The sequence below is a fragment of the Bufo gargarizans genome, chromosome 1 (genome assembly GCF_014858855.1).
Source record: "Bufo gargarizans isolate SCDJY-AF-19 chromosome 1, ASM1485885v1, whole genome shotgun sequence".
Taxonomy (NCBI): Eukaryota; Metazoa; Chordata; class Amphibia; order Anura; family Bufonidae; genus Bufo; species Bufo gargarizans.
Genome location: NC_058080.1, coordinates 109,443,688 through 109,585,312, shown reverse-complemented (window position 1 = coordinate 109,585,312; position 141,625 = coordinate 109,443,688). Strand labels below are relative to the sequence as shown.

General features: G+C 42.4%; 1 protein-coding gene across 1 annotated transcript; it reads left to right on the top strand.

Annotated features, from left to right (window-relative positions):
• The first annotated feature begins 34,726 nt into the window (after positions 1 to 34,726).
• On the top strand, positions 34,727 to 101,260 carry HPGD (15-hydroxyprostaglandin dehydrogenase). The gene is made up of 7 exons (XM_044297250.1): positions 34,727 to 34,938; positions 49,698 to 49,821; positions 51,881 to 51,987; positions 73,406 to 73,502; positions 84,300 to 84,376; positions 94,103 to 94,266; positions 98,160 to 101,260. Exons 1-7 carry the CDS (start codon positions 34,846 to 34,848, stop codon positions 98,290 to 98,292), a joined length of 795 nt encoding a protein of 264 aa, XP_044153185.1. The 5' UTR covers positions 34,727 to 34,845; the 3' UTR covers positions 98,293 to 101,260.
• The last annotated feature ends 40,365 nt before the right edge of the window (positions 101,261 to 141,625 follow it).

Here is a 141,625-nt window from a genome sequence, read left to right as displayed (position 1 = left end):
GCTTCCGGCGTTCACATCCTGCTGCTGCTCGCCTGTCTGCGCTACAGCGTAACTTCGGCCTTCCCGCTCACCGCCTCATATGCGACGTGCCCACCAGGTGGAACTCCACCTTGCACATGCTGGACAGACTGTGCGAGCAGCAGCAGGCCATAGTGGAGTTTCAGCTGCAGCACGCACGGGTCAGTCGCACTACAGAACAGCACCACTTCACCACCAATGACTGGGCCTCCATGCGAGACCTGTGTGCCCTGTTGCGCTGTTTCGAGTACTCCACCAACATGGCCAGTGGCGATGACACCGTTATCAGCGTTACAATACCACTTCTATGTCTCCTTGAGAAAACACTTAGGGCGATGATGGAAGAGGAGGTGGCCCAGGAGGAGGAGGAGGAGGAGGAGGAAGAGGGGTCATTTTTAGCACTTTCAGGCCAGTCTCTTCGAAGTGACTCAGAGGGAGGTTTTTGGCAACAGCAGAGGCCAGGTACAAATGTGGCCAGCCAGGGCCCACTACTGGAGGACGAGGAGGACGAGGATGAGGAGGAGGTGGAGGAGGATGAGGATGAAGCATGGTCACAGCGGGGTGGCACCCAACGCAGCTCGGGTCCATCACTGGTGCGTGGCTGGGGGGAAAGGCAGGACGATGACGATACGCCTCCCACAGAGGACAGCTTGTCCTTATCCCTGGGCAGCCTGGCACACATGAGCGACTACATGCTGCAGTGCCTGCGCAACGACAGCAGAGTTGCCCACATTTTAACCTGTGCGGACTACTGGGTTGCCACCCTGCTGGATCCACGCTACAAAGACAATGTGCCCACCTTACTTCCTGCACTGGAGCGTGATAGGAAGATGCGCGAGTACAAGCGCACGTTGGTAGACACGCTACTGAGAGCATTCCCAAATGTCACAGGGGAACAAGTGGAAGCCCAAGGCCAAGGCAGAGGAGGAGCAAGAGGTCGCCAAGGCAGCTGTGTCACGGCCAGCTCCTCTGAGGGCAGGGTTAGCATGGCAGAGATGTGGAAAACTTTTGTCAACACGCCACAGCTAACTGCACCACCACCTGATACGCAACGTGTTAGCAGGAGGCAACATTTCACTAACATGGTGGAACAGTACGTGTGCACACCCCTCCACGTACTGACTGATGGTTCGGCCCCATTCAACTTCTGGGTCTCTAAATTGTCCACGTGGCCAGAGCTAGCCTTTTATGCCTTGGAGGTGCTGGCCTGCCCGGCAGCCAGCGTTTTGTCTGAACGTGTATTCAGCACGGCAGGGGGCGTCATTACAGACAAACGCAGCCGCCTGTCTACAGCCAATGTGGACAAGCTGACGTTCATAAAAATGAACCAGGCATGGATCCCACAGGACCTGTCCGTCCCTTGTCCAGATTAGACATTAACTACCTCCCCATAACCATATATTATTGGACTCCAGGGCACTTCCTCATTCAATCCTATTTTTATTTTCATTTTACCATTATATTGCGAGGCTACCCAAAGTTGAATGAACCTCTCCTCTGCCTGTGTGCTAGGCCTAAATATATGCCAATGGACTGTTGCAGTGGTGGGTGACGTGAAGCCTCATTCTCTGCTATGACATGCAGACTGATTCTCTGCTGACATGAAGCCAGATCCTCTGTTACGGGAGCTCTCTCCTCTGCCTGGGTGCTGGGCCTAAATTTATGACAATTGACTGTTGCAGTGGTGGGTGACGTGAAGCCTGATTCTCTGCTATGATATGAAGACTGATTCTCTGCTGACATGAAGCCAGATTGTCTGTTACGGGACCTTTCTCCTCTGCCTGGGTTCTGGGCCTAAATTTATGAAAATTGACTGTTGCAGTGGTGGGTGACGTGAAGCCTGATTCTCTGCTATGATATGAAGACTGATTCTCTGCTGACATGAAGCCAGATTGTCTGTTACGGGACCTTTCTCCTCTGCCTGGGTTCTGGGCCTAAATTTATGACAATGGACTGTTGCAGTGGTGGCTGACGTGAAGCCTGATTCTCTGCTATGACATGCAGACTGATTCTCTGCTGTCATGAAGCCAGATTGTCTGTTACGGGACCTCTCTGCTCTGCCTGTGTGCTAGGCCTAAATATATGCCAATGGACTGTTGCAGTGGTGGCTGACGTGAAGCCTCATTCTCTGCTATGACATGCAGACTAATTCTCTGCTGACATGAAGCCAGATTGTCTGTTACGGGACCTCTCTCCTCTGCCTGGGTGCTGGGCCTAAATTTATGACAATGGACTGTTGCAGTGGTGGCTGACGTGAAGCCTGATTCTCTGCTATGACATGCAGACTAATTCTCTGCTGACATGAAGCCAGATTGTCTGTTACGGGACCTCTCTCCTCTGCCTGGGTGCTGGGCCTAAATATATGCCAATGGACTGTTGCAGTGGTGGCTGACGTGAAGCCTCATTCTCTGCTATGACATGCAGACTAATTCTCTGCTGTCATGAAGCCAGATTGTCTGTTACGGGACCTCTCTGCTCTGCCTGTGTGCTAGGCCTAAATATATGCCAATGGACTGTTGCAGTGGTGGGTGACGTGAAGCCTCATTCTCTGCTATGACATGCAGACTGATTCTCTGCTGACATGAAGCCAGATTGTCTGTTACGGGACCTCTCTGCTCTGCCTGTGTGCTAGGCCTAAATATATGCCAATGGACTGTTGCAGTGGTGGGTGACGTGAAGCCTCATTCTCTGCTATGACATGCAGACTGATTCTCTGCTGACATGAAGCCAGATTGTCTGTTACGGGACCTCTCTGCTCTGCCTGTGTGCTAGGCCTAAATATATGCCAATGGACTGTTGCAGTGGTGGGTGACGTGAAGCCTCATTCTCTGCTATGACATGCAGACTGATTCTCTGCTGACATGAAGCCAGATTGTCTGTTACGGGACCTCTCTGCTCTGCCTGTGTGCTAGGCCTAAATATATGCCAATGGACTGTTGCAGTGGTGGGTGACGTGAAGCCTCATTCTCTGCTATGACATGCAGACTGATTCTCTGCTGACATGAAGCCAGATCCTCTGTTACGGGAGCTCTCTCCTCTGCCTGGGTGCTGGGCCTAAATTTATGACAATTGACTGTTGCAGTGGTGGGTGACGTGAAGCCTGATTCTCTGCTATGATATGAAGACTGATTCTCTGCTGACATGAAGCCAGATTGTCTGTTACGGGACCTTTCTCCTCTGCCTGGGTTCTGGGCCTAAATTTATGAAAATTGACTCTTACAGTGGTGGGTGACGTGAAGCCTGATTCTCTGCTATGATATGAAGACTGATTCTCTGCTGACATGAAGCCAGATTCTCTGTTACGGGACCTCTCTCCTCTGCCTGGGTGCTGGGTAGTGTTGAGCGCGAATATTCGAAAAGCAATTTTTTTTCGCGAATATCGCAACTTCGCGATTTCGCGAATATTTCGAATATAGTGCTATATATTCGTAAAAACGAATATTCGTTTTTTGTTTCCCCCCCCCCCCCCCACAAAATTACAGTACACATATAATTGATTGTTTCCCAAAGGTCCAACAGCTCAGATCTTACTCACATTGCCTAGAAAGTGATTGAGGCGCGAATCTTCGTAAGGCGATTTTATTAGCGCACATGCGAATATCGGCACGTCCCAGAACAGAGGCAAAGGGCTTTGCATTCATACATTAGTGAATTGAGTTGCGAATCTTCGTAAGGCGATTTTATTAGCGCACATGCGAATATCTACACTTGTCCCAGAACAGAGGCAAAGGGCTTTGCATTCATACATTAGTGATTGAATTGAGCTGCGAATCTTCGTAAGGCGATTTTATTAGCGCACATGCGAATATCGGCACGTCCCAGAACAGAGGCAAAGGGCTTTGCATTCATACATTAGTGAATTGAGTTGCGAATCTTCGTAAGGCGATTTTATTAGCGCACATGCGAATATCTACACTTGTCCCAGAACAGAGGCAAAGGGCTTTGCATTCATACATTAGTGATTGAATTGAGCTGCGAATCTTCGTAAGGCGATTTTATTAACGCAAATGCAAATATCTACACTTGTCCCCAGAACAGAGAGGCAAAGGCCTGTGCATTCATATAGTATAGCACCATATTCGCGAATACGTAGAACTTCGTAAAATTCGATTTACGAATATTCGTATTTTTTATTTTACTTTCCACCTTACAGATTACATTGATCTGTACTCTGTCAACTACTGTCATCACCCCCCACTGTATCTCGATTGATTCCCAAAAGTCTCACATTCCCTAGAAAGTGATTGAGGTGCGAATCTTCGTAAGGCGATTTTATTAGCGCACATGCGAATATCTACACTTGTCCCAGAACAGAGGCAAAGGGCATTGCATTCATACATTAGTGATTGAATTGAGTTGCGAATCTTCGTAAGGCGATTTCATTAGCGCACATGTGAATTTTGCATAGCATATGTATTATGCGATAATTCGAATTATCGCATATGCGAAATAATAACGAATTTGAATAATCGCGAATATTTTACGAATATTCTTTCGAATATTCACAAAATTTCGCGAATTCGAATATGGGACATGCCGCTCAACACTAGTGCTGGGCCTAAATTTATGACAATGGACTGTTGCAGTGGTGGGTGACGTGAAGCCTGATTCTCTGCTATGACATGCAGACTGATTCTCTGCTGACATGAAGCCAGATTGTCTGTTACGGGACCTCTCTCCTCTGCCTGGGTGCTGGGCCTAAATATATGCCAATGGACTGTTGCAGTGGTGGCTGACGTGAAGCCTCATTCTCTGCTATGACATGCAGACTAATTCTCTGCTGACATGAAGACAGATTCTCTGTTACGGGACCTCTCTCCTCTGCCTGGGTGCCGGGGCCTAAATATCTGAGAATGGACTGTTCCAGTGGTGGCTGACGTGAAGCCTCATTCTCTGCTATGACATGCAGACTAATTCTCTGCTGACATGAAGACAGATTCTCTGTTACGGGACCTCCCTCCTCTGCCTGGGTGCTGGGCCTAAATATATGCCAATGGACTGTTGCAGTGGTGGCTGACGTGAAGCCTCATTCTCTGCTATGACATGCAGACTAATTCTCTGCTGACATGAAGACAGATTCTCTGTTACGGGACCTCCCTCCTCTGCCTGGGTGCTGGGCCTAAATATATGCCAATGGACTGTTGCAGTGGTGGCTGACGTGAAGCCTCATTCTCTGCTATGACATGCAGACTGATTCTCTGCTGACATGAAGCCAGATTCTCTGTTACGGGACCTCTCTCCTCTGCCTGTGTGTGTGCTGGGCCTAAATATATGCCAATGGACTGTTGCAGTGGTGGCTGACGTGAAGCCTCATTCTCTGCTATGACATGCAGACTGATTCTCTGCTGACATGAAGCCAGATTCTCTGTTACGGGACCTCTCTCCTCTGCCTGTGTGTGTGCTGGGCCTAAATATATGCCAATGGACTGTTGCAGTGGTGGCTGACGTGAAGCCTCATTCTCTGCTATGACATGCAGACTAATTCTCTGCTGACATGAAGACAGATTCTCTGTTACGGGACCTCCCTCCTCTGCCTGGGTGCTGGGCCTAAATATATGCCAATGGACTGTTGCAGTGGTGGCTGACGTGAAGCCTCATTCTCTGCTATGACATGCAGACTGATTCTCTGCTGACATGAAGCCAGATTCTCTGTTACGGGACCTCTCTCCTCTGCCTGTGTGTGTGCTGGGCCTAAATATATGCCAATGGACTGTTGCAGTGGTGGCTGACGTGAAGCCTCATTCTCTGCTATGACATGCAGACTGATTCTCTGCTGACATGAAGCCAGATTCTCTGTTACGGGACCTCTCTCCTCTGCCTGTGTGTGTGCTGGGCCTAAATATATGCCAATGGACTGTTGCAGTGGTGGCTGACGTGAAGCCTCATTCTCTGCTATGACATGCAGACTAATTCTCTGCTGACATGAAGACAGATTCTCTGTTACGGGACCTCCCTCCTCTGCCTGGGTGCTGGGCCTAAATATATGCCAATGGACTGTTGCAGTGGTGGCTGACGTGAAGCCTCATTCTCTGCTATGACATGCAGACTAATTCTCTGCTGACATGAAGACAGATTCTCTGTTACGGGACCTCTCTCCTCTGCCTGGGTGCCGGGGCCTAAATATCTGAGAATGGACTGTTCCAGTGGTGGGTGACGGGAAGCCAGATTCTCTGCTATGGAACCTCTCTCCAATTGATTTTGGTTAATTTTTATTTATTTAATTTTTATTTTAATTCATTTCCCTATCCACATTTGTTTGCAGGGGATTTACCTACATGTTGCTGCCTTTTGCAGCCCTCTAGCTCTTTCCTGGGCTCTTTTACAGCCTTTTTAGTGCCGAAAAGTTCGGGTCCCCATTGACTTCAATGGGGTTCGGGTTCGGGACGAAGTTCGGATCGGGTTCGGATCCCGAACCCGAACATTTCCGGGATGTTCGGCCGAACTTCTCGAACCCGAACATCCAGGTGTTCGCTCAACTCTATTTATAAACTGAAAAAAACTTGGATCCGAAGTTGGTTAACACATGTGGAATTATATACATAACAAAAAAGTGTGAAACAACTGAAAATATGTCATATTCTAGGTTCTTCAAAGTAGCCACCTTTTGCTTTGATTACTGATTTGCACACTCTTGGCATTCTCTTGATGAGCTTCAAGAGGTAGTCACCTGAAATGGTTTTCACTTCACAGGTGTGCCCTGTCAGGTTTAATAAGTGGGATTTCTTGCCTTATAAATGGGGTTGGGACCATCAGTTGCATTGAGGAGAAGTCAGGTGGATACACAGCTGATAGTCCTACTGAATAGACTGTTAGAATTTGTATTATGGCAAGAGAAAAGCAGCTAAGTAAAGAAAAACGAGTGGCCATCATTACTTTAAGAAATGAAGGTCAGTCAGTCCGAAAAATTGGGAAAACTTTGAAAGTAAGGGCTATTTGACCATGAAGGAGAGTGATGGGGTGCTGCGCCAGATGACCTGGCCTCCACAGTCACCGGACCTGAACCCAATCGAGATGGTTTTGGGTGAGCTGGACACTCCCCTATGGCCCGCCAGACGTTCTCAGCCAAGGAGGCATACGCCCTGCTTGTCTCCGACTCCTAGAGCCCCAGTGAGGACAAGGATGACGCCACTTTCCTCTTGTCATCTGCATCTTCCTCATAATCTAGTGAGGATGAGCCTCCAAAGCGGCGAAGATGCCGCCAGGCGGATCCGGGGGGCCCCCATCCAGGAGCCGCCCTGGGGCTCGTACTAGTTTTCCGGCCCACCAGATAAGTCCACCTGAGCCCCCTACCGGTGAACTTGTCTGGTGTACCCCAGAGGATTTTAAGCCTGTGATTCCTGACTTTGTTGGCCAACCAGGAATCCAGATTCGCACAGTGGGCTTCACTGAATATGACTTTTTTAGTATTTTCTTTCAGTGACCACTTTGTGAATCTGATGGTGGAGCAAACAAACTTGTTCACCCAACAGTTCATTGCTCAAGTAAAACTGTAGAAAAGGTATATCAGTGGCACTACACCAGCCTATGTGCTATATGAAATGAATACCGAGGAGTGATGCCTTGCGGTGGTGCTCAGCCTTTAGCAGCAGTGCATATGGAAAGTAATCTTCAAAGGAGAGAAACAAAAACGAGTGGCACTCACCGATTTGTAGAAAAGGTATTCTTTAATCCAGAGCAGGAGGGGGGTGCATGGAGTGCAAACACAGCATCAATCGACAGCCGTTTCGCGCGTATGTGCGCTTCTTCTGGCTTCTTCTGGCTCAGGAAACGGCGGTCGCTTGATGCTGTGTTTGCACTCCATGCACCCTCCTGCTCTGGATTAAAGAATACCTTTTCTACAAATCGGTGAGTGCCGCTCGTTTTTGTTTCTCTCCTTTGAAGATTACAGTTCATTGCTCAACACCCAGGCTCTTTTTTGGCTAAGTCCGGTGGCTGGACTCCGGTCAGTGCAGCTGAGATGAGGACGTTTTGGGGCCTCGTGCTGCACATGGGCCTAGTCAAAAAACTCAGTGTCAGGCAGTACTGGAGTGGGGACATCCAGACCCCACTCTACTGTATGGCCATGACACGTTCCCGTTTTAAGGCCAGATAATGCAGCATGTCGTCCCCCCCCCCGAGGTGATCCTGCCTATGACAGGCTGTACAAAATCAGGCCGGTCATTGATCACTTCAGGACCAAATTTTTGTTTGGAGGCCTATGTACCTAGAAGGGAGGTCGAGATTGATGAGTCTCTCATTGCTTTCAAGGGGAGACTTATTTTCCCCCAGTATGTTCCCTCTAAGAGGGCGAGGTATAGCATGAAGCTGTACAAAGGGTACACTTAGAAGTTTCGTGTGTACGAGGGGCAAGATTCCTGTATTGAACCCCCAGAATGTCCCCCCACTCTGGGTGTTAGCGGAAAACTTGTGTGGGACCTTATGCACCCACTGCTAGATAAGGGTTACCACCTGTACATGGATAACTTTTATACTAGTATCCCCTTGTTCCAGTCCCTCGCAGCCAGATCCATGTCCGCCTGTGGGACCGTGCAAAAAAATCAACGCGGCATCCCTACCCACCCCCTCCAGGTACCTATCCCCAGGGGTGAGACCCGTGCCCTTACCAGTGGAAACCTGTTGCTGGTCAGATATAAGGACAAAAGGGATGTCCTTGTACTGTCCACAATTCACGGTAACGGCATCACCCCTGCCCCTGTGCGAGGTACCGCATCAATGGTCCTCAAGCCCGATTGTATCGTTACTAAAATCGGCATATGGGAGGAGTTGATCTCTCTGATCAAGTCCTCAGCCATATAACGCCATGCACAAAACCCGGGCATGATTTAAAAAAAGTTGCTGTCTACTTGGTACAGGTTGCCTTGTACAACTCTTTTGTGCTGTCCCGGAGCGCTGGCAACACAGGGAAATTCCTGCAGTTCTATGAGGCAGTCCTCAAGGCCCTGATCTTTTCTGACCGGGAAAAAAACAGGCCGGAGTACCTCAGGAACTGGAGGCGCCTGGATCGTCCCTGTCCAACACTTTCCAGGTGTGGTCCCCCATACTGGAAAGAAGGGACGGGCCCCAAAAAAGTGCAGAGGGTGTCACAAGAGGGGGATACGAAAGGACTCTACCACTCAGTGTGACACATGCTCTGATCATCCGGGCCTCTGCATTGACTGTTGCTTCAGAGGGTACCACACTTCCATGGAGTACTAAATTTATAATCCCTTTCCCCAATTTTAATTCTATTTGGCCACAGACAATCGCCCAGAAAAAGAACCAAACTATGGCTCTCAGCCTTTGGAGACACTAAAACAAAAAAAAAATTTTTTTTTTAAATTATATTATTTTGTAGAACTAAAATAAATAAAAAAGTATACATATTAGGTATCGCCGCATCTGTAAGAACCTGAACTATAAAAATACCACATTACCTAACCCCTCAGATGAACAAAGTCAAAAAAAAAAACATGTTCAATTTTTTTATACCATTTTTTTTTTGACTCTGTTCATCTGAGGGGTTAGCTCATGTGTTATTTTTATAGCGCAGATTCTTATGGACGCGGCAATACTTAATATGTCTACTTTTATAAATTTACTTAGGTTTTACACTATAATATCCTTTTTTAAACAAAAAAAAAAACATTTTATTTTCAATGGCTTTTTTTTGTCACTGTACATCACAAAAAGTGTAATAGCAAGCGATCAAAAAGTCATATGCACCCCAAAATAGTGCCAATAAAACCGTCCTCTCATCCCGCAAAAAAAGGATCTCCTACCTAAAACAATCGGCTAAAAGCTTTTAAAAAAAATGACTCACAGACTATGGAGATACTAAAATGTTTTTTTTGTTTAAAAAAGTATATTATAGTGTAAAGGCTAAATGCATTTAAAATAGTTGACATATTAGGTATTGCCGCATCTGTAAGAATCTGCTCTATAAAAATAACACATGATCTAACCCGTCAAATGAACACAGTCAAAAAAATAAAATAAAAACAATGCCAAAACAGCTATTTTTTTTGCCAAGTTTTCCATTTTAATCCATTTTTTCCATTAATAAACCAAGGGTTAACAGTCAAAAAAACTCTATATTTGTCTACAGAAACACCCCATATGCGGTCATCAAATTCTGTATGGCCAAACAGCAGGGCGCACAAGGAAAGGAGCGCCATATGGTTTTTGGAAGGCAGATTTTGCTGGACTGGTTTTTTGACACGATGACCCATTTGAAGCCCCCCTGATGCACCCCTAGAGTAGAAACTCCAAAAAAGTGACCCCATCTAAGAAACTACACCCCTCAAGGTATTCAAAGCTGATTTTACAAACTTTGTTAACCTTTAGGTGTTCCACAAGAGTTATTGGCAAATGGAGATGAAATTTCAGAATTTCAATTTTTTTGTAACCTTGTCTCACAAAAATGTAATATAGAGCAACAAAAAATCATATGTACCCTAAAAATAGTCTCAACAAAACTGCCACCTTATCCCTTAGTTTCCAAAATGGGGTCACTTTTTGAGTTTCTACTCTAGGGGTGCATCAGGGGGGCTTTAAATGGGACATGGTGTAAATAAACCAGTCCAGCAAAATCTGCCTTCCAGAAACCATATGGTGTTCCTTTCCTTCTGTGCCCTGCCGTGTGCCCGTACAGTAGTTTGCAATCACATATGGGGTGTTTTTATAAACTACAGAATCAGGTCAATAAATATTGAGTTTTTTTGACTGTTATCCCTTGCTTTGTTACTGGATAAAATGGATTAAAATAAAAATTTGACACAAATATGAAATTCTGAAATGTCATCTCCATTTGCCAATGACTCTTGTGTCACACCTAAAGGGTTAACAAAGTTTGTAAAATCAGTTTTGAATACATTGAGAGGAGTAGTTTATAAAATGCGGTCATTTTTGGGTGGTTTCTATTATGTAAGCCTCACAAAGTGACTTCAGACCTGTACTGGTCCTTAAAAAGTGGGTTTAGGAAAATCTCTGAAAAATTTCAAGATTTGCTTCTAAACTTTTAAGCCTTGTAATGTCCCAAAAAAATAAAATGGCATTTCCAAAATGATCCAAACATGAAGTAGACATATGGGGAATGTAAATTAATACCTATTTTTGGAGGTATTCCTATGTATTATAGAAGTAGATAAATTAAAACTTTTTGGTAAATTTTGTATTTTTTTATAAATAAAAATGAATTTTTTTTACTCCATTTTACCAGTGTCATGAAGTACAATATGTGACGAAAAAACAATCTCAGAAAGGCCTGGATAACTAAAAGTGTTTTAAAGTTATTCACACATAAAGTGACACTGATCAGATTTGCAAAAAATGCCTGGTACTTAAAGTGAAAATGAGCCCAGTCCTTAAGGAGTTAAAGGGGCAGGGCGCTGTGGATAACACTGTTAAGGGATTGAAGTGCTGTGGAGGTCACAGTTAAGGGGACGTTCCGCCATTGAGGTCAGTGTTAAGGGGTTGGGTGCTGTAGAAGCCACTGTTAAGGGGGAAAGGTGTTGCATTTTAAGGGAATGCAGTGCTATGGAGGTCACTGTAAAGGGGCGGGTTATTGTGGAGATCACTATTAAGGAGACAGGGAACTTTGGAGGTCACTAATAAACTGGCGGCTGCTGTGGAGGTCACTGTTAAAGGGGCGAGCACTGTGGAGCTTGCTGTTAAGGGGGCAGGGGACTGTGGAGGTCACTATTAAAGGGGAAGCTGCTGTGGAGGTCACTGTTAAGGCAGTAGGGTACTGTGGAAGTCACTGTTAAAGGGTGGGCACTGTGAAGGTCTCTGTTAAGGAGATGGTGGAGGTAACTGTTAAAGGGGTGGTGCTGTGGAGGTCACTGGTAAGGGAGCAGAGCACTGTGAAGGTTACTGTTAAGGGGCAGAGTGCTGTGGAGGTCACCATTAAAGGGGTGGTTGGTGTGAGGGGGGTCTCTGCTAAGGGGATGGGCTGCTGTGAAGGTCACAGTTAAGAGGGTAGGGTGCTGTCGAGATCAGGGGCATTGCTAGGGTCTCAAAAGATCCAGGGCCCAAGCCCCATTGCATATGGCCCCAGTCAACGCCACCTGCCCGTACTAGCACTAAAGACATTTTACTTGCTTTACTTGCTGCATAGACACCATCAAACATACAGGAGTATACAGCAGCACATACCTCTCACATCCAGAGCCTCCCAAGTGGCATCTCTAATGATCTTCTCTGTCATCATCTTCTACATTAGGTCAGGACAACTCCTCTCAGCCAGCCCTCGTCTCTGCAGAGTGTGACACACAGACATCTTAGCTTCCCCACATTTCTATCATCACCCCCAAAAACCTGGAGTCCCAACAGAGTTATTCTGCTGCTCGCTGTGACCCCCAATACCCCCAAATACTACCCTGAAGAAAAATTACTGTTATACAAATAGTCTCCCCATAGTAATAGTGCTCTTCCAAGTCCCACCAATAGTAATTCCCTTCTTGAATTCCCTCATTAGTAATAATGCCCCCTACAGTGCCCCCAATTGTGATAATGCTCCCCAAGAGTGCCTGCATTAGTAGAAGAGCCCTCCAATAATAATAATGCCCTCACATAGCCCCCAGTAGAAATAAGGCCCCCCTATTGTTCCCCCAGTGGTAATAAAGCTCTCTACAGCCCTGATGTATAAACACTCCTATAGAGCCCCCTGTAATAATCAGGACCCCAATAATGTCCTCTGTATTTATAATCCTCCTGCAGTGCCCCCTATAGTTATAATCCTCCCTATAGTGCCCTCAGAAATTATAATGCCCCAGCGATTCCAACATACAGACCCAATAACATGATTTCCCTCCCTCCACCATACAGTCCCATGTAAATAAAATCACACCATGTCGCCTGCCTCCTCCAACATCCAGTCCAATGTAAATAACATCAGCCTCATCCAACACACAGTCCCATGTAAGAAACATCACTCCCTCCCAAACCGCCTCCATCATACAATTCCATGTAAGGCTACTAGTGTTGGGCATAAATATTCGAATCGTGAATATCGCAACTCTGAGAATTTGCAAAGATTTAGAATATAATTATATAAATTCATATTTACGAATATTCAAGATTTTTTCATCTGAACCCATGATCCCTCCCTTCTTTTTGCTTGTGGGCCAATGAGAAGGCTGCAATGTATTTGTCTGAGCTTAGCAACATCCCTAGTAACTGATAGGAAAGTTGCCTACCCCTTACTATATAAGAACCTCCCCAGCAGCTATTTTCTAAAGTTTATTGCAGTTATGAAAGAGACAGCAGTGTCATTGCTGTGCTCTTTGCTTTGTTGTATTACATTAGACAGTTAACTTATATATACACTCACCTAAAGAATTATTAGGAACACCATACTAATACGGTGTTGGACCCCCTTTTGCCTTCAGAACTGCCTTAATTATACGTGGCATTGATTCAACAAGGTGCTGATAGCATTCTTTAGAAATGTTGGCCCATATTGATAGATAGCATCTTGCAGTTGATGGAGATTTGAGGGATGCACATCCAGGGCACGAAGCTCCCGTTCCACCACATCCCAAAGATGCTCTATTGGGTTGAGATCTGGTGACTGTGGGGGCCATTTTAGTACAGTGAACTCATTGTCATGTTCAAGAAACCATTTTTCCAGTCTTCAACAGTCCAATTTTGGTGAGCTCATGCAAATTGTAGCCTCTTTTTCCTATTTGTAGTGGAGACGAGTGGTACCCGGTGGGGTCTTCTGCTGTTGTAGCCCATCAGCCTCAAGGTTGTGCGTGTTGTGGCTTCACAAAGGCTTTGCTGCATACCTCGGTTGTAATGAGTGGTTATTTCAGTCAACGTTGCTCTTCTATCAGCTTGAATCAGTCGGCCCATTCTCCTCTGACCTCTAGCATCAACAAGGCATTTTCGCCCACAGGACTGCCGCATACTGGATGTTTTTCACACCATTCTTTGTAAACCCTAGAAATGGTCGTGCGTGAAAATCCCAGTAACTGAGCAGATTGTGAAATACTCAGACCGCATTAATGAGAAATAAAACAGGTGTTCCTAATAATTCTTTAGGTGAGTGTATAATTCAGATAGTTAGGGGGAGATAGTCAGTGTAGGTTAGATTGATCTATAGTGTAGCTGATAGGTTCTGCTGTCCATACATACATGCTACAGACATAGTGCTGTGATGTCACAAGTTGCATGTATCACGAAAAAATATGTGCATCATTTATTGCTGAAAATTCGCAAGCGCAAATATATTGGAGCACTCTATCTGCATATAAAGCTATTCTAATGTTCTGCCGTGCCAACCATTTTCTCCAGTCGCAGGAAACTTATACCAGCTTGAAAAATGTAGCATAAGGAACCGACGCCTGTATTTCGCGCGCATAACGTGAATATTACATTGCTGATTTTTGCAGTCAAGAATATAATCGCAAATTCTCGAATTCGCAAATATATGATGAATATTCTACAAAATATTTGTGAAATATTGCAAATTTGAATATTGCCCCTGCCGCTCATCACAAAAGGCTACATGCACACAAATGTAAAAAATAAATTAAAAAAATAGGCGTTTAGAAGCAGATGCACTGTCATAACCATTTTCTAACCCTTTGTGTATCCATTTTCTCGCCATCTGGCTGTTTAAAAATTGATTCATTTCATTGGCTTATCCCAACCCCCCATAATGGGCCAAATTGTAAATAAAACCCAAATATTGGCCCCCAGCATTAATAATGTCCCTCATAGTGGCCGCCAGCATTAATAATATGGCCCACAGCATTTTTTTTACTGCAAAAAAAAAAAAACATACCTCATCCACTTTCATGCGCAGGGACACTCGCTCCTCACTGGATGCAGCAGGACCTGATGTGATCGTGTGATGTCATCACACTGGGAGAGCAGGTCCTTCTGCATCCAATGAGAAGTCTGTGTCCCTGTGCTTTGTATGAGGTGAGTATTTTAAAAATTATTTTAACTCGTGAAATATCATTTATCCCCACTGTACCTATTTTTTATCAGCTGTTAAACGGGCACGCTCCTGTCTAGACGGCTATTACAAATCACCCCATTGATTTCACGGCCAAAAATAGGACATGTCCTATTTTTTGTTGGCCGCTATTTACTAGACTTTAAAAAAAAAAAACTGCCGTGTGAACAGCCACATAGACTGCAATTGGTTATAATTGGTTATATATGGACACTACTTAAACTGCTGTCACATGACCTAAATAACATCACTCTCCTCCAACATACAGTCCCATGTAAATAACATCACTCCCTGCCCTTCAGCCCTCAACCAAGCAGGGAGGTGGTGTGAGAGAGCAGAACTACAACTCCCAGCATTCCTTTGGCTCTCACACTGTATCCATCCCTTCACTTACCTCTCCTCAGTCACAGAAGCCATCACAGTCAGAGTCTTCTCCACTAGTTCCCCTCTTCACAGCTTAGCTCCGCCCCCTCCTGCACTTATCACATGACGGTGACATCATCGAAGGTCCTTCTCCACCACTGAGCTCTGCCTCTAGCACAGATCACCTGACTGTGATGTCATCACAGGTCCTTCAGCTTCTGCAGTGCGTCCCTGGTTAGTAGTCACGCTTTTTTTTCATTAGCAGGCAGTACATTCGGGGCCTGGGACAAAAGATCTGGGGCCCAGGCCCCCGAATGTTTTAACCTAGTGACGCCCATGGTGGAGGTCAATGTTAAGTGGGCAGGGCCCTGTTGAGGTCACTGTTAAAGAGTAGATGGCTGTGGGGGGGTGACAGTTAAGGGGGTGGCCCTCTGTTGAGGTTAGACAGGCAGGTGGGGTGCTGTGGAGGTCACTGTTGGGGGGACACTGTGGATATCTTTTAATAACACACACAAACATTAAATGAAATCATGGAAATATACCCATGTGAAGCCGGGTCATCCTGCTAGTTTATTATACAGGTGGAGCCAATGGTTCCACTCATAAAATGATCACAATGGTTTAGAAAGATCTATTTATATCACTGTTATCAAGTGAGAGCATTAGCTAATGTTTACAGGGTCAGGCCTGAAAACGCCTGTTTCATTACACAGAAAGGGAGGCAACCTCTAATTACTCACACACCACAATTATATGGAATGTACGGTCTTTCTTATATGTCACAAATGGAAGAATCAGCAATAATCTACACAAAGCATTTTACTGACTGAAAGGGAATGTGTCACCAAAAATATTTTCTGACAGGTGAAACCAGATGACAACACATAGCCTCTTTTACCAACATGTTCTTATTTTATGATTGCACATTTTTTTTAATTCTATTTGCTGAACATGATTATGGCGGCAGCCACCTCGCTTAAGCTGTCCTCGACAGTATTTAGAGACAGGAGGGGACTTCATTGACTTCTATAGGAGAGTTTTCTGGGCATGCTCTGTGACCTGTGCAGAGGTCAGGGGGAAGTAGATAAGCTATGATATCACCTATTGTGAATGGTGGATCCTGTGTTAGCTCTATGGGGGTAATATCTGTCATTCTAATCCTGCCTGCAATGATAAGCAAATAACTGAGGTAAAGTGACCTGTACAGACCAAGAAGTGGGACCTTTTATTAGGCTTAGTGGCCAGTGTGAAAACTGCAAGATTTTATGTTTTTGTTTGTTTGTTTTTTAAAAATCTATATTTCAAAATTAAAAATAAGCACTAAAAATAATTTTAAAATATGGTTAACGTAAAAACATGATTTAAACAATAGGCCATTTGCTGATGGCACATTTCCTTGAAACATGCTGAAAATTTGGGATTGTATCAACTTTGTTTTTCACTAATAAAATCCAAATGGTCACAGATATATTGTTTTCCCAATCTGCTTTTATTTTCTGTTGTATTCCTTAATCAGTACCCCTAGAATACCATTCAAATACCTCTACTGTTCAAAAAGGCAGAATATTACACAGCTATGCAACTCTTTTTGCAGTATTCCAAAAGAGCCTTTAATGATGCTCACTATATTTTAAAAACACCATTAGCATATCAACAGTCTAAAAACCACATGGAGTCCATGAAACTGCCCAACCCAAGTTTTATCTGGTTTTCTGTTTCTTCGGGGCCTGGACTCCCACTCCACAGGAAGGCCTATTATGTCATAATAAAAAATCACGTCTGACAACAATTGTAAACAATTCATCATTGCAAGCTGTCGTGTTGCCCATGATGTTCAGGTTTTGGTCAGGTTTTTTAGATGTAGTTTTTGAAACCAGGTGTGAAGCACAAAAGGATCAATAACCTAAACTATTCTAATTCTCTTTTTTCAATCCACACCTGGTTTTAGCTGCTTCAAAGCTGCATCATAAAACCTGGACAAAACCTGCCCAATATCTGAATGTGAAATGTGGTAGAGTGCTCCCCGACGTACAGCTCGGTCTGCTATACCGCCTAGCATGTCAAATCAAAATGATAAACTCAATGACCGGCCCTTTATAAAATGTCACAAAATATATTTTTATTTTGTGTACCTATGGATGTAGCACATATATTTTTTATTCTCTATTTCAGTGCATTGACAACGAATATCACAAAATAAGAGAATTAGGTCATCGTGCGAAGGGTGAATTAATTGAAACCTCCCACAATTGAATATATAAAATTCAGGCTCCAAGTGTAGCAATACCACACAAAGACATCAGAGTTTGATGCATTGGAAATATATCATATAGCTGATTTATATATATATATATATATATATATATAAAATAACAAATACCGCAGCAGCACAGTCAGACAGCGTGCACTGGGTGCAATTCCTCACAGAGGTCGGCTTCTCCTCCACGATATGTACTTTCCAAATAACGAGGCAGCACTTCCAGATTTCGGTGACAGGGCCCCAAAACTTTATTCCCAGCAACGTTTCGGCCTACTCAATGAGGCCTTTGTCAAGCTTTACAACAGTGCTTACTACTGGGTATATATACCCACAGATCAATATGCAATCAGTGTCATTAGTGAATACACATGTTATCAATAAAGTCACATGATCTTCAACAACAACATCACATGACACTCTGTGTCTAGTACATACTCATGTTACATCAATCCATGTCAAATTTGAAACTGTAAAAATTCATATAATCAGTGTTCATCCTATTAGTGTAATACAGTATAAAATCAGATTCATGTACAAAAATTAATCACCCTTGATTCCACGTCAGGGGTCTTAAATAAAGTGCATAAGTGACCAGTGCGTCGAGGGTTAAAATTACTTTACTAAAGATGCAGCTGCATCACATTAAGGTTAAAGTTAAAATAGTAGAGCCCACCATCAGTGGGACCGCCAAACCAGCCAGTGTTAGCGTCCCCTTCTCTGCACAGCGCATGCGCCGGGCCAGACGTTCCTCCCCCATCTCCCGATGCCGCCACGCAATCACGCACACTGCCCAGGATGCAACGTCGCTCGGTGGAGCGCAACGTCACTTAGTGGAGCGCATCGTCTGCGCAGCAGCAGAGGGAGCAGGGCATGGCCATGTGACACGGCTGCAGTAGCACCGCATCAGGGGGCGTGTCAGTGACCATGGTAACCTAGGATAAATATCCTGGTGCGGACAACCGTGGGGGCATCTGGGCTGACACATAGTGCACATGATCCACATACATCTTCCTCTCGATGTGCCGGGGGGAACAAGGGACGACAACCATCGGCACACCAATAGCAATAGCCATAGAGGGCCAATAGTATCATCCCCAGCCCTCCCCCACACTGCGAGACTAAGTCTTCACCCTGTCACCGAAATCTGGAAGTGCTGCCTCGTTATTTGGAAAGTATATATATATATATATAGATCTGGTTGTGAAAATTATAATGTTTACATTAGCATTTTATATGTTTGCATTAGGGTATTAAACGCTATTATAAACAGAGTTCACAATGTCTGATAGTGATATAAAAATCGCAACACTAGAATATGGTATAGATTTACAGGGGTCCTCAAACTATGGCCCGCGGGCCACATGTGGCCCGCCGAGGACTCTGATCCGGCCCGCCAGGTCTTTTTACCAGTTAACCTTAGGGCCTGCGCACCTCTGCTCTCCTCCTCCTGCGCCCTGGCTCCCTCCCTCCGATGTCAGCTCTGCTCCGGCTGTACGTGACTGCTACAGTGAGTGAGTTAGCGCCGCCGCCGCCCGCCCACTGTCTGCTTCTCATATCACCGCCCGGAGCAGAGAGAAGAAGGCTCAGGGACAGCCTGGACAACTGTGGGTGCGTCAGTGTGGCACTTAACATTTTAATATTAACAATGGGGAGACAGTGTGTGGTGGGCATTTTTTACAATGGGGGGGGGGTGGCGGGGCCGATGCGGGGGACATGAAAATGGCGGCCACTTGTCTGTGGGGCAAATGAAAATGGTGGCCACTGTGACAGTGGAAAAAAAACTAACGGGCAGTTAGCTCGGTGGCATGCTCTCATTTCATACTCAAAGAGACTTGGATAACGAAATGCCAGTCTGCCTGTCAACAGGTCAGTCAGAGTGACACGTGGATAATGAAATATCAGAGTGCCAGTCTGCATTTCAATAGGTCAGAATCTGACCTATTGAAATGCAGACTTGCAGCCTGATATTTCATTATCCAAGTCTCTTTGGGAAACATTTGAGAGCATGCCAATCCAGCCAACTGCCAGTTTTCTTTCCATGGGGCAACCATGATAATAAAATAGCATCCTACTTATATACGCATTTTCCTTTCAGGCCCGTTATATAGGGAGAACCCCGTCAGGGACTGAGCTGGTCTGCATAGAAAAGCCTGCAAGAGGTAAGTGTCCACGTCGGGGGGCAGAGGCCCGTAAGTGGGGGTTCTGGTTTGGAATGGCTATATAAGCAGGAAGATCCTATTTTAGTGTCATGGTTGTTTAATCACATTTAATCAAACAGTGTATTATAAATCCCCCAGATTATATTCACAATACATTCACAAATCTATAGAACTAGTCCTTCTACAATGCGGAGCTCACGCATAAAATATTAAAAATAAAAATAATGCGGTTGTACACTAATATTTGGGCGTGTGTTTTGGGTTTCACCAATATTTCCTTTGATCAGATATCTTTATATTAGGTAGTTTATTCATCTAATATGGGCAGATAATATAATGTCCGTGCCTCTTTATTGCAGTTTTATTCACATTCGTGCTGTTTGTAACTTTAGGCACTTATATACGTGTCAGAATTAGGCTACTGAGCACAGTCACCCTCTTGGGTAATTAAAGCAATTCAGACTTGTAGGTTGTGGTTAAGGCCGTTTGTATACAATAATATCAAGTGTTACTCACGGCCACCTGCGATTCTTCTGCCAGCTTATGTTCCGGTCTCCTGGTGCCTCAGCGTAACTGTTCGCTGTGTTTGTCGCAGCCTGCTGTGAGTTATTCACTGCTGTCTTTCTGATTACACAGTGCTGGTCTCCGCTCTCCCTTCTGCCGGCTGTATCTTTTTCCAGCGCATGCGTACTGAGCTTACCGGGACGCCAACTTTGATTGTTAATAATGTCCGTGCTTGCTTTGTTTGTGGTGTGATCCCGTACGCACTGTCCTTTCATAACCGCCACCAGACACGTTTCGGTACACGTATGTACCGTCCTCAGTGGTGCACAATTCCAAATGAAGATCACAAAAAGCATGACTACTAAAGAGGGACGCACTGCAGGAGCTGAAGGACCAGTGATGACATCAGTCAGGTGATCTGTGCTAGAGGCAGTACTCAGTGGTGGAGAAGGACCTTTTGATGATGTCACTGTCATGTGATAAGTGCGGGAGGGGGCGGAGCTAAGCTGTAAAGAGGAGAACTAGTGGAGAAGACCCTGACTGTGATGGCTTCTGTGACTGAGGAGAATTAAGTTAAGGGATGGATACAGTGTGAGAGCCAGAGGAATGCTGGGAGTTGTAGTTCTGCTTGCTCACACCACCTCCCTGCTTGGTTGAGAGAGTGAAGTTATGTCATGCCGCCCCGGAAGGAGAGAAGGAGAGCGTGCACTCACTAGTCTGCCACCCACGCCCCTGTCCCTGCCTAGTTGCACTTATCCGTCCTAGGCGACGGAGCGCAACTGGGCAGGAGGGACAGAGAAAAGCAGAGACAGGCAACAGGTGGCGTGCGGCGACAGGAGAGGTCACGTCAATCTACGAGGGAGATGCAAAGACAATACCAATAACAAGCCGGAGGTCAAACCTGGAGGTCGCGTCAGAGTACAAGGGAGAAGCAGGAGCGTGGTCAAATAATTAGCCGTCGGTTAAATTCAAGAGCAATGGAACAGAGTACCAAGAGCCTATATAAACAATATCACAGGCAACCTGTGGCCAGCAGGTTGCCTGCTATATACTGAAGGGCTAAGGTCATGTGACATGGCCAGCGCCATATGACCTGTCCCAGGACTGATAGCTGAGTGCCGAGTGTCCAGCTCGGCGCTCAGCCCACACAGGTATCCTGGCAACAGAGGACGCCGGCCGCACATAGAAGGAGCGTGCGGCTGGGTGCCTCCTGCAGCTGCCGGAGAGGAACGGGACGTCAGCGGTGCAAGGAAAAGGACGCGCGTCGCTGGTGTCCTGTGAAAGTACCCCCTCCCTCCACCCTCAGGACCGCAGGAGCGGTTTCTCTGGATGTTCGCGGTGGAACTTTCTAACCAAAGAGGAGGCATGCATCCGATGCACCGTCACCCAGGACCTTTCCTCAGGTCCAAAACCCTTCCAGTGCACTAAGTACTGCAAGGAGTTTCGAACCTTCCTGACATCAAGGACCTTAGCTATAACAAACTCGTCATGGCCTTCTACTTCCACGGGAGAGGGAGGACCTTGTGAAGGAACCACAGGTGAAATGTACCTCTTTAACAGTAACTTATGAAAGACATTGTGGATGCGGAGGGAGTTGGGCAATTTCAGTCTAAAAGACACAGGATTGAGAATCTTGGTAATCTCATAAGGTCCTACAAAACGCAGCGCAAACTTCCTGACAACTCCTTTCAGAGACAAATTTTGGGTGGATAATCACACCTTATCACAGAGCACGAAGTCAACCCCCTTGGAGCACTTCCTATTGGCTTGAACTTTTTGAGCCTCCTAGGTCTTCTCAAGGTTCGATTGAACCTGGGCCCAGACTGTGCACAGGTCTGATGTGAAGCTATTGGCCTCCGGGTTGAGAGAGGACACAGAAACATTAGAGCTAAAACGAGGATGATAACCCAGGTTACAGAAAAAAGGGAACACTCCCGTGGAGTTATTTACCCGATTATTAATGGCGAACTCCGCCAATGGAAGATATTCCACCCAGCGATGCTGATTATCGGACACATAACATCTGAGAAACTGCCTGGTTTAACCTTTCCGTCTACCCGTTGGTCTCAGGATGGAAGGCTGACGAAAAGGATAATTAAATCTTACACCTTTGACAGAAAGCTCTCCAAAACTTGGATACAAACTGAACACCCCTGTCAGAAAAAACATTCTCAGGAACGCCATGCAGCCGTACAATGTGGTCAACAAATAAGGACGCTAGCGTCTTGGCATTGGGTAGTCTAGCCAGCGGGACAAAATGCACCATTTTACTAAAACGGTTGACCACTACCCACACCACTGACTTCCCCTCAGAGACAGGCAAATCGGTGATAAAGTCCATGGAGATATGAGACCATGGCCTGCAGGGAATGGGTAGATGTTGAAGGCCTAATATGTCCTTTTTCTAAACTCTCCTTTAAATATTCCTTCATGGCGTTGCATTCGGGACCAGAAAGGTTGTAAATACGCCCCTTGGTGAACTTATACCCAGCCGCTAACTCAATGGTGCAGTCATAGGGTCTATGAAGAGGGAGAGTCTCCAATTCGGATGAAGAGAAGACATCTCGGAACTCTTCTAAATAAGGAGGAATTAACATAACGTCAGAAGAAACCCCTGCCTGGACAAGGGTTAGACAGGAGCTACAATTGGGACCCCACCTTTCTAACTCTCCCGTGGTCCAGTTAATGACCGGGTTGTGGAGCTGCAACCAGGACATCCCTAACACCATCTCCACAAGCAAATTCTCGAGAACGAAGAACGAACATCTTTCTGAATGACAGACCCCGACAAACAAGGTTAATTCGGGAGTGCAAAATTTGACGGTTCCTCCTAACAAGGGAGTGAAGTCAATGGCCACAAAACGGATGGGAGTGGGCAGATTCAAAACCGGAATTCCCACCTGACCCGCGAACCTAAAATCAATAAAACTAAAGGCAGAACCTGAATCAATAAAAGTTCTTCCTGATCCCCTGACAGTAATAAAGGTAACAGAAATAGGTAATAACTTCTTTCTTACCACCTCTGGGAGTACCTTGCTTATGGATCCCTCAAACTTGGGTGGTCTTCCAGAGGGAGGGGTCTTGGGACATTGACAAACCCAATGTTTCGAGTTGCCACAGTAGAAACAAGCACTCTGTAGTTGGCGTCGTTCTCTTCGAGTCATACCCAGCTGCATAGGCTTGTCCAAGTGTGACTCCTGGCTAGGTTTCATGGGTGCGGGTTCAGGTCAGGAGGGTCCCTGGGGAAATAAAAGATGTTCCCGCTGTCTCTCCCTGACACTTCTGTCCATGCTAATGGCCAAGGTCATGGTGTCCTCTAAGGTTTTTGGACAGGGGTAACCCACAAGCATATCCTTGAGATTCTCTGTGAGGCTTGATCTGAACTGACTTTTGAGCACCGGTTCGTTCCAGCCAGAGGGTACGCACCACTTACGGAACTGGGTACAATAATCCTCAACTGGTCTGTCACCCTGAGTGAGGGACTTGAGATGGGACTCGGCTGCAGAAGCTCTATCGGGTTCGTCGTACAGAACCCCCAGAGCCTGGAAAAATGCCTTGACGCATCGAAGACAAGGAGAGTCCGGGGGCAAGGCGAATGCCCACTCCTGAGGGTCGCCTTGGAGGAGAGAAATAACTATCTGCGGGTCGGAACCTGATGACTGGGGAAGCAAGCTAAAGTACAACTTGCAGCTCTCCTTAAGGGCCAAAAAACATTTGCGATCACCAGAAAAACGGTCAGGCAATTTCACATGAGGATCAACCTGCGGCGCAGTCGGGGCAGCAAGTGGGAAGGTCCGAGCGGATTCCTGGGCCTGTGATTTTGTCACACCACCCCGGAAGGAGAGAGCGTGCACTCACTAGTCTGCCACCCATGACCCTGTCCCTGCCTACTTGCCCTTACACATCCTAGGCGACAGAGCTCAACTGGCCGGCGATACCTAACTTGAGTAAGTGCGGGAAGGACAGAGAAAAACAGAGACAGGCAACGGGCGGCGGGTGGTGACAGAAGCGTACAGCAGTCGAGAAGGGTAAACAAACTAGCAAAGGTCACAACGAGAGGTCACGTTAAACTACGAGGGAGATGCAAAGACAATATCAATAACAAGCCGGAGGTCAAACCTGGAGGTCGCGTCAGAGTACAAGGGATAAGCAGGAGCGTGGTCAAATAACTAACTGTCGGTCAAATTCAAGAGCAATAGAACAGAGTATCAAGAGCCTATATAAACAATATCACAGGCAACCTGTGGCCAGCAGGTTGCCTGCTATATACTGAAGGGCTAAGGTCATGTGACATAGCCAGTGCCACATGACCTGTCCCAGGACTGATAGCTGAGTGACGAGTGTCCAGCTTGGCGCTCAGCCCACACAGGTATCATGGCAACAGAGGACGCCGGCCACACATAGAAGGAGCGTGGGGTGTTATTTACATGTGGACTGTATATTGAAGGGGCTGAAGGGAGGTGGGTGATGTTATTTACATGGGACTGTATGTTAGAGGGGATGAAGGGAAAGGGAGTGATATTATTTACATGGGACTGTATGTTGGAGGGGCTGAAGGTCAGGGAGTGAAGTTATTTACATGGGACTGTATATTGAAGGGGCTGAAGGAAGGGGGGTGATGTTATTTACATGGGACTGTATGTTAGAGGGGATGAAGTGAAAGGGAGTGATGTTATTTACATGGTACTGTATATTGGAGGAGAGTGATGTTATTTAGGTCATGTAACAGCAGTTTAAGTAGCGTCCATATATAACCAATTATAACCTATTGCAGTCTATGTGGCTGTTCACACAGCATTTTTTTTTTTTTTTTAAAGGCCTAGTAAATAGCAGCCAACAAAAAATAGGACATGTCCTATTTTTGGCAGTGAAATCAATGGGGCCATTTTTAGCAGCCGTCTAGACAGGAGCATGCCCGTTTAACAGCTGATAAAAACAGGAACAGTGGGGATAATTGATATTTCAGGAGTTAAAATAATTTTTTTAATACTCACCTCATCCAAAGCACAGGGACACAGACTCCTCATTGAATGCAGAAGGACCTGCTCTCCCAGCGTGATGACATCACATGATCACATCAGGTCCTGCTGCATCCAGTGAGGAGCAAGTGTCCCCGCGCGTGAAGGTGGATGAGGCATGTTTTGTTTTTTTTTGCAGTAAAAAAAAATGCTGTGGGCCATATTATTAATTCTGGCAGCCACTATGAGGGACATTATTAATGCTGGGGGCCAATATTTGGGCTTTATTTATAATTTGGGCCATTATGGGGGGTTGGGATAAGCCAATGAAACTCATCCATTTTTAAACAGCCAGATGGCGAGAAAATGGACACACACAGGGTTAGAAAATGGTTATGAGAGAGTGTCTACTTCTATACACCTATTATTTTTACATTCGTGTGCATGTAGCTTTACATGGAACTGTATGATGGAGGGAGTGATGTTTCTTACACGGGATTGTGTGTTGGATGAGGCTGAAGGGAGGGAATGATGCTTTGTACATGGGACTGTATGTTGGGGGGGCTGAAGACAGGGGATTGATGTTATTTACATGGGACTATATGTTGAAGGAGGCAGGAGAGATGGCGTGATGTTATTTACATAGCACTATATGGTGGAGGGAGGGAAAGTATGTTATTGGGTCTGTATGTTGGAATGGCTGGGACATTATAATTTCTGAGGGCACTACAGGGAGGATTATAACTATAGGGGGCACTGCAGGGGGGCATTATACATACAGAATACATTATCGAGGTCCTGATTACTACAGGGGTCTCTATAGGAGTGTTTCTACATCGGGCTGTAGAGAGCTTTATTACCACTGGGGGAACAATAGGGGGGCCTTATTTCTACTGGGAGCTGTGTGAGGACATTATTAATACTGGAGGGCTCTTCTACTAATGGAGGCACTCTTGGGGAGGGTTATCACGATTGGGGGCACTGTAGGGGGCATTATTACTAATGAGGGCATTCTAGAAGGGAATTACTATTGGTGCGACTTGGAGTAGCACTATTACTATGGGAGGACTAGTTGTATGGCAGCAATTTTTCTTTACGATAGTATTTGAGGGTATGGGGGGGGGGGCACAGCGAGCAGCAGGATAACACTGTTGGGACTCCAGGTTGTTGGGGGTGATGATAGAAATGTGAGGTAGCTAAGATGTCTGTGTGTCACACTCTACAGAGACGAGGGCTGGCTGAGAAAGTTGTCCTGACCTAATGTAGAAGATGATGACAGAGAAGATCAGTAGAGACGCCACTTGGGAGGCTCTGGATGTGAGAGAGGTATGTGCTGCTGTATACTCCTGTATGTTTGATAGTGTCTATGCAGCAAGTAAAAAAAATGTTTTTAGTGCTAGTGCGGACAGGGGGCATTGACTGGGGCCGTATGCATTGGGGCCCCTGGTTGACTCACTTGGGTACGAATACAGCTTTTTCTTCAACTGTACCCACAAGTACAGGGTTGAGGTCTAGGTACGGTGGGGGACAATACAGCACCTCTACTTCATTGTCATTGAACCATTTCTTTGCCAATCTCGACAAATGCTAAAGGTCGTTGTCCTGCTTTAACACTATGTTGTCCTTTTCATATGCATAGTACACAAATTGAATAAGTAACTTCGTACATATAGCTCAACATTGAGACCACCACTGTTCTTAATCAACTATCCAATGCCTATGGCTATGAAACAACCCCATATGATCAGGCTTCCTCCTCCGAACTTGACAGTTCCTTTAATTTCTCGATCTGTTAGCCCCCTTTTACCTTGTTTCTTCCAGACCCATTTGCACCCATCAGAGCCCAGTCTATTGACTTCCGTCTCATTGCTCCAAATAACCCGTTTCCAATCGTGTACTGTCAAATGTTCGTACTTTAATGCAAACTCAAGCGGATGCTTCTTATGATGATATTGAAGTCAAGGCTTCTTCACCCTTTTTTGGGCCACCATTCCAGACTTGTGTAATGTGCGTCACATGGTGCTTGCATGGACATCTGTGATCTCACTATTACGAAGCATGTGAGCCACCTCCACTGCCGTGTTTGTCACCTTGTGAGGAGCTGACTATGTTGATATTGTGCCTTAAAAACATCAACCTCTCGGCTTTGGAATGGATGGACTTCATTTCGTAATCTTCCAACTGTCATGGCACTCACATGATGCAGTTTCGCAATTTTCTTGGCCGAGATACCGCTATCTATGAGCTGGATGATGCTGTTTCTCTTTTCTTAGGAAATCTTCGTCATGGCTGCTCCTGGATTCAAACCAGTTTTTCAAACCAGGATTCAAACTTTTACTTGGGAATCAACCTAATAACACACTGAGCTATAGGGAAATGTGAGAACAGGTTTTAATGTGTAGTATACAAGAAGAAAAAGATTGTTCCACCACCAGGAGCAAAACAGTAAAAATGCAGTTACATGACAATAATCTGCATAACTAATTATATGCTAAATAGTGCAAGTCCAATTTATGTATGAAATAGCCAAGATGATTGTCTATATAATGATGGTAGTCTCACGCTCAAAGCTGTAGTGGATGGCATGAGATATGGAGCCTGAAAATCAAAAGTTCTAAACATTGTTACATTGTTTTGTTTGTCAGTGTAAGTTATAGTAAATCCAGCAGGCCGTGCTAAGCCCTTCCCCCTTCTGCAAATCCCTGGCCGCTTAAAATCGCAAATTATGGTGCACATATGGCGTGCGCCATAATGTGCAACTTTTTTACGTATTGTGAAGTAAAGTCATTAGTAAATGCCCCCCATCTTAAGTAATGTCCATTTCTGGCAGGCAGAATCCCCGTTCCATTAAAGGGGTTCTGCAGTTTGTTTTAACTGATGATCTATCCTCTGGAAAAATAAACGCCTGATTCATTTACCTCAACACTATGTCACCCGTCCACTCTGTGGTCTTCTTCTCATGCATGCTGTCACTAGGCCACTCCGTGGCCTCCCCATGCTGGTGCCACATCACCACTCTGTGATCTCCTCATGCTTCTGCCACCTCACCACTATTTCACTGGGCCACTCCGTGGTCTCCTCATGCTGTTGCCAACTCCCCACTATGTCACTGGGCCCTGTGGTCTCCTCAATCTGCTGCCAACTGAACACTCTGTGGTCTCCACATGCTGCTGCCACCTCACCACTATGTCACTGGGCCACTTCTGTGGTCTCCTCATGCTGCTGCCACCTCACCACTCTGTGGTCTCCTCATGCTAAAGCCACATCACTACTATGTCACTGGGCCACTCTGTGGTCTCCTCATGCTGCTACCACCTCACCACTATGTCACTGGGCCACTCCGTGGTCTCCTCATGCTGCGGCACATCACCACTCTATGGTCTCCTTATGCTGATGCCACATCACCAATATGTCACTGGGCCACTCTGTGGTCTCCTCATTCTGCTACCACCTCACCACTATGTCACTGAGCCACTCAGTGGTCTCCTCATGCTGCTGTCACCATACCACTCTGTTATTAGGCTACTCTGTGGACTTCTCATGCTATTCCTACCCTCCCCACTCCATGACTGGGCCCCTAGTTTGCCATTTTGGCCTGGTTGAAGTCATCATTTATTTGACCTTTCTTATGATTTGTGAGAAGTAAGGAAAAATAATACACACAACGGATCCTGTCTATGTAGCAGCTGTAAGGCCTGTATGACATGGTCCCTATTTTGCATCAGAATTGGCTTATGATTTGTTAGCCAAAAGCAGGAGTGGGTACAAAACACAGAAGACATGCAAATATTCCATTCATGTGTTATCTCTGTTTTGGATCCACTCCTGTTTTTTTGGGCTTTAGCAATACTGATGGATTACTGACCAAATGCTTACCGAGTGAAGGCGGATGCTCAACAGACAGGATCAGTTTTTTGGGGGTTATTGTTCTGATAGATCAAAGGAAGGGAAAAATAATCTGTGACATCAACACAAACTTACTACTGACACCCTCTCAACTCTGTCAAGGGGGCTCTACTTGTATAAGCTTTTAATAGAACAGGTTCTGTACACATCTATGTGAAATCAGCTGATGACGGTTTAAAAGGAGTGTGCTCTTTTATGCTATAGTAGGATCTTAGGCCTCTGCACAGTTCTTTATACCTTGCACTAACAGGCTTTGCAGGCTCTGTGCAGCCAGAAAATAGTGGTGTTTTAACGCGATTCGCCACTAATAAATTCAAATCTTTTTGGAAATTTTGGCAAACCGACCAAATTGAATTGTTTAGGAATTTGCTCATCTCTACCGGAAAGCAAGCTGCCTTAAAATGGGACAAGACTGGTTGTCTCCACTTGCAGAGCTGCTTGGGGAAGTGAGGGGATGGGGCCTCACTGCACCGTACACTCCAGCACTTGCATATTCTACACACTGGCATGCATTACCGGCATGCTCAGGCATAATGACATATATCATAGGCAGGATCACATTATTACCATCAATTGTAGAGTAGTGTAGTGAGACCCCCGTCCCCTCACCCCCTGGGGAGCACTGGCACGGGTAGCAACTAGTCTTCATTACATTCTAGGAAAGGTGGCTGGCAGCCATTTTAAATCATATGACATGACAGTATGGAATTCTTCTTACAGATTTGTCAACTGGGTCCAGAAGCATCAACCATTGTCCACAATATGATAGAACAAAGACCGGGGAGTCACCTTCTATACTACACCTAAGCATTTGATCAATGCAGGAGGGATAGAAATGTGCACCAGGGAGAGGGCATGCCTCTCTGCAAGTGCTCACAGGTATGCGGCATTAGGAAGAGGTACAAGCACTGACAGATCTTTTCACCATTTTCTCACCTCTCAGTATTTCAAAGTACTAAAACGCGTTATCTGCATCCCTAGAGAATTAAATGACTACAGAGTAGACTGTCTCTTTGGGTAGGTTCACATCACGTTTTAAGCCTCTATTTGATGTATACGTTACAAAAAAAGGATACAAAAACGCAGCACACCATGTTCTTGTATCCTGCACAGTCCGGTAAAAAAAAAAACGTATACTTTTTTTTTACAATGGTAAAAAAAATGAAAAAATTTATAATCTTTTTTTTTACAACTCTATGCTGAATGGATGCCACTGTATGGCATCAGTCTGAGGCATCCATTTAACATATACGTTTCTTGTATACGTTAAAAATATTAGAAAAACGTGATGTGAATCCAGCCTTACCGATTCCTCTTCTGAGCATCGCAGGCTTTCTTCTTTTCCTTACTGTCTCCAGTCATCTATTGGCCCGTCTGGGACCAGATTACCCACACAGCAAGCCTTTGGAACATAACCCCCTGCTCTACTAAGTGTTGTGGCTTTGCACAACTTCACAACACCACAACACCACCACACCACTACTAATTATTAAATGACATATTTATTCTGTGCAAAATTACAAGAATGTGCAATACATGATAATAGCAATAGTAATCAATAGCAGCATAAGTAGCTAGGTCAAAGGCACATAATCAGTAAGAAAAGAAAAGTCCTATCCGTCCAAGTCTATGATAAATGTCACTCCCCCCTTGTAACTATATGTCTCCAACATACATGCCATCAAAAAGAACCTCGCAATGACTGTGGGAGGTACTAAAATTAAAATACCCCCCACCGCTAATTTGATCCACAGGTAGACAAAAATCAATCCTGTGTAGATAGATCCCGCATACACTAATCAGATGGCAGGCATGTCAGAGTACTGAATACATCACAAGAGATACATGAGGCACAGGGGAGACAATTCAAAGTAAATACAGACCGCAAAACTATATCGAACCACCACCGCTTCCCCGACGCACGTTTCGCCCTTCAGCTTCATACCCGCTGGAGGAACATCAAAAAAGCTAATTAACAACACATTTGAAAGACACCTGAAAATTTAAGTTCATTTTTTTTTCACAGCAGATTATTCTGCCATTGGGCAGCCCCTTAACAGGGTTCTCCAGGCTGCAGATATTGTTGATCGATCCCAAGGATAATACATCAAGAACTGTGACCTGGAGAACCCCTTTTTAAAGGGGTTATTGGGTAATTAATATTGATGACCTACCCTGTGCATAGGTTATCAATATCAGATGGGTGGGGGTCCAACACCCAGGAACCCTGCTTATCAGATGTTAGAAGAGGCCGGCGCCCCGTGAGTGCCGCAACCTCTTCCTAGGCCATGTGACATCACTGTACTTTGGTCAGATGACCGAGTTGCAGCCCAGCCTGATTGAAATGAATGGGGCTTATCCGCAATACCAAGCACAGCCGCTATACAATGTACGGGTTTTGGCTGCCTGAAACAGCTAATCAGCGGGGGTGTTGTGACTCAGACCCCTGCTGATGTGATAATGGTGACCTATCCTCATTCCAGGATAACCCCTTAGGCTAATATCACAGGAGAATGTCCAGTCCAGGAAACCTGCAGCTAAGCAGTCACATGGGACCCCGGCCTTAGGGTCTGTCTGGTCGTGGCTTATCTACCTTGAGAACAAAAGGATCATACACGTACATGTTAAATTACAACAGCCCAATCCTTCATTCCCCCAACATCTGCTGTCCAGAAGGAGCCTGTCATACACCATAGATGATCGGCTGCTATTATGGGGCGACGTCAAAGAATCCGGGGTGCTCTGGTGGCTGTGTACAGTATTTTTGGAATTCAAGACAACCTTACAAGCTAGTATCTGAATATTCCCACAACTACGGCTAGGGCTACTCGTGTCACGTGATATTCAGGTTGCGAGACATTTTTTGTAATAACAGTCAATGGTGTTGTACTGCGACATGCGACATGCTGCGACTGCAACGTGAGAATAGCGCAAAAATCCAACTTGGATGGATTTTTTGCGACTGTTGTGTCGCAGTATGTTGCATATCAGCGACAAGAAGTCGCGCAACACAAGACACCGTGTAGCCCTAGCTTTAAGGGAGCTCCTAATAATGGATGAATCTGCGAGAATGAACGTGTAGTGCAGCAATACTAGCTGAGCTGGGCTGGCTCCATCGCTCCCTCCTTGAACCCAGGATAGCGCAGGGCATACTGGGAAGGGGCGAGCAAGCCGTCTGACTCCAGAAATGACTGCTCTGAGCAATTTCTGGGACCGCTCGGTGGGAATTGTATTGGCTTTGTATCTGTTATAGCAGAGCTGGCTGATTCCTCTCCTGGCTGTCACCACTGAACTCATTATTGGAGAGATGAGGAACACAGGGAAGGATCAGACGAAATGGAGCTGATTCACAGAGGGAGCAAGACAAAAACCAGCAGCTAAGGGGAAGTAAGAAGTCTGACAATATACCCTGTAAATGGTTGGATGCAGCAGAGCTGGGTTTGTCAGACGCAAAAGAGATATGACAGCTAAACGGATAAGACGGACAGTGACAGACAGACTTATAGATGATAGATAGATAGATAGATAGATAGATAGATAGATAGATAGACAATAGATAGACACTAGATCATAGATAGATAGTGATAGATAGATAGATAGATAGATAGATAGATAGATAGATAGATAGATAGACGATAGATAGATAGATAGATAGATAGGAGTCAGATAATAGATAGACAATAGATAGATACTAGATCATAGATAGATAGTGATAGATAGATAGATAGATATAGATAGATAGATAGATAGATAGATAGATAGATAGACAATAGATAGACACTAGATCATAGATAGATAGTGATAGATAGATAGATAGATAGATAGACGATAGATAGATAGATAGATAGATAGATAGATAGATAGGAGTCAGATAATAGATAGACAATAGATAGATACTAGATCATAGATAGATAGTGATAGATAGATAGATAGATAGATAGATAGATAGATATAGATAGATAGATAGATAGATAGATAGATAGATAGATAGATATAGATAGATAGACAATAGATAGATACTAGATCATAGATAGATAGTGATAGATAGATATATAGATAGATAGATAGATAGATAGATAGATAGATAGAGATAGATAGATAATAGATAGATAGATAGATAATAGATAGATGCCCAATATGTCTCCACCTGTCACCAACTCAGAGGACGATGAGACACCATGGACTATTATACCCCCATACTGCCCCTTTAATTCCCACATCAAACCCCCCTCCGCAATACCTATTATTTATTTTGCTTTGGCAATGCTAAATGTTTTACTTGGACGTTCCAATAAAGCTTTATTGAATTGAATAGATAGATAGATAGATAGATAGATAGATAGATAGGAGTCAGATAATAGATAGACAATAGATAGATACTAGATCATAGATAGATAGTGATAGATAGATAGATAGATAGATAGATAGATATAGATAGATAGACAATAGATAGATACTAGATCATAGATAGATAGTGATAGATAGATAGATAGATATATAGATAGATAGATAGAGATAGATAATAGATAGATAGATAGATAATAGATAGATGCCCAATATGTCTCCACCTGTCACCAACTCAGAGGAAGATGAGACACCATGGACTATTATACCCCCATACTGCCCCTTTAATTCCCACATCAAACCCCCCTCCGCAATACCTATTATTTATTTTGCTTTGGCAATGCTAAATGTTTTACTTGGACGTTCCAATAAAGCTTTATTGAATTGAATAGATAGATAGATAGATAGATAGATAGATAGATAGATAGATAGGAGATAGAAGATATATAGATAGATGATAGATAGATAAATAGATAGATAGATAGACAGATAGATAATAGATAGATAAAGAGAGAGATGATAGATAATTGATTGATCGATAGATAGATAGATGATAGATATAGATAAACAGATGATAGATAGATATAAATAGATAATAGAGATAGATAGATAGATAGATAATAGATGGATAGATAGATAGATTGATAGATAGATAGATTGATAGATAGATATAGATAATAGATCGATGATAGATATATATACGAGATAGATAGATAGATAGATAGATAGATTGGAGTCAGATAAAAGATAGATAGATAGATAGATAGACACTAGATAGACACTAGATAGATAGAAGTCAGATAATAGATAGATAGATAGATAGATAGATAGATAGATAGATATAAATAGATAGATAATAGATAGATTGGAGTCAGATAAAAGATAGATAGGTAGATAGATAGATAGATAGATAGATAGATGAGTCAGATAAAAGATATATAGATAGATAATAGATAGATAGACAGATACATAGATAGTCAGATAAAAGATATATAGATAGATAATAGATAGATAGACAGATACATAGATAGTCAGATAAAAGATAGATAGATAGATAGATAGATAGATAGATAGATAGACACTAGATAGATAGACACTAGATAGATAGATAGATAGATAGATAGATAGATAGATAGATAGCTGTACTATACCTGGCTTACTCTCCGGCCAGTGAAGAGTTACAGGGCAGGTGAGAGCAGTGTGCAGGCAGTTACCTATCCACCGCATTCAGCCCCCGTCCCTCCCACTTATAAAAGGACTGAAGGGGAGGGCGGCAGAGATAAGACGGAGCGGAGCCTTCACACTCACCCAGCCGGAGGAGGTGACAGCAGGACTGCAGGACACCAGCTATTCATTCCAGGGATCTGCAGACGCCAGGCTCTAGACATCATGTATGCCAATGGAAAGGTGGCACTGGTCACTGGGGCTGCCCAGGGGATTGGCAGAGCTATGGTGGAGGAACTTTTGAACAAGGGAGCTGCGGTAAGTTGGTGACTGGGGGACTGGAGATGGAGGTAATGGCTCTGTACAGACATTAATACTACGGGGTAATACTCTGCAGGGTACTGGACACCAGGGGCTGTAATCTAGGTTCAGAACGGTGGTGTTTTGCTGAGCGTTGTAGTTCCTCCAGAGGTATACCGGTGATCTGTACAGTATATACACTGAGACTACCGCACCAGGTAGATAGCCGGAGACTGCATTTATTGCTTGGAGTTGTAGTGCTTACCGGGTAAAGACCTATACACTTCAGCCTGTATATTCTTCCTTGGAGTTCATTGCTGGCACTTTATAGAGCTATATTTCCTCTCAATGCTTATTACCCACCAGGTGAGTAGTTATGGATTCCACTTCTGAGACCTGTTCTTCTGTGGAAGGTGAAGAGTTAGAAGGTATATTCCCGGTCAGAGGTCATGACTTAGACGCGTTATGGCTACTGTGCCTTCATCAACAGGTTGATGAAGGTACACTAGCTGAAACGCGTCCTGGTATGCTCCAGGAACTTGTGAACATTAAATAAAAGCAGAAAATTGGAAAAGCAAGACAGGGTGGCTGGGATTTCCTTCTTATTGTGAGTGTGGAGTTTGTTCCTGCAGTGTGGATCACTGACCTGGTGCTGGCGGAATATTACTAAGAGGTCATGACTGAGACATGTAGTATCTCAGGTGAGTAGCTATAGATCTACTCTTAGAGATCATTACTGAGACTTCTAGTTCCAGAGGAAGATAATCTTTGAAGTACTGTGTATTCCCTGTCAGAGTTCATTACTGAGACTTGTAGCTCCTCAGATGAAGAGCTGTATAGTATGTATCTTCTCAGAGTTCATTACTGAGACTTGTAGTTCCTTAGACGAAGAGCTGAGACCTGTAGTCCTTTAGTAGATGAGTAGTAGATACTTAATAATGTCCTCTCATTGTACACTGCTGAGACCTGTAGTCCTTTAGTAGATGAGAAGCAGTAGATGATGTCCTCTCAGAATTAGAGTTCCACACCAGATGCTAGTCTATATTTTTTCTGATTTGTTGAGATGTTTAGCAGCTGGAAAACTGCACATTTAGCCTTGAGGGTTACAGCTGAAACTATCAGTTCCTCACCAGATGTGATGAGACATAGCTTGTATTCCAAACATTCATTTCACATGTTATGTTTTTGTGATTTGGTGGGAACCTTCTAAGTACTGTAGATTCTCAGCAGGAACCTATTTGTAGGAGCAGTTTAGGCAAAGCTGATATACTTGTGCTATACCTAGTACAATACCCGAAAAAAAGGTAAACTGTCCTCGACAAACATAATAAATACTATAATTTACTTCTCAGATGCATCACTTTTACGTGTGATATAGTAAGCTTACATTTGCCAAAATAACTTACATAACTTGGAACACCATGATGGATCGAGGCCAGAACAGCAGTATAATGTTTTGAAAGGGAAGTTTCATTCAGTTGTGAAAGTAGAGCTGCCTTTATAAACATCATCCCATCAGTCAGCCGGCTGGTACCTTACGTGTGAAATGTAGGTACTGTTCTCCCACATGACACTGTTCCATAAATCTCTGTGCACTGTTGATGCTTCAATTACACCTAAATTTGCACTCTTCGCCAAATGTTTGGAAATGTATCTTCCTTGCATTTCTTGACACAGTTTTGTTGCAGAAACTGAAAATCAGCTCCATTCATCTGAATGGGGTTGTCTCTGCATCAATCCCATGGGACATGGGCTCTCCCACTCCATTTATTTCTGTGGAACTGCCGGAGATAGCCAATCTCTGTACTTGGCTATCTCCAACACTCCTATAGAGAATTAATGGAGTGTCACTATGCATGCTTGACCAGCTGCTCCACCAGATTGGGGGAACGGGAATCTTGTTCTCTGGATCGATGGGGTCCCAGCGGGTGGACCCCTGCAATCAGCTAGTTATCCCCTATCCTGTGCAAACTCTGCACAACCTGAGGCTGAACTGTCTGTGTTTCATTTGAACGTTCCCGTGACTGTGTGTCCATCCAGTTTCACATTTTGACAATGGTACAGTAGTTGATTACATAACTGATGTTGACATTGTGCAGTCGTCAGGCATGGATTGCCCCAAGGATTAATGTGTACATACAATGAAATAATTCCTTTAAAAAGATTCTCCATAAAAACATAGTGAGGACAGGATACCAATGTTTCTGTTTTCTGGGAAGCTCCTTATATCACTTCCAACTTCTGGCTTTATAGATGCTGTAATAGCTGTCAGGACCTGATAGGAGTTTTAGTTTTACAACAGCTGGAGTGACACAGGATGGAAATCACTGACTGAATGGTAAGACCCAAACCCAGTATTGCTCTCAGGGATGTCTGGAGGCCACATAGACAACCGTCTACAGTCTTCCCACCACATTACAATGCTTTTCCACACTTACTCAACTTAAAGGAAACCTGTCATCAACTTTATGCTACCCAAACTAGCAGGTCTGTCATTTATAAGTTAAAAGTAAGTGGTTGCTGAGAACCTACATCATAATCCTTGCAGACTAGGCCTGGAAAAGAGTCACGGCCACCTGAGAAGAGTCATGGTTATTTATAAATTTCTGCTCTCCTGCCCATCTGCTGATGTCTGACAGTCTTCTACCTAGTTTTCTCCCTTTTTGTCCAGGAGAGAACTGCCAATCATCAGCAGATGGGAGGGAGAGCAGGAGATTATGAATAACCAGGACTCTTCTCGGTGCCTGGGCTGCAAGGATTATGATCCTGGTTCTCAGCAACCACTTACTTTTAGCTCATGAGTGACACACGGCTGAAATCAGCATTTCTGTCACTATTTTATGCTGCCCTCAGTGAGGTCAGCATAAAGTTGATGACAGGTTCCCTTTAAAACATGTTGTAGGGTAAGCATCCTTCATGACAGATGCATTATACAGGTGACTGAGGAAAGCCCAGCAGGTAGCGGGCTTTTAGTCCGTTCTTGTGATGGACCTCAAACTCCTTAAAACAGAAAACAACTTGTGTCATACATGGACGTATAGTAAATATAGCTAAAACCAATAGGGCAGTAGATACTAGTACTATCTTATAGCAAGCAGCAGTGGCCAGGAGTGAACTGGGAGGGTCCAAATTGACAGACGGCAGGGCAACACAAGCAGATGGGGCCAATACAATTTTGCAAGGTCAGCAATACCATAGTGCAGCACAGAATACCATCCCACAGAACCAAATACCACAGTGTAGCACAAAATTCCTCCCCAGAAGCTTGTCCCTCTGTGGTGGCCATCAATAGCTGCCACGTTCTGTCCTCCTCTTCCTCCGCCAAGTTGCTAATGGAGGACATGGAGCCAGGTGGCTTAGGCTACTTTCACACTAGCGTTCAGGTGTCCGCTTGTGAGCTCCGTTTGAAGGGGCTCACAAGCGGACCCGAACGCTTCCGTCCAGCACTAATGCATTCTGAGTGGACGTGGATCCGCTCAGAATGCATCAGTCTGGCAGCGTTCGGGTGTCCGCCTGGCCGTGCGGAGGCGTGCGGATCCGTCCAGACTTACAATGTAAGTCAATGGGGACGGATCCGTTTGAATATGACACACTATGGCTCAATCTTCAAACGGATCCGTCCCCCATTGACTTTACATTGAAAGTCTGGACGGATCCGTCTGAGGCTACTTTCACACTTAGAAATATTTTAACAATATAATGCAGACGGATCCGTACTGAACGGAGCCACCGTCTGCATTATATGAGCGGATCCGTCTGAGACGGATCCGCTCTGAATGCAAGTGTGAAAGTAGCCTTAGTTTGTGAAATACAGCCACAGCACAAAACCAGCATCCCCTTAAGCAGACTGCCTGGACTTCCTCTAATAATGACCCCCTATAGTGCCCCCAGTCTTATGTACCCCGCCAGTGGCAGTGAGGAGGGCTCTGGTGGCTCTATGGACATCGTTCCCTGAGAAAATTACATGTAAGGTCTATGGCCAGTCTACCCATGCCAGTGGCTGTTACTTTACACCAGAATTGTGGCAATCTTAAGATGCCCTTTTTATGGCAAACCTTGGTCATATGAGATAGAAAAATGCTCTAAAAGTGTCTGGTAATATGGTGCAAAGCCGTAGTCCAGAATTTCGTACAGAATTCTTGCACATTTTGATTAATGTCTTCAGGGGAGTGGAACGGGAAGTTGCAATATCTAATACTGTATGCACTGACTCAGTGCCAATATCGAAGTATATTCCCTAGGCTACATTTAATGTGTAGGCGTGTCTGGTGGGAGAAGAACACTTGGGCACAATTGGTAATTTATGGTATATTAACGGTATCTACAGCAGTGTTGTCAGAAGATGACCAACAGCTACTACGCATCGATGGTCATATGCTCACTGGGGGTTACTGGCCACAAGTGTATAATTCACCTGCAGCACCTCCACAGGAGGAATGAAGAATTGTGTGCAGTATTTGCAGACAAAATTCATGGGGTCTCTGTGTAATGTGTGGATCTGCTAGTTCCTCCAGCTCTTTGCCCTTTGCTTTGGCTGATGGGTGGAAATCCTGAATAGGAGATCATCCTCTATTAGTTCAAAGTTTCCTGATCAGGCATTTGGAACTTTTTTATATACTAGATTCAAATTGTCAATGCTATTACTTTTACTTACTCATCTGCAAAGTTTTATTTGTTTTTTATTAGTAAAACTTTCAATACCTGTAAATGGCAGCAAAAACATATGTTGTGAGCAAATGTAAGAATATTGATAATGAATATTCAGCCTATGAACGGCACTCGTGGTCTGGATGACAATTTGTTAAAGATTTCAGCACAAGAATATATAGGGAAATATGCTAGGATGGCGATTAACAGTGGTCCTTTCTCATCTATGTGCTATGAAAATGACTGATATTTGGAGTTTAAATTGCCAGCTAAATCCTAGGACAACGTGTAACTTATCATTAAAAGATTTACATGTCTTGACCAGGTAATTATTTAATGATAGGTCTTCAGCAAGCAGGACACAAATAGAAGGTGCAAATAAATGCACTCTACTGACCTCCACAATTCTGCATGTTTTAGCCACTGTATTAAAGGGGATATCTAACCTTTAGTAAATGATGGCCTATCCTCAGGATAGGGCATCATTAGCTGATTGCCAAGGGTCTGACACCCCACAACCCCACCAATCAGTTGTACAAGGTTGATGGAGATGAATAGTATTAGCACCGACCTCTGGTGATGGAGCTACACCTAAACAGTTGCTTGGTGGGGGTGCAGGTTCTCAAAGCCCTGCTGATTAGCAAGTGATGACCTATCCTAAGGATAGGTCATCACAAAGGCTAGACAACCCCATTAACACAGCAACAAAGACTATGGCAACATGTATTAACATGCAGAGTTGTGGAGGTCAGAGGAGTTCAGTTATTTCTACCTTCTACGTGTCCTGCTTGCTGAAGACATCATTAAACTATTACCTGGTAGAGTCAAGCATTCTAAAACCTGTAAATCTTTTAATGATAAGTTACATGCTGTCCTCCACCAATCAGCTATGGTCCATCCTGAAGATAAACCAACACTTAGTAAAGGCTGGAAAGCCCTATAAGTAATCTCGGGGATGTATGTATTCCACATAGCTGATTGTTTGTCATAGTGACGAACTGATCCCAATTACTCTTTATTTTTATCTCTTTAATAAAATTGTACTTTAATGAAATGACAAGAATAGTGTATTAAAAATAGACGTTGATAGTATGTTAATGAGGAGCTGGTTGTCCTAGACAGTGATTTATCAAACTGGTGTAATGTAGAACTGGCTTAGCTGCCCATAGCAACCAATCAGATTCCACCTTTTACTTTGGACAGGTCCTTTGGAAAATGAAGGGTGGAATCGGATTGGCTGCTATGGGCAACTAAGCCAGTTCTACTTTACACCAGTTTGATAAATGACCCCATCAGTTCCTTAACCATATTCAGTCTTGAGAGGTTTGTAAAATTCTACACAAAACCCTGAATATCCATTGCCTACTCATGTATGTCCTGGGCACAGCAATGTTGTGCTATGTCCCTTACTATATTGCATATTGACCTTGGCACTTGGGCAGCTATCTACCCTTTCTACTGTGGAGGACATTGGTAATACAGCTGGTTATCTAGAAAGCTATGTAATGACGTCAGCAGCTCTTCCTGTTACTGAGTGTACTTCATAGTGACCTCAGCAGCTCTGGATCTGTGTACTGTGTGATCTCAGCAAGCAAACTAAATATAACAACATCGCCTACTCCCCAGTGCACATTGTTCTCCACTGAAAAATAACACCTATTCTGGTGTAAAGACCTTGCTAGGTGACACAAAAATTACTTAGATGTTAGTGATATGTGGGGAGAAGGCTCAAATATGTTTTAAGACATTCACCGCAGGTCCACCTAAGTAGTCCATGTAGGTTCTCTATCTCATAGGACCCAGATCTCCATACAGGGAGTCTATCACCAGGAAATTCACCATTAGAATCCATTTGTAAGTGTTTTGCGGTCCGCAAATTGCCGATCTGCAAAACACGGGTACTGGGCGTGTGCATTCCACATTTTGCGAAAACGCACGCGGCCAGCCCTATGATAGAAATGCCTATTCTTGTCTCTATCTTTTTTGCGGGGGCTGTAATACAGAACTACAGGTGCGGACAGCGCATGGCGAAATGATGAATAGGTCCGAAATTGTGGAACAGATGCGGACCCAGAAATATGGTCATGTGAATGGACCCTTAATCAGGCACAATCCTTGTAGGGCTAGCTCGGCTGAATGTATCGATACCTGTCACTTAGCGATCCACTACCCAATTCTGGAGAGAAACCACTTTAAGGGCTTATGCACACATGTGTTTTGCCATTCGCAAACTGAAAATCTGTAAAAAATACGGATCTAAGCCGAGTGCATGCTGCCATTTTCTTTTTCACTTTAAAATCCATTTTAAATGGAAAAAAAGCCTTTTTAATTGGAATGGTCTGCTGCATGGACGACCCCGCCGTGAGAAGGTGGCAGCCCAGCTTAAGGCCCCCTTAGTGAACCCCATAAAAAGGCATATTGGTGGTCACTAATCTTTCAATAGATTTGTACATAAGAAACTGTCTGACCTGTGACATGTGCGCTTGGCAGCTGAAGGAATCTGTGTTGGTCCCATGTACATATGTGTCCACATTGCTGAGAAAAATGATGTTTTAATATATGAAAATGAGCCTCTAGGAGCAACAGGGGCGTTGTTGTTACCCCAGTGGCTCAGCTCTTTCTGCACTTTGGTTGACAGGACCAGGCAGTGAAAATCGGGTCACACCTGTCACTGACAATTAAAGTGCAGTGGGAGAGTCAGTTGCAGAGAGAGCAGAGCCTCTATGTGTAATGATAACTCCCCCGTTGCTCCTAGAGACTAATTTGCATATATTAAAGGATCATTTTTCTTAGTAATGCAGGAACAAATGAACATGGGACCAACACAGATGCCTTCAGCTGCCAAGCGCACATGTCACAGGTCAGCCAGTGTCATAGGTAGAAATCTGCTGATAGATGCCCTTAAACCCCTTAGTGAACACCAATATGCCTAAGGGGCCTTAGGTTAGGTTTCATAGGTAGAAATCTGCTGATAGATACCCTTAAACCCTTTAGTGAACACCAGTATGTCTATAGGGCCTTAGGTTGGGTTTCATAGGTAGAAATCTGCTGACAAATGCCCTTTTATGTGTCACAGGCAAATATACAATCAGAGATCTTCATAAGAAACAAATTACATTACCCTACTGACCAGGTTGGTGGGGTAATGTTACTTGCTCAAAATCTTTACACATGTTGGTGAAATCTAAAATGGATGGATTTCTACGTATAAAAGTGAGCCTTTAGCACTCGCCATGCCTTCAGGAAAATGTGTGCATCAATAAGATTGTCAAACACCTTACAGAGAGTCCATGAAATAGGAGCTAACAGAGCAAACATTATCTATATGGTAGTAAAACATGCTTCATTTTGTAATTGTGCTTACATGTCATCTCCATGTTATCCCATCTGGAAGCACGCTTGTGCAGAATGCTAAGCCCTGGAGACAAGAGTAAGCTGCGGGAAGGAATGTGGACTTATCTGATAGGAGGGAGTAGAGAATAACACAAGCAGGGAGACAACAAAGACACAACCGGCATAAACACTCAATGTAATGAGATCCAAACTTTTCTAGTGTTCTGTACCTTGTGTATTAAGGCATATGCGTCATGAGAGAAGAAGTTGAAATGCTTTAATTAGGATGTCAGGTTGTACCTGTTGTTCAGTACTAGGCAGACTTGTCTTCACGCCTTGTGTATTTAAGTATTTAATACATTTATCAAGGACAGGTCAGGTGAGATGCGTGGCCATTTGCTCATCCGGCATTAGCAGGACAGGATGCAAGCACTAGAGTATGAATTACTATTACATCATTTTAGTCAAGAGCTGTGTTGGGTGAGTAATTATTTCACGTGTCCATACACAGCCAAATTACATACACCAATGCTTGTTGGTTCTATGTGGGAGGAAGTAAAAGTTTTGATAAATTCTTAAAGGGGTTGTCCGGGTTCAGAGCTTAACCTGGACATATGCCATCGTCACCCCTCAAGCCCCCCTGACATAAGCATCAGAGCATTTCATACTCCGATGCTTTACTTTGCCCTGCACTGAATCAGGCAGGACAAAGGCTTTTTCTGGGGATCCGGTGATGTACCGCTTCCGCCTAGCAGTGAGCCCGGTGACATCACCTGCACTAATGGGAGTGCTTTGGCACTGCCCTAACCTATAAAACGGCTAGGGCAACGCTAAAGACCGTCCATCAGTACCAGTGACATCACCGGTAACACTGCTTGCTAGGCGGAAGCCTCCGCCTAGCAGTTTAAAAATGTAACCAAAAAAAGCCCTTGCCCTGCACAATGCAAAGCAGGGCAAGGGAGAGCATCAGAGAATGAAATGCTCCGGTGCTCATATCAGTGGGTCTGTCGGGGTGTAAATGGGGATACGTATGGGTTCAGCTCTGAACCTGGACAACCCCTCTAAAAACTAGAAAGTGTAAGGCCCCTTTCACACGAGCGAGTTGCGCGGGTGCAATGCGTGACGTGAACACATTGCACCCGCACTGAATCCGGACCCATTCATTTCTATGGGGCTGTGCACATGAGCAGTGATTTTTCACGCATCACTTGTGCGTTGCGTGAAAATTGCAGCGTGTTCTATATTCTGCATTTTTCACGCAACGCAGGCCCCATAGAATTGAATGGGGCTACGTGAAAATCGCAAGCATCCGCAAGCAAGTGCAGATGTGGTGCGATTTTTGACGCACGGTTGCTAGGAGACTATCGGGATGGGGACCCAATCAATATTATTTCCCCTTATAACATGGGGCTGGAGGGGTTAAAAAAAAATAATAATAATTTAACTCACCTTAATTCACTTGATCGCGCAGCCGGCATCTCTTCTGTCTTGTTCTTTGCTGTGCACAGGAAAAGGACCTTTGATGACATCACTGTACTCATCACATGGTCCACCACATGATCCATCACCCTCTTAAAAGATCATGTGATAGACCATGTGATAAGTGCAGTGACGTCATCAAAGGTCCTATTCCTCAAAGAAGAAGACAGAAGAGATGCCGGCTGCGCGAACAAGTGGATTAAGGTGAGTTAAATTATTTTGCATTTAACCCCTCCAACCCTATTGTACTATGCATGGCAGAATATGTCATATAGATTGCCCATAACATTTACCAAACAACCCAAACCTAAACACATCTGGTTATTATTATTTTTTATTTTTTTTTAAATAATACACATAGACAGAGAGTGGAGTTAAAGGCCATGGCCTGTTTATTAACTTAATAAATAACATTATAACTTAAAACATAATCATAACAAAGTCCAGTCATAGACTCGGACTTACCTTTAGCAGTACAATACAAATGTACACATAAACAAGTCCATCCCCATATCGGGGACGACTATCCTCACCACCCACAGCGCCATGACCGATTACCACGCTATCACAATCGACAAAACTTGGGAGGGCGGGCGGGGCACGAACGGTCCGCTTGACAGCCGCAGATCAATCCAAAAGGCACCGCCGCCTGTGACTCCCGCATTTTTATCCAAAACCAGAGGACTCCAAAAGCCAATCAGAGCCTTATCTCCAGGTCCCAGATAAAACTGCCCTAGCGTTTTCACAGGCCCACCTGAAAACCAATCAATCTACGGTTACTGGGCAGAGCACCTCAGCCCAGCAACCTTAACCAAAACAGCGGGAAAACCTCCCGCCCAAAACCCTCTTAATCTGCCCTCCTAGCCTAACAACACCAACCTCTTCACCTAAGGTCAACTAAAGTTCAATCTGGCTTAATGCCAATTTAGCCATGGATCCCCCTCCTAATGGTCCGGGGGCTATTCATTCTGTATTCAGAATGCTATTATTTTCTCTTCTAACCGTGTTATAAGAGAAAATAATTACATCTACACAACACCGAACACAAACCTGAACTTCAGTGAAGAAGTTCGGGTCTGGGCACCACACTCAGTTTTTTATCATGCGCGTGCAAAACGCATTGCACCCGCACGATAAAAACTGAGCAATGGAACGCAATCGCAATCAAAACTGACTGCAATTTGGTACCTACTCGCGCGGGTTTGCCGCAATGCACCCGGGACGCATCCGGACACGCTCGTCTGCAAGAGGCCTAACTGTCATATCAAAGCTGTAACTGAGCATTTCTCAGGACAGTCCGTCTTCAGCATTTTACTGAGCACTGAAGATGTCTGTGTGTAACAAGTCAGATGGACAGTGATAGGCCACATGTCCAAAGCTAGGGACTGAGGAAGTGACAAGAGGCAGATGGGAGCTTCTGCATGTTACACACGGGCGTCTTCTCCTTAGCAACACTGTTAGATTTTCGCTAAGAAGAGTCTTTACACCCTGTTTTCTAGTAGAAAGAAACATCTTTCCTTGAGGATAAGTCATCAGTATTAAAATCTTGGAAAACCCTTTAAGCTGCCCCCTTCCAAAACCCATTTAAAAATGACCACAACATTGTAACATGCTTATGTCAAATCCACTAGAGCAGTAGTTGTAACTTATAGAGGGTGGTCCTGAGTTGGTGACTCCCCTCCATATGACCTAATAGTAACTTAACTCCATACATTTATTTTATTTCCCAATACTTACATAACTCCAATGTATTCTACATCACTGTATACTGTCCCCATTTACATCAGACCCCCTGTCCTGATAGCTGTCATACCACTTGCCATTACTCTCCAACTGCATCATTGGCGAACACTGTAAGGGCTCTTTCACATCTGCGTTATAGTCTTCCGGCATAGAGTTCCGTCGTCGGGGCTCTATGCCGGAAGAATACTGATCAGGATTATCCTAATGCATTCTGAATGGACAGTCCGTCCTTCAGGATGAATCAGGATGTCTTCCGTTCCGGAACGGAACGTTTTTTGGCCGCAGCAAATAGCGCAGCATGCTGCGCTTTTTGCTCCGGCCAAAAATCCGGAACACTTGCCGCAAGGCCGGATCCGGAATGAATGCCCATTGAAAGGCATTGATCCGGATCCGGCCTTAAGCTAAACGTCGTTTCGGCGCATTGCCGGATGCGACGTTTAGCTTTTTCTCAATGGTTACCATGGCTGCCGGGACGCTAAAGTCCTGGCAGCCATGGTAAAGTGTAGTGGGGAGCGGGGAGCAGCATACTTACCATCCGCGCGGCTCCCGGGGCGCTCCAGAGTGACGTCAGGGCGCCCCAGGCGCATGGATGACGTGATCGCATGGATCACATGATCCATGCGCATGGGGCGCTCTGACGTCACTCTGGAGCGCCCCGGGAGCCGCGCGGACTGTAAGTATACTGCTCCCCCGCTCCCCACTACTACTATGGCAACCAGGACTTTAATAGCATCCTGGCTGCCATAGTAACACTGAAGGCATTTTGAAGACGGATCCGTCTTCAAATGCTTTCAGTACACTTGCGTTTTTCCGGATCCGGCGTGTAATTCCGGCAAGTGGAGTACACGCCGGATCCGGACAACGCAAGTGTGAAAGAGGCCTAAGAAAAGTAATATTTGGGGCATGTAGGTGTATTCTACATTTAGCTAATGTTTTTTTTTCTGTTTTGTTGCTTTTCTTTTCACGTGTTGATCTGATTTTCTTCCATTATATATAACCAGTACAGTTTGGTTAAGAGTAAAGACCATATTTCATCTGCTCTATAAATAGAGTTGTGTTGAGGCTCAGGAATCCAACTTGTAGGAACAGTTATCTTCATTAGTTACAAGAATTATGTGGACCCATCTGTGCTGATAAATTCCAAGCATCAATATTTGTAAGCAGCTGCAGGTGTGGTGGTGGAGACCTTCCAAGCATGAGCCTGTCTTCCTCTCCTCCAATTCCAAACAAATGTTCCTCTGCAGATGCACATATCATGAACAAACATCTTGTGCAACTTAACAAATACAAAAACAAGCATCAGGGAGCACGTATTTTCTATTAGTCACCAATGCAACGATGACATCATGGATATCAAGCCTTTCAAATATTTTACGGACGTGTTACATAGAAACATACAGTAGTATAATGAGGGCAGATAGAGACCTCATGGTCCAACAGGTCTGCCCTTATGTCATATCCTTTTTTCACTTAGGATAGATGTATATTTAATGTGCCCCCTTTTCCTTCTTTCCCAGAGCTTTGCAAATAAAAAAAGGAGATTTATCATTCAGTTTGTGCCAGAAAAGTAGCGTTAAAAAGTCGCAAACATATGTTTGCAACTTTTTACATGCACCTTTTTAAAAAATAGTTGGCATTTTTACGCTGCCCTTGCCACACTTCTAAAAGGCGATGTGGCAAGAGTGGGAAAGTAGCGTGACCAACCACTGCAAAAAATGTATCTTCATTTACACCAGTTTTCTGGTAAAAATGAAGCCAGAAATGTACGGCAGCTCAGAGCTGCCGTAGATTTCTGTTTAGGCGCACAGACTGCCGGAGGATGCACCTAATTTATGACAAGGCCTACTCCTCATCATAAATTAGACGCATCCTCTGGCAGCACAGTGGATATCAAGACCGGTGGAGAAAGTACCTGTTTTAATACAGTAAATAACCCCCTAATTCTTCTTCCACAAGTCTCTTCTGATAAGTTTCATGCTTAAAGAGGTTGTCCAGGATTTTCCTATTACTGACCTTTCCTCAGGATAGGCCATCAATCAGCTGTTTTTGAGTACCTCTGGTTGCAGAAGTCAACACCAAAACTACACAGCTCCCTCCGATGTGTAGTGTATGGAGCTTGCTGCTGCAGTGCTACTCACATTGAACTGAATGGGAGCAACGCTACCGTAATCAGCTCCATTCACTACACGGCGGCACCAGAGCTACCCTGAAACTGCTGGTTGATGGGAGTGCTGCGAGTCAGACCTCCACCAATCAAATATTGATGGCCTATCCTGAGATAAGTCATCAGTAGTAAAGTCCTGGAAACCTCTTTAAGACCCTCCACCATTTTTAGCCCATACTTGAACCAATTCTATGATTGGAGAAGTTTAAGGGCAATCATTTTCTACAATTTGTTGCTTCAGATGACTTCTTGAGTAGTTGAGAACTTGAGAGGACTTCTTTAAATAGCCCCAGTAGCTGTGCACCCTTGCTCTTTCTGATTCCTCTGCCAGCTCCTGCCTCTCCTTCTTGATTGATAAGACCAGGTTCCTGCATAGTCATCTTACCTGCTCCTATCAATCAAGAAGAAGGAGGCATCGAAAGCAGGCAGAGCAAGAGTGCAAAGAGTGGCTTGGGCCCGCCCTCAGTGCACTTAACTGCTCACCTGCATATACTGTAGATTAAAAGTACTTTTACTCCAGAATGAAGTAACAGATCACTAAGTGGAAGGCATCATTACATGCAGCTGAGCTAGTGGTTACTGCATGTTCATATTATTTCAGTACAATGTACTGTATATTGATAATGACTTGGCATGACACTGCTATATAAGCACTGTACAGTATATTATTAGCGTACAGTAATACAGTATAGTATATTATATAGTATTGGTATTGTACATATCTGTATGGAAATAATACTGTATTTACCTGGTTTATGGCACTATTTTGGGGCACTGTGCTGTATGGTGCTTATGATTAGTTATGTTGATATGCATTATAAAGGAAATGCTATTAGAAAGTACTGCAAATGTCATTGTCCAATGTAAGGCAGGCATGGACACCTAATAGCCAGAAAATGGAATTCATATATGTGTTTCTATTGCCACTTTTAATAGTACTAATGACTTTATTGTTTATGTTGGTGAAAAGGGTAATGACTTTCCAGAACTATAAAAGCACCCCAGCTACTAAATGTCAGTGCCTAGAATCTGTCCCCCCAAAAAAGTGGTGCAGGTTGGCACTATTTGTTGCAACTAAGGTTTCTACAATTCTTTACTGCTTTGCTCAAAGAGGGGGCAGGACTTTGCGGGTAAGAGGGAATGGCCAAAGATGCAACTTTTTGCGCCACAAAAAGTAAGCCAACCAATAGTTAATATGGAGCTAGACAAGTGTCTGTTCCTGCACCAGTTTTATCATCCAGCTTGAGCAGTTGTGATATATCTGGTGCAGGTCTATTCAGCCTGTATAAGCTTACGTCATCTATAGAATTAGTAAATCTGGGCCAATGTGTTTTAAACTACTAATGAAAGGATTGTGCCTATAGTAACTATATAGTATATGTTGTAGAATAATTCCCGTTTTCTTTTGTAGCTTGCAATGGTGGACCAAAATCGAATAGCTGGTGAGCAGTGTAAGGCCTTCCTTGATGAGAAGTTTGGAAGTAACAGGACGTTGTTCATCCAGTGTGATGTCACAGACCAAGAACAGCTGAGAGGTAAAGATAAGTGTGGGGAGGGGGTTGTAAAAGAAACCCATCTTAGCAGCTCGGAGTTCAGCGTTTCTGTGAGGGCATATCCATTGTTCATGTTGCCCCCAAGCTCCAATCATTTCTTTGGCCAGCCACTTTACCACTGCCTGGCCTTGCCAATCAAAGCAGCGAAGATGGGGCTGGCCAGAGAAATGAGTGGAACTTGAATGCAACAAGAGTAATGGTGATGCCCTAGCTGTACCAACGGCCTAATTTACATATTAAGAAAAAGGACCATAACTTGAGAACGGAGCCTCGGATTAACAAAAGAAAAACAGCGTTTTACTCAGGTGAACTACAGCTATGTGTCTATACAGTGTGATTGGGAGGTCGCTGGTAACAGACTTCTTTTAAAGCACTTTCTTACCTGAATCAAATCACTTTGCCAATTCGGATGAATGGGACCAAAAGTAATTTAGGAAAAATCTCTATTACAAATGTATTCTGGAGCAAACACACTGAGCACTCAGGAACCCACTGTATCGAGGATATGAGTCTTATTCTTCTTTCCAAGAATTGGTGATGTCCATAAAATAGTGTAGCAATACAATACAAGATGGATATTCAGGCTACATACAACTGCACCAAATGAGTTGAATAAACAGAAAGTTTGGCTGTTTCATATAAATCATGATATATGATATACCCTCCTTATTATGTGTGTAGTATTCAATACTTACTTACTTACAACCATGGGGGAATTTTTGTTAGGTCAGGAGACATAATTCGGCTCGGCTCACTTTTGACATCATAGGATGATCTTGTATAGAGCAAAAGGACTTATGTTACACGCAAAGGGAGCAACCATGTAGACAGGCTGTGAACACTTAACATGGCTGGTCTCTGGCACATAGTGAAGTATACAGCTCCAAATGTTTTTTAGAGCTGAATACCTCACTATGATCTACCTCACTAGATTACATTTGAAACTGTTTGGAATAACATAGGCTGTTGGCAAGCGATCTCCCTGATAAATTCCAGCTAACCATGGAAATAAATGTGTTAGTGGCACAGGCCCAACAAGAGACATAAGAGAGAAAGGTTCCTGCATAGGGCTACCCTTGTCAACAGTAGACTACAGTTTAGGGACCACCTTTCTAATGAAGATAGAATTCCCAACCATTAACAGTGATCTGAAACAACCAAATCAACAGAATCATAGTACCAGGGTCCCTATGGTTTTATACAGTTTTAGAAAGCTCACTGCAGAGAATTCTTTATTTACTACAGACTTAGATGCTTAGGATGTGATGTTAGGTACTTACTAAAATCCAACATTCCGCCTAATCTTTTGTTCCCCAACATAAGCTGTTAGGGGGGTAATTTGGGACACTACCATACATTTTAGACAGATGGTCTGTCCTGCTAAAATTGTTGGGTTCAGCAGAAATTCATCTAATGGCCACCTTAACACAGAGTATGAAAGCCTTTCCTTTGTGTCCTAACATAGTTGGGCACACAAAGTACATGGAAAAGACTGGGAGTAATATATTGTACACATGAGTGAAAAACAGAAAGATAGGAGGGTGGAAAGGATGACAAGAATACAGAGCTCCACAATCTTGTAATGGCTGAAAGCAGGGCCAGTGCAAGAATTTTTGACAACAAAAGCAAAGCTACATTTCTCTGCGCCCTCAGGCGGCCACTTGGTCTGCCTTATTATAGAGCCGACCCTGGCGGAAAGTGGTTACCGTTTCCTCGTCAATGGAGCAGCAGTTTCAAATTGAGGAGATGTTCTTCCTTTAGCGAGAACAGCTCTGTAACACAAACTTCTGCCTTAACAAGTAAAATATAGGAACATTGTGCATGTGCACAAGTGTATTTTGCTTTGTATGTTTTATTATTGTTAAAACTTTAATACAAACTACCTGATTTGTTTTTAAAAATGGAATAATTTTAGCTTTTAAAATGTTATAGTTTTACATGGTTTATGTGTTAAATTATAAATGGCATAGCCCTAATGATGTATATGTAGCATAATCTATCAGAAAGAGAGCATTTCTTATGTGCCACATTTGTGTTCTAGATGCATTTCAAAGGACAGTGAAACATTTTGGAAGGTTAGACATCCTGGTGAACAATGCTGGAGTAAACAATGAAAAAGACTGGGAGAAGACTATTGAAGTTAACCTAGTAAGTTGTATACTATCTCTTGAATGAAACTTGAGTAAAACTGAGAAACCCATAAACTAGATGAAGCCCTTGGACCCTCAACTGTCCCCAAACGCTCCCAAAACCCTGAAAAGATGTTCAGTGCAACCTTTTTTTTACTGTAAGGCTAAAATGCAAACAAGTTGTATGATAAACATATTTGATCTTACATTTGCATAATTTCATAGAAATAAAAATTAGCTTGGTCTTTAGAATGCTTCAGACACAATTGCCCATTTGGTAGAACATTCTAAATCCATACACAAAAAAAATACTAGATTTTAGGAAGGAAAATCTGTGTACCATGTTAGCCAGTAAACTGTCACAGTGTCCTTCACTGTGACACTTGTTGCCAGGCTGGCTGCATGCGCTCTTGCATGCTGGCTGCGGGCCGTCACCCGTGTATGCTGGTGGCTTGGGTGCTGCGTGCAGGCTGCGGTCTCATAGTGTGTGAACTGTGTCCTGTGAATTTGTGTACTCCCTCTGTCTTGTATGTATCACGGTGCCGTTACTGTGATATTGTGTAGGCTGGCTGTGTGTGCACTTGTGTACTTGCTGCGGTTCACATTTCCATTTATGCTCGTGTATGCTGGCTGCAGTGCTGTGTGCAGGGTGCATTCTACTGACCAGGGTGTTCATGTCATCTACCCTGACTTGTGTGGTCAGCCTGATATTTCACCAGTGTCTTCATGTCTTTCCCTGTATGGGAGTTTGAACAATGTCACCAGGTCCTATGTCAGGGAGTTTCTACTGTTGTACTTTGTCTCAGTATTTGGTATGTCTGTCTGTGATCACCATGCACCCAGTTACGCATGGGGTCTAGGCATGTTACTATGTCTTCATGTTTTGTAGGTTCATCTGTGACCGCCATGCACCCAGTTCTGCATGCGGTCCAGGTGTGTTTTTATGATGTCTGCATGTACTGGTTTTCCTGTGTACGCCAGGCTCCCTGTATCCGTTTCCGCTTGGGGTCCTGGCTATGTCTATATGTCTCTGAGTTTTTTCAGTAGCAAATTTTCAATAGGTCCAGCGCCTTGTAATTTAAAATAAAACGGAACGTTTATTTACATAAATAAAAAATAAACTTCATGGTGTCTCTGAGTTTGTCCTGTCTGTCAGTGAGCGCCATGCTCCTTGTATCCAGCTCTAAATGGGTTCCTGACAATGTGGCTCGATTGTGTTCCTGTTACTTAGTCTGTGTCCTGCCTGACTGCTGGTGTCTTACAAGTGACCGGGACCATCCCAGGAGGTAGTGGTCCAATTTCTCCCCTGCAGTGAAGACCAGATCCCTGTATAGGGGTTAAAAGGTGAAAACCAGGGAGCACTGGAATAACACCCTTAGGGTTTGGCCGTAAGTCAAAATGGTCTCTTGGAACAATGGTTACTTCTACCATTGCTCCATCTGATCCATAACAGATTTCTCAGCTATGTAACCCACTGTCCTTAACTGCGGTTCCTTCCTAGCCTGTTTAGTCTGATTATATTTGTGTCTTGTAATTTTTTTAATAAAGCATTCCTTTTGGCCTACTCTGGATCTGTTTTTATGTTTTCTGTACGCTTGTGATATGTTCAGGAGTTTTCCTCACCCTGAAACATGACATAGATAGAGAAGAATTGAGTCTTCAGTCATTGATACCTCCGAATGGCTAACTGAAAGACGAGCAAAAAGATTATGAGACTTCTTAGGTCACATATTTAGAGTCACATCAGTAAGTGTGCAGCCAATCACAGGACACAGAGGTGACCTGCTCCCGTTGCATCACATGACCAGTAAACAGAGAGCAAACTCAGAGGAAGGACGAGGTCAGTATGATCACCACTCTCTCAGGTCAGCCTCTCTAGGAAGTCTTTATTAGTCTTGGAAAACACCTTTAATTAACTTGCGAGAACAAGGGGGCACAATCTAATTTTTTTTTGGTGTGGATCAGAAGCTATGTTAGAATATATTATTTTATGAAAGGGGGTCAGATGCTTGAAATAAACTTTCAGCAGATGTAATAAAAAAAATCAACAGTAAGTGATTTGAAACATACCTTGGATGGATATATATATATATATATATATATATATATATATTATATAAAGCTGAGTGTATGTATGTTTGTATGTATGTCAGCTAAAGGAATCCGCACCATCGCATTTACAATCACGAAATTTGGCACATAGGTACATCAGGTGTCTGGCAAGGTTTTAGACCGGGTCTCAGCTCTCTAGCACATACCGTTCCTGAGATATTCCCAAAAAATGCAAATATGGCACAATCACATGACCTTCATTAGCCAATAGAAGCCTGCAGGTCTATCTCGTCATATCCCAACTGCCATACACACGGTAACATGACCCTTATCAGCCAATAGAATCTCGCAGGCTCTTAGTCTCCACATACATACAGTTTTACACCAGGTTTCCATAACAACCCAGACCTTTTTCTTCACTGCTTTAAAGGGGCAGGGCGTTGTGGATGACACTGTTAAGGTAGCGGAGTGCTGGGGTGGTCATAGTTAAGGGGGCAGGCTGCTGTGGTGGTCACAGTTAAGGGGACAGTCCACTATTGGAGTAAGTGTTAAGGGGCATATTGCTCTAGAGGCCACTGTTAAGGGGGCAGGGTGTTGTAGAAATCACTGTTAAGCAGATGGGGTACTGTGGAGGTCACTAATAAAGGGGCGGCCGCTGTGGAGGTCACTGTAAAAGGGGAGTTCCGCTGTGGAGGTGACTGTTAAGGAGGCGGGATGCTGTCGAGGTTACTGTTAAAGGGGAGGTCTCTGTTAAGGGGGCAGGTAACGGTGGAGGTCACAGTTAAAGCGACGGTCCGCTATGGAGGTCAGTGTTAAGGGGAAGGGTTCTGTAGGGGTCACTGTTAAGGGGGAGTGGTGTTGAGGTCACATTTTAAGGGAACAGAGCTCTGTGGAGGTCACTGTTAAGGGGGCGGGATATTGTGGAAATCACCATTAAGAGATGGGTTACTGTGGAGGTCAAAAATAAAGAACCTGCCGCTGTGGAGGGCACTGTTAAACGGGAGGGCGCTGTGGATGTTATTGTTAAGGGGGCAGGCTGCTGTGGAGGTCACTGTTAAGGGAGGAGTTGAATGTGGAGGCCACTATTAAAGGGGAAGGGGGGTACTGTGACATCACTGTTAAGGCAGCAGGGTACTGTGAGGTCACTGTTAAGGGAGCGGGGTACTGTGGCAGTCACTGTTAAAGGGGAGTCGCTGTCGAGGTCTCTGTTAAGCGGCTGGGAATGGTGGAGGTCACAGTTAAGGGGACTGTAACCTATGGTTAGTGTTAAGGGGTGGGTGCTGTAGAGGTCACTGTTAAGGGGGAGGGCCCCTGTGGAGGTCACTGTCAAGGGGGTGGGGTTCTGTGGAACTCACTGTTAAAGGTGCAGGCTGATGTGAAGGTCAAAGTTAAGGGGGTGGGCTGCTGTAGAGGTCCCATTGTGGGGTGGGGTCAGTGTTAAGGGGTGGGGGGATATGGAGGTCACTGTTAAGGGGGCGGGGTACTGTAGATGTCACTGTTATAGGGGATACTGTCAATATCTTTTAACGACACACACAAACATTAAATTAAATAGATGAAATATACCCTTGCGAAGCAGCGTCCTGCTAGTATTTATTACTGTGCTGCAGGACTGGCAATCACAATAAAATACAACAGGAAATAGTACATAGCTCTGTCAGCTTTGTGCTTGTTTTCATGCTTCCTGGGAGCAGCATCATTGTTGTCTGGAACAGTGAAATACGTTAAAGCATGTCAATTTTAGGGCCTTCAGCAACTGACTTAGTTCACAGTACTTAATTATAGACAAACCCCTACCTGCGTTGTGTAAATTAGAGAAAAGTAAAGGTTTGAGGAAGTTCATATCCCTGCTCAGTATTATGTTTCCCAGTTTCCAGATTATCTTGAGTGTTGGATGCCAGACTAAAGGAATTTTTACTGTATTGACTGTAATGCATGTCGACACATTTACTATTGAAGATAACATTATTTCACTATACTTCATGTTAAGGAAAAAAGAAACTAATAAAGCATTTTTCATTAGAAATTGTACTGTGTATACAAAATATCCATCAATGTCAGTTTGTCCATATATTAGGACTCAGTGTGGAAGTACAGCAAATGTGCCAACCCGGATTAATAAACAGAATACATTCCTGCATGGACAGGTTACTCCCTTTACAGAAGTTAATATGAAATCATATTTGTAGCTTCCAGCAATCCCAGTGTAAAAAACTGACTGAGCTGAACCTCTGGAGCTCTGAATTATACAGGTAGATCTTCTACAATCAGAAGAGTAATTCCAACACAAAGAATTTAATTTCTAATGAATCATTTTTTCTAATATTTTTTTTATAAATGTTTAAAGCGAATATATTTTTATATTTTAACTTTAATGAAATAGGAGCAGGTGGGATCATTGGATGAAGGATAAATCTTCCTAGTACTTTCTAAGTGGTGATAAAGACTTTCAAGTACCCCAATCTGAACAGAACACATTTGAGCAGATATACAGTCAGGTCCATAAATATTGGGACAACGACTCAATGCTAACATTTTTGGCTCTATACACCACCACAATGGATTTGAAATGAAACGAACAAGATGTGCTTTAACTGCAGACTGTCAGCTTTAATTTGAGGGTATTTACATCCAAATCAGGTGAACGGTGTAGGAATTACAACAGTTTGCATATGTGCCTCCCACTTGTTAAGGGACCGAAAGTAATGTTACAGAATAATAATCCTAAATCAAACTTTCACTTTTTAATACTTGATTGCAAATCGTTTGCAGTCAATTACAGCCTGAAGTCTGGAACGCATAGACATTACCAGATGCTGGGTTTTATCCCTGGTGATGCTCTGCCAGGCCTCTACTGCAACTGTCTTCAGCTCCTGCTTGTTCTTGGGGCATTTTCCCTTCAGTTTTGTCTTCAGCAAGTGAAATGCATGCTCAATCGGATTCAGGTCAGGTGATTGACTTGGCCATTGCATAACATTCCACTTCTTTCCCTTAAAAAACTCTTTGGTTGCTGTGACGAAACCAACCTCGCCACAGTGTTTTGGAGGGGGCTGGTTGCCAGCCTCCTGCCTCAGGATTATGGCCCATACTAACTTTAAAGAAGACAGGCCGGCCGCACAGCTTAAATCTGTCTTTGGAATTGTATTTTGTTATGTGAGGGTACCCAGATGGCTAGTTTAATTGTATTCGTGTGGTCTGAGTGCCATTCGCCTAATGATATGCACTCAGACTTGAGCTATCTGGGAATATGTTAAATGTCTGTGGTTGCTGGGAGGGTGTGACATTGTGTGTTTAAATGGTGATTTCTGTCCTGTTGTCCCCACATGTGTATTGGTGATTTCCCTGTGTCCTGAGAGATAATTGGATTATTCCTCGGTTGTCTCTGGGGCAGAGAGGAGGAAACCATGATGCATTGTGGGGATGTGTTGTATCTGTTCTGTGTGTCGCAGTCTCCATTCTGGTCCCCTGGGGGCGTGTCCACCAGATGGGGACCTGCATAAATACGGGCCCTCAATAAAGCCCTCAATAAAGTGTTCCTGTTTTATCCTTCATCATGTTGAGACTGGTGTTTGGATAACTGATCAAAACTGGGGGATTGCTATACGCTGAAGATTTGCTATACTCCCCTGGCATAACTACTAGCTCTTGTAAGAGCTGTTCCTGCTCTCTGGCTGTAGGAGAGGTTCACCCACTGGAGCCTGGAGCCTTGTCGTAGGTCCAGCGTGGGTGGAGGACGGTGAGACCCCAACCAAGCTACGGCGGTTCGTGGGGTCTGCAGTGCGTACGGTGTCAAGTGGAGTGCTTGGAGTCCTCGGAAAGCACTAGGAGCATCTAGCAACGGAGGCACTCAGTCGGGGTGCCAGGTGTTCCGTTACAGTTGCTTTTGCAGTATGCTTTAGGTCATTGTCCATCTGTACTGGGAAGCGCAGTCCAATAAGTTCTGAAGCATTTGGCTGAATATGAGCAGATAATATTGCCAGAAAAACACTTCAGAATTCATCCTGCTGCTTTTATCAGCAGTCACATCATCAATAAATACAAGAGAACCATTTTCATTGGCAGCCATACATGCCCATGTCATGACACTACCACCACCATGCTTCACTGATGAGGTGGCATGCTTAGGATCATGAGCAGTTCCTTTCCTTCTCCATACTCTTCTCTTCCCATCACTCTGGTACAAGTTGATCTTGGTCTCATCTGTCCATAGGATGTTGTTCCAGAACTGTGAAGGATTTTCTAGATGGTGTTTGGCAAACAGTAATCTGGCCTTCCTGTTTTTGAGGCTCACCAATGATTTACATCTTGTGGTGAACCCTCTGTATTCACTCTGGTGAAGTCTTCTCTTGATTGTTAACTTTGACACATATACACCTAACTCCTGGAGAGTGTTCTTGATCTGGCCAACTGCTGTGAAGAGTGTTTTCTTCAATTCTTCGGTCATCCACCACAGTTGTTCTCCGTGGTCTTCGGGGTCTTTTGGTTTTGCTGAGCTCACCGATGCATTCCTTTTTTTTAAGAATGTTCCAAACAGTTGTTTTGGCCACGCCTAATGTTTTTGCTATCTCTCTGATGGGTTTGTTGTGTTTTTTTCAGCCTAATGATGGCTTGCTTCACTGATAGTGACAGCTCTTTGGATCTTATCTTGAGAGTTGACAGCAACAGATTCCAAATGCAAATAGCACACTTGAAATGAACTCTGGACCTTTTATCTGCTCATTGTAATTGGGATAATGAGGGAATAACACACACCTGGCCATGGAACAGCTGAGAAGCCAATAGTCCCATTACTTTTGGTTCCTTAACAAGTGGGAGGCACATTTATAGACATTTTAGACGCCAGTCTTAAAGGGTTTCTATCATCACAAAATTTGTTACGTAGCTGGCTGACATTAGCGATGTGCTAATGTCAGCAGTACTTAACTATGTAAGATATGTAACTTTTATCTACCTACATGCCACCGTTCGCCCAGAAAACTAACTTTTAAAATATGCAAATGAACCTCTAGGTGATATTGGGGCATTGCTGCAGCACCTAGAGGCTCCGTCTCCTCACCGTTCGGCACGCCCATTTTGCTTTAATGGACATCTCTGCTCTGCACTTTGAAAGTAAAATCCCGCATCTGGGCCGTCCCATTTAGTATTAGGTGCAGTGAGTGAAGGATGCTCACCTGCTGCCGGCTTCCTCACTGCGCCTGCGTCAAATTGGTCACAGAGCTCCCCGGAAGTGAAGACAGCCGGCAGCAGGTGAGTGTCCTTCACTCACTGTGCCTGCGCCGAATACTAAACCAGGCATAGTTGTGTCTGATAATGGCCGTTGTGCGACGTGAGTAGGCGATGAAACTCGAAGTTCCACATGTTGGCCAGGCTTTGTGAGCAGCAGAAGGCAGTAGTGGAATACCAGCTGCAACATGGTCGTCGCCTTTCCAGTCAGCTTCCACTATTCACAAGCTAGGCGTGGGCATGGATGTCTGACCTCTGTGAGGTTTTAAGAAACTTTGAGGAATCAACACAGATGGTGAGCGGCGATAACGCTATTATCAGCGTGACCATCCCACTTCTGTGTCTACTTAAACGCTTGCTGCTCACAATTAAGGACGACGCTTTGCATGTGGAAGAGGTGGAAAGGGGGAAGACGTTACACAGGCTGATAGCCAGACCACCCTCAGTTCATCTTCTTAGCGCTAATTGGACGATGAAGAGGAGGAGGAGCAGGAGACGGTTGCCTCCGCTACGGAGGGTAGTACCCATGGAAGTTTAATTCCATCTGTTCTGCATGGGTGGGCAGAAGAGGAGGAAGAGGATGAGGAGAATGAGAGTCATCCTCCTGATAACGACAGCGAAGTCTTGCCTTTTGGTACTCTGGCACACATGGCTGACTTCATGTTAGGCTGCCTTTCCAGCGTCCCGCACGTTATACTCATTTTAGACAACACAGATTACTGGTTGTTCACCCTTCTCAACCCCCACTACAAAGAGAACTTCTTCTCTCTGGTGGAGGGGACGAGCAAAACGGTGCAATACCAGAAGGTCCTTGTGGAAAAATTGCTCCAAAAATTTCCATCTGACAACACTGGTGGCAGAGTCCATAGTTCCTTGAGCAACCAAGGAGGGGAGACAAGGAGAACACACAGCAGTTCCAACAGAGGCAGGACAACACTCTCTAAGGCTTGGGACAGTTTCATGACTGCAGCACCCTCACCCTGATGTGCAGCCTACTGTCACAAGGAGGAACAATTTTAAAACTTTAAATGTGTTGTTTATAATGTACTGAATACACAGTATTTCCATGCACCCCTTCCACCACAAACAAGGGTATATGGTTGAATCTTCCTTTTCTTATCCTCCTCCTCCTCCTCTTCCATCATATCAACATGCTTAGGCTACTTTCACACTAGCGTTTGGGTGTCCGCTTGTGAGCTCCGTTTGAAGGGGCTCACAAGCGGCCCCGAACGCATCCGTCCAGCTCTAATGCATTCTGAGTGGACGCGGATCCGCTCAGAATGCATCAGTCTGGCAGCGTTCAGCCTCCGCTCCGCTCAGAGGCTGAACGTGCGGATCCGTCTAGACTTACAATGTAAGTCAATGGGGACGGATCCGTTTGAAGATGACACACTATGGCTCAATCTTCAAACAGATCCGTCCCCCATTGACTTTCAATGTAAAAGTCTGGATGGATCCGTTCAGGCTACTTTCACACTTAGAATTTTTTTTACAATATAATGCAGACGGATCCGTTCTGAACGGAGCCACCGTCTGCATTATATGAGTGGATCCGTCTCAGACGGATCCGCTCTGAACGCTAGTGTGAAAGTAGCCTTACTCGTCGCATATAATGCCCTTGCATATAATGTTTTACAGGGTCAGCTCACCTACAGGACCTCGCATATAATTTTTTAGAGGGCCAGCAGGCCCTTACCTACAATCTTTTACAGGGTCAGCTCACCTGCTGGCCTTGGCATATCATTTTTTTAGAGGGTCAGCTGACCTGCAGTCCCTTGCATATAATGTTTTACAGGATCAGCTCACCTGCAGGCCCTCGCATATAATTTTTTTAGCGGGTCAGCTCACCTGCAGGCCCTTGCATATAATTTTTTAGAGGATCAGCTCACCAGCAGGCCCTCACCTACAATCTTTTACAGGGTCACCTCACCTGTATGCTCTCGCATATATTTTACAGGGTCAGCTCGCATATAAGTTTTTTAGATGGTCAGCTCACCAGCAGGCCCTCACCTACAATCTTTTAAAGGGTCAACTCACCTGCAGGCCTTCGCATATAATGTTTTACAGGGTCAGCTAACCTTCAGGCCCTTGCATATAGTTTTTTAGAGTGTCATCTCACCAGCAGGCCATCAATCATAATTTTTCAAGGGTATATGATGCCCTCTATGTGTAATAAAGGGTGTATTGGAGTGCCTCTTCATTGTAATTTTTGGCAGCACTTGCACTTTATATACAAGTAAATATACAGGAAAGAATGTTTCCTAACAATTTTTCCTCTAAAATTGATTTTATCTTTGGTTTTGTGCGTATTATTGTCAGTCTGTAAAAATGGTGTACTCCTCGGACAACATCGTTCCCAGCAGCAACCTGGGAGTCCAAGATGCATCCAGACATCCTCCCCATGCTGTTCCCGAACCATTTCAGTGGTGTTTTCCATCAATTTCTGACCTTTTCCTATGACCCAGACACCCTCCCCTCTTCAGAGCAGGGGGTGCCTGGTTTAATGCTCGGGTTCTCCCATTGACTTCCATTGTGCTCGGGTGCTCGGTAGAGCACACAAGCATCCTGAGGTGTTCGGCCCAAGCACCCAAGCACTTTGGTGCTCGATCAACACTAGGTGCATTGTGTCACATCTTCACTTCAGAACTATTAAACAGCATCTCAGTCTTAGACTCTACTCATTGAATTTACAGTTTGATTTGTTGGATCAGCAGGTAGTAGTCTAAGAGATGATTTATTGGCGATGTAAAAAAAAAATAGGCTGGTGGTAGGAAGGGTAGGAGGGCCTAGATTAAAAAATATCATGGGTGGAGGAGTGAAGGAAGACATGTTAGACTTTAGATGTGCCATGTACCAGGTGCTGTAAATAAGCTCTTATCCTGAAGGACAAAAGCCAACTCTTTAGTGCCACCTGTTGCTACCTTATATGTTAATGTCTGGTCCTTTAAACAGGCCTTAGGACAATGATTTGGGATATAAGCCAAGACCATAATCTTTTTCATAGGAAAAAGACACTCATTCACAAATAAATGTTTTGTTTTCGCCTCTTGTGAGTGCAGAACAGGGTATTGGTTTGGCTGAGTAGCAGGCCTTTGATGTTGGCCTGCGGGAATAGAGTTTCTCCTTGTGGAGACCCTAAAGTTGGCATAGGGAGTGTTATGGGCCAGGTTATTCCACCAGGATGGTGTATTGAAAAGAGCTGTGTAATTTCTGTTTTATTAAAAGGGGTATCACTAAACAGCTAAAAAAAAAAAGAGGGTTAAAACATGGTGACTTTGGTGACTCTCCTTCTGGAGAGTGTCATCCACCCAAACTGTACAGAAATGTACAGACTAGTTAAAAGCTCTAGCTTGAAGACAAAGATAAAAATATATGGTGACAAGATGTGCACTTAATGATGCCCAAAAAGCTAACTCATAAAAAAAAAGAGAGGCATTCAACAGGTACACAACATAATAACATATCTTTTATCATACACCAGAGGTCAAAAACTTAAGGAGGTATTGCCATTTGGAACATGTATGCCATAAATATCTGGGTCATCTGTGGGACCCGCTCTTATCTCCAAAATGGGGCCCTGAAGTGAAGGGAGAGCAAGACACACATGTTGTGTCCCCCCTCCATTCACTGTTATTGGACTTGAAAAAATATCCAAACACTGAAGTGGGAGACACCTATCAGACATTTGTGGCATATCCTAGCGATATGCCATATATGTCTCAGGTGGGGCAACCTCTTTAAAACACATTTGAAAGCATAAAATAGTTGGCATTATCTAAATAAGAATGGCCCTTCTTTTTTGATCGGCCAGGTACACAAAAAGGTACAAAAAGTTGTAAATAAAAAATATACACACACTGTAGATGAAGATACACAGTAAGTAGTTTCAAATACAGCTAATGAAAAACGTGGGATAATTGCTGGAGGAAGATAAGGAACTTGAGTAGGCGGGAAGATATCTGTTCTTGCAAAATGGATCTGAGTGTAGCCGCAGAGGATGAAGTAGGCAATTTCTTGGAAGGGTGTGTGTATTTGTGGAGAAAATATAATAAAAACATGCTGATATTCAAATTAAAAAAATATGTTTAGGCCTGATTCTTACACTGAATATTTAGGCTACTTTTGACCTAATTTCAGAGTGCTAAAAATGTATCTATATTAGTGTCTCTAAATTTGTCAATCAGTTGGAAATATGCTTTGCACGTGTATCTGTCTTGCCTAAAGAGGTCCTGTCACAATTCATGTACAGTATATGTCCGTAAGCTAAGACAGGATTCATTGCCAGCTTCCTGCTTCACCCAGTCATGAAATATCAGTTAATTTGTAACTATCTTAAAGGCAAGCTACTTGTCCTGCCTATACATCATCCATGAAGGGAACGTGTGATCTAGAGTGCCCTGCTGAGTCTATAATTAGCAATTTGATCAACCGGGTTACGGATTACAGAAAGAGCTGTCAACCATTGTGTGATCAAACTGTACAATAACAGCGATTGATATTCTAGTTGATCTAGTTGATGTGTGTTCAAAGATAGTGCCTGGTATTGCAGCAAATTTTTCATTGAAAGATTGAATGTGGATTACCTGCAAAACTAGTCCATTGACAGATACAACGCTGATTGTGGAAAGAAATGCAGACCATTTTTATAGTCCTGGGAACCCTCTTTAAAAATCCATTGCCTTCCATTTCCTAAAATACTGTACATGGAAACCTACTTTCTTAACCTTCAAAAAGATCATAACTCTACAGTAGTAGTCAGTATTATGGTCTATTCCGAATTATATAAAAACTTCCTCTCTGCACCTTTACATGTTCTCTACTTTATTCTAAGATAGCCTTTATTAATGTGACATTGAGACATTCAGGAAGTATCCTAGTATTGGTATTTAAAATCTGAACATTCAATGATGACAGCAAGAATATTTGCAAACAGTTCAGAGCCTCCAGATTGCTCTTGTCAAGCTGTTTATTTCAATCTGCCATGTTTGCTTTATCTTTCTATTAGGTTAAGAAAAATTCTTCCTTTGACCTTTTCATTGTTTGATTTTTATTCTAACTTAAAAGGAAAGAGTAAATTTATATAATAAGGTGAATAAGGATGGATTTAGCTTTAATTCATCAATTGCAAATTTTGAAAAATGTGTACAATCTTAACACTGTTACCGCTATGAACAGAATTTAGTCATGTCCGGAAGAAGCATTATTGTGAAAAATAATAAAATCATGTTTATGGTGTATGCTATTAGTTTATGTCTGCCAAACTAGAGACTCTTTCAAAAGGAAGAGCGAACATCTGTAGACAAACTTTTGGGGTACAGAACAGGATACTGGTTGGCTGGATGAGATGGCTCAGGTGCAATTCGAAGGGAAGGGAGTGGGATACCGATTTTATTTAAAAACCATCAGTTGTATGGAGACCTTTTTAAATCAATTCTTCATGGGTTAAAAAGTATGAAAATTAGCTAAAGTCGACCAAAACTGTGTCTTTTCCAAAAGGTAGGACAAACTATCCATCCAAACTATCCAACATCTGATTTGGAGTTTTTGCATATCTAAAGTAAAGACCCAGTGGGTGTATAAAGACTTATTTTACAAGCAGTGCTACATGGGAAAAAGTAATCCAAGCCAAAGACTCCTCCAAAAAGAAGAAAAACCCATGTAGTAAGATACAATCACTTATAGACTCCTCAACATGGTCTGGTCCCACTATCGATGGTTCTGACCTAAGATTTGTACACATTTTCATGTAACATCACTTGTTTTTTTAACAGTATCTACATTATGTAATCCTGCTATCCAAACAAATCAAAATCATGTAGGATCCTTCAAATTCCTGATAGTAAAACACACAATATCAGTAGTCTGTGTGTATGTGTGTGTGTGTGTGTGTATATAAATATATATATATATATATATATATATATATATTAGAGTAATTTTGACAGCAGGTGTTGTAAACAGTTCATCTGCTGGGAGATTCAAATATAAAAAGGTTACCTTTAACCCAGCTAGAGAACATTCCCAATAGAATGATTGTTGATCTATGGGTTGTCATAGCTTTCTGGAATTGTTAAATCCCTGTATCAACAGTTTCCACATTCTGTTCAGACATGTAAGGAATTGCCAATCCTGGGCAAACCAGGACAGCCTCTGACAGACATGAAAGATTTCTAATAACCATGCAGTGAGAAGAATACTTTTGAAGCAGTATACTCTGCAAGTTAAAGGAAGCTTACATTTTCGTAAGACTGGGAGGTTGCTTTGTCATCACCATACAAAATACCAGATGCTGATTCAGAGCCCACTGAATAACTGTCAACAAAGGATAAACTCGTCAGCAAAATTACCATACATTACATTTTACCTGTTCATATGCAAAGGAAGAAAACTGCAGAGCTCCCCTGTGTTCGCTTGATGAAATGCATGGATCAGGGCCCATGTATGTCATGATTACAGACTGAGATTTTAATGTCAAACGCATAGACTATTGGTGTCATGAATATGTTTTTACCGCTGAATAAATAAAAAAAATCATTTTGTATGGGAAGCTGGATTTCTCCTCTTTTTTTCACATTGCATTTTACCTGTCCATAAAGCGAACGTAGGGTGGAATAGGACAGGCGAGTATGCTTATCTTATTTACAATGTTTTACGCCTGGTTTAGTTGTAGAAAATTGTCTAAATGTAAGACAGCTGTATTTAAAATTTTTGTCTATTAACCTGTTGGGGACACACGACGTACCGGTACGTCATGATGTCCCGGTACTTAAGGACACATGACGTATCGGTACGTCATGTGTATTTCCGATCACCGCCGTGCTGCAGGCGGTGATCGGAACTGGGTGCCTGCAGAAATCAATCAGCAGGCACCCTGGGACAATGCCAAGGGGGGTCCTGTGACCCTCCTGTATCGGCGATCGCTGCAAACCGCAGGTCAATTCAGACCTGCGGTTTCCAGCGCGGTCGGAAGTTTCTTAAACTTCAAAATTGCCTAAACTTTCAGGTGTGGTTGGTGCTGGGGGGGCCGGCAGGCGTGCAATCATCCTGGCCCCCCCTCTCATTGGATGGCTGAGCGGTTAGCAAGTAGAGTGTCAGCACATTGCTAACAATCTGCTTGAAACGGCTGAAATCTGTGCTGTGATGTCAGCCGTTTAACCCCTTCCATGCCGTGGTCCGTATTGACCGCTATATGGAAGAGGTTAACAGGGAGGGAGCTCCCTCCCTCTCCCATCAGGGGCTGCTGTGCCGTTTCAGCCCCCGATTCTTGACGGGATCACAGAGGTAGAGGGCACCCCTCCCTCCCCATCACCCGCTGCTCTGTTGTGGCAGCTAGTGATGGTTACCATGGCAACTGGACGCCTTCCCAGGCTTCCGGCTGCCCATGGTGCTGATCAGACTTCTGCTAAAGGCGAAAGTCTGATCAGACTAAGTAAAGTGAAAATACAGTACAGTACACTATATAGTGTACTGTATTGTATTATACAGACATCAGACCCACTGGATCTTCAAGAATTAAGTGGGTCTGGGTAAAAAAATATATTAAAAAACACATTTATCACTGATTTAAAAAAAAAATACACTACACATATTGGGTATCGCCGCGTCTGTAATAACCTGCTCTATAAAAAAAAAAAATTTAACGGTGTAAAAAAAGCAATTTTTTGTCAGCTTACATCACAAAAAGTGTAATAGCAAGCGACAAAAAGTCATACGCACCCCAAAATAGTGCCAATCAAACCGTCATCTCTTCCCGCAAAAATCATACCCTACCCAAGGTAATCGCCCAAAAACGTAAAAAACTATGGCTCTCGGACTATGGAGACACTAAAACATGATTTTTTTTGTTTCAAAAATTAAATAATTGTGGAAAACTTACATAAATAAAAAAAGTGGACATATTAGATATCGCCGCGTCCGTAATAACTTGCTCAATAAAAATACCACATGATCTAACCTGTCAGATGAATGTTGTAAATAACAAAAAATAAAAACTGTTCCAAAACAGCTATTTCTTGTTACCTTGCCTCACAAAATGTGTAATATAGAGCAACCAAACATCATATGTACCCTAAAATATTACCAACAAAACTGCCACCCTATCCCGTAGTTTCCAAAATGGGGTCACTTATTTGGAGTTTGTGCTCTAGGGGTGCATCAGGGGGCTTCAAATGGGACATGGTGTCCAGCAAAATTTGCCTTCCAAAAACCGTATGGCATTCCTTTCCATCTGCGCCCTGCCGTGTGCCATTACAGCAGTTTACGACTACATATGGGGTGTTTCTGTAAACTACAGAATCAAGGCCATAAATATTGAGTTTTTTTTGTCTGTTAACCCTTGCTTTGTAACTGGAAAAAATTGATTCAAATGGAAAATCTTCCAAAAAAGTGAAATTTTTTAATGTTATGTCTATTTTCCATAGATTTTTGTGGAACACCTAAAGGGTTAACAAAGTTTGTAAAATCAGTTTTGAATACCTTGAGCTGGTAGATTCTAGAATTGGGTCATTTGGGGTGGTTTCTATTATGTAAGCCTCACGAAGTGACTTTAGATCTGAACTGCTCCAAAAAAAAAAAAATAAAACTGAATGACACTGGTCAGATTTTCAGAAAATGGCCAAGTATTTTTTTTGACTGGTTGGTGTACATTTTTCTATTGTATCGGAGTCTGTAGTTTTTGGGTTGGCAACTGCACAGATTTGCTTGTTTTGCACGCCCAGTTTAGGGGTACAACAAATAAACAAATATTCCATTTTCGTTTACAGTATTAGTGAAAAATAGTTCATTACTTTTGTCCAGTTGCTGCAATTTTTACAAATAATTACATTTGTCAAAATGTCTAAAAAATATCTGCTTATTATTTTTTTTTTTTTTTTTTTTTTTTTTTTTTTATATATTTTATTAATTTATAATACAAAAATTTATATCCATATTACAATTATAAAATCCTACAGTCCGTAAAATTTGTAATTTGCAACATGATTAAGAACAATTTCATACAAGTATCCATGCTTATGGAGACAACAAGAATACAAATGGAGATCTCACTTGCTGGGGGAAATGCGGGATACGTCCGTCATCCACAGCCTAATACGGCAAAACAACCACACAAAACATCCCACTTGACATGTTGTTGTCTATACAGGGGGAAAAAAAAAAAAAAAAGAAAAAAAAAAAAAGGTAAGGGGCCCGCAGCCCGGGCGGCCTCCGGGGAGCGAGCACGTGCCCCGCGCTCTCTCCCCCGATCATGGGCAAGAAATTGACAGGATTGACAGCCATATCACCATTCATCCGATACTCACATTGACCGTACGTAGCGGGCCTGCTGCAATCTTTGATCGCAAGCATTTCATGAAACAAATTTGGGGGTCCAGCAGTCTTCTTTCGCAGTAGAAAAGAAAACTCTTACATATTTTGCTGCCTCATCCCCATATAGTTAGTTTAGGAGTTTAATGCCCGCCTTAACCGTACCACACATATATCCACCTTAGTGTCTCACATATAAAGGGACTCAACTTGAGTATCACTCGGTGATCACCGGCATTTAGGGAAAGTGTAAACATAAACACTACCTAAAACCGGCTCTGTCCCGCTGAGAAAACACCTCTTGGTGCCCATACAACGTGTGTCATATCACTGCCTGAAGTCGAGCCGCATGTCTGACAGAGAGAGCCGCGTCCCAGGGCACACCCAGTCGCCGGGCTGCCCAATATCCCGGGCTCCGGGTCCCCACCCATAACTGGCACGGTAGTGTGGTTCGATTAAAAATCATAGTTTAATGCCGGAAGGCACCGCCATCCCCCAGCATTCCTAGAGATACTCCAGTACCCAAGTGCAGCTTCACCTCCTTAACTATTTATGATTCATATAGAAGGGGCCGGACTAATAGGATCATCCCCAGCCCACCCCGCCAAACCCCCCCCCCCCCACCCCCACCTTGCAGGAAAAAAAAAAAAAAAAAAAAAAAAAAAAAAAGAACACAAATTAATTATTTAGGCTTGTCCCAGTCTGCCCACAATTTGCCCCACTTTAAATAGGATCCTCTTTGTTTATACAAAATCCTCTCGTAACTTTTCACTTTCTCGACCAAGCTTAACCAGTGGTTGCAGTCTGGAGCAGAAGAGCAAAACCATAATCTAGAAATGAGAAGCCTGGCCAAAAACATTACTTTGATCAATAGTTGGCGTTTTATAGGCGGGTAATTAACCTCTGATAAATCTCCCAGGACCCATATCCTGGGGGACAAAGGGACATCAATATTGAGTTTACGAGCCAAATTAATTTGGACCGATCTCCAATAGCTGCTCACCATTGGGCAATCCCAAAACAGATGTAAATGATCTGCCTCGGAATTGCCACAGCGTGGGCAGTCAGAGGAGGCTCTAAGTCCTCTCCTATATAACCACCTAGGTGTCACATATATTTTGTGCAAAATATTAAATTGTACAACAGTGTGATTAAAGTTGTGTGAAACGGATTTTAAACTTTCCCCTATATTCTCCCAATCTGGGGGACCCATATCTAAAAGTACAGAAGACCAGGATCTTTGTCCTGGAGAAAGAACACCCAAAAAAAATTCTTTCATTAAGTGTCTATAACAATGTGATATTTTAATTCTCGTGACAGTTTTTTTACAGAATAAATCATGTAAGAATTGTGGAGTATCTATAGAGAAAAGGTGACTATTCAAAGTAGTAGAAAGTGCTGACCTCAATTGAAAGTATGCATACCAAGCCACCTCGCCCAGGTTTGATCTTTGTCTTAGCTCCGTCAGAGACAGGATTTGTCCGCCGCTGACCACCTGATATAAGTACTGAACATTCTTAGTCCTCCAATACTGGCAACAACGCAAGTCCCCTAACTCCAAGAGCTTTGAGTTATGCCACAGTGGGGTACAAATAAGTGATGCCTTGACTCCACACCAGCTCCTTATAACTAACCACGTCTTTATAGCCATTCTGCAAAAAAGTGTATACCCAGTCTGTGGGTTTGCTAAATAATCGGACTCCAATACAGTAAAAAAATCCGAAAAACCTGAGTCTTTCACCACTTTGTTGCAGAAATGGCTACTTTCCCAATCATTAAAAAAACAAAGTTGAGAAGCCACCAAATAGCCCTTAAAATAAGGGAGGTTGAGACCTCCCTGATTATAGGGCATAGAAAAATAAAGTGCCTTCAGTCTCACGCGCTTCCTCCCCCATAATAGATCATTAATCATCCGCTCTATCAATCTAAAATACTTGTCCGTGATCCATACAGGCGAGTTGCGCAGGACATAAAGCACCTGGGGCAGCACTACCATTTTTATTAGAGAGATTCTATCCGCTCTTGCGGGCAGGATTTTTTGCCATATCTTAATTTTTAGCCTCAGCTTTTTCAAAAGGGGAATCAAATTGAGTTGTAAGAATTCCTGAGGTTCGGCAGAGACTAAAATCCCCAGGTATTTTATTGAATCGGAAATTGTTAGCTGGTTGTCCCAGTCGCCTCGCAGCTCATCTATAGGGAGGAGAACAGTCTTCTCCCAATTAATCTGCAAACCGGACGGAGCAGAAAAAGAACCCACCAAATCCATTATTCGAGGGAGAGTGGTTTCTGTTTGATGGACAAAAACCAAGATGTCATCTGCATAGAGGGATACACGATCATGCTTTCCCATTACACCAAAGCCGGACACCTGCGAGTCTTGCCTAATACTAACTGCTAAGGGTTCAATATAAATGTTAAACAAGAGGGGGGAAAGAGGACATCCTTGACGGGTACCTCTTCCTAGGGAAAAACTCTCAGAGATCGTATCATTGATCCTGATCCTGGCCACTGGAGAGCCATATAGTAACTGCACCATCGACATAAATCTCGGACCAAATCCCATTTTTTTCATCACCTCCCAGAGAAAAATCCACTCCACCCTGTCGAAGGCTTTAGTAGCATCCAACGACAGGATGGAGCGGGAGCTGCACCCCGGGGACTGAATATTCATAAATAACCTATGCAAATTATGATGGGTGCCTCTCTTTGGCATAAAGCCGTTTTGATCTGGGTGGATAATAGTGGGCATAACCCGCGAGAGCCTCCTAGCCAGAACTTTTGATAGTAGCTTAGCGTCAGTATTTAGTAAAGAAATTGGTCTATAGGAACTCATTTCTATAGGGTCTTTATCCTTTTTGGGAATTAGAACAATAAGGGCTTCCATCATAGAGCAGGGTAAACCCCCTCCCTGTATTGCTTGGGAAAAAACCTCTAGTAGCTGAGGGAGAATCACATCACTGTATTTGCGGTAAACCTCGTATGGAAGGCCATCCATCCCTGGCGACGAGTTCCCCGAGATAGATCCCAAGGCCTCCTGGAGCTCCGAAAGAGACAACTCCTCTTCCAGATACTCTATTTGGGTTTCACTTAAAGTAGGAAGTGGAATCTTCTTCAAGAACTGCGTCGCCAGATCAGATGACAAGCCAGGAGAGGAGCTATATATATGAGAGAAATATTTTAAAAAGGCATCTCTAATTCCTTCTGGGTCTGTTATAATTTCCCCCACTGTGTTACGAATCGAGACAATAGATTGATTTTTCTTATCTTGTTGTGTAATTATCCTGGCTAGAAGCTTACCAGGGCGTCCGGACTCCGAAAAATATTTTAAACCCTTAAAGAATACTCTATGGTTTGCTTTCTCTATTATATATTTCTCCAAAGAACAACTGGCCTTCTGCATCTCTTCCCTATTATACTCGGAAGGTTGGCTGGTAAATCGTTCAGTTGTGTCTGCAGCAGCCTTGACCAGTTCCTCCTCTTTTTTCTTAAATGTTCTCTTTGCTGCAGCAATCTCACTTATAAACACCCCCCTCAGATAATACTGCTTATTAGATTAGTTTTTTTCTGTGATTACTATGGTTTTTAACAGAAATGCTCATGCAGTTTGTCACCGGGTGAACAAGGGAACCCTAAATTCCACCTGTCCCTGCCTACTTGCACGAGCACCCTAAGTGGCAGACCATAACTGGTTGATAGTCCTTGCTTATTTTCCTGCTGGGGCTTACCAGGGAAAAGCAGAGGGGAAAAAAAAACAATAAACAAAGCGACAGGCAGGCACACAAATACTGAGGAAAAACCCGGAAACAAAGTACTCAGAGTCAAACATACCGGATCAAAACCAAGAGAGAACAATGAAGCCAAAACAGATCACTAAACAATGCCAAAAGTCAAGGTCATTCACGAGCAGTCATATCCAGGTCCAAATACGTCAGGCAGAAGCAAGTCCAAGAACCAAGCCAGGGGATGCAGAAAAGCCAAATCAGAATCCAAGAATCATAGTCAAAAAGAGCAGCCAAAGTCAGAAGTCAAGAGATAACAAAATCCAAAGTGCTGGTGAGGTATATAGAACCATTTAGAGGCAATCTGTAACCAGCAGATTGCCTGTTTAAAGATCCCACACTTCTTGGTCAAACAATGCACTGCCTGGTCAAGTGATGCGGTCAGCGTTACATCACTTATGATGTAAGAATATGATGTAGGATCAAACTGTCTCCCTGGCAACTGGATGCCGGCAGGTACGTGGAGAATCACGTATGCTGTTGCTGGTAGTGACACAGTTGCTTACCTCATGTGCATCTTCCATGTGCTTTTTTTTTTCAATTTGGTCTTTCCTGACCCATTTTTACCATGTAAACAAACTACCATGGTTTATTTCCATGCTGTATGTAATAATTCCTGTTGCTGTATTCAACGAAACCCATGATGCAATTCTCCTTCCTCTTTCTCAGCTCAAGCACGGCCCCTAACAACACCCCGCTAGTTTATAGCTCCTCCCACCCAGCTAGTCATATAGACACTCCCCTATCACTGTCTCTGTATGGACAAAACATTACCGGAAGTATGAAGGGGCTGCATGGACATAGTCATGTGACCACAGCCGAGAATAGAAGATAGGAGCAATAAAAGTAAAATAAATAAATTACAAAATTATAGCTAGCTTCATAAATTCTTATGTTAAAGGATGTTGATGGAAACTGGAAAACCCCTTTTCAATTTATAAGCATTCTTTTTCATTTCAGCTATATGTGAACTTTATGTAACCTTTGGATGTCAGTTTTTAAACTATAACTTGGAGTTTCTTACTGATCTATTTTAGATGCAATAGAAGCATTTCTGATATTCCATGCTTTCTGTTTCAGATCTCAGTTATCAGAGGAACTTATATCGGCTTAGAACTTATGAACAAAAAGAATGGCGGTCAAGGAGGCGTTATAATAAACATATCATCTCTGGCAGGTAAGATATTGAATTGGTAACATCATAATGTCTAATTACGTATAGCCTTTGGTGAATTACTACTGTATTCATATCTGTGTATTTAAAAACAATTTAAAATAGGAATCCGAAGTGGGCTTTGGTACTGGCTGGTACCTCGGATTTCTATTTTAAATTGTTTTTAAATAAGCACATATGAATACAGTGGTAATTCACCAAAGTGTCGTGCAACTTTGGCTGAGACCAAGTTTGGCTCCACTGGGCCAATACATTTTAGGGCTGTACGGAAACAGCATTAACATCAAAGTATTTGAACTAATCGACTTCAGATCTATGATCCGATGGCCAATTCGCTCAAGCCTAGTTGCCATCAAGAAATGCTGGGATATTGACTATCATGAATGGTCAAAAATAAAAATTCTAATTTTGGTCAGAATTACTGTAGGTAGCTTTCATAGTTTTAATTTTCACATTGTAGCCAAAACACCAAGACCTCCCATGGCTTAACTCAAGCAGACATACAGCACTGTGCAAATGTTTTAGGCAGCTATGGAAAAAATGCTGCAAAGTTTTTTTTTTTTTGTGTACTCATGACTACTCTAGTGTTACTCTAGAAGTTACTCTTCTAAAACTATCCTCAGTTCAACTCTTATCAAGTTGCTACACTCATAGTTAAAGGTCATGTTACACATAACTTTGGAGAAAAGTCAACACTACTAAACAGCAGATTTTCTTGGATTACGGTACTGTGTACAGATGTCACTGTTAAGTGTGAGTGTGTCCTGCAGATAATTTCACATGGCATAATAAGAGTTTAATCTGCCATGATACTATTCAGGTTGGGATACTATATACAGTATATAACCTGTGCAGCTTCCTACTGTACATTATATTGTATATAAGGGTTTGACAATTGCTTCTCCGGCAGCGCTATAGACCGCCCATTTGGGCCGGTGAGGTCACCAGGCTGACTGCTAGGTGGAAGTCTCCGCTTAGCATAATGATGTGAAGCCCGGTACGTCACCGGCAGTAAACAAACAGAGGCTTCAACTGCGCAATGCAGCTTGACAAGGGGGAGCATCAGAGCAAGGAAATGCTCCAATGCTCCACTCATCTATAGTAAAATAATAAAGAAGAGCTTATATCTGGCTTTAGCCCTGAATGCAGAGAACCGTTTTAAGGGCTTAAAGATTAGGGACAGTTGAGATGACAAATATGTAATACGCTGTGGACTGAAGGGGATGAATACTTTTTCTTAGTGCTGTATCAAAAATGTAATGTTTTGGTAGGTCTGTTCATACTTCATAGCACTATCACTAACCAAATGCAGACGCTAGAGATTCTACAAATGTTACTTAACTTGCCTTATTTATTCTGGGCAGTCTTGTAAGAAGCTCATGACTCAAAGTAAACATAACTAATCGGCAAAAAATAATTACAGTGAAAATATCATTCACGTGGTACATCATAACGGTTGGCAGATCCGCACACTGACCATAGTTATCATTTATTATTAAAGGGATTCTGTCACCAGATTTAACCCTATTAAGCTAGCTGACATTAGCGATGTGCTAATGTCAGCTAAACCTAACTAGCCTATTCCTACTTTTATCTATGCCCCCGTTACACCAGAAATCTAACTTTTATAATATGCTAATTAGCCTCTAGGAGCAGGAGGGGCATTGTTTCTGCCCCTAGAGGCTAATTAGCATATTAGAAAAGTTAGATTTCTGGCGTAACGGGGGCATAGATAAAAGTAGGAATAGGCTAGTAAGGTTTAGCTGACATTAGCACATCGCTAATGTCAGCTAGCTTAACAGGGTTAAATCTGGTGACAGAATCCCTTTAAGGAAATGAAACTCCTCGACAGTGACTGTAGATGACTGACTAGGTGACATGATTCCATTACTTATTATTGACATTATACAGTCTATTTTTATCCAGATCCCTTTGGTTTGTCTCTTCTAACTGACTAAAAGCTAAAAAGAGTGTTTTCTGGGTAAAGGATACTGGCCCTGTCCTCAAGATAGTCCATCAATATCAAATTAGTGGGGGTCCAACTCTTGGCACCTCTGCTGTTCAGCTGCTTGAAGGGGCCGTAGTGCTCCTGTTAGTGTTTTAGGTCCCTTTCACATGGGCGAGAATTCCACCAATGAACGCATTGCACCCGCACTGAATCCGGACCTATTCACTTCAATCGGGCTGTGCACATGAGGGGTGATTTTCACACATCATTTGTGCATTGCGTGAAAATCGCAGCAGGTTTTATATTCTGCGTTTTTCAGGCAACCCAGGCCCCATAGAAATGAATGGGGCTGCGTGAAAATCACAAGCATCCGTAAGCAAGTGCGGATGGGGTGCAATTTTCATGCATGGTTGCTAAGAGATAATAGGGATGAGCAACCCCAGACCCCATTAAAGTAAATTCACTGTATTATTTTTCCTTATAACATGGTTATAAGAGAAAATAATAGCTTTCTTAATACAGAATGCTTACTAAAATGTGGATTGGAGGGTTAAAAAATAAAAACAATTAACTCGCCTCATCCACTTGATTGCGCAGCCGGCATCGTCTTCTTTCTTCTTCTTTGAGGACCTGCAAAAGGACCTGTGATGACGTAATCGCGCTCACCGCGTGGTGAACGTGGTGACGTCAGCGCAGGTCCTGCTGAATGAAGATGGATCTTTTATCTTCATTCAAAAGGACCTGCGCTGACGTCACTGCGCTCACCAGGTGCTGAGCGCGATTACTCTATCAAAGGTCCTTTTGCAGGTCCTCAAAGAAGAAGAAAGAAGACGATGCCGGCTGCGCCATCAAGTGGATGAGGTGAGTTAATAGTTTTTATTTTTTAATCCCTCAAGCCATATTTTAGCAAGCATTCTGTATTAAGAAAGCTATTATTTTTGAAAATAATAAAATATACCGAACACCTAACACAAACCTGAACTTCCGTGAAGAAGTCCAGGTTTGGGTCTGGGTACCACAGTTAGTTATTTATCACGTGCATGCAAAACGCATTGCACACACGCGATAAAAACTGAACATCGGAATGCTATTGCAGTCAAAACTGACTACAATTGCGTACCTACTCACACGATTTTCCCTGATAGCCTACGCAACGCATCCGGACCTAATCCGGACACGCTCGTCTGCAAGGGGCCTTAGGGTCTCTTCATTGTTTTCATGGGGCTGTCCACCTGCATGCCATCTACTTAGTAGTGGTGGAACAGGATATTGCAGATTTGTGCCATTCAAGTAAAGCTGAGATGCTGTGTCTTATCATTGCCAGACATGCTGTCTATGTCGGTGAAAGAAAAAAGACCTTACTGTTCATAGCAACCTATAGTATCAGAGGAATCGGAGCCCATGTTCTATACTGAACTCTGTTTACCTGCTATGGACAACGTAGCCACTTTTTATCTGACACAGCGTTGATATGTACATAAAGGTACATTCACACAGCTGTGTATACTTTGTGGTCCACAAACCGTGGATCTGCAAAATACAAATACTGTCCATGTGGCATCCACATTTTTTATTGACTTCAAAGGGCCTGCAGTCCTCATTTTGCAGCAAAGTCTAGGGGCACGTTCTGTCTTTTGCGGAATGAACATATTTATGTGGACAGCACTCGGACAGTATCTGTGTGTCCGTTCTGCAAAAAGAAAAAGAACATGCTCTACACTTTGCCACAAAATGGACCATAGATCCATTGAAGTCAAAGGGTCCACTACAAAATGCGGACACTAAACGGAACACATCCGCATTTTGCGGACCACACAACGGATACGGTCGTGTGAATGCTCCCTAAAGCTTATGATGAGCTGTAAATAAGCATGGTGATCTTAAAGTAGCAAACAGGTCACACGCTTTCTGTGTGTCAGCTTCTTGTGTGGGATTAGATTTCAAAAGAATTAGTCATCTCCTGAATAATAGTCAAAAGCTTCCTATGTTGGTTGAGCTTGACCTTAGATACCTCTGTAGACAGCGCAGCAATACGGAAACATACTGTATAACGAGGCAGATTGCAGAGTGCCACTTGGTTATAGATTAAACAATTCTTCTAGAAACACATTGATATTGTTCTTTATTATAAATCTAGAAGGCTACAACTTCAACACAGCAATATGTAATTTGCTCGATGAACTGAAATGGTAGCATTTTTTCTGTATTGACTCAACATTACTGGTTTCGGCTACTGGTGATTTCATTTTCAGAATATATAAAAATGCAAAAAGAAATACATAAAGTTTAAAACTTGAGCTATCCTTAGATTAGGTCGATAAGATCATAATGGTGGGGGTCCAACTCCCGGATTCCCACCCTGCTGGGGCCTCTTTCTTTTGCGTTCATTGGTTAAATGGCCTGTGTGCACCTCAGTCCATTTCAAGTGGATAGGCCTGGGTGGAAATACCAAGAGCAGCCACTATACAACGTCCAGCACTGTGCTTTATAAGCTGCAAGGAGGCCTCAGTGCTCACAGCCTCTTCAAACAGCTGATTGATGGTGGTGTCGGGAGTTGGATCCCCTCCAATCAGATATTTTTTGGCCTATCCTGAGGAAAACCCATTTAAAGGACCCCTAGCTGTTATTATACAGTGTGCTGCATATCGAAAGTACAGCATTAGGACAAGGCAAGTACATTATCTCCTAGTGACATGCCATATACCCCCTGGGATACATATACCACAGCTCCAGAAACAAAGACCGAGTCCATATGCATAGTGAAGTGTTGAAGGATTTTTTATTGGTATTCACTGGGGACAAAGCTAGGTGTTCTTTATTTTGCCAAGGGAAAGTATTTATTTTGGGGTCATGAGTGTATAGATCAGCAGCTCAATAATCAGCCTACCCTGCCATGGCACTATGACTACTTGGTGGTGGGATACCCTCTTCCAAGAGTGAGTTTTCTGCCAGAATAGCGCAGTGCCCCAGAACAGGATACTTGATACACAATGCTACTACAATGACTTGTTATGTACACAGTATATCTTTTTAATGCATCAGTCAGGGTTAGTGACCTGCAGGAAGTTAGGTGTGGGACTAGGTCAAAGTTTCAGAGAATCACCTTCTCTGAGGAGTATCTACTGAAAGACCTCACATTTCTACAGTACTCCAGAAAAAGAGATAAAGGACAGGACCAAGAAGATCCAGAATCTGCGTGGCCGAGCATCAGAGTTAGTCAGTAACGTATTTGTTATTTAAGGTTAATAGACTTTACTGCAGTGAAAGAGGACAGTTGCTAAAATACTGTTCACACTTGGACACGGTCTGGCCAACTGTATGTTAAGCCCTGCATACCTCAGTTGGAAATTACAGCCACTATTGCAAAAATAATAGAAAGACTTTGGAGGGATAGAGGAAAGAGTACTATAATTCCCATCCGACTGTGTTTTGATACCATTGTGTATTACAACTCCCATCCTGCACTTTGGTAAAGAGAGACATTTATTTTCCACATCTGGCCTGGTTACTGACTTCTGCATCATATGCCATTGCACCCTATGCTTTACATCCGGACCAAACCGATAACATCAAGAGCACTCTTGACTACCATCAGGCAGGAGCAGTTTCAGACTGGAGTACCTAAGGCCCACCAGTGTAACTGATTCTGGGGGCCCACCTTAGGGTTCCTGCACACTATTTTTTTTTCCTTGTCCGTACCATTTTTTTTTTCTGAGGCCTGTATGTGAAACCATTCACTTCAATGGGGCCGCAAAAAAAGGAAATGACTTCATCTGCATTCCGTGTCCGCATGGCCGTTACGCAAAATTATAGAACATGCCCTATTATTGTCGGCATTACAGAGAAGGACAGGACTGTTCTATTAGAGGCCGACTGTTCTATTCCACATAATGTGAAATGCACACACCCAGTATCCATGTTCTGCAAAACATCCAACAATCGTGTTCATGAGCCCTTACAGTGATAACAGAAATATTAAAGATGAAGTATGATGGTAGACACTCACAGCAAAATTCAAAAACATACATGTGGCAGAATTTGGGCTACTTTAACACTTGCAGTAGCAGGGTCCGGCAGGATGTATCGGCGGGGGAACAGCCTGCCGCATCCGTGCTAACACTAGCCCACCGTGCCGCCGGAAGTCCGCTGTGGTTTTTGTCCAACCACCTCTTGGAATGTTTGCCCCCATTATAGTGAATAGGGCCAGAGCGGACCTCTGGCGGCACAGTGGGCTAGTGTACGCACGGATCTGGCAGACTGTTCCCCCACTGGAATAGCCTGCCAGACACTGCTACCGCAAGTGTGAAAGTAGCCTTACACATATATGGATATCCTGCTCTTAAGTCAGTCCGAAACATGCAGTTCCTATCACACAGAGGAAACATGCAATGCACGCACCAAGACATTTTTTGCCTAACCCTATTAGGTATAGCCAGGGCCGTCTTTACCAAGGGGCAAGAGGGGCAAATGCCCCGAGCCCAGTTGCTCCTGGGGGGCCCAAGGCAGCTGCCTCTTGAGCCCTGCTAGCCACTGCCCCGGATGTCAGGCTGTCAGCTACACAGGGGGTGCTGCCATGCCATGCCTGCCGGCACTGAGTCCAGGCATCGTACTGTTAGAGCTGTGAATGTGATCTAGGACCTTAGATGACATCATCACCATGTGACCAGTAACCTAGCAATATTACTGGTCACATGGCTATGAGGTCATCACAGGTCCTACCACTAGTATTGCAGGAGAAGTTTCTGTGGAGCTTTTTTTGTGAAGATTACATCAGAAAAAGGTGACAGGGGCTGTTATGCTAATATACTGTAAACTACTGTATAGTGGGGTGCTGTATACTGTGTGGGGGCCTGTATACTGTGTGGGACTGTATACTGTGTGGGGGGCCTGTATACTGTGTGGGGGGCCTGTATACTGTGTGGGGGGCCTGTATACTGTGTGGAGGGCTGTATACTGTGTGGAGGGCTGTATACTGTGTGGGGGGCCTGTATAGTGTAGGTGTCTGTATACTGTGTGGGGGTCTGTATACTGTGTGGGGGTCTGTATACTGTGTGGGGGGCCTGTATACTGTGGGGGGGCCTGTATAGTGTGGGGGCCTGTATACTGTATACTGTGGGTGCTGTATATTGTGGGCTGCTATACTACTCTACTATATACTGTGGGGTACTGTATAGTGTGGGGTGCTATACTGCCTACTGTGGGTTTCTGTATACTATAGGGTGCTATACTGCATACTGTAGGGTGCTGGGGTGCACTGTAGCACTAGGGTGAGCCGAGCCCTGGTCTCCTTCCTGCAGAGCGATGCCCACTTCCAGCCTGAGCCCAGCTGCCCAGAGCACTGATCCTGAGTCGCTGGAGTCTTCAGAACTGGAAGTATTTACAGTCATTCACTGTACTCTACCAGATGTGTGGATTTTTTGTGTGTGTGTTGTGGTGCAGGGCGTGATTGCCTGCTAAGGTGTGGGAAGGCGAGATCCAGGGGGCCCAAGTAAATTTTTGCCCAGGGTCCAATCAATATTGAAGACGGCCCTGGGTGTAGCACACTTAAAGGGGCTGTCTCACATCAACAAATGGCATTTATTACTAATGTATTCTGATTCTCCATATTGGCTCTTTTCCATCACCTTACACACTGCTCATATCTATGGTTTTGACCACTCTGCAATCCAGCAGTGGTGGCCGTGTTAGCACACTACAAGTAAAGGTGTTGGCCTATACGCACTTCCAGCCTTTCGCTTTAGTGTGTAAGCACGGCCACCGTTGCTGGATTGCAGGATGGTCATAACCACGGATACGTGCTGTGTATACTGTGATAAAAAGGAGTCAATATGGATAATAACAATATATTAGTAAGTGGCTTGTATTACCTTTCTCTACATGATAAATCCGACTTACTGAAGTGAGACAACCCCTTTAAGACCACGTTCCCTTGATCATGGGGGTCCCAGAAGTCAGACCCCCACCAATCAGACACTTATCACCTGTCGTGTCATAGCTGTTTCACCTTTTCACATTCCCTATCCTTAAAGGTTTTCTTTGGGTGTAAAAAAAAAAAAATTATAAAAAATTGAAATCTGGCCCAAAATATGTGTCAAACTAAAATACAAATGCTCGCCTTTTAAAGGGCCTGTGCCCACTTTTCTAGTTAACCTCTATCCACAGGTTGAAGATAACTAAGTGATCTGTGGGGGTCTGAACACTGGAGCCCCCACTGATCCCCCTTCTTGACTGAGTGGCAGGTCGAGCATATGCCCTGCCTCTCCATCCATTCTCTATGGGGTCGTCGGAGATGGCGGAGTACAGCGCTGGCCATTTCCAGTGGTCCCAAAGAGAATGAATGGAGCAGCAGGGCGTATGTGTGGCCTGTCAGACCATAAAAAGGGGGAACAGGACCCATTCCTGGTATCAGTGGGGGTTGCAGAAACGGACCCCACTATTCATATAGTTATGCCCTATGGGTGAAGAGGATAACTTGAAAATCTGTAAAAACCGCTTTAAATCCTCCACCACTCCACCACCAGTATGTCTTTACATGGCAGCAGTGATGCCTGTAAATATGGAATATCATCACTACCACCATGTAAACCATTTGTGTCAATACTGGAGAATATGACGCACTGTGCAGAATTTTTTCGGGCATGAGTCCAACCACCTTTGCAGGTCACAACCTTTAATAAAACCCAAGCAAAGGTGCTAGAGGAGCAATGTGAGCAAAGGGCACAAACGGAGGGTCATAACTGAAGCAGAGACATTAGGGTCACCTGAGGCAGGGTAATAGTGGGGATCCTGGAGCAGGGGTAACTGGAGAAGAGGCAATGTTAGCGGTGCATTTAGAGTGGGGGCATCTGGAGCTAGGACACTTATGGGGGTGCACCTAAAGCAGAGGCATTAGGCTTACCCGAGGCAGGGTAAAAGTGGGGATCCTGGAGCAGCTGCAGTGGTATTAGGGGGACAACTGGAGAAGATTCAATATTAGGGGTGCTTTTTTTGGAGTAGGGGCATTGGGGGGCATCTGAAGCTGGGGCACTTATGGGGGTGCACCTAAAGCAGAGGCATTGGGGGGACCTAGGGCAGAGTCCCCCCGAAGTCACTCTGAACTCTGCAGAGAGCAGCACACATTCATAGATCTGTGTCTGCTATAAACAAATCCCCTATTTCCTCCTTACAGTCTCCTACAGCTCACTACTGTCACACACACCTGAGAAATCAGCCCAGCACCGCAGAGGAGTCCTTCTCTCCAGCAACCACAGTTTCCTGACAGCAGGGAGGGCAGGAGGAGGCAGAAAACTTCCCTCTATTTTCACAGCCAGCAGCCCCAGAAGTCTAGAAGATACCGCGGGGCCTCCTCTACAATGTACACCAGTAGAGGTGGCATCACTGTGCGACACTACCACCTAGTGGTTACAATAATTATCTCTCCTGAGAAAGGAGAAATAATTACTCCTCCATCTTATATCGGGCGCAGGAGACCGGGGGCCTACCGAGGAGTCCCTGCGCATTACATGTTATGTTAGATATCGTAAAGTACAATAAACCAGACCGTCTATCTTCCCTTATATATTTATATATAATAACCTGCATGCATACAATTGTATGATTATGAGTGGCTATTGAAGTTAGAAAGACGTAAGGGGTTCTCTAGGCTTTTTTATTTATTTATTTAGTTTTGTTTTTACAAAACACTAGTCTTCCAGTGCATTTACTATTATGCAGATGAACAGGAAGACTAGGGAACAAATCTGCTTGGGACCCCAGTGGAAGAGCCCTCAGGTTGTGTGAGTGCAGTAGAGACGCCAGCATCACAGAAGGGTAAGTATGAACCAAACTATCTTTCTTCCGTGGGACAGAAGAAAGGTCAGGTTCTGCAAAAATCCCAGAGACACCCTTAAATCCTTGTAAAGAGTTGTGATAATAATAAAAATAGGAAACTCTGGTGGAGATTTATTAACCTAGCTAAAAGAAAAACTGCCTTTGTTGCCTAAAGCAACCAATCACGGCACAGCTTTCATTTAGTATTAGTTGCTCTGTGATAGCTTGCTGTGCCTGGTTTAACCAGTTTTCATCAAACAGCCCCATTACGCGTTTGCACCAAAAGAAAGCAATTGCCTGAGTGAAACTTGACCCGGTCTTAGGTCGTAAATGAATACCTTCGAGGGGTTAACGTTATACTATTCAGCGATATTTATTTTCCAACTATATAACAGAATTTGCTTGCTAGATATAGGCTATATTACTATAATCCTTTATCTTCCCTTGAAAAGAAACTGTATTTTTGAGCATTGCCAATCAGTGTGTATTTAATGGCGCCGTCACCTGTTTATATTACTAGTTATACTGGTGTAGACTGTAAAGGTGAGGTACATAAAATACGGAATAATCCCCTGCAATCCTGCAGAACTGTAATGTACCTGCAATGTATGCGAGCCTGTGAAAAGCCACGATCTTCAAGCCCTAAGCACACTACTTATATCTTATCAGCTGGAAACAACATTTCCTACAGCAAACCCCCAGTGCAAGTTTAAAACGCAATAGCCTTTCCTTCATCCCAAATAATATAGTCTGGAAAATTACATCTTCGCTCGTTGCTAGAGTGCAAATGAAAGTTGAATATGTATTTGTCGGTGCAATGAAATTTCGAATGCATTTGACTGGGTCTGGTAAATTGGCCTGTCATGTACATTATCTTAGATGGCTGTCTCAGTCTGCTGGTAAAATAAAGTGCCGTCTGCAGTCATTCAAGGTTATTTGGAATGATCAGGGTATGTCAGTAATCCACTTGTATCACTGTGACCGAAAAGCAAGACTTGGTAGTATGTTATTGACTGAGATGATATTTATTATCTTTATCAAAGGACTTACCCCTGCCGCCTACCAGCCAGTGTACTCTGCTTCCAAGCATGGCGTAATTGGATTCACAAGATCAATTGCGGTGAGTATAATGCAGTATAGAAATGATTATTCATGACATTGTGTTTTTGTATATATCTAGTCACTATTCTGCATGTGCATACACTGTGAGGTCGCCAGGCTATATTGCTTGCTTAATGTGGTTTTGTCTATATACAATACCCGCTTCACTATTTGTGTTTTGTCCTGCAAATTAGTTCTCCTCCAGAAGGAAGAACACTGTCTCTCTAATGCCCCCTATAGGTATTTACCTTGTAAGCAAATGTCCAACTTGTTAACACTGAGGCATGACTGAACTGCGGCTTAACTTTTATCGGAGTCGTTGCTCTTCGTCAGAGCAGGGTGGGTAATGGTTGGCTGGATGAGATGCCTTTTGATGGCTCTCTAGGATGGGCTTCCTTACAGAGATGTCATCTGTGGGGGGAGAGTCAGGAGCTCCCCATACATAATAGATTGAATGATCCAACCGAAAGGGTCGGGTTTAGTCAACAATAGTCGTCTAATGTATATATGTGTCAGAAATATGTGTAAGACTTATATTGTGTAATATTTTCTATAATTTAAAGTATTTTATTTGTGTGAATCAAACATAGAGAGACGGGTGTATGAATGTATATGGACATATATGAATGGTATGCACACCATTAGTATGCATCAAGTTCTTTAGTCTTACTTGGATTCAAACATATATAGGTCGTTGAGTATCCTGTATCTCTTACAGATGCTAAACGGGAAGTGTGGGGGGGTAAACATAGGTGACCGATGGGAAAATAATGGCAAACTGACATACAGTGCCAAATAACTGGTTGCCCAGTAATTTGTTTTCACGTCCTGTATGAGGAGTATGGACAAAAGATTCTTGGATAACAGAGATACCTAGACTCTTAGAGGGTAATTTATTAAGACCAGCATTTTAGACGCCGGTCTCAATAACCCTGTACGCGGCAGTGGAATCCGCCGAAGTTATGAAGCGGCGCCGGCCTCTACATTACTTCGGTGTATCCATCGCCAGTCTAAATGTAAGCCAGTAAGCCTAAAACAGGCATAGAAAATAATGAATGAGACGGGCCTGCCAGTCCATCCCCTTCCTCCCCCATGACACACCAACTTTTTTAGACCTGGCATGAGCGGGGAAAAGTCGCAGGTTGCGGCGCAACTAACTGCGCAACCATTTGGGCAGCTGTATTCACTTTCTCCTCCATATTTCTTGATATTTCAAGACTCTTACAATACAATACTGTAGCTATAACATGTATAACTCCTGCATCATGTGCAATTTCTAATATTAGGTATCTATTCTATAACCATACTTGTGCAATCATTGTAATTTGTTGTGAAATTACATACAGCAAAACAGTGTCAAAAGGCCACATTCCATGGTTATCTATTTTGTCACTATGCCCGTGTATGGAGTATTTTAGAGCATCAAAAGATACATTTGGTGGCAAAGATAATGACAGCAGTCATGTTCAGGCCTATACTACACTTCCTGTACTTGTTGTTGTGAGAAATTGTGAGACCGCAGAGAAGAAGCAGACTATTGATCACATTTGTTTTTGTTTGGTATAAGCGATCTCTCTGTTGTTCCCTGAGAATATCACAATGGAGAACAGGCTGACACCAGGGGTTTCAGAGAATCAGACCTATAGATATGTATAGAAACATGGGTAGAAGGAAAAAAGGGTCAAACAGTACAAAAGTAGTTAAAGTGGCAACAAGGTAAGCAATGCAGATGTAGCCCAACAGGCATGAGATGAAGGCAGGGCATAAGTCATCAACAGGAACACCACACTCCTCAGGTCAGGGACATCATTGGGTTTTGCACTGTGCACCCAAGATAAAACAGAACTGGCCCCATTCAGAGCAGCACTGGAGCGCGATCTAGTGAGTCACACTACAACCACCAGACCAAGATGCTACTAAATATATGGACATAACACTATATATTTAGTATTTGTTTGTATTGGTTCATAGTCTTTAGTCCCAAAAGATACATAAAGACAGCACTCAATATTCATTGTATCAAAAATCACAGGATATACTGTATGTCAAGTCATACAAACTTTGCTTAAAGGGATTATCCCCCAAATAAAAAAAAGCATCAAGCTAAGAGTTCATAGCTTTTCCTCCCCTGTAGAGCTAATAGTCCCTCACACAAAGTCCCAGCGACCACTTATAAATATAGCAGTATCCAGTCCACCCCCCAATATCTTTCCCCACTGTATAGATAGAGTGACAGCTATACATTTCTATAAAATTAGAAGTAGGTCTGATTGAATGAAAGGTGTCTAGTCCACTTCACGATGAGATGACTACACTGACACTGAGGGAAGGAAAGGACCAGGGATGTTACAGAGCACGTTAGCACACCACTGAATGCAGAAGGGCGGCCAGAATTTCAGTTACAGGAGAAACAGCATGGAAGCGCTACCAGAGTAAAACTGTAATGTACAATACATTGTACATAAGAAAAATGTACATTTGAAATGACCTATCCATGTAATAACAATACTTTTCATGGGTCAACTCCCTTCCCGAATTTATTTCTCTACAGTATAAAAATAGATATAGCTATATATTTCTATGGATTTAGAAGTAGGTGTGAATGAATGAAAGGGGTCTGTGCCTCTTCATATTCTTCTTTATAAGATCACTACACTGAGAGGAGGAAAGGAGCAGGGAAACAAATGAACATGTTAGTAAACCACTGATTGCACGAGATGGTGGACCAGGATTTCAACCACAGGAGAAACAACGTGGAGGCGCTACATGAGCAGAAAATGTACTGTACATAAAAAATGTACTTTTGAAATGCTCTATTCATTCCATAGTAATACTCTTTTTGGGTAACCCCTTTTATAATTCAAGCAGAAAATGATCATCAGCATCTGCTTACTTTTAGCAAATGTTTATCCTTCCCACACAGTAGAGAAACATTTTGGCTCCATGTTATAAGCCTTTCAAGTGGTTTGAGAAGACTTCAAGATGGAGCTGAAAACTGCTGCATCACATGGACAAAATAAACATTCTCTGGAAGTAAATGCAGTTACACTTTTTCATCATGTTGAGGGAGTGGGACTGGGTGTACTGCTAGGCTCTGATCCCATTGCAGTATTCCAGATCATGCATTCTTACCAAAGGGATATGTGCCAGAAGCATCTCATTAAATGCTGTTAAAGGGCATCTGTCAGCAAATCTATGAAACTGGCTGACCTGTTGCATGTGTCCTTGGCAGCTAAAGGCATCTGTGTTGGTCCCTTGTTCATATGTGCTCGCATTGCTGAGAAATATGAAGTTATAATATATGCAAATGAGCCTCTAGGAGCAACAGGGGCATTGCCGTTACACCTAGAGGCTCAGCTCTCTCTGCAACTGCTGCACCCTCTCCTCTTTGATTGACAGGGCCAGGTGTGATGAAGTTTTCACTGCCTAACCCCTGTCAATGAAAGCGGAGAGGGTGCAGAAGTTGCAAAAAGAGCAGAGCCTCTAGAAGTAATGTCAACACCCCTTTGCTTCTAGAGTATCATTTGCATATAATAAAACATAATTTTTTCTCAGTAATGAAGACACATATGAAGATGTGACCAACCCAGATGGCTTCAGCTGCCAAGTGCACATGCTACAGGTCAACCAGTTTCATAGGTACAAATCTGATGACAGATGTCCTTTAAGGCAACCCAAGAGAGAGAGGGGGGGCCAAGTCTTGGTTGTTCCCTTGGTTGTTCCCATCCTTTGTGCTACTAAATATCCAGAGCTTGGGCAAGACTTTCCTCACGAGGGAACAAAATTGGGTCAGATGTCATGGAATGGTGTGGAGTGGTTAGCAAGAACTAAGTGCTTCAAACCTTTAAGACCAGCATTGTAATGGTGTGAGTCATTCTTATCTCTGCTATGGGGCTCCTTCACTTTTAGGTAAGCAACTGACTCATCCGTTGTATTTACAGCATTTTTCTACTGCACAAGCAAAAAGCTTCTGAAGAACACAATCCTCAGATGGAATTGTAAGTGAAGGGTTTGCTGATTAGACACATTAGAGAAAAATGTTTCTCTGTGCAATAATTGTGCATGAAACATCTGTAAATAAAAACGTGACTTACAATATAATTTTTATAATGCCCAAAGAGCAAATCATTAGGGCCTCATCACACCAATTTTGACAATCCACCTTCTTGCGCTAATTTATGAAGCAGGGTTTTTTTGTGGCATTTTTTGACGCTTTTTTGCAACTTTTTTTAAATGAATGGGTGTTCACCTAAATTTAAATTTGCATTCTTTGCTCATACATGCCAAAAAGCACCCCAGAAAAGTGAGGACACATATAGCACATTTTTTCTGCTGCGAAAGGCGCTGGAAAAAGCAAGGGCTGCTTATCATTGAAAAGAATGAGAGGCTGCGTGAAGGTATTTTTTTTAGCACTGATTCTGAGGTGGAAAACTCACCAAAATTTGCACCAAAAAACTCAGTGTAAACAGGCCTTTAAAATGTACATTATATTCTACTAGAAGAGTAGAGGGTTCTTTTGATGGGTCCTGGTTCCTCCACACCCACAAGAGAACCAGCGAGGTCCATCAACCGACGTGAGAGTCAGAAACTCACTGTAGAGTTTACCATTCTGTTTTTAATATTTTTTCTTTAATAAATATTGTTTGTATTTGTTCTGATAAACTATATGACCTGTGTGTGCTCTAGTAAAAGCATGATGAACTGTTCATCTAAAAACGGTCATGATATGTTTGGTAACAGTGGGTCTAAGGCCCACCGGGGTGACACTGCATATTTCAGGATGACACACAATGTTTTTCGGATGCTTATTTTACTACATGATGAGAGGAACCTTTGTTCCTCCAGTGTCACTGACTCGAAGAGCCTCTCCAGAAGGTAGCTAGTAACAATGATGCTCTCTGGCTTTATCTGTGTGGTTTAATATAGGTTATGCAATCAGTGTCATCCACTGAGCAAACAGACCAGACACCGAGAACAATTTGTTCCGTGTTTGATTGCTTTGTGCCAAATAAAATGGAACTTTCACAGTACAAGTAAATGATTGCTGTGTTTAAAACCAGGGAAAGTTATTAGCTCTGTAAACAAGGTACAGCTCACAGCAAGGATCAGTTCCTTACAAATGAGTGTCTTGATGTTTATACACAGTCACATCCTGACAGAAAGCAATAGAAGCCTCTCTGCTACGTAGAATGAATCTTGGTTATGAAAGCCATAGACAACCTGCTGGTGATTTTTACGATTTCCTGCACACCTTCAGATGAACTGAAATATGTTTAAATACCTGATAGTAATTGTTAATGTTCATGCTGAAAAATCTGTATACAATTGAGCTATGTTCAATGCTTGGCTTTTCTGTTGCTTTGCTCCACCATAGGAGCAGAATATTGCCACTTTACTAGACAAAATAGTGCAGTGCTGTCTTGTCCGGCATTGGTTCACGAAATAACATCAACATTCAGTTCCAAGGAACATTTTAAAGAGGATCTCTACCTAATAAAAATATAATAATAATATGGGCAGCACGGTGGCTCAGTGGTTATTACTGGTCCCTTGCAGCGCTGGGGTCTTAGGTTTGAATCCAACAACGGACAACATCTGCATGGAGTTTGTATGTTCTCCCCGTGTTTGCGTGGGTTTCCTCCGGTTTCCTCCCACACTCCAAAGACATACTGATAGGGACCTTAGATTGTGAGCCCCATTGGGGACAGTTGGATGCTAATGTCTGTAAAGCGCTGTGGAATATAGTAGTGCTATATAAGTGCATAAAATAAATATGTTATAATAAATCCTCAAAACTGATCGGTTGCTTGAAAACTTTATGCACTCAGAGATTAAAACGCTGATCTTATGACTAGAGATGAGCGAATCGAATCCCAAGAAGTGGAATCCGATCCGAATTTCAGGATAAAATCAATTCGCCTAGAAGCCGAATTTCCTCGTGCTTTTTGTCAGCAAATCAATTTAACCTGAAATAGTATAAAAAAAAATAGAAAATAAAACTTACCTCCTCCATTTGCTCGCAACGGGCCGATATCCTGTGCGGCGCTAGATTACATCATCATGCCGACGTGATGACGTCATAGGTCACCACGCCAGCCGGCATGATGATGTAATCTCGTGCCGCACTGGATTTTGGCCAAGATCTTCAAGCAAGATGGCGGCGGCCAGCCCTTCGTGAGAAAATGGAGGCAGTAAGTTTGACTTAATTTTTCTTTATTGTTAATTTTACACTCATGTATGAACGCGGCATCTGAGGAGTACAATGACTGGGGCGGCGCTATTGCATACAATGCATAAAATGTGCTTTTTGTGAAATCCAGGGGAATTTGGCCGAATCAAACTTAAGAAATTCGCTCCTCTCTATTTATGACTATCTCTCTGGACTACATGCAAGTAAATATTCAGTGTGCAAATGATAAGGGACATGCGTCATCTACTCTGCCTGCACAGCCTTAGATTATCAAGTACATGTGACAAGTTTAGAAACACCCCTTCTTGGAAAAATATTGTGAGGAGATAAATATGTTCTCCTAAGATCTTCTCCCTTATAACACAAGTCACAGAATGGCAGTGGCCATTGACAACCAGCCTGACATTTGGTTTCATTATTTCATTCATGATAAATTGTTTAATGCTAGTGAGTCTGTGGTCAATAGACTTTGGTGCCCACAGTAGTAATAGACTTTTATTGACTTTATGTCTAAAAAAGTTTAATTATTTTTCAGACTAGTATAGAAATTCTCTGAGATTTATGTCATTAGAACATAACAAGGTTCTTCTTTATAACGTAATGCTCATTAGCTCTCCAAGTGGAGGTGTGCATTCCCCCTATGACAGGCATCAACACAATTGTGGATTTTACTTGCATAAGGAAATAAACAACCTTCCAGAGAATTGTAATCTCTTTTACCATAATTGCATCATCACTTCGCTTGATGTAACATGGCTGCTTTTGACCTTTCATATAGAACTGCAAGCAGAACCCAAGCCTAATCTTAGGTCTAGGCTGTATGGCCATTAATCAATATCTAAGAACAGTAGAGAGGGTCATTTGTTAGTGTCAGTATACTGTATGAAGATATATTAACCTGAACTAACAGCTGAAATACAGTATGTTGTAATGTCAGCATATTATAAAATACACTGTTGGAAACCAGCCCCGTCACCAGGTCCTATCAAATTATGTTTTAATAAGTGGAAGCAGGGTTTTCCTTAGGTTTTAGTCATTTGGAGTACAGCTTTGTTTCTACCCAACTGAACATTGTCTATTGCTAGCTTATGTAGGTTTTCGCTATTCAACAGGCATTTATCTATTTTTATCTACCATTTCATATTGAAGTATTCTTGCATAAGGAGCCATTCAGACAGAGCTTTCTGTCAGCTGGATTTGGTGTGGATTCCGCACCTACTGTTTTTTAATGGAAGGCTGTACTTTCCTTCATGTGGACACAGTTTATTGTGATGAATGTATTAGAAAAGGACATGATACAACTGTCAGAAAACTCTATGTGAATAGCCTCTTATCTTGCCATGCATTTCATTGATGTTAGTCTAAGCATTTTCTTTTCCTAATCAGCACTATATGCTTTTGTAAATTATACCCCATGGTAGTATTTATAATGTCCACCACATAGTGCCCCAGTATCTATAATGTCCTACACATAGTGCCCCAGTATTTATAATGGCCCCAAGATAGTGCTCCAGTATTTATAATGTCCCCCCATAGTACTCCAGTATTTGTAATGTCCCCCACATAGTGCCCAGTATTTATATCGGCCTCCTCTTAATGAACCAGTATTTATAATGCCCCCCTTGTAATGCTCCAGTATTTATAATGACCCCCACATAGTGCCCAGTATTTATAATGTCCACCACATAGTGCCTCAGTATTTGTAATGTCCCCCATATAGTGCCACATTATTTATAATGGCCACCACATAGTGCCACGTTATTTATAATGTCTACTACACAGTGCCCTGGTATTTATAATGTTCCCCAGTATTTATAATATCCACCACATAGTGCCTCAGTATTTATAATGTCTACCACATAGTTTCCCAGTATTTATAATGTCTCCCATATAGTGCCTCAGTATTTATAAAGTCCACCACATAGCCCCAATATTTATGATCTCTTCTATATACAGTAATGCCACAGTATTTATAATGTCCACCACATAATGCCCCAATATTTATAATGTCCCCCACATAGTGCCCCAGTATTTATAATGTCCCCCATATAGTGTCTCAGTGTTTATAATGTCCACCACATAGCCCCAATATTTATGATCTCTTCTATATACAGTAATGCCACAGTATTTATAATGTCCACCACATAATGCCCCAGTATTTATAATGTCCCCCACATAGTGCCCCAGTATTTGTAATGTCCCCATATAGTGCCACAGTATTTATAATGGCCGCTACATAGTGCCACGTTTTTTATAATGTCTACTACACAGTGCCCTAGTATTTAAAATGTGCACCACATAGAGTCCCAGTATTTATAATGTCCCCCACATAGTGCCCCAGTATTTATAATGTACCTCATATAGTGCCCCAGTATTTATAATGGCCGCCACATAGTTCCACGTTATTTATAATGTATATCACATAGTGTCCCAGTATTTATAATGTCCCCCACATAGTGCCTCAGTATTTATAATGTCCCCCACATAATTTACCAGTATTTATAATGTCTTCCACATAGTGCCACAGTATTTATAATGTTCCCACATAGTGCCACAGTATTTATAATGTTCCCACATAGTGCCACAGTATTTATAATGTTCCCACATAGTGCCACAGTATTTATAATGTTCCCACATAGTGCCACAGTATTTATAATGTCCCCCACATAGTGCTGAAGTATTTAGATTGTTCCCACATAGTCCCCCGGTATTTATAATATCTACCACATAGTGCCCCAGTATTTATAATCATGGGGAATCACAATGCTAGGAGCATCAGGTCCTGCTTCTTCCAGTGCAGTTCCCTCACGTACAAGTGGATGAGGTAAGTATTTTTAAGTATTTTTTTTATTTTAACACCCTGAAAGGCACTTTTTTTCCTCAGTGTATCCTTTTTTTATGTCTGTTAGAAGGGTGCACTCCTGTCTAAATGGCCATTAAAAACGGGCCCATTAATTTCAGTGGGGTGCATCTGGCCATAAAAATGGCGAAAAAGAAGACATGTCCTGTTTTTCGGCAGCTGCTATTTACTGGCCATGTGAAAAGCCCCTTAGACTTTAATCAGTTCTTAAAATGGCCATGTGATGGCCATTACAAAAAGGGCTGTTTTTCACTGTGAATGAGTTCTTAGTTATTTAGACGCTATGATTGGAAAAATTTATTGATACGATTTGCTAGGTAATAATATTGAAGCTTTAAAAAGATATTATAGACTTTTTGAGACAGAATGGGTCCCTTGGTTGGACTTTATTAATATTTATGGATTACAGGAGGTAGTGAGATATAAGCAATTGATGGGGGAGATTTAATAAGAGAGATTTATTTATTTACTTATATTTTTTATTTTATTCTCTATTTCTCTTTGTCTTGAAAGTGAAATAAATGTATTTTGCTATGAGTTTCCTGTTTCTTGTTTGATGGTTTTTGACTTGTAATATGTTATAAAATAGTAATAAATAGAAACAAAAAAAGGTATTCGGTTTTCATAGCAGCTTCTACGTCTCCTACCCTTGTGTGGATTTACCCTAATTTAATGTATCTAATCTGTTTCTACAGGCTATGGCATCTATTGGAAACTATGGTGTGAGGGTGAATACAGTGTGCCCGGCATTTGTAGACACACCACTCCTAGAATCCATTGATAAAGAAGAGAATATGGGAGAATATTTCAAGTACAAGGATAACATAAAGGACATGATGAAATTGTTTGGCATACTTGAGTAAGTATTAATGTATTATATTAGTACCTAGCGTGTTTTTCCTAAATAAGGTTACTGGTTTGCTTTATCAGTAATGCATAGGGCAATGTCACGGAAGGTGTACAGAAAACTTGAAGACACAAAATAAAGATCCGACTGACTGGATCCAAAACTAAGGAACAAAAGGGAGAGCCCTGCATCAGACCTGGCTCTCTCCCTAACTGCTCAGCCGATGCGAAAATCCCAATGGTAGATGATCGCATATCGTCGTACCTCGACTGTATAACACCTGAACACCCTATAATAGTGAGGGGACATGACCACCGGCTCCCTACACTTGATACGGAGGGAGTCAGGGTCACCTGGGATCCAGCAAACAGGAAAACACAAATGAATGAACAAAACTTATCTGTAGAAGACTCAGTAGTAGGATCAGCATGAACACACTCCAGGAAGTAATATAAACCGCAAAGTGATGCAGTATGGGAAGGGATTTAAAGGGAAGCAATCAGTGCAACTACATGACAGCAGAGAGAGGCTAACGAGATGAGAAAATGAAAGCAAAACAAAAGGAACCTCAAGGAGGAGGTTCTGAAGAACGTCTGTCAGAGCTTCTCAGATGTCTGGTGGTGACAGGCAGTTGTTCAGAGTCATTCCTTAGTTGGGGGCCAAAGAAGCAGAGGAGAGCCTTATACTGAGAAAGCTGAGCCTCTAAGTGTAACAGAAACGCCCTGGTTGCTCCCAGAGGCTCATTTGCATATATTAAAACATCATAGTTTTTCTCAGCAATGCGGGCACATATGTACATGGGACCAACACAGATGCCTTCAGCTGCCAAGCGCACATGTAACAGGTCAGCCAGTTTCATAGGTACAAATCTGCTGACAGATGCCCTTTCAATAACATTCTGGGATATATTTTATTCATTAAATAAATGGAGTATCACTAGCAGTATAGTCACAGCAAATGCCACTACAAGTACATGTAGGTATGTGAGAAAGCCAAATGATGCCTGTTATCAAATGATATGAATTACTCACATCACCATGCAAAATGATCACCATTCTCCTTAGAGAAAACACAGCTCTGTGCCCAAACCCTAAATTAAACAGCTCTGCTTTTCTCCCTCAGAGGAGGAAGTACCAGCATTACCCTATAAAGCAGACTCACACAAGCATGTTACACAGATGCAATAGCCTCATTGGCGTTGCTAGGGTCTATCAAGATATTTTGCCCCTATGCCCCACACAGTAATAGTGCTCCCTTTAGGGTCCACACAGTAAGGCCTCCTGCACACGAACGTGTGCTTCCAGGGCACCGTTTTTGCGGATCCGCAATACACGGGCACTTTTGCATGTGCAGTCCGCATCACGGATGCGGACCGATTCACTTCAATGGGTCCGCAAATTCAGAGATGCGGAATAGTGTGGAACGGAAGCACGGAATGGACCCCTACGGTGACCACCAGGAAGGAACAGAGAGACGCCGGATCCCTGAGAGAACTGACCAGGGGAACAAGTGAGGTTCCAGTGGATGTGTCAACCAAGAGCAGGGAGATGACGGGAACAGATTGCTGGAGTTACACCTCTAAACGTGGTCTAGACAGAATCTTAACTGGCAAAATTGAGAAGGGTTCAATTTTATATAAAATGATTTATAGTGGGACTCATTGCGGATCAGCAGAAGTTGCATAGCTCCGTACCTGATGTCAGAGAGTAGCCTGGGCACCCCCTTTAAAATATGAATATTTGGGAAAAAATAAAGTATAAGTCGAAAATAAATAAAACGATTACAACGCTAATAGTGCCCAGTCGAATAATTCAATGTGTGAGTTATAAAGCAGTATATTACTGTATATTGATGACAGCGCTTCAGTGTACTAATACCTGGAGTACTTACCATGTTTCCCACCACAGAATATTGCACTGTGAGATGTTTATTCGTAGTGTCCACATGCTTTGCTAGATGTTGCATTAATCATTGTTTATTGTATTCTTGGCAAGCTTCATGTCGCAATACTGAATATTGTTTAGCATTATTTGCCACATATAACAATTGCCGTTTCCTCCCTTGGGCTTCATTTGTACTTGATTTGTAGTTGGTTATAAACTTGGGAAGTTTGTGTTAAAAAGTTAGAACGTGAAGAATTAGTACAGTTTTGCTTATTTTTTTTCGTATAAGTTTCCATGCTGGCTGAATGAGCAGACATATAATCTTTTATTTTTTTCACATTCTTTCTGGCAAAATTTCCCTTTGCATCCAGGGTTTGCATGGTATACTTTATCTAACTTTATCTCATCCTTCCTTCAATTATGTGTGTTTTAAGAATACTATCTTTAAGTCTTGAGGCTTTGCCCTGGGGAGTATCCTGCACAAAATATACACACCCTGTACAGTGTTTGCCTCCTGTACATACATAGATATCAGGCAGTTTTTTTGCAATTGAAGTTCATGAAAATATTGGAATGAATAAAAACACCTCCACAAGAGCCAAGTCCCATTACAATCATGAAAATGATGTATCTAATGCAAAATAGTATAATCTATTTCATATTATAGTAAAGTCTTGCATGAAAATATAAAGTATCTGCACTGATTTTGAGGTAGCATCTGGATGGATGGAGATGTTGTGGATCTGACATCATGGACTTGAGTGCAGCACATCCACCACGTTTTATAGTACCAGAAAAGTGGATTCGATTTGAACAAATCTCCTCAGACTTTGAAAATAAAATTGCAGCGTAAGCTGACTTGCAGTGCTGATTTTAAATCTGCAACAGGTTAATTTATAATGTGGATTTTCACCACAGATTTCACCCTTCGCAATGCGTAGAGTAAAATCTGCAATAAATCAGCAGGGGAAATTCCCCTGAGGACACACACAGCAAAATCCGCAGTGGAAATTCTGCCCCCATATGACCATACGCATAAAGGAAGTATCCTCGGAAAATGATGTATTGTTTAAATCAAGTTTTTGTGTTACACTTTTTTTTTTTTTTTTTTAAGCATCTTTGGTGATTTATTTTTTTTTTTACTTTTTAATCTCTCTATCTGTAATTACAATTTTTTTTTAAAATCTTGCAGTTTTCACAGTAAAATACAGTATTTCAATGTTTCCTGTCCTTTGAGAGCAGCCATATGGGCCATAGACACCGTAGCCTGAAGAGGACCTCATTGACTTCTATGGGAGATTTTTCTAGGCTTGCTCTATGACCTGTGCAGAAGTCGGGAGTGATCTTGTAATTTGTGAAGCCACCTATTGTTGCCTATGATGATAATGCAATGGCTATTGAAAAGTTGCCTGCACAGAAACTGAAGTTTTGACATATTATTAGGGCTGGTGCCCAGTTCAAAGACTGCATGAATCAGAAGACAACTTTGTATAGCATGTTGATAGCACTGCTGCTAGTCTTCTGTTAGCAATCATTTGGGGTCACTTAGGTCAGACCCTTACTGATACCATCAGTAAGGGTGGATGATCCTTTCTTCTATTTCTATGTTGTGTTATTCTTCTATTATTTTTACTTAAACTTTATGACTTAGTTGCCAGAAGTCTACAATGGGTTGGGCTGGGTACTAGCAGTTGGGTGGGGTGGGGTAGGGGGTGACCTTGCACAGTATGAGGCTATCTAATCAGTGCTGCCAGTATCAGTCTTTGCAGGGTCTCACCTCCAACTGGTAACACCCATCTAGACCCCCATTGCAAACTGCTAGAAATTCATTCAGAACTTCTAGAAGGAATAATAAAGGAATGGCCCAACATAGAGCCATAATCATAGACGCTCCAGAATTACCACATGGAGAATGATAAGTAGTTACTAGAAAGGTGGCAGGTCCTCCTTAAGTGTCATTTACCTGTACAATGTAATCGAGTTATTTACCTACTCACTTTATCACTATTTCTTTTGTGGCAGTCCATCATTAATCGCAGAAGGACTAGTCAGACTCATAGAAGATGAAACCGCAAATGGTGCAGTAATGAAAATCACAACATCCCGGGGAATTCATTTTGAAGAATTCAGTGCCCAGCAGCGGACCAAAGTGTGAATCTGCAATGAGAAGATTGTTCATTGTTGAATTATAGCTTAAGTACATATTCCTTTTTTATATTTAAAACATGTATAGTAAAATAGGAACAAGAGCAACAGAATAATGACTTTAAAATTAAAATGATGCAGCTAAATCACTGACTTTTCCACAAACTTTGCATTAATTAATAGTACAGTGTGTACATGAGAATAACTCTTCTACTATCTAGTTTGCAGATATCAGACATGGTGGCAACTATCTCACAGTCACTCAGGAGCAGCTCCAGGATAATGGAGGACATTACAGAACAGTCATGTGCTGAGCTATGAGCTTCCTATGTAGCAGTGCAGTCACTCTTTGTGTGTCTCCTCAGCTTATGGTCACTCCACTCTCCATAGACTTGCATTGACATGTATAATATGATCCTCCAATGGAGATGATCCATCCTGGACAATTAGTGGGGTAGAAGGGGGGTGGGGGTTCTGTTGACTGCTGAAAACAGAAGAATTAGACATTTCTCACCGATAAAGCATATTAGAAAGTTTCCTGTGGTCTCTTTTACTATTGATTTATGCAAAGTTCTGTAAAAAGTTAGTGGACATTTAAAGTAGATTACATTAAAGTAAATGTTCACCTTTAAACACCACCAGACCAGTTCTGTGTCATCTTTTTAACATATCTTTTTAGCAGTCAGAACTTTTCAGATACACATCTCCAAATTTCCAGTGCTGATAAAGATGTAAAGATATAAATCTGTCTGCATGCAGTCAACACTTGGGACCTTACTACACACTGGCCCCATTTACTATAATAATTATTCCACTTTTTTGGAATTGTCCGCTCCAAAATTCTGATGCACCTAAATTTAAACACATTTATTATTCAAGCATCCGATGCAAACAATTTGCAAACAGCTGAATATGTGTGACACAATGCAAAGAATCACCAAAAAATAAAAAACACACATATCATATAATGACATTTTATTGGTAGAAATACACACAATACAAATTAGACGACATCAAATAAAATGTAGCAGCAAATACATAAAGTGCCATGACAAGAGAAGACTCCCATACAGGAAACCTGGTTAGATATAATGACTCTGTTATGGATGTGAATATACAAACAAGCCAACCTTGGCGATAATATTTCATCCACCAAACACACATGGGCAATGCATTGATTATTCAGATGCACCAAAAATAATGATTTTTTTCCCCCCAAACCCTAGACATTTCCAGGTTTCAAAATAGAACGGAATGGTCTAACTTTAGATACATTTAATAAGCTGAATTCAATGATTCTGGTGCATAAAAGTGATGTAGAGTAGACCAATTAAGAGTGGAGCTTTTGATGGAAAGAATTTTGCCACATTTAGGATGGAATGTGGGCACACAGAAATCATTTTTTGCATTGGCACAGATTTTCAAGGCACGTTGTGACGTTGACACATTTTTTGCACAAACTAAGCCAACTATAGGTGTATACACTAAACAGTCTAAAGATACACTAGTTTTATCAACCACATTTTCAGACTGTCACAGGATTAGTAAATGTGGGCCACTGTTTTATTAGTTTACTTTCACATCTACGTTTTTCCTTTCCTTCATTGAGATCCAGCACCGGATCTCAATACCGGAGGAAAGTGCATCCATTTTGTCCCAATTCATTGTCAATAGAGCAAAACTGAACGGAAAAGAGTGCACCAGAATGCATTCCGTTTGGTTGCGTTCCCAAACCGAACAGAAAACCGTTGTAATCCGGCATGGGATGCGGAGCAAGCAACATTGATCCAACATGACACACAATGTAAGTCAATGGTGCCGTCCGATTTCTCGGACACAATAGAAAACGTATCCTGCACCCATTGACTTAAAATGGTTTTAATGCCGGATCCGTCATGGCTATTTTAAAGATAATACTACCAGATCCATTCAGAACTGATTCTGCCGGTTGTATTATCTAGACGGAAGCATTTTTGCTGGTCCATGCCGAATCCAGCAAAAATGCATATGTGAAAGTGGCCTTATTGATTTCAATGTATAGCGGATGCAGTCAGCTCCAAAGCTCTATGTGGAGATAACTGCAGACAGAATTTTAATATTTAACTCTATGCCTATGCAGGGGATTTGGAGCACTGTATCAGAAAAACTCTGCTTTCATTGCAATATTTCATTCTGAAATTAAGTGTGAACATTTACTTTACAAAAGATCATTATTTTGCTGTAACTCAGGTGAACTGTCCAGTTTATGTAAGGTCAAATGCATTGACAGATATGACATATCATGGCAGTTCGCTAATAGGGCCTATGAGTGCTCTATAGGATGTACATAATGATAAGTAGATAGAAGGCTCCTAAAATCTACCTTAAAAAACAATGGGGCTCACTTACTAAGGACTGGTCTTTCAGCAGTATTAGCAAAAAGACCACCAAAGTAAAAATGTGGCCAATTTATTGAGGCACCCGCTGTCTGAGCACCAGAAACGGAAGTCTACACTGATTAGGAGCTGGAGTAGATTTCAGGGATAAGTTACACCAGTTTTCTGGTGTAAATGAGTCTAAATGCTCCTGGCAGTAGTGGCCCTGCTCCTTCCACTAAGGTCCACTTTAAGATAAAAGTGGCAAGAGCAGTGGAGAAACGTGAAAAAGTCTAAATATATATTTTTTCCATATAATGTCACTTGGGCAAAAATTTGTGACTTTTGTCCAGCAGAAAACTGGCTTACTAGTTTTATAAATGAGCCCCAATGTCCATGGAAATGAAGTTTATTATTAAGCACAGACTGACGCAATAAGAATGTGTATTTTACATTGTTTTTAATTAAATGGAGACTTATTGAAAGCATATGTATAGCGCAGAAGAGTAAATCTTGTACTATAAATCAACTATCTACAGCTTTTTCTGTTTGGACCAAAATTAAATCTTTGCCTTTAATTTAACTGTGCCGATCACTGAAGAAAATTAAAGTGTGACAAATATATTTGTGATGTATTGATATGACCTTTAAGCTAATTCTGATGCTTTGTGTTTGAAGGGGTTTTCTTGTAGACTATTGATGACCTATCCTCTCAGTATCTGATCGGTGGGGTTCTGACTCCCGACAACCCTGCCAATCAGTTGTTTGAAGAGGCCATGGGGCTCTATTGACAGCAGACCAAGCACAATGCCATACATTGTATAGAGACTGTGCTTGATATTGCAGTCCCTGCCTGTTCACTTGAATGGGACTGAACTAGACATAGGCCATGAGACCGATGAACATGACATCACTGACCACAGCACTCACTGGAGCACCGGGGCCTCTCAACAAACAGCTGATTGGAGGGGGTGCCAGGAGTCAAACCCCCCACTGATCAGATATTGATGACCTATCCCGAGGAAAGTCATCAATATTCTACTCCTGGACAATTCCTTTAATTCTTTTAGTATCCACTGATTTAAGAAGGACTATAGTGCAGCCTGTCCCCCAGCAATGTGCTAGCACTGTCACAGCAAAAGATCTGTTAGACATTTTATGAATCAGTAATGCATCCAATACTCTGTAGAGGATAATGGAAAAGATACGAGTGAAGATTGATCAGTAATGATGCAAGAAAAAATAATTTCCCATATTAGCCAATAGAATTCCAGCTCTCTTCTTTTAGAGGCCCTTTGGGAAATGAAATCCGCAACTTTATTGATTATGTGCAGCTAAACCATTCCTTTAAAATCTATAAACAATATGATCAACATATTAAAGCCATGCCCATGATGTCATGTGTGAAATACTACTCACAAATTAATATTAAAAAAGTTTTAGGTACATATAGACTTACCGTCGAAAAACTGTGAAAATAGGGTGTTAATACATAAGTGTCTGTAGAATAACCCCTCCAAACAAACATATTTTTCTGTTCAGAACTATAGTATATGACTTGGTACTTAAAAAAAAACTTGACACATACTATAAACCATGGCAGTTATAATATAAGCCCTGGCACTCATAGTTAAAGCCTAGACACTTATAGCATAAACCCTAGCACTCAATATATAAGTAGTGTTGGACGCGAATATTTGAATCGCGAATAATAGTCGCGAATATCGGCACTTCGAGAATTTGCGAATATTTAGAATATAGTGCAATATATTCGTAATTTCAAATATTCTAGATTTTTTTTTTCCATCATTAACCTCCCTTCTTGCTTGTGGGCCAATGAGAAGGCTGCAAGGTCTTTGTCTGAGCTTAGCAACATCCCTAGCAACCAATAGGAAAGTTTCCTACCCCTTACTATATAAGAACCTCCCCAGTAGCCATTTTCTGTAGTTTTGTGCAGATCTGAGAGAGAGAGAGAGAGAGAGAGCAGTGTCATTGCTGTGCTCTGTGCTTTCCACACTACATTAGACAGATAGATAGCTTTCATATATATATATATATATATATATATAAATATATATATATATAAGCTGATACAGATAGTTAGTGGGAGATAGTCAGTGTAGGTTATATCCTGATATAGTGTAGCTGAGGTTCCAGTGCAGGGTGTCCGTACGTACATGCAGACCTGCTAAAATGGGAATTTTCACAAATTGCACCAAAATATTCGCATCATTAGTGCAATCCAGTCGCAGGAAACTTCTAGCAGCTTGGAAAATGGAGCAAAAGTGACCCATGCCTGCATTTCGCACACATTACGCAAATATTACATTGCCGATTAATCTCAAATTCACGAATATATGATGAATATTCGCCCAAATATTCGTGACATATCGCAAATTCGAAGCTAGTCCCTGCCGCTCATCACTATATATAAGCCATGGCACTCATAGTCAAACCCGGATACTTACAATATAAGCCCTAGCACTCATAGTCAAACCCCGATACTTACAGTATAAGCACTGGCATTCATTGTATAAGCCCTGGCATTCATAGTATAAGCCCTGGCACTTATAGTATAAACCTGGGCACCCATAGTATACGCCCTGGCACATATAGTATAAGCCCTGGCATCTCTTACTTTTCCAATCAGCAGATAAAGTCTTGATACATTCATTGATAAATATTGTAACAAATGTATATATTTAAGTTATACTCCTCTTGATTGTAAGAAACGTGCTGTGACAGTATATATGAAGTTTGTATCTAGTTTATAATGTTTGAATCTGTATGAAATATGTAAATTTGTCTTGTCCGTTATTATAATAATATGTGATAATGTTTTATCCTGAAAAATACAGTATGTGAAAATTGTCAAATAGTTCATTCAATCTATTAAATATCTATACCTCTTACGATGTTGTTGAAACTGACTGCTTACTGTATAATATTATAAAGATTCAGCAGATTTCACAAGTTGCTGATGTAGCCAATCACATGCCACAGAGGTCATATAAGTAGTGAAAATGACCACAGAGGTCAGTGACCAACTGCAGTGGTGATGTGCTGGTACAGTGTGTCATCACTGTTGGCATGTAGAACAAGTAAAGGGATGATGAGATCTGCACACCCTGTATAGGGTTGGGTGCTCACGGAGGACGGTTGATCGTATCAAAGTAGAAAATTCATGGCACACCAGAGTCAATCAATGCTTTTTAATTGGTAGACGTATTACATCATATATATAGTATATAGTACATCCGGATTGGAAAATATCAGTTAAAGTCGTATAGTTAGTCCCAAATGCGAGACTAACTATACGACTTTAGCTGATATGTTCCAATCCGGATGTACTATATACTATATATATGATATGATGTAATACGTCTACCAATTAAAAAGCATAAATTGACTCTGGTGTGCCACAAATTTTCTACTTTGGCATGTAGAACAAGACCTGTGGAAGACCACAGTGGTGGGATACAAGAGGTCACTCACTATTTTGCTGGCAATTTTTTCGACTTTTTTTACTCTTGGATGAACCCACTAAAAAGTTTCTCAGAGATGGGAAGAAAATTGGCTAGACGAAATGGCATGAAATCACAATGGAACTTATGCTCACTGGATAAATGTGTTGCCGTGCTGGTGCTCACCGCCACTGTTTGTTTGCCTTGTGGTCCAGATTACTGTCCTCAGCAGTGTATGACAGTCATATTGTCACTACAGTACGGTTAAAAAGACTGGTGTGGAGCACCAGAGTGGAGTGCCGGAGCAGCAACAGATTTGGTATGAGTATTGCTACTCTTGTTATTTTATTATATTTTCTTTTTGTCGGTTTACCTCTAATTTCGTAAAACTACTTTAAAGAGGACCTTTCACTGGTCCCGATGTTACAATATTAGTACCCGGCTGTGTAGGGAATGATTAGTAGATTTCACGGGCGTTTACTTTCAGATGCGCTGCTCCGTTCCCCTGCTGTGACGAGCTCCACTGCGATTGGACAGCTCACAGCCAGGGAGAAGGATATGCCGCTTCAGAAAAACGTCCGTCTCCTCCTCCCTGTACCGATGCTATGGATTAGCATACAGGGCAGCAAAAGTCAACGGGGGCACAGCAGGTGAACGGAGCAGCTCATCCGAAGGAAAAAAAAAAAGCACCCTGACATCTACTAATCATTCCCTACACAGCTAGGTACTAACATTGTAACATCAGCACCAATGAAAGGTTCTCTTTAATGTTACAGTATTTAAAGGTATTGACTGGTTTAGACAGTGCCTTTTTAAATGTCTTAAAGGGAATAGTTTGACAGAGGTGGGTCCTTGTTTGAGACGTCTATCTATTAGCGATTGTAGAGTGTCCAAAAACGGTGTCTCTTTAGGAGTGAACAACTCTATGAATTGCACAGATATGTCTTTAGGAGTGAACAACTCTATGAATTGCACATTGATTTCAGTGGGTTCCATGTAATACTTTTTTTCTCTTGTGAAGATGCCACAGTGACTGCAAGGATCACCAGCCAATTATCACTGAGGTCGCCGTGATCAATGATCAGCTGTTCCTCATGGGACTCTTCTAAAAAAATAATAATAATAATACAGTTCTGTTCATGCAATTGATCCAAGAAATGCACCACTTAAATTTTACAATTATTACTCAATAGTCAGCATCAATTTCTCATTCCACTCTGAGGGAAATTCTGCATCATGGCTCATTATGGGAGGGCAGCACAACATGCAACATGACAATATATCACAGTCTACTGATCCGATCAAAATTGGTGGGTTTGGCCAATTCATCTAATGTGTATGTCCACTTTTAAGGGGTTTTACAATTAAAGGGGTTCTCCGGTAATTAAGAAAATGAAAATACTTAAAGTGGTATTCCCATCTTAATGATCACTATTAAATCGGTAAATGATTTAACAGTGATCATTTTTCTAAATATATGCAATTAACTAATTCCCACCCCTTAGAAGAAAATGAACATATACTTACCTGACTGTTGTCGTCCGTCTCCCCTGGTTACGGCCACCGCTCTTCTCCGGAATCGCGGTGGTCGCACTTGCGCAGATGACTTCTTCTTTTCTTCCGGCCAGCCGCGCGCAGTCCCGAAAGTGCACGCCGACGCCGCGCATGTGCTATGGTGATTTCTTCCTGGCCATTATAGTATACTTGCCAGGAAGAAGTCACCAGGGCACATGCATGCCGAGAGAAGACTTCAATCAAGATGGAGCCCGCCCCCTGCCAAAACCAGAGAGTGGACAGCGCGCCAGGAGCAGGTAAGTATGAAACAGCGTGATGGGAATAACCCTTTAAAGGGAACCTGTCACCGGGATTTTGTGTATAGAGTTGAGGATATGGGTTGCTAGATGGCCGCTAGCACATTCGCAATACCCAGTAAAAACACTGATTTGCTACATATGCAAATTAACCTGAGATGAGTCCTGTCCGTGACTCATCTCAGGTTAATTTGCTTATGTATCAAATCGGGTTTTTACACAATAAAAGCACACAGAGCTATGGGGACTGGGCATTGCAGATGTGCTAGCGGCCATCTAGCAACCCATGTCCTCAGCTCTATACACAAAATCCAGGTGACAGGTTCCCTAAATGTTACTTTATTATAAATATATTCCCAAATGAATTTCATTAGTTATAATGGCTTGCTTTGTGTGGGGAGCATTTATCAGGGGAACCAAAATGGCAGCCATCCTATTAGTACACACAAAACCTATCCTAATCACACAGCAGGACAGGTTACTTCAGGACACTGAGATAAAGAGCTGCCTCATCCTCCTCTGTGCTCTGCTTGTCAGGGATTATGATCCTGAACACAGCTGATAATATCTTCAGCTGAATCTTTGTAGGAATGGAGTTCATGAGGAGACATGAAGTACAGAGAGAAGGTGAGGTGACGATAATGAGCAGCAGCACTTGTATGTAGTCTCCATTACCACAGCCCCACATTACCACAGTCTGTCCTGTCCATATCCTCTGTACTTCATGTCTCCTCATAAACTCCATTACTACAGATTCAGCTAAAGATCTTATCAGCTATATCATAATCCCTGACAAGTACAGCAGAAAGGTTGATGAGGCAATGCTTTACCTCAGTTTTGTAAAGTAACTTGTCCTGCTGTGTGATTAGGGCAGGTTTTGAGTGTACTAATAGGACGGCGGCCATTTTATTTCCCCTAATGATTGCTCCCTAGAAAAAATGAGCCAGTATAACTAATGAAAGGTATTTGGGAATATATTTATGATAAAGTAATATTTTAAAGTATTTTTATTTTCTTAATTCATGGAAAACTCCTTTAAGGCACTTTATCTCCTATCCATAGGATAGGATATGAGTCTGATACGGTATATGAAGGATCTGCCAGGTAAGTAAGTTTGTCAGGTTTCATCCTGCAAAGGGACAACCCCATTAAATTATGTAGTTTTTCCATAATATAGAATGTCAAATCTACCTGGTCTCCTTGTCATTACCTAAAGAAGTCTCAGGTTTTCTAAAATAAGATTATTTTTTTCTCCCTTTCCCTTCGGTTTGGGTCGGGTGATGGGGGGGTGGGGGAATTGGTCAATCTATATATGTGTATATATATATATATATATATATATATATATATACGTATGAAATCAGACAGCACTCCAAGACTTGAAAAAAACGTGATGTCTTTATTCACCCATGTGGAACAATAGCATTTGTTCCACATGGGTGAATAAAGACATCAAGTTTTTTTCAAGTCTTGGTGTGCTGTCCGATTTCATATGTATATTAAGGGTGAGAAGCTAATTCCCTTGGACCTTGCACCTGAGCCCGCACTGGTGCCACTGAATTTCTTCATCCTCTCTCTCTCTCTCTCTCTCTCACTAGATATATATATATATATATATATATAGATATAGATATAGATATATAGATATATAGATATACTGTATGTGTCTATATATATATATATATATATATATATGTATTAAGCATTTTTCTGTACTATGTGTACTTTATCTAATACAATTTATCATTTGAAAAAAAAGAGAGAATGTCAGAAAACAGGAGATGTGTACGTGTAGAGTTTTTAAAGATGTGACCTGCTCTAGACTGGAGCAGGTACTATAACCCTCCAGGTCCCTGCTGTTTCACTCAGCAGACACCCAGGGAAATATTTAGTATGACGTATGACTGCACAACTACTCTGCTGCATGCATGGGGGACAGGGGATACTATTAAACGGACGGGCACTGTGGAGTTCACTGTTAAAGGGGCAGGCACTGTGGAGGTCCCTGTTAAAGGGGCGGTCACTGTGAAAGTCACTGTAAATGGGGTGTCACTGTGAAAGTCACTGTTAAAATGGCGGTCACTGTTAAAGGGGTGGCTACTGTGAAAGTCACTGTTAAAGGGGTGGCCACTGTGAAATTCACTGTTAAAGGGGCGGTCCCTGTTAAATGGGCGGTCACTGTGAAAGTTACTGTTAAAGGGGCGGCCACTGCGAAAGCCACTGTAAAAGGGGTGGTCACTGTTAATGGGACGGCCACTGTGAAGGTCACTGTTTAATGGGCACTCACTGTGAAAGTCACTGTTAAAGGGGCAGTCACCGTTAAAGGGGCGGTCATTGTGAAAGTCACTGTTATTTAATATAAAATTGCAATAAATAAATAGCCGACGTCCTGAAATATTTAGCATGATGTATGACTGCACAACTACACTGCTGCATGCATGGGGGGCAGGGGCTACTATTAAACGGACGTTCACTGTGGAGTTCACTGTTAAAGGGGCGGGCGCTGTGAAGTTTACTGTTAAAGGGGCAGTCACCGTGGAGTTCACTGTTAAAGGGTCGGTCACTGTGAAAGTCACTGCAATTGTGGACAAGAATAGGCATATTTTATTAGTGTCGGCAATGTGCGGTCCGCAAAATGTAGAATGCACATTGCCGCTGTCCGTGTTTTGCGGATCCGTGGATCTGCAAAACACATTACGAATGTGTGAATGGAGCCTTAAAGGGGCAGTCAATGTGAAAGTCACTGTTAAAGGGACAGTCACCCTGGTGGTCACTCTTAAAGGGGTGGTCACTGTTAAAGGGGCGGTCACTGTGAAAGTCACTGTTAAAGGGGTGATCAACGTTAAAGGGGCGGCCATTGTGAAAGTCACTGTTAAACGGGCGGTCAATGTTAAAAGGGCGGCCACTGTGAAAGTCACTGTTAAAGGGGGGGTGTCACCACCAGACATCTGAGAAGCTGTGACAGATGCCTTTCAGAACCTCCTCCTTGAGCTTCCTTTGTTTTGCTTTCAGTTCCTCATCTCGTTAGCCTCTCTCAGCTGTCATGTAGTTGTACTGATTGCATCCCTTTAAATTCCTCCCCATAGTGCATCAGTTTGCGGTTTATATTACTTCCTGGAGTGTGTGTGCATGCTGATCCTACTTCCCAGTCTTCTACAAGATAAGTGTTGTGCATTCATTTGTGTTTTTCTGTTTGCTGGATCCCAGGTGACCCTGACTCCCTCCGTATCTAGTGTAGGGAGCTGGTGGTCATGTCCCCTCACTATTATAGGGTGTTCAGGTGTTATACAGTCGAGGTACGAGGATATGCGATCATCTACCATTGGGATTTTCGCATAGGCTGAGCAGTCAGGGAGAGTGCCAGGTCTTATGCAGGGGTCTCCCTTTTTGTTCCTTAGTTTTGGATCCAGTGAGTCGTATATTCATTTTGTGTTGTCTTGTTTCCTGTACACCTTCCGTGACATTATAAACCGCCAAAACCGTCTCAAGCATGGATCCGGTTTCACTTTTGACTGAACGCTTCCAGGGTCTTTCATTGGAGGTAGCAGATCTCCGTAAGACTCTTTCTCAGTTTCAAGTGACCGGTTCAGCTTGCGTTCATGGAGTTTGTTCTGAGCCTAAGATCTCGCTCCCGGATACGTTCTCCGGGGGTAGTGAGAATTTTGTGCGTTTTAGAGAGGCTTGCAAACTCCATTTTCACCTTCTTCCCCATTCCTCTGGTGATGAGGAACGGAGGGTGGGGATCATTATATCACTGCTCAGGGGTAACGCTCAGTCGTGGGCCTTTTCGCTGCCGGTGGGGGCACGGCCCCTCCGTTCAGTGGATGAATTCTTTTTAGCCCTGGGTCAGATATATGATGATCCGGATCGTATTGCTTTGGCTGAGTCTAGACTACGTCTGTTATGCCAGGTAAACAATCCGCAGAGATATACTGCTCAGAATTTCGGAGATGGGCAGCTGATACTGGTTGGAATGATGCTGCACTCCGAAGTCAATTTTGCCATGGTCTTTCAGAAGGATTGAAAGATGCATTTGCCTTTCATGAGAGGCCTACCTCCTTGGACTCTGCCATGTCTCAGGTTGTTCGTATTGACAGGCGTCTTAGAGAGAGGGGAGAGATCACTCCTTCCTGTCATACTCAATCCCAGGACAGTGCAGTGGTCTTATTCAGTACGCAGGGGTCTCAGTCGCTGTCAACCCCTTCTGAGCAGGAGCCCATGCAGCTGGGGTTGATTACCTCTGACAATAGAAGATTCAGCCCGCATGGGAAGGTTAGTTTTTGTTGTGGAGGTATAAATCATTTGGCAAATGTTTGTCCCTCTAGGAGATTCAGGCAGTTTTTTGGGAGTAATAAAGAAACAAAAAGGAAAAAATCCTTTAAAAATGTTCCATCTGTTAACATTGGCGGGGTTGAGGTGGAAATTGAAGGTTTTCCGTTTGCTTGTAGTTCCCGTTTTGTCCTGCCTGCCAGGGTGGCGCTAGAGAGCAAGAACATTTTTTTTTAGATTTTTGTAGATAGTGGAGCAGCTGTCAATCTCATTGATAATCAATTTGTGATAACTCATGATTTCCAGGTATGCACTTTGGGAAAGGATATTCCTGTTTTTGCTATTGATTCCGCTCCACTTTCTCAGAAATCATTAAAGGGCATAGTTCACAATATCCGTTTAATTGTGAGTGATGCTCATGTTGAGGATGTGTCATGTTTCGTCCTTAGCGGATTGCCTACTCCTCTAGTGTTGGGGCTACCCTGGCTCACTAAACATAACCCAACCATTGATTGGCAAGCGTGGCAAATAAATGGTTGGAGTGACTTTTGCAGAGAGAATTGCCTCACGACATCTGTTTCTGAGGTTTCTACTAAGACTGTACCATCTTTTCTCTCAGAATTTTCAGATGTCTTCTCTGAGAGTGGAGTTCAGGATTTGCCCCCGCGCAGGGAGTACGATTGCCCTATTAATCTCATCCCAGGCGCCAAGCTGCCTAAATCTCGTTTATACAATCTCTCCCAACCTGAAAGGGCCGCTATGCGTGCTTATATCTCTGAGAGTCTGAGAAAAGGACACATACGACCCTCGAAGTCACCTGTTGCCACAGTTTTTTTCTTTGTTAAGAAAAAAGATGGTTATTAAGACCTTGTCTGGATTTCAGGGAGCTGAACAGTATCACAATTCGTGACCCTTATCCGCTTCCTCTGATCCCGGACCTGTTTAACCAGATTGTTGGGGCTAAAGTCTTTTCCAAATTAGATCTAAGAGGGGCATACAACCTGGTCAGGGTCAGAGGAGGAGACGAATGGAAGACGGCCTTCAATACACCTGAGGGCCATTTTGAGAATTTGGTTATGCCTTTTGGTTTGATGAATGCTCCAGCTGTTTTTCAGCATTTTGTGAACAGCATTTTTTATCATTTAATGGGGAAATTTGTATTAGTGTATTTGGATGACATTTTGATTTTTTTCTCCTGATTTCAAAACTCATAAGGAACACTTACGTCAGGTCTTGCTCATCCTGCGGGAGAATAAATTGTACGCGAAACTGGAAAAATGTGTGTTTGCGGTTCCAGAAATTCAATTTCTGGGGTTTCTTCTCTCCGCTTCTGGTTTTCGCATGGACCCCAAGAAGGTCCGCGCTGTGCTTGAGTGGGAGCTTCCTGAGAATCAGAAGGCGCTGATGCGTTTTTTGGGCTTTACCAATTATTACAGGAAGTTTATTCTGAATTATTCCTCTGTTGTTAAACCACTCACTGATATGACTAGAAAGGGGGTAGTTTTTTCTTCCTGGTCGGTAGAGGCGCGTAAGGCCTTTTCTAATATCAAGGAGAGTTTTGCTTCCGCTCCCATCTTGGTACAACATGATATTTCTCTACCCTTCATAGTTGAGGTTGATGCTTCTGAGGTGGGTGTGGGTGCTGTCTTGTCTCAAGGTTCCTATCCTGCCAAATGGCGACCGTGTGCCTTTTTCTCCAAGAAACTCTCCTCCGCAGAGAGAAATTACGATGTGGGAGATAGGGAGTTGTTGGCCATCAAGTTGGCTTTTGAGGAATGGCGCCATTGGCTAGAGGGAGCCAGACACCCTATTACCGTGTTTACTGACCATAAAAATCTGGCCTACTTGGAGTCAGCTAAGCGTCTGAACCCGAGACAGGCCAGATGGTCTTTGTTCTTTTCAAGGTTTCATTTTGTTGTCACGTTCCGCCCTGGGGTTAAGAATGTGAAGGCAGATGCCCTGTCACGTTGTTTTCCGGGAGGTGGGAATTTTGAAGACCCGGGTCCCATTTTGGCTGAAGGTGTGGTGGTCTCTGCTCTTTTTCCTGAATTGGAGGCAGAGGTGCAGGTTCTGATCTTTGTCCTCCTGGGAGGTTGTTTGTGCCTCTCGCTTTAAGACACAAGATTTATAAGGAACACCACGATACGGTCCTTGCTGGGCACCCGGGGGCAAGAGCCACAGTGGATCTCATCGCTCGGAGATTCTGGTGGCCGGCGCTTCGTAAGTCGGTTGAGGGTTTTGTGGCAGCCTGCGAGACCTGCGCTCGTGCCAAAGTCCCTCATTCACGGCCATCAGGTCCTCTCCTTCCCTTACCCATTCCTTCCCGTCCTTGGACACATCTGTCCATGGACTTCATTATGGACCTGCCTCATTCCTCGGGGAAGACTGTGATTCTGGTGGTGGTGGACCGTTTTAGCAAAATGGTGCATTTCATCCCTTTTCCTGGCTTGCCCAATGCTAAGACGCTGGCGCAGGCATTTATTGATCTCATTGTCAAATTGCATGGTATTCCTTCGGACATAGTCTCTGATAGGGGCACGCAGTTTGTTTCCAGATTCTGGAAGGCTTTCTGTTCTCGCTTGGGGGTTCGGTTGTCATTCTCTTCTGCTTTCCACCCGCAGTCGAATGGCCAGACAGAGCGCGTCAATCAGAATCTGGAGACATATCTGCGCTGTTTTGTGGCGGAGAATCAGGAGAATTGGTGTTCTTTTTTGTCCCTTGCTGAGTTTACTTTAAATAACCGTCGTCAGGAGTCCTCTGATAAGTCACCATTTTTTGGTGCATATGGGTTTCATCCGCAGTTTGGGACATTCTCGGGAGAGGGGTCTTCTGGTTTACCTGATGAGGACAGATTCTCCTCGTCTTTGTCATCTATTTGGCAAAATATTCAGGATAATCTAAAGAGCATGAGTGAGAGATATAAGCGTGTGGCGGATAAGAGACGTGTGCCTGGTCCGGACCTGAATGTTGGTGATCTGGTGTGGTTGTCTACTAAGAATATCAAATTGAAGGTTCCCTCCTGGAAGTTGGGTCCTAAGTTTATTGGGCCTTACAAAATATTGTCTGTCATCAATCCTGTTGCCTACCGTCTTGATCTTCCTCAGACTTGGAAGATCCATAATGTTTTTCATAAGTCCTTATTAAAACCTTATGTCCAACCCATTGTACCCTCGTCTTTGCCTCCTCCTCCGATTATGGTTGATGGTAATCTTGAATTTCAGGTCTCTAGGATTGTGGATTCTCGTGTTGTCCGCGGTTCTCTCCAGTACCTCGTTCATTGGGAGGGTTATGGTCCTGAGGGTCCCAGTGACGGACATTAAGGCCACTCGTCTCATCAGGGCTTTCCATAGGTCCCATCCTGAGAAGGTGGGCTCTGAGTGTCCGGAGTCTACTCGTATAAGGAGGAATACTGTCACCACCAGACATCTGAGAAGCTCTGACAGATGCCTTTCAGAACCTCCTCCTTGAGCTTCCTTTGTTTTGCTTTCAGTTCCTCATCTCGTTAGCCTCTCTCAGCTGTCATGTAGTTGTACTGATTGCATCCCTTTAAATTCCTCCCCATAGTGCATCAGTTTGTGGTTTATATTACTTCCTGGAGTGTGTGTGCATGCTGATCCTACTTCCCAGTCTTCTACAAGATAAGTGTTGTGCATTCATTTGTGTTTTTCTGTTTGCTGGATCCCAGGTGACCCTGACTCCCTCCGTATCTAGTGTAGGGAGCCGGTGGTCGTGTCCCCTCATTATTATAGGGTGTTCAGGTGTTATACAGTCGGGGTACGAGGATATGCGATCATCTACCATTGGGATTTTCGCATAGGCTGAGCAGTCAGGGAGAGTGCCAGGTCTTATGCAGGGGTCTCCCTTTTTGTTCCTTAGTTTTGGATCCAGTGAGTCGTATATTCATTTTGTGTTGTCTTGTTTCCTGTAAACCTTCCGTGACAGGGGGTCACTGTTAAAGGGGCGGTCACTGTGAAAGTTACTGTTAAAGGGACGGCCACTGCGAAAGTCACTTTAAAAGTGATGGCCACTGTGAAAGTCTCTGTTAAAGGGGCGGTCACTGTGAAAGTAACTGTTATGGGGCGGTCACTGTTAAAGAGGCAGTCACTGTGAAAGTGACTGTTAAAGGAGCAGTCACCGTTAAAGGGGCGGCCATTGTGAAAGTCACTGTTATTTAATATAAAATTTCAATTAATAAATAAATACCCGAGCAACGACGGGTCATCAGCTAGTAAGTAATAAAGCCAATAACAGACATTTAATTCCTCTGATGACGTGGTCAAATGTGACCACATCATCTGGGAGCTAAGAAAGCCAGGAGTGCTTGCATTACTAAATAGAAATGACAATTTTATGATTGAATGTTGTTAGGTCCTTGGGAGTCTAAAAAAGTAAAAAAAAAAAAAAAAAAGCTAAAAATAGTTTAAAAAAATATTACATTTATAATTACCCCCTTTTTCCCCAAAATGTTAATAAAAAATAAACATCATAAACATTGCTGTGTCTGAAAATCCTCATACTATTTAGATCTAAAAATATTTATCCCAATGAAAAGTACAGATTGTGTTGCAAAAAAATTTTGCCCTCATAACGCTCCGCAGATAGTAAATATAAAGTTATGGAGTTCAGAATATGGCAAGTAAAAAACAATTCAAAGTTGTTGCTTTTTAAAATATTAAAACACAAGAAAAACTATATAAATGTAGTATCATTGCAATCATACTAAGGCTACTTTCACACTAGCAGCAGCCTTCTTCGGCAGGCTGTTCCGGTGGGTGAACAGCCTGCCGGATCTGTGCTGCCCCTAGTGCACGCGTGCCGCCGGAGGTCTGCTCTGGCCCCATTGACTATAAAAAGGGCGGGCCGGAGTTCCCTCGGCAGCACGGCAAACATGCCGAGAGGTGGCCGGAATAAAACTATGACATGTCGTAGTTTTATGGAAAAGTGTAGGAAGACTGAGCACTCACCAGCTGGACCAATTGGAGAACAAACGAATATATAGCAAAATATTTATTTGATATTTAAATAAAGCCCTGAATCTAATAATGCAGCGGAATCAATAATAACATAAAATATAAAAAATTTGATGTTCACATATAATAAATACACCTATAATAAAATGCGGTCATATATATATATAACTTAAACAATATTAAAAGACATAATGAGCCTGGAAAAAAAAGGGCAATTATTCACAGTGCATATGTAAAAGATTGGAATAAATATTTGGTAGACTGCTGATCAGTTCGGGGAATATGCCAAATATAGTGTCCAAATCGGGATATTGTGATGAATATGCGATAAGTCACTGATTAATACAATAGATGCGCCAGATATGGTATCCAATAGTTATCAATAGTTGAAGGCAAATTAGTATCCCTGTGTTAGTTCACTTCATATAGAATACTTTAGTTCAATGTAGCTAGGTGGACATGTGTTTAAAAGGATATAATACACCTGTTATTCGCCGTCTAGTGTGAGCGTAGCCGTGGCGTCCCACGAGGCTCACTAGATTAGATTCGGCGGTACCTTAGTCTGGTCGCTTGTTTGAGGTGGTTCAAATGAGCGTGCAGCTCTCGGCGTGGGAAATCTTCTGGTGATGTTCACCGATGCTGCAAGCCTGGACCTGGTTGGTAAGTAACAAGGTGTTTCCTCCACACTAGCAAACAAGGGTATACTTCCGGCAGAGTAAAGTTCAATTGTCGGGATGTTAGGGTCTCGTGGTTTTTTTTTTTGACATCGAGCTGAGGGTCCGAGTACAATAACCCGAACGCATTCGGGGTCCTTGTACTCGGACCCTTCCTCAGTGAAAGAAAAAAACCACGAGACCCTAACATCCCGACAATTGAACTTTACTCTGCCGGAAGTATACCCTTGTTTACTAGTGTGGAGGAAACACCTTGTTACTTACCAATCAGGTCCAGGCTTGCAGCATCGGTGAACATCACCAGAAGATTTCCCACGCCGAGATGCTGCACGCTCATCTGAACCACCTCAAACAAGCGACCAGACTAAGGTACCGCCGAATCTAATCTAGTGAGCCTCGTGGGACGCCACGGCTACGCTCACACTAGACGGCGAATAACAGGTGTATTATATCCTTTTAAACACATGTCCACCTAGCTACATTGAACTAAAGTATTCTATATGAAGTGAACTAACATAGGGATACTAATTTGCCTTCGACTATTGATAACTATTGGATACCATATCTGGCGCATCTATTGTATTAATCAGTGACTTATCGCATATTCATCACAATATCCCGATTTGGACACTATATTTGGCATATTCCCCGAACTGATCAGCAGTCTACCAAATATTTATTCCAATCTTTTACATATGCACTGTGAATAATTGCCCTTTTTTTCCAGGCTCATTATGTCTTTTAATATTGTTTAAGTTATATATATATGACCGCATTTTATTATAGGTGTATTTATTATATGTGAACATCAAATTTTTTATATTTTATGTTATTATTGATTCCGCTGCATTATTAGATTCAGGGCTTTATTTAAATATCAAATAAATATTTTGCTATATATTCGTTTGTTCTCCAATTGGTCCAGCTGGTGAGTGCTCAGTCTTCCTACACTTTTCCATACACTATTCTACTTATGACTGGGTGAGTCATATTAGACTTAGTAGCACCCATTTCCACAACTGTATGCGGAGTGAGCCACCATACTATAAATATGTCGTAGTTTTAAACCAGAAAATACGGCATATATACGCCATATATCTATCTATTATCTATCTATCTATCTGCAGCATGCCGCCCGGCAGGGTGAGGCGAATAGTGAGGTCACAGGGGTAGTTACTAACAGAGGGTGGTTGTAGTACTCACAGTTTTTTTGTATACCCTGGGCAGACGTACAGCAGTGATGGAGAGGCTGGCACATGGGACCTCTGGGGCACTCTCTGTGTATAGGGACCAGGCCTGATGGTGGATGAGGTGCCCTGGATGTTGCAGGTGTTTAATAGTGTTGAGCGCGAATATTCGAATAGCGAATTTTTTTCGCGAATATCGGCACTTCGCTAATTCGCGAATATTTCGAATATAGTGCTATAAATTCGATATTTCGAATATTCGTTTTTTTTTTTGTTTTTTTTTTAATTGTTATATTTTTTTCTTTCCCACTTCCCTAAAGTTGTTCTTACCTGTCCTTTGGATTCCTGGCTTCCTGGCTGCTCCAGTCAGTGCCCGTTGCCGCTTCTGCCGCCTTCCGTGCTCATGGAGCGTCCCCATCTCCATGGGAACGTCTCCATATACTAGAATGTACTGTCGGATTTGAGAATTACGTTGAAATCGCAATTGCGATTAATATAACACGAAATAATCGCATTTGCGATTTCAACGTAATTCTCAAATCCGACAGTACATTCTAGTATATGGAGACGTTCCCATGAGCATGGAATATAGCATTACTAAGTTAAAATCGCAAATGCGATTATTTCGTGTTATATTAATCGCATTTGCGATTTTTTTTTTTTTTTTTTTTTTTTACTATAGTTGGCTTCAATGGTAGAATTAGCGAATATGACGAATATATTCGTTATATTCCACAAAACGAATATACGAATATATTCGTTATATTCCACAAAACGAAGATAACGAAGTATTCTGCGTCTCAGTTATATCTACCTATTCATCAACTTCGCTAATTCTAGCAATCATATAGGAAGGTTTACTATAGAGACAGCTAAGTTTAATTCGCTATGCGATTATATTACTTTGCTTTTTTATATAAATAGATTATAATAATTATCAGGTATTATAATTATTCTATTTATATAAAAAAAAAGCAGTCATATAATCGCATAGCGAATTATACTTAGCTGTCTCTATAGTCAACTTTCCTATATGATTGCTAGAATTAGCGAAGTTGATGAATAGGTAGATATAACTGAGACGCAGAATACTTCGTTATCTTCGTTTTGTGGAATATGACGAATACATTCGTATATTCGTTTTGTGGAATATAACGAATATATTCGTCATATTCGCTAATTCTACCATTGAAGCCAACCATAGTAAAAAATAAAATAAAAAATAGATAATCGCAAATGCGATTAATATAACACGAAATAATCGCATTTGCGATTTCACCTTAGTAATGCTATATTCCAGGGATCAGCAACCTCCGGCACTCCAGCTGTTGTCAAACTACGACTCCCAGCATGCTCCATTCACTTCTTTGGGAGTCCTGAGAACAGCCATGGAGGTGTGCATGCTGGGAGTTGTAGTTGCACCACAGCTGGAGTGCCGAAGGTTGCTGATCCCTGCTATATTCCGTGCTCATGGAGCGTCCCCATCACCATGGTAACGTCTCCATATACTAGAATGTACTGTCGGATTTGAGAATTACGTTGAAATCGCAAATGCGATTATTTCGTGTTATATTAATCGCATTTGCGATTTCAATAGGAGAGTAGCCTTTAAGTTTAAAAAAAAAAAAAGTCGCATATGCGATTTTTAAAATCGCATATTATTCGCGATAACTAGAATAATGACGAATATTCGATTTCGACGAATATAAAACGAATATTCTATCGAATATTCGCGAATTTCGTCGAAATCGAATATGGCACCTGCCGCTCATCACTAGTGTTTAATGTGCCGGTGGCAAGAGCCCTTTAAATTCGTGACGCCATTGCCGGTAATGGTGGCACACCAATTGATGGTAGGAATAATTGAGGAACACGATGTTGTGGTGAACCAAAACTTCCTTTTACTGGAAACAGTTAACTATTTACAGTCTTTTGGCAAAGTTCCATAGGTCAGTAGCAGTAACAAGCAGGCTTATACAAATAGCAGGTACAATGTTCTTGCAAGATACTCAGAGGATTACAGATCAGGCTGCACTTTTCCTCAGAATCCTGTCTGTCTTTATCCCAAGGCCCGTATGCCCTATTGCTGGCTTTATCCTTGGTTAGAGTAAACTTCCTCAGGTATATATTTCCTTGCTTTCAATATATCCTTCTGCCCTTCAGCTCTCAGGTTGGCTGGAAACACTTTGGCTCTGCTCTGCTCTGGTTATGGGAACTTCAGGTTTCTCTCAGGAGACAAACCCTTTTCCTGGTGGCAGCTTCTGAGCTTACTTTGCTCAGCACATTCAGGCAGGCTAGACTGCACTGACTAGCCTCCTGGACTATACTGCCCTGCACTGACTCTTTCCTGTCTAGGCCTAACTATATATACTAGGGGTTACCTAGCTCCCTCTACTGTCTAGGAGGAGGAAATACCCCTAACAGGCTTGATACACAGATAACAGGAAAAACACATACAAACATCATATAAAATACAATGACCAATAATGTGGCCACATTGACCCTTGTGTAGTGCCCACATTTACCTAGTGGGACACTACATTTCTATCTATCTATCTATCTATCTATCTATCTATCTATCTATCTACTATATGTCTATATAACTATAGAATAAGGACCATGTTTGGTGTTCAGTGCAGACTGTGCTGGAGCTCATAATCAGAAGAGTACGTTTATGGTCATGTTGGTCAGGTCACTTTTTATAGGTGTATGAAACAGATAAATGCTGTCAAGTGGATATTTTGTTGTATTCTGGCAGTTTTTCTGAAATATATTTTTCCTGTGTCTGAATCTCACCGTCGAAAATGAAGAAAAACGTATTGTGTGCAGTTGTAATTGTAAATTCTCATATCAGCCTATGTTTAAGTTTTCATTTTTTCAGCAGATCATCTCAATAGACATAATAACAATGATATTTTTTTTTACCAAGCTTATAATTACTGTTCATGCCATTAAAGATGGGCCCTATTATGTGATATACATCAGATTTACTCCTCTGAACTGGTGGTTTGAAAACATGCGTGAGAACACAGAATGAAAACAATGTACTCCCCAGCCATTCACGATTAAGGAATGTGAATATTTTACTTAAAATCCATCTTATTCTTTTTTTCTACAAAAGTGAAGCTGGTATCTATCAACACGTAATTCTACGGTAATTGAGTTTTTGTCAACACATTTCATCAAGCCTTAGCTAATACAGTTTGTAGAGTTGCATGGTAAAGGGCTGCTGATGAGACAAAATAGCAGCTTTTTTTAGCTACAATGCAAGTAGAAACTAGTCAGGCATGTAAAATATCATTTATGTTGCATTCGTAGAAATACAGTTTAATGTTAACTTTACACTGTAAATGGCTATTTTAAAATGGAGTACAAATCTCTTTTTGTGTCCCAGGTTTTGCCATACTTAAAGGGATTATTCATTATTATATAGATTGGAGTGGGTTTTATTTTTAGCATCCCCACTAATCAGCCATTTGAAGGAGCCGTGGTGCTTGTACAAAATCTGCAACCTCTATAAATGTTCACATTGCTCTGCACAATCTTCTTACTCAGAATGTCGTATTTTTTTAATCATGACTGTTCTGAGCATTACAGCATTGTCAATTGACTAGAACAACCTGTAATACTAAATACAGATGCTACTAAAATACTACCTTCTAAGTATAAACATTGTGCAGAGCGATGTAAACCTTTAAGAGGCTGCAGTGCTCATATGAGTGCCATGGCCCCTTCAAACAGCTGATCAACAGGGTTGCCAAGAGTCAGAACTGGCCTGTCCTGAGGATGCAACATCTATATTATAAAGTTAGATAAGCAAGTCCTTAAAATAATTGCTTGCTTTAGGCCTCATGCACACGGCCGTTGCTTGAGTCCGCATCCGAGCCGCGATTTTTGCGGCTCAGATGCGGAGCCATTCACTTCAATGGGGCCGCAAAAGATGCGGACAGCACTCTGTGTGCTTTCCGCATCCGTTGCTCCGTTCTGTGGCCCCGCAAAACGAAATAGAACATGTCCTATTCTTGTCTGTTTTGCGAACAAGAATAGGCATTTCTACAATGGGCCGCCCGTTCCGTTCCGCAATTTGCGGAAGGCACACGGGAGGCTTCCATTTTTTTTGCGGATCAGAAATGGTCGTGTGCATGAGGCCTTACAGTGAATTCTGGGATACAGGAATAAATGCCTAAGTGAACAATAAGTAATGTTACCGACTAATAGCAATTACACAGCTTATACTAATAATGATAAGCAGCAGGTATATTCGGTAGCAAGCATATAAAGTAAAGAAACACTCACTTAGATTACAGTCGTTTCTTGGTAAGCTTTCTTTGTGCTTACCAACACCCAAAATAGTGGATAACAAAAGTTACAGTAGAGTGTTCAGAAGGCAACTTAATTTGAGCTTACCCTCTATGATATATTTAAGGGGTATAAGTTGAATAATGGCAATCCTCCGCTCAAAATAGTTTTGACTTGTGCATACTGTAATTACTGCCGCTCTGCTGCCATATAATGGCAACATTTTACAATCACTCTTAATAAACTGAGTGAAGAAGAATTTTGGAATGATGTCACCTCCTGTAAGTAGACAGACCCTGGAGAGTGGAGTCTGAGATGAAGAAAAGGTGTTGTGTAACTCTGCAACTAAGAGGAATGTTGAGCTGTGTTTCTGGCCCTGAAATGGGTAGCATATTCCAATTGAGTGCAGAGATAGATACCGTTTCCTGAGCAGCCGTGCTTGGGCCTAAGTTGATGTTGCACACTTAAGAAGTATTTCTGCAGGATAGACTATATAGAGAATGTACTACTGTAATGCCCTGGAGCAAGGGTACTTTGGAGTATAAACATTTGTGGACATTTGCCTTATTGCTACTATGCAAAGCCATCAACTTCTATAACTTTCACTGCGATTTATGTTGTTGTGTGCACTTGTTTCATATTGTTGAACTGCATTTATATGTTTATTGTTATATATTCTGTTCATTTGCTTTGCTATTACACTATAGCTTTACTGCACTGTGGAAAGGGTTAATGCATAGTCGGCTAATACTGAGAGACTTTGTGATTTTCTACCTATGCAAAGATTTGGAGGTAAAAAAACAGACTGACTTTCTGAAAGTCTGGTTTAGCTCTGAAGACTGAAGTCCTGTTTATGTCTGGAAAAACTGCTTATTCATTCCCATAGACTTGGATTGAAGCTCTATACATGTCTATGATAATCTGAAATTGAATAATATTTCTGTTTAGGCTGTGCTTCTCCACTCCACCCCTTCATTAAAGGTTTTAATTCAGCTAGAAACTGTATATAAGCAGAATGGTCAGAGCCCTTAGTTGTCTACAGATTGGCACCTGTGCTTAATAAGAGATTCTACCTGTCTACAGATAGGGACTAGTCTTTTGCCAGGCTACCAGCCTCCTGAGAAATAATGGGACAGCTAGCTCAGGCCTTTCCTCAGCACAAAACCTTCTTCGGCCCAGGAGGCCCAGGAGGAGACAGGAGAAGCCAGCACAGTGCCTTGTCTGTATTGTCTTGCACTTGAGTTCCTCTATTAAAGAAGCACACTGGTTTACTGCAGACCCTGACTCGCTGGACTTATTTCCCATTGGGGTGCACCATGCCTTACCATCCTCTCCAGAGAGCAGCACACGTAGTGACACCTCGGCAGTGTCTGGAGGACCCAGCATACTGTTGAGGCCACCCCAAACCTGGCCACTGCACTAGCTGATAACACTGTGTTATTATAGATAATATACATGAACAAAAGCAAGAAAGAGACTGCCTCTGTTAGCTGCATTCCTGTTAGAGCTATTAGTTTACATGTGTTCCTATTCATACTACATATACACATGCTACTTGTGTAAAGAGACTTCACTAAGACATCTGTACCACAACTTAAAGTCTTCAGCTCTGTTATACTACAGTGTTGCCTTTCCCTTAAATGGGTTATCTGAGACCATAAAAAGCTCCCCCATATTCCCGGGCCCCTCACAATGAATATACTTACCTGGCTCCCCGCTCCCTGAGCCACTCCTGGTCCCTGCACTGCCATGCGTGGATGAAAACATCTGGTGTCGGGGGTGGGAGGCAATGGCAGGCAGAGACAGGAGCGGGGAGCCAGGTAAGTATATTCATTGTGAGGGGCCCGGGCATATGGAGGAGCTTTTTATAGTCTCAGATAACCCCTTTAACACACAGACTGAGGGGGGGGGGGGGGGGGATTTATTTGTCATGTTTTTGGTGTCAGTTTTGGTTCTGTCTTTGCTTTGTGAGAGTACACCAAATTTATAAAATTACTCACAGTAATAATATATTTGTTGCAAACGTAATGTGAAGTGATATACGCCTATGTCTGTAAAAGTACACCGGGGGATTGCCTGGTGTGTAGATTTATGTACGACTTTTTAAAATGTACATCATAAATGATACTTAAAGGTGTTCTTATCTAAAATCCTGACCTACTTTTCACTCCACATCTAATAGTGGCGAGGCTCACCAAAATGTCTCAAAATTTGACCAAACGTTGCAAAAATATTTATCAAATTTCGTACGTAGGCATCACTTGCAACATTTTTACAACACAAAACTGGTGTGGCAGACTAGATACTGTAAATGTCCCCCTGAGTATTTATACCCTTTCTAGAAACCTTGCCAGAAGAACCAGAAATTTCCAAAATATTGCTTAACTGGTGTGCCTGCGCTATGTGCATGCGTGCCATAAGATAATACATCTGGTAGGAGGCCTTGAAGCTCAATCTAAGTTAAAAGTGGGCAAAGCAACAAAGAGCAAACATTAACCCTTTCATACATTGTCTCAAAAGCACAACCTGTTAAAGGGGTTGTGCAGGCCATACATATTGATGACCTATGGTCAGGATAGATCATCAATATCGGATCGACAGGGGTCTGACTCCTGCCACCCCCACTGATCAGCTGTTTAAAAGAGGAGGCAGAGCACCATACGAGCGCTGCTTCTTGGTCATCATACTGTCCATCGTCTTAGAAGTTTCGGTGGTGCAATGTAAGGACAAATACTTGCTCCATTAATTTGAGATGCACCATAGTGTGATGAACAAGTAGCGCTTGCATTGAACCCTGCTTCATCTTCAAACAACGGTGGGGGTGCTGGGTGTTGAAGCCCAGCCGATCAGATATTGATGACCTATCCTGATTATAGGTCATCAATATGTATGGCCTGCACAATCCCTTTAACACCTATGGATGTCCTAGAGGCGGTAGTAAGCGAAGCAGAGTGTCGATAACCAAGAGCATCTCTCGTTCTAGCAGACCTAGACTGGTCCGTCATTTAAATAGTCATGTAATACAACATTCCCCTTGGGAATCTTGTTACGTTTCTGCAGTCAGAACTGCAGTAATTGAGTGATCTGCAGTCTTAAAGGAATTTTCTTTATCAGATAGCCCCTTTCGCCCATGCCTCCAGTGTAGTTTTTTTTTTTCTCAGTTTCCAGAATTTTCATAGTTTTCCATGGCACTGTTGTTTTTATGCACCACTGGGAAGTCCATTTCGGCTAGAATAGTAGCTACGTCTCCCACAATTCCCCTTTTCTGTGTTCCTCTTTTCAAAGTACCCCCCCTCGATCCCGATCTAATCAAGTTCCCACTAGGGTGTTCAGGTAATTTTATTATTTTCCATTAAAACATGGTTATAGCGGAAAATAATACCATTCTTAAGACAGAATGCAAAAGAGTGTGGCAATTTAGGGGTAAAAAAAACAACTAAAAACTCACCTCGTCTACTTGATCACGCTGCCGCAGTGTCTTTTATCGTCTTTCAGCAGTACCTGCGATGAAGTCACCGTGCTCACCACGCGCTCACTGATCAAGGATCAGGTGAGTCTGTTTTTTTTTTTATCCATAAATTGCTATATTATTTTGCATTCTGTTTTAAGAATGCTATTACTTTCCGCTATAACCATGTTATAACGTAATATAATAAGGTGAAGTTCGGGTCCCCATTGACCTGAAGTTCGGCAAACCCAAACTTCCACGGGATCACTCATACCTAGTTCCCACCCCCATGCGTCCCTCTGTCAGACGGACAGGGACACACAACTATTTAGTATTGTAATTGTTTTTATTGCCAAGTGTCTTTTTTTCAGCATCTCTGCATTATATATCTTTGATCACATGCTATAGACATACTTTATATATAACTTCCTTTGCATAATTACACAAAAGTTTATATGTACTGTACATATGAATTGGTGACCGATACCAGTACCTGTTGCTTACAAAGCAATGTGTACAGTCTGCTGCGTACATAGAAATCACCAGGCCCCATGGCAAGAATCTGAATTGGGCCCCCTTGTGATTGACCCATAGCACCCTTACGGTAAGTGCACATCTACTGCAGAGTTTCCAGCAGAAGCCTCCATTGCAGATTCTGGCAAAAACAAAGGGCAAAACACCGCTACATACCAGATCTCGAATGACCCCATGATTGTAAATAGGATCTGGCAGGTTCCAGCAGTGTTTGGAATATGCCGGATCTGGTAATTCTGGCACTCTGCTGATATGCTGGAACAGAATACCAAAATCTGATTACTGTGCCTGCCAGGGACATGCCTGCTCATGTACTGTGCCTGCCAGGGACATGCCTGCTCATGTACTGTGCCTGCCAGGGACATGCCTGCTCATGTACTGTGCCTGCCAGGGACATTTTACAAAGTGCAGACAAAGAAAACTAAAGGTTTTAATCCAGTCACAACTGATGTTTCTCTGACTGCTGCAGAACAGTGGTGTACTAAGGGGGGAGCGTGGGGGTGGCCCGCCCCAGGTGCCGGACCTTTTCTCTCAGGGGGGTGCCAGAAGAAATGAGCGCATCCAATCAATACAGATGGAAGCACTCATTGCTGGGAGCTGGGTCCTGTCACTCACCGCTCAGCTCCCCGAGCTCCTCACCTCCTTCAGGCCGGCGGAGCACAGAATGGTGAAGCAGGAAGACTTCTCCCTGCTCCACCATTCAGCCTGCAGGCACGGATCGCGCTGCCAGCCTGTGTGGGCAGAGTCTGCAGCCAGGAAATCTGCATAAGCTCAGCTCACATACTGCTGCAGAGCTAGCTGTGCCTGCAGGGAAGAGAGGACTGAGCTTCAGGAACGGGACAAGGTGAGTAGTTACTGTGTTGTTGTTTTTTTAATACAGAGGGGGCACAGAGGACTTTATTACTATGGAGGGGGCACAGAGCCAGAGGTCATTACTACAATGAAGGGGGCACAGTGGGCATTATTACTGTGAAGGGGGAACAATGGGGATTTCTACTATGGAGGGGGAACAGAGGGCATTACTAGTCTAGCACAGTGGGTATTAATACTATTAAGGGGGCACAATGGTCATTATTACGGTGAAGGGGGCACAATGGGGATTAATACGGTGAAGGGGGCACAATGGGGATTATTACTGTTAAGGGGGCACAATGAGGGCATTACAACTGTGAAAGGGCAGAATGTAGACATAACTACTGTGAGGGGGCACACATCTGTACAAAACTACTGTGAAGGTTGTACAATGAGGACAATACTACTGTGTTTTTTAAAGTATTGGGGGGGTTGCCAAAGTATTGGGGGGCAAAATGGAATATCAATAAAGAGGGGTTAAAATGGATATATATGCAGGGGGCAAAATGGAATATATACATTGGGGGCAAATGGATATATATACAGGGGGCAAAATGGAATACATACGGAGGGGCAAAATGGATATATATAAAGGGGCCCTGTATATGTATCCATTTTGCCTGCGCTGTATATATTCCATTCGTCCCCTGTGTATATATTTAATTTTTTTACCCCTCTGTATATATTTCATTTTTTTGCATTTTGCCATATATTTCATGATTTTGCCCCTGGGTCGGGCTCCTGTGAAAGATTTGCTGCCAGTGCCGTGCCGGCGTGTCAATGTGCCACACTGCCAGGTGCCCCTCTGTGAGTTATGAAGCCAGCAGTGTGTGCACATTTACACATACAAAAAAGAAAATACTTACCTACTCTGAGATTGCTGCTCTGCTCCCGCCGTCTTGTTCTCGCACAATCCCGCCTACCGGCGTGCGTCGCACAATCCTGTCCGACCGGCCATTTACCATAAAAAATGTTAAAATCACTTGTGGCAGGGCTGCGGGCTCTTCTCCACTGCAGGTCCTTCTCCACTTCTTACATCCTCTTTTTGCAAGTAGCTATACAACTGTAATTAGTGGGTGGGGCCTATCCTTCACTGCGGGCCCCCCTCCCCCAGGGTCCCATAGCAGCTGCGTGGTCTGCCTCTATTGGAGGTATGCCACTGTGTACAGTTAAGTGGTCCCTTTGCAATGTCTATCTGACAAGTGAGTAAATGGTCAGCAGTGTTAGACTGATGTAGACATTGTATTTCTGTTAGCCTTATATGCTTTGTTATTGGAGCATATAACCAGTGGCTATGAATTTTGCCTTTATATGTATAACCCTGTTATTCCAGCAACAGAAAAATATTTTATAAACTTCTGATTTGATTTAAGGCAACCTTGACAACCTTCAGTTGTTATTGAATGTCTTGAATGTCTTAAAATGTTAAGACTTGGATAAGTCAATAGCAGTTTTAATGCTCCGCAGAAAAATTTACACAAAAGGGCAGGTAGCCCAGAAGACTGTTAATCCACATGCCGGAATCCTAGCACTCTGCTCACTTAAATGCACAATTGTGCTAAAGGCTTTAAACATCTACCAAAGCATTTAACTGTATAAAGTTCCTCTGCATAATATTAAGTCACTATTACAAGTTAGCGACATATAGTAGGAGTTGAAGCTGCAAGGGGAATTACAAGAAGCATTAACTTGTCCTTCAAGTCTTATGTATGTTAGTGGATATGCATATAGTAAGCTCCAAAATGTTAATGGGACACATCTGTCAACACTGGCCGTGAGCCCCATGTCTCAATGCTATAAGATAGTAACACACACAGTAAAACACATACAACAAGCAGGATGTTACAGCTGTATTGCTCAAGACTTGCCTCAAGCACTAGAAGAAAACAACACATAAACTTGCAGAAAGAGGCATATTAAACCACAGACTAAAAAACAAGCATGAGTTATATTCCATCGTCTTCATTTCTACTATTTGTCTTCTTGTTTATTCATATTTGATACGTACATAACAAGTTGTTACAAGAACAAGATCTCCAACCTCGTAACCCCCAAGGGACAGATCAATCAGTAACATTTCTTCAAAGAGAGAGTTGTGTCATATTCCATGTCGGAGACACACCTGATATCTTCTGTGTGCCCCTCACTCTGAAAAATTGAAATATCTGTAAAACAACCTTGTAAAATATGTGCTGTCTACCGAAGTTCCAAAGAAGATTTATTTTGATGTGTGGTTTTGGTGGAATTTTATTGAATGTGCCAAGTCTTCATACACTTGCCAAGTCGACATGGTCTTGCCATAGACATGTTTTATCGACTATCCATACTAAATCAAACCAGATTTACTAAATTATCAAAATGTACTTACTGCCAAATGATGGACTTCATTCATGTCAGATTAGAATTTTTCTGTAGCATCCAAAATGCAGTTTCCGGGAAAATATATTGCAAAGAGTCTTCAGTTCAAATTATTATTAAAAGTGCAACTAAGGCTGGGTTTATACAGAGCAATATTGACTCCAATCAAATTAGTTTTGCATTTTCGTGTATAAACATTTTTCTACAATAGAATCAGGAAAAAGTCTTCCGATCTTAACAAATAAAATCCTTGCGCCTCCCCGTTAAATTTCATATAGCTGCTCTACATGTCACCATTAGCAGAGTAAAGGAACAGTTCATGATGCCTGTATTCTCTTAAAGGGGTTGTTCTGCCATTTATATTGATGACTTATCATCAGGATAGGTCATCAATATCAGATCGGTGGGGGTGCAGAGTGTAAGCTGATCATTACAGTGCCTGTCGTCTCGGGTTCAATTGAATGGAGAGAGTACTTTTCATTACACTAAGCCACCACTCCGCAGGAGACGACGCATAATGTAGTGAAGAGGTAGGCAGGTCTCACATGGAGTGCCATCTCCTCTTCAAACAGCTGATAGGCCATCGATATCAGATCAATAGGGGTTCGACACCTGGGCCCCTCATCAACCTGAAATTAATGACCTATCATGATGATCATTAATATAAATAGCAGGACAACCAGTTTAATGGTAAATATGACGTGACTTCATGATAGCCATCCGCAGACTGAAAATACAGTGATAGTTCTGCTTACTCTATCACAATAAAACAATTTCTTTGCTACTGAACACTAGAGTTAGATGAGTGAGGGGCTACTGTCACTTTTTTTTCATATAATTAATTTGGGTGCAAATTAGAAATGTGAAAATAGCTTAAGCTTTTAGGGTCTAGGAGAAGATATCCAAGGGCCTGAAGTTTCAGGATTCAGGAAGCTGCATGAAGCATGGGGAATTTCTCTTAGTATTTTACTGGTTAGAAACAAAAGGAAACATGTCCACAACTAGTTGAAGCTTAATTGATGTCTATATTTTAGTTATATAAAGTAATGGCATATATCCCCCCTGTACTTTGCCCTCTCATGCAGTCTACACCTCAGAAATATTTCAAAGATCCATCCTTTCCTTACCATGGAATGCAATTTATCCTGAACACAGCAGCCAGGCTTATCTGTCCAACAGCTATGCTAATGCCTCTGTGTTGTTCCAGACACTGTACTGGTTGGCCATACAGTACAGACTTCAATTTAAAGTTATCACTCTCATCCACAAAGCTTTCCACAGCATCCCCCACTCTTGTTCCATCTCTGTCTGCCATCCTACTTGTGCTTTCTAATTTGTGATTAGAATTTGAACTAAATTGTGATTAGAATTAACATTCTCCATAAATAGAACTTCTTATGTCCATCTCCAAGACGTCTCTGAGGCTTCACTGCAGTGGCCAGGTTTGGGGTGGCCCCAACGCTACACTGGGTCCCCTGGACACCGTTGAGGTGTCACCATGTGTTGCTGCTCTATGGAAGGGATGAACACAAAAATATAAAACATCCTGCACGATATGATAATGAATATTGCGGATGTACATGGCTACATTTATACAATCACAGAAAATAATGCACTATAATAATAGATGCAAGCATAACATATGGACTAAGCCCTCACTCTATTGATAAAATCTGAGACACTTGGTCAATACATTTTAATCAAAACACATCTAAGTCCACCTACCAAGCGACAAGGTGGTCTCACTTCAGACGGGTCCTAAGCGAAACCTGCCTATGCCGTTATGCATTTATGTTCAGGAGCGCAGACCCCGCACATATAGTATGTTGCTCCTAGTTACCTTTATGTGTAACAGCAACCGGTGGGAGGAAGAGCCCACACACCTATATGTATCACCTTCATCAAGGTTGTCTATTAGATAGGTGGGGAAAAAGTGCACATGAATACTACTCATTTGTGAATACACTCCTATTTTGGGAGTAGTATTCATGTGCACTTTTTGCCCCACCTATCTAATAGGCAACCTTGATTAAGGTGGTACATATAGGTGTGCTTGCTCCTCCTCCCACCGGTTTCTGGTGCACATGGAAGTAACTAGGAGCAACACATTATATGTGTGGGGTCTGCGCTCCTGAACCAACAGCTTTATGGGTGGGCTTACATGTGTTTTGATCAAAATGTATTGACCAAATGTCTCAGATTTTATCAATAGAGTGAGGGCTTAGTCCATATGTTATGCTTGCATCTATTATTATAGTACATTATTTTCTGTGATTGTCTATGGAATGTATGGTAAGGCGTGGTGCAGCACAATAGGAAGTGGGACAAGAGTGCATGCAGTAAACCAGTGTGCTTCTTTACTGCAGGAATTCAGGTGCAAAAAATACGGGTGAGCCTAGGGCTGGGTTCTCCAGTCTCCTCCCTGCTAGAAGAAGGGTTCATTGCTGAGGAAAGGCCTGAGATAGCTGTCTCTCTCTCTCTCTGAGAAGCCTGATACCCTGGTCAAAGGCTGGAGGAACATGCTCTGTAGCTCAGTAGTCCGGGTGGCACCTTGGTCCCAGGGCTGTTGACCCATGGTCTGTGGCTCAGTGTCTCAGTGTCCCCATCTCAGTGCCTTCTTCTGGTCACTCCTGCAGACTGGAAGAGTATCCCCCTCCAAGGACTGTTCACTAACTGCAGAACACTAGGGGCTCTGACTGCTCTCCTTATATTCAGTTTCTAGCTAGATTGAAACCTTCTAGGGGGAGGGGTGGAGTGGAGAAACTCAGCACAAACAATTACAAAGTTACTGCTCCTGTCTGTCATAGACTTACATTAGAGCTTTAATGATACTTAATGGCAATGACACAGCAGTTTTTACCAACAAAAGCAAGTTTCCAGACATAACTACATAGCTAAAACCAGACATTCAAAAGGTCAGTCTGTCAGGTTTTGGTGGTAAACAATTCTAGCTTTTTCCCTCTAAAACATGCTCTTCTTTAAACCCTATGGCAGCTGTGGAAAATTACCAGCTTCTCATTCAAAGTCCCAAAAGTCTCTCAGCACTACAGCACACGTTGTCTGGAATGTTCTAGCCCAGACAATAAGGATAACAACAGCTGAGATTTTAGGCTCTCCGTCAAAAATCTATTTAGGGTGGCTTATAACATTCCAGACTTCTTTATTTACCCCACCTTGAGGGTGTAGTTTATAGAATGGGGTCATTTTTGGGTGGTTTCTGTCACGGATGATCCGCGAGAATATTGAACTGTCCTCCCAATATTATCAATATTATTCTCCCTTATTGATCAGTAGATCTATTAAACAGTATTTATTTCCCTAGGCCCCAGAACCTACAATTTGATTGCTCAGAGCGTCTCCTTCTGTGTACCCAGAGAACAAAATAGTCCTTTTGTTCAAGTCAGTCAATAGATGCCCAGCAGATAACGCAATTACAGCTGGCTTGCTTAGGTTGACAAAAGAACTTCCCTTTCTGCAGAGATATCACAGCTGAATAACAACACCTGAAGAGGGCCTCAGCCAGAGAACCTGTGGGCTGTAGGCATATTCGGATTATTACACTGGACAAAGGTTTCTTGGACTTTATCCCTGCAACGGACTATTTCACCAACAGACATCTCTTCTGCGGAAAATAAGTATTTTCTTTCTTTTCTCCCTTTTTGTTTATTGGACTATACTTTCCTTGATTATTGTTTTAATAATGACTGTACATCTTGATAATTTGTATTGTACATCTATCGACTGTACAGACTCAAGTTAGACTGTCGGTGTGCTGAAAGTGGCTGGGAGGCCTGTTTGCGAATTGACCCCTAGGGGCGCTGTGACGGTTTCGTGATGTATTGTGGCCGCTGCGGTCGCAGTTCGTCAAAGTTTCTATTATGTAAGCCTGGCAAAGTGACTTCAGACCTGAACTGGTCCCTAAAAATTGGGTTTTTGAAAATTTCTGAAAAATTTCAAGATTTGCTTCTAAACTTCTAAGCCTTGTAACATCCCCCAAAAATATGCAAAATGATCCAAACATGAAGTACACATATGGGGAATGTAAAGTAATAACTATTTTTGGAGGTATTACTATGTATTATTGAAGTAGAGAAATTGAAATTTGGAAATTTGCTATTTAAAAAAAAATTGTGGTAAATTTGCTATTTATTTATTTATAAATAAAAATGATTTTTTTTTTTACTTCAACTTACCAGTGTCAAGAAGTACAATATGTGACGAAAAAACAATCTCAGAATGGCCTGGATAAGTCAAAGCATTTTAAAGTCAAAGCATTATAAAGTTATTAAAGTGACACTGGTCAGATTTGCAAAAAATGGCCTGGTCCTTAAGGTGAAATAGGGCTGAGTCCTTAAAGGGGTATTCTCATCTTAATGATCATTGTTAAATCTGTTAATGTGATCATTAAGTGATCATTTTTCTAAATACATTTTATTACCTAATTCCCACCCTTTTTTAAGAAAATAAGTCCCTTCTTACCTGATGTTGTCTTTGGTCTCCCCTGGTTATGGCCACCTCTCCTGTCGGATCCCGCTGGGCCGCGCTTGCGCAGAAGACTGAAGATTCTCTCCCATCCGGGCCACTCAATGTCCTGAAGGCGCACACCACCGCGCATGCGCCATGATGACTTTTTCCTGGCCAGTACAGTACAGAGCCGCGAACGCGCATGCTGGCTCTGTACTATACAGGCCAGGAATAAGTCACCATGGCGCATGCATGGCGGCGTGCGTGTTCAGGACATTGCGTGGCCCGGCCGGGAGAAAATCTTCAGTCTTCTGCGCAAGCGCGGCCCGGCCGGGAGAAGAATCCAGGAAGTGAACGTCACGCTCAAGGAAGGTAAGTATAAAAAGGGAAGATGAGAATACCCCTTTAAGGGGTTAAGTGGTAAAATACGCTTTTCAACAAAAAAAATAGTAAAACAAAAAATCTCCCCCATATGTTTGGTATTGCCGCATTCGTAACGACTAGGAAGACATAAATATCATGTAAATTATCCCCTATGGTAAACGCCATAAAAAAATAAAATAAAAAGACAGAATTGCTAATTTATTCTTAGTTGCCACAGAAAAAAACATAATAACAAGCTATCAAAAAGTGCATCTGGCAAATATCAAGCCCTTACACAACTCCATGTAAAGAAAAAGAAAAAAGTTATGGGTCTTGGGGAGCGGCATTGCAAAAACATTTTTTTCGTTAAAAAAAAAAGGGGATTCATTGCAAAAAAGTTGTAAAACGGAAAAAAAATTATACTATACTTTGGTATCACTGTAATCATAGTGACCCAGAGATATTATGTTATTTATACCGAAAAATGTATGCCATAAAATTTATAACATAAAAACGCAGTGGCAGTATTGCTGTTTTTCCCGTCTCAAGCCAGCATTAGCTATTTTACTAGCAAGTAAAGTGTAATATATAAAGTGTTTTTTACATACTGTAAGTGGTTTCTACATAGTAACTCCTATTTGATATTTATGTATACAAACTCATACAGGAAAGGCTGTCAAGAACTGTTTAGGACCATCCACTGGACTCATAGAGTGAGCAGAGAGTTAAATGAATAAAAAGACAAGCTTTACTGATTTGCTTATATCAAAACTATATATCAATCTGCTCAGCTCCTCCTGCTGCACATGCTGCCTTCAGATTACACAGCATTTTCAATGTGACAGGTTTGCTTGAAATCTACGCAATTCAACTATTGCGGTTCTTCCACAATCTTCCCAACTGCAACAAAATTTGAAAAACATAGTTTTTCTCATTTCTACTGCAAATTCCTTCATCCCACTGTACTCAGCTTTATGCTCATGTATTGCAGTTTAATTTATAAACCATAACGTCTTATTTAATATATAACTAAAATCCTTTGGGTGTCATTTGGCAAAACTCCTGTAGAAAAGAATATAATGCCTTCCAATTTCTATTAAATTTAAATGGAATTCACTGAACCATGTGCTAATACGTATTTTACAAAATATGAACACCATGCCAAGTGCTGTCAGGTTTCTTTTTATCTTCTCTTCAGCTTTTCCAAAAAGTAATGATTCACTGATTAAAACATTGCTTTTGGAATACAATTTGTGGAAAGTTAAATAGTGAAGTTTTATTACTTGTGGATACAAAGTATTCTTTCTATATGGAATAAGTTCAGGAATATTAAAATTGCTAAGTGCTAATGAAGTCACTCAACTTACAACATTTTACTGCGTTTTATTTGCATCTCATGGACTTATAGACAACAGAAACATTCAAAATCCCAGCTCATAACCATTCTTAAAAGTGGTCAGCAAAATGTTCTGGAGATATCAATCTGGAAATAATTTAAGAATCCTGCCAGGGTAAATAATGTTCTACACACGATCAGTCTACCTAAACAAAATTTCACAAAATTGAGCGTTGATCTTTGTACTGATTAAGACCAGAACACCCAACTTCCTTGGTCGGGTGGACCTAACATTTGGTTGACGTAATTGTGGTTATTTGAGCGGCATATGGTAGAGAACTTAAAGGGAACCTGTAATTAACTTTATGCTGCCCATGCTAAGGGCAACATAAAGTAGTGACAAATTAGTTTATTTCAGGTCTGTGTCATTTATAAGGTAAAAGTAAGCGGTTGCTGAGAACTAGTATAATAATCATTGCAGCCCAGGCCTGGAAAAGAGTCATGGCTGCCTGAGAAAAGTCATGGCTATTCATAAGCTCCTGCTTTCCCTGCCTACCTTCTTCCTAGTTTTCTCTCTTTTTCTCTATGAGGGAACTGATAATTATCAGCAGATAAGCAGGGAAAGCAGGAGCTCATGAATAACCGTGACACTTTTCATGTGTCCATGACTCTTTTCCAGTCCCAGGCTGCAATGATTATCATGCTAGTTCTCAGCAACCACTTATGTTTAGCTCATGAATGACACACAGCCGAAATCAGAATTTCCGTCACTACTTTATGCTGCTCTGAGTGAGGGCAGCATAATTTTAATATGTTCCCATTAAATGAGAACTTAATGTTTTGTTTTAGCTTTACCAACTTTCTTTATTAGGCCCTAGAAACTGGTCCACCTTAAATATGAAATTCCACTCACCTGCTTGCCAATACTTTGTTCCAGGGTAGAGGATTACATGTACCCCTGCAACCATTAATTATCCTCAGCACTAAGTTGTCCCCAAGCAGCACATGACCAGTGCATGGCTTCAGGGGCCTAAAGAACCCCATCCGGAAGTTTAAGGGCTGCAAACAAGAAGCATCACTAAACAGAACCTCTGCACTTAACACATATGATCACATTCCAGAGCTTAATAAAAAAAAAAGTTTGTAAAGCTAGAAGATATCTTTAAGATTTTATCATGGCAATTCCCAGCTGATACATGAATAATAATTCCTGTATAATAATTTACAGTAGCTACTGAAACTTGTTTAAACATAGAAGGAAGACTGTGTCTCTGAGGGCCACCTCCTGTCACCTGTACATGTTTCCAAGCAATATAATGGCCAGAAGCTAGTGAAAAATATTGTAATCAACAAAGAGAATTTAAGAGAGCCTACCTTTTAATGTACAACTGCATTTTATATTGCCTCTGTGGAGGCAAAATTTGTTTCACCCGAAGTCGCAAGAGACTTCGTTGAATGAATTCGGTATTCATTTCTACATCTTTAAAAACATTTTAAATTCTGAATACGAAGTCGGGTTTGGTATTAGCTGGTACCTCGACTTCAGATTGCTACTTTGAAATGTTTTTAAAGATGTAAAACTGAATACCGAATTCATTCACAGAAGTCTTGCGCGACTTTTGGGCAAAATGAATCTTATTTCTATACAGCATTTAACCAAGGTGTTAGAACGAATGGACTTCGGATCCATGTACCAAAGTTCAATTTGCTCAACACTACCAACAATATATACCCACAGAACACATGCATTTGCTAATTGCGATCTTACAGATACAACAGAGATAACCCTACATGGTCTGATGCAGTAATGTGTTTAATATTGGAATATTGGATATTGGAATGTTTGCTTTAAAACTATGCCCTCAATATCAAGGTTATAACATTGCAATTTTTACAGTGAAATGTCTTTGAACTATATGGTTTGATGTAGTAATGTGTTCAATAATACGGATATAACAATGCAATGTTTGTGGCAAAAAGTTTTGAAGTATACATTCAACAATACCGGTATAAAAATGCAATGCAACTAATTTAAAAACAAAGATATAATGCACTGAAATGTAAAAAAAAAAAAAATTGCAATTGCACAGTGTTTTCAGCAGAATGTTATTGGGGTGATGTGGTGGCAATAAGCCTATAAACTGTAGTAACTTGAGGTTTTAGAAAAACAAGCTGTGTCTTTCCATTCACAGAAAAAAAGTTTGTTTCTTGCAGGGGGTTTTGTAGTGCAGAACTAGCTTCTAGACTGAGTTGCCAGCAGTAGCTATATTAAACAGAGTGTGACCAGCCACTCACCTCTTCAAAGATTTCCCTAAAGCTTTTCCTGATCAAATTCCTTAAAATCTGCACAATTATATCGCTATGTGGTTTCCCCATAATTTTCCTTTTTCACTATATTAGTAGCTTGTGTCTGCAATAGTTTTTTTGTCAGGCACTTCCAGTCACATCCTTCTAGGTTAGAATCTGAATACAGTATGGTGATTCTTCTCATTCAGCTTATGGAGCTCTCTGCCCACTGCCCCTGATTGGCTGGTAAGGCTGTCTATCAGCCTCTGAGCCAATCAAGTAAAGCCTCCACCCCCACTTCCTTCTAGTGTAATTTGGTCATCCATCTTCTTCCTACCTCATGGTTTTCCTCATCAATAATGACAACAAAACTGTGCTGGGCATCATATTTATGTCCTTACAAACAAATCACAAAAGCTTAGAATTTGTTTGATGGAGGAATTTTTGTGAAATTTGTATTAAATCCGATTATTTCAGAATCAATTTGCGCATCCTTAATGTTGTTGCCTTCATAGTCACTCAATAAACACACCTGTCAGACCACAACCAACTGACTGTATACATTAAATCCACAAACAGTCCAACAGCTCAAACACAGGAGCAGACTGACCTTTTCAGCCAACCTCCATCTTTTAAGGTCCTACCTCCAAAAGCCATAAACAAGGCCCGAAGAACGGCCTAAAAAATAGAGACCCAATCAACCCTGGGCTGAGGGAAGCTTCCTACACCATATAATGTCAATACAAAACTATCCTCAGAAAGAAAAAGCAAGGCAACATCTCCCTTGAACTTCTCCAACTCCAAGACACCTACCAAGACAGCTCCTTCTGGGAACTATGGAACCACATGGGCACAAACTGTAAGAGCAACACTCCACATTCAAAATATCAACATCTCACTCCAGTACTTCTTAAGGACCTTTATGAAAGATATCCTTAAGGAGGACCAAAACAGAGAAAAAAGACATCATGAAAAAAATGAAGGGTATGGAGGGAAAAAAAAATCTAAGATTTCCAAAACCCTGCACCAGTGACACTGCTGAAGATAACAGAGGTGATCTAATTGATAAAGGATAAAAAAGCCAGTGTCCCAGATAGGATCCTCCCAGAAATGATAAAATACAGCTTGCCAAGTTTCCAGACTGCCATGGCAAAACTTTTCAATGTTGTGCTGAGTGCTGGCTACTTCCCCTAGAGGTGGAACCAAGGCCTTATAACTCTCATACACAAGAACGGAGAAAGGAAGGACCCAGACAAATACTGAGGGATACGTGTCAGCAGCAATCTGAGAAAACGTCTGTAAATGAGAGGATCCTCAGAATTCTCACCCAGCACGTCCTTAGCAAAAGCCAAGCAGTCTTCATGTCAAACCAGCTCACCACGGACCATATCTACACCCTTCACAGCCTCATTAAGAACTACATCCACAATCCAAAACATTGAAAGATTTATTCCTATAAGAAGTGAAATAGGAAGACAAATGTATGATGTCATTAGATGCGTCTACACTGTGAACACATGCAGGAGAACGGCTAATTTCCTGCAGAGCCAAGGAGTCAGACAGGACTTCAGTCTAAGTCCAATTGTCTTCAACATCTACATTACATGGCAATAGCTCAGAAGTTTTACTCAGCACTAGGTCTCATCTTCCATGACACCCAGGTCAAATTTCTGCTGTAAGTAGATGACCTCATGCTGCTATCAACCGAGAAATATTTCTAAGACAGCCTGCAAATTATGCATATATTTAGCACTAGTGGGCACTGCCCATCAATCCAAAGAAAACCAACATATTCGTGTTCCACATAAGAAATCAGAAACCATCCAGGCATCCTTCCTTCTTGCTAAACAACTGTCCACTTACAAAAGCTAAAAAGTACAATTACCTGGGCCTAGAAATCATCTGGGAGCTTTAAACATGCCATAGAGATAATGAAAGGCAAAGCATGCAAAACCTTCTATGCCATCAGAAGGCATTTGTACAATCTAAAACCACCAGTGACCTTTTGGCTTAAAATCTTGTATAGCATGCTCACCCCAATCCTCCTGTATGGCACTGAAGTCTGGGGTCCAGATACATACCCAGACTGGTCAAAGTGGGATTCTGGCCCAACAAAACAATTTTACCTAAAACTCTGCGAGAACCTTCTCCAAGTCCATCACAGCACCTCAAATAGTACCTGCCGAGCAGAGCTGATCAGATTCCCAACACACCCTGCTGTCCAGATGAGGGTGCTATCATTCAGAGCACATGTAGATAGTAGCAGTCCAAGTTTCTAGCATCTTAAAGTCTTGCTACACCAAGAAACCCCAGGAAAACAAAGCACGCTGGAACAACTCACAAAAACCCAGCCTGACCAAGCCACCAACCAGTACAGCCTGACAAAAGGTGAAATATAGAAAATAATACACAAGAGCAAAGAGAAATATATCAATGCCTAGAGGAACGACATAAGAGCACCACAGAAACTTATAATATACCAGAGCTTACACAGGAAGTACAAAATGGCCCCATATCTCAAAAACCACCCAATCCCTTAGACCGACTGATTCTGAGCCAGTGCAGACTAAGGGGGTCATTTATTAAGACCAGTATTTTAGGCGCCGGTTTTAATAAGCCCTATAGCTGGCGGTGGATCTACCAAAGTTATGTAGAGGCTCTGGTCTAAATGTAAGCCAGCTTCCTGGCTGGCATAAATTTAGACCATTTTCTACACCTAAAAGAGGCGTAGAAAAGGATGAATAAGATGGTATTGCCGGCCCATCCTCTTCCCCGCCCACACCATGCCCACTTTTTTAGACTTGGCATGAGGGGGGGAAAGTTGCAGATTGCAGCGCAAATAACCTTATGTCAGTGCATGCCATAGACTGAGAGGAGTATGAAATGCCATTGACTTCTATACCTTCACCCTGGATGTGTCCCTATCCCATCCCAATCCAATTATTTCCAACTTTCTTTGGCAATGCTAATATGTATTTATGGGGTCTTAACTAGTGATTAGCAGCATAGGTAATATTCATTTTCACAATATTTCGCAAATTTTTTGCCTAATATTAGCAATAAATTCGAAAATTCTAGAATTCGTGATCTCCAGTCATTATTTTCTTGATTTTGAAAAGCGGCAATGTAATATGCGTGTATTGCGCTCGCAATACAGGCGTGGCTCAGTTTTGCTACATTTTTCAAGCTGCTAGAAGCTTCCTGAGACTGGAAAAAAATGCACAATACAGTAATTCCTATCACACTACTTAACACCCTGCACTGGAACCTATCAGCTACACTTTATCACTATATAACCTACACTTATTATCTCCCGCTAACTATCTGTATTATATATATGAGCTAACTATCTATCTAATGTAATTGACTCAGCAATGTAAATAACTCAGCAAAGCACAGAGCACAGCAATGACACTGCTCTCTCTTTCTCTCTCTCAGAACTGCAAAAAACTACAGAAAATGGTTGCTGGGGAGGTTCCTATATAGTATTGGTTTCTAGGGATCTTGCTAAGCTCAGACAAAGATATTGCAGCCCTGATGAAAAAAATCTAGAATATTCACGATTACGAAGACATAGCACTATATTGTAAATCTTTGCAAATTCTCGAAGTGACGATATTCGCATTAAAAATTCGCAATTAGAACACTAGTCTTACCCTCCCGGCACTAGCGCTTGATTTTATGTAAAGGTGCCGGCCTCTACGTAACTTAGATGCTTCCCCCGTCAACAGCCTTAAATCTATGCCAGCTCCGTTGCTGGCGTAGATTTAGATAATTTTCTACGCCAAAAACTGGCATACAATATGATAAGTGAGATGGGACTGCTTGCCGACAATCTTCTCCACTCACGCCACTCCCCCGTTTTTAGAACTGGCATATGTGGCATGGAAGGGGAAGAGGTCACTGATTTTTCTACAAATCACGTTTTTTTATTTTTTCGTTTTTGAGAACCGCTAAGATAAGAGTGCTTCATACTTCCAAATTTCGGATCGTTCCTTGCTTGTCATAGCAATAAAATAAGGAAAATTGTAATGTAATTACTGATCACTGTGTATAATATAATAATAATCTTTATCTATATAACAACAATATATTCCACAGCACTTTACAATTTGCAGGGTATAGATACAGATAAGCATAGTAAAAAAATTAAACATTTTAAATTATAGGCGTTAGGGCCTTGCTCACAAGAGCTTAGTTCCAATCTATGAGAAGCCTGTCACCATGCCGTCTGCCTGTTCAAATATCTGTGAGAAAATGGCTCCTTTTAAAAAGCTCAACGATTCTGTGTGGTACTGTAAAAATGTAGTTTTTTAAATGTCTTCCCTCTTTGATATTGCACGATCAACTGTGAGAAGTATTATTGAAAAGTGGAAGGAACCACAGCAACTCAGCCACAAAGCGAAGACCACATAACGTTACAGTCTAATATATGTGTACATATCTGTCTGCATATATATATATATATATATCTTTATGTGTGTGTCTGCTCTCAACATTTTTATTGGTACTATTTTCTGATAGATATGATTTTTTGATCGTTCAATATTATACTTTTTTGGGACAAGGTGATCAAGGTGACAGTTTTTTTAATTTTATTTTTTTCATGGCGTCCACGTGAGGGAGTAGGTTATGTGATATTTTTAAAGAGCCGGTCGTTACGGTGATAGCGAT

Excerpts from the sequence above, each read along its gene's own strand:
- HPGD (XM_044297250.1), top strand. The coding sequence starts at position 34,846 with ATGTATGCCAATGGAAAGGTGGCACTGGTCACTGGGGCTGCCCAGGGG. Across the intron at positions 49,822-51,880 it reads AGACCAAGAACAGCTGAGAG|ATGCATTTCAAAGGACAGTG; the intron begins GTAAAGATAAGT and ends TTTGTGTTCTAG. Across the intron at positions 94,267-98,159 it reads AAATTGTTTGGCATACTTGA|TCCATCATTAATCGCAGAAG; the intron begins GTAAGTATTAAT and ends CTTTTGTGGCAG.